This window comes from Salvelinus fontinalis, chromosome 17, assembly GCF_029448725.1.
Source record: "Salvelinus fontinalis isolate EN_2023a chromosome 17, ASM2944872v1, whole genome shotgun sequence".
NCBI classification, from domain to species: Eukaryota; Metazoa; Chordata; class Actinopteri; order Salmoniformes; family Salmonidae; genus Salvelinus; species Salvelinus fontinalis.
Window position 1 is genome coordinate 32,239,113 of NC_074681.1, and position 144,179 is coordinate 32,383,291.

The 144,179-nt window shown below is 42.4% G+C and overlaps 4 protein-coding genes and 1 long non-coding RNA gene across 9 annotated transcripts; 2 read left to right on the top strand and 3 right to left on the bottom strand.

Moving 5' to 3' along the window:
• Positions 1-25,238: 25,238 nt before the first annotated feature.
• Positions 25,239-27,842, top strand: LOC129814171 (frizzled-8-like). Its single transcript, XM_055867055.1, has one exon. It carries the CDS (start codon positions 25,568-25,570, stop codon positions 27,320-27,322), a length of 1,755 nt encoding a protein of 584 aa, XP_055723030.1. The 5' UTR covers positions 25,239-25,567; the 3' UTR covers positions 27,323-27,842.
• Positions 27,843-34,986: 7,144 nt separating this feature from the next.
• LOC129814599 (gap junction delta-4 protein-like) lies at positions 34,987-37,492 on the bottom strand. The gene is made up of 2 exons (XM_055867772.1): positions 37,204-37,492; positions 34,987-36,937 (listed from the first exon to the last, which is right to left on the bottom strand). Exons 1-2 carry the CDS (start codon positions 37,265-37,267, stop codon positions 35,745-35,747), a joined length of 1,257 nt encoding a protein of 418 aa, XP_055723747.1. The 5' UTR covers positions 37,268-37,492; the 3' UTR covers positions 34,987-35,744.
• A 662-nt stretch (positions 37,493-38,154) lies between these two features.
• LOC129814172 (cyclin-Y-like) lies at positions 38,155-83,170 on the bottom strand. Of its 4 annotated transcripts, XM_055867056.1 has the most exons (12): positions 82,512-83,170; positions 48,681-48,755; positions 47,915-47,935; positions 47,406-47,440; positions 47,269-47,292; positions 46,820-46,914; positions 46,673-46,708; positions 46,506-46,563; positions 46,242-46,361; positions 43,797-43,963; positions 40,143-40,305; positions 38,155-39,868 (listed from the first exon to the last, which is right to left on the bottom strand). In XM_055867056.1, the coding sequence occupies exons 1-12, from the start codon at positions 82,663-82,665 to the stop codon at positions 39,752-39,754; spliced, it is 1,065 nt and encodes a 354-aa protein (XP_055723031.1). In that variant the 5' UTR covers positions 82,666-83,170; the 3' UTR covers positions 38,155-39,751. The 4 variants fall into 4 exon arrangements, with proteins under 4 accessions (XP_055723031.1, XP_055723032.1, XP_055723034.1 ...); XM_055867057.1 differs by lacking the exon at positions 47,915-47,935 and having other exon boundaries at positions 82,512-83,169; XM_055867059.1 differs by lacking the exon at positions 47,269-47,292 and having other exon boundaries at positions 82,512-83,169.
• Positions 83,171-90,770: 7,600 nt separating this feature from the next.
• On the bottom strand, positions 90,771-111,342 carry LOC129814173 (cAMP-responsive element modulator-like). Of its 2 annotated transcripts, XM_055867061.1 has the most exons (8): positions 111,251-111,342; positions 106,452-106,572; positions 106,061-106,180; positions 105,144-105,235; positions 104,559-104,701; positions 103,870-104,046; positions 93,956-94,118; positions 90,771-93,576 (listed from the first exon to the last, which is right to left on the bottom strand). In XM_055867061.1, exons 2-8 carry the CDS (start codon positions 106,566-106,568, stop codon positions 93,432-93,434), a joined length of 957 nt encoding a protein of 318 aa, XP_055723036.1. In that variant the 5' UTR covers positions 106,569-106,572; positions 111,251-111,342; the 3' UTR covers positions 90,771-93,431. The 2 variants fall into 2 exon arrangements, with proteins under 2 accessions (XP_055723036.1, XP_055723037.1); XM_055867062.1 differs by lacking the exons at positions 103,870-104,046; positions 104,559-104,701; positions 105,144-105,235; ... (1 more) ...; positions 106,452-106,572; positions 111,251-111,342 and adding an exon at positions 101,889-102,132.
• Positions 111,343-111,398: 56 nt separating this feature from the next.
• LOC129814174 (uncharacterized) lies at positions 111,399-117,565 on the top strand. Its single transcript, XR_008753237.1, has 2 exons — positions 111,399-113,877; positions 114,236-117,565. It is a non-coding gene; the product is annotated as an uncharacterized LOC129814174 (long non-coding RNA).
• Positions 117,566-144,179: the final 26,614 nt, after the last annotated feature.

Genomic DNA, 144,179 nt, shown 5'->3' on the forward strand with positions numbered 1-144,179 from the left:
TCTGGCCTGGATGGCTTGTCACGGCCGTGTGAAATGTGTCGAGCGGGTGCACCCCATAGGTCCCTGCACCGTGTACATGCTGAAGTAGGGCTGCTGTTAGGCTGCTGTTGGAGACACTGACATGGGCAAACATAGCAGGGCATTGCTGAAGGTTAAGCTGGTCGGTCAACGCAATGGTGATTGTTTGTGTGTGAACATGTGTGATTGTGTCTGTGTGTGAGCGTGTGTGTGTGTCACGCCCTGGCCTTAGTATTCTTTGTTTTCTTTATTATTTTAGTTAGGTCAGGGTGTGACATGGGGAATGTTTGTGTTTTGTTGGTTTTGGGTGTTTTTTATGGTAAAGGGGTTGTTGGGTATAGTATATGGGTTTGTGTTGAGTACATGTGTCTAGTGTTGTCTATGTATGTTTAGTTGTCTAGGAGAGTCTATGGTTACCTGAATGAGTTCCCAATTAGAGACAGCTGTTTTCGGTTGTCTCTGATTGGGAGCCTTATTGAGGGTAGCCATAGGCTTTCATTGGTTGTGAGTAGTTGTCTATGTTATACGTTTGTAGCCTGTGTGTGCACATCGTTATTTAGCTTCACGATCGTTTTCTTGTTTTGTTAGTGTGTAAGTGTTTTTGTTTCGTTTTGCCTTCTTCGTCAATAAAAGGAGATGGCTTATTTTCCTAAAGCTGCGTTTTGGTCCGTCAATCCCCCACACGATCGTGACAGTGTGAGCGTGTGTGCGTGTGTGTGTGTTCATGTGTGTTCCAAGATGGGTGAAATGAGGAAACATTACTATTTAAAAGTACAAGAAAATAATATTGCCCATAGATTTACATTCTTCTTATTCTAAAGGGTCAGACACACCGAGAAATCTGACTGCCGATACTTAGCACCTCTTCCTAGAGTGTTGGCAGTAAACTTCTAATTGTTCACACAGAACCGATTTACCTCCGATTTGCTTCAGTTAAATTCTCCAGGCCACAAGGTGGCAGTAACTTGTGATTGTTTGTGTGTGAACATGTGTGATTGTGTCTGTGTGTGTGAGCGTGTGTGTGAGCGTGTGTGTGTGTTCATGTGTGTTCCAAGATGGGTGAAATGAGGAAACATTACTATTTAAAAGTACAAGAAAATAGTATTGCCCATAGATTTACATGCTTCTTATTCTAAAGGGTCAGACACACCGAGAAATCTGACTGCCGATACTTAGCACCTCTTCCTAGAGTGTTGGCAGTTAACCTCTACTTCCTCACAAACCCGGGTCCGGGAGCACCCCCACCAGTAAAAAAGCTAACTAGCATAGGCTAGCATAGCGTCACAAGTAAATAGTAGCATCTAAATATCATTAAATCACAAGTCCAAGACACCAAATGAAAGATACACATCTTGTGAATCTAGCCATCATTTCTGATTTTTAAAATGTTTTACAGGGAAGACACAATATGTAAATCTATTAGCTAACCACGATAGCAAAAGACACCACTTTTTTACTCCACCATTTTTTTACTCCATCAGTAGCTATCACAAATTCGACCAAATAAAGATATAAATAGCCACTAACCAAGAAACAACTTCATCAGATGACAGTCTGATAACATATTTATTGTATAGCATATGTTTTGTTCGAAAAATGTGCATATTTCAGGTATAAATCATAGTTTACCATTGCAGCCACTAACACAACTCTCACCAAAGCGACTAGAATAACTACAGAGACCATCGTGTATTAGCTAATTACTCATCATAAAACATTTCTTAAAAATACACAGCGTACAGCAGATGAAAGACACAGATCTTGTGAATCCAGCCAATATTTCAGATTTTCTAAGTGTTTTACAGCGAAAACACAATATAGCGTTATATTAGCTTACCACAATAGCAAACATCACACCAGCATTGATTCAAGGCAAAAATAGCGATAACGTATAAACCACCAAGATATATTCATTTTTTCACTAACCTTCTCAGAATTCTTCAGATGACAGTCCTATAACATCATATTACACAATGCATATAGAGTTTGTTCGAAAATGTGCATATTTAGCGGCACAAATCGTGGTTATACAATGAGAATAGTGTCCAAAACCGGCAGTTTAATTTGGGAACGTCATAATTACATAGTGCTAACAGCTCCCCCTATTGACAAGAAGTTTTCACTTCTAATTGTTCACACAGAACCGATTTACCTCCGATTTGCTTCAGTTAAATTCTCCAGGCCACAAGGTGGCAGTAGCTTGTTTGACCTGTGCCTGCTGCAGCTAATGTAAGCTAACTAGCAAGCTGCGCAAATGTTGTTTCTAACTAGATAGAATTTGAAGTAAGCCCTTGTTGATACTAACCAGATGGCCACAACTAGATCACTAACTTAACTAGTAGCATTATAAATAAATGACAATGAATAGCGTAGCTAGCAACATTATAATTAAATATAATTATAATAATGTTATAATTCAATCATAATATTTTTTAACGAAGTAGCTGCCTGTTAGCTTCCAAGAATCGGTGGAGCAGCTAGCTAGATGTCTTTTGCAGCTTTATTGTTTCAGTTAGAAAGATTCTGATGAAAAGGGGGTTACACTGGGAAAAGTGCCCTCTTTTTCCCTTTTTGTTGTCATGTCCGTCGGTTCCCCCACATGGAGGCCTGTGCTCTCTGACTGTCGCAAAGTCAAAATTCTCGGCCACTGACGAGCATTGTGATTCTTCAAGTAGAAACAGCAGGTTTTCTAGGTATCAGGTCGGTGCGCTGTACCATTAGTGTGTGTTACATGTGATCTGATAACCATCTGCATTCATTTTCCAGCCCTGCTGCATGGAAACCAGGGCTGCATCCCAAATGACACCCTATTCCAAATATATTACACTACTTTAGGCTCTGGTCAAAGTAGTACAGAACACTACATGGCCAAAAGTATGTGGACACCCCGTCAAATTAGTGGATTCGACTATTTCACCCTATTCCCAATATATTGCACAACTTTAGGCTCTGGTCAAAAATAGTACACTACACTACATGGACATAAGTATGTGGACACCCCATCAAATTAGTGGATTCGGCTATTTCAGCCACACCCGTTGCTGACAGGTGTGGTGGAAGCACACAGCCATTCAATCTCCATAGACTGAAGAGCTCAGTGACTTTCAACATGGCACCATCATAGGATGCCACCTTTCCAACAAGTCAGTTTGTCAAATTTCTGCTCTACTAGAGCTGCTCCGGTCAACTGTAAGTGCTGTTACTGTGAAGTGGAAACGTCTAGGAGCAACAACGGCTCAGCCGCAAAGTGGTAGGCCACACAAGCTCACAGAACGGGACCACTGAGTGCTGAAGCTGTTTTTCATGGTTCAGGCTAGGCCCCTTAGTTCCAGTGAAGGGAAATCTTAACACTACAATATACAGTGACATTCTAGATGATTCTGGGCTTACTTTGTGGCAACAGTTTGGGGAAGGCCCTTTCCTGTTTCAGCATGACAATGCCCCAGTGCACAAAGCGAGATCCATACAGAAATGGTTAGTTGAGATCGGTGTGGAAGAACTTGACTGGCCTGCACAGAGCCCTGACCTCAACCCCATTGAACACCTTTGGGATTAATACGGAACGCCGACTGCGAGCCAGGCCTAATCGCCCAATATCAGTGCCCGACCTCAATACAACAATGTTCCAACATCTAGTAGAACGCCTTCCCAGAAGAGTGGAGGCTGTTATAGCAGCAAAGGGGGGACCAACTCCATATTAATGCCCATGATTTTGCAATGAGATGTTTGACAAGCAGATGTTCACATACTTTTGGCCATGTAGCATGTATAAGGAATAGGGTTTCATTTGGGATGCAGACCAGAGGTAGAAGGGGCAACAGGTTCACTAGTGGTAAACCAACGTCTGGCGTGTACACAGAGGGCACAATGCCAACTCCACACTCCCCTAAGAGGATGAGGACAAGGCTCTTTGAGTACTAAAGTGATGGGATGCTACAGATCTCTGAAAGTTTGTGTGACCACTGCGCTCAGAACAGGTGCGTCGACCAAAATGCAATAGAATTCCAAAATTGTGTAGCTGGTCCGCACTCAAAGGAGATTCAAGATTTATTTTTAGTATTTGTTTTATTCAAGTGTAGGTAGATAGACAAACATTTCAATTAATGAAATACTAAAAAGAAACCTTGAATCTCATTTTTGATTTTGGACCAGCAACCTGGGGCGGCAGGTAGCCTAGTGGTTAGAGCATTGGACTAGTAACCAAAAGGTTGCAAGATTGAATCCCTGAGCTGAAAATGTAAAAATCTGTCGTTCTGCCCCTGAACAAGGCGGTTCACCCACTGTTCCTAGGCTGTTTTTGAAAATAAGAATTTGTTATTAACTGACTTGTCTAGTTAAATAAAAATAAATATACACAATATTGGGATGCTACAGATCTGCTCTTCAAACATGAAACAAAATGGCTTCTGGAGTGTAAAGGTGTAAGTATTTTTCAATTGCAGTATTTACTAGTAACTAGATTTGTCAGACATCCACTTTAATACTTTAAATAAATCTGATGGGGAACATTATCTCCGAGGTCACTACTGTTAAATCAGGACAAGATATAGCGGAGGACAGAAGCCCTCTACTACGGAACTGCTAGTCCCGCTTGGCCATCCTTCCAAATCTCGTCTCGTTGACCTGACTATTGGATTATTGGACAATTTCAAACAGAACGTGAGAAGTCTGGACTTTCCGAGGCTTTTTTATTTGTATTTAATATTTATGTAACTAGGCAAGTCAGTTAAGAACAAATTATTATTTACAATGACAGCCTACCAAAAGGCCTCCTGCGGGAACAGGGGCCTGGAATTAAATAAAATAATAAAATACAATATAAACATAGGACAAAACACACATCACAACAAGAGAGACCTAAGACAAAGTAAGAGTGTCCATGATTGAGTCTTTGAATGAAGAGATTGAGATAAAACTGTCCAGTTTGAGTGTTTGTTGCAGCTCGTTCCAGTCGGGAGCTGCAGCGAACTGAAAAGAGGAGCGACCCAGGGATGTGTGTGCTTTGTGGACTACTGAAATGCAAACATGTATAGACATTGTGTGACATAACTTTATTACTTTCCGAACATGTTTAATTCCATTCCATGGTGGTTAAAGTGTGGTATTTCTGCCATGCAGGTAAAGGGGAAAAACATCTTCACGGTACATTACAACATTTCCTCCTTTTCCACAGGGGCTATGCCTAATTACTCAGAGAAATGATCTCTGTGAGCAGTCTGACTGCCTCCCAAATGTCACCCTGTTCCCTATATAGTACACTACCTTTGACCAGGGTCTGGTCACAAGCAGTGCACTATATAGTGAAATAGGGTGCCATTTTGGACTCAACCACTGATTAGCCTAGCCCCGGCGTTCCCTCTGATGAGAGGTTAGTAAGTGCGCTAGCTAGTTTCCAGTTTGTGATTACGGTTTTAATGAATCCCTGTTCGTGTGAAGCCGATACGGCCCTGTTTCCCTTACTGAGGACGTAATAGCAGCAGAAGAAAGAACATAATTATAAAAATGCCATGAATGTTTCTAGTTGTTCCCTTAAAAATAGCCCCATCCTTCAGGGACTGATGACGTGAAGAGAACAAGTTGCAAGTTAGAAGGGAAAACATAGCACCCTAGATGTGGGGCTCACATGGTACTAAATTAACTATGAATATAGAAACGTATAAAAGACGTATTTTGCAGAATCGTGAATGTATGAAGATGATTTTAACAGCTTCAACTCTATTCTAAAAAAACACAACCTCTTGAGTTACCTTAGCTTTCTTGGGAACAGGAACAATGGTGCCCCTCTTGAAGCATGTTGGAACAGCAGAATGGGATAGGGATTGATTGAATATGTCCGTAAACACACCAGCCAGCTGGTCTGCGCATGCTCTGAGGACGCGGCTAGGGATGCCGTCTGGGCCGGCAGCCTTGCGAGGGTTAACACGTTTAAATGTTTTACTCACGCTGGCTGCGGTGAAGAAGAGCCCGCAGGTTTTGGTAGCGGTGGCACTGTATTGTCCTCAAAGCGACCAAAGAAGTTGTTTAGTTTGTCTGGGAGCAAGACGTCGGTGTCCGCGACGTGGTTGGTTTTATTTTTGTAATCCGTGATTGACTGTAGACCCTGCCACATACCCAACACAGCCTGGAGGTGTGTTGGGTCATTGTCCTGTTGAAAAAACAAATGATAGTCCCACTAAGCACAAACCAGATGGGATGGCATATCGCTGCAGAATGCTGTGGTAGCCATGCTGGTTAAGTGTGCCTTGAATTCTAATTAAAATCACCAACAGTGTCACTATCAAAGCACCCCCACACCACCACACCTCCTCCTCCATGCTTCACGGTGGGAAACAGACATAAGGAGATCATCCGTTCACCTACTCCACGTCTCACAAAGACACTCCCGTTTGGAACCAAAAATCGCAAATTTGTACTCATCAGACCAAAGGACAGATTTACACCGGTCTAATGCCCATTGCTCGGGGTTCTTGGCCCAAGCAAGTCTCTTCTTCTTATTGGTGTCCTTTAGTAATGTTTTCTTTGCAGCAATTCGACCATGAAGCCCTGATTCACACAATCTCCTCTGAACAGTTGATGTTGAGATGTGTCTGTTACTTGAACTCTGTAAAGCATTACTTTGGGCTGCAATTTCTGAGGCTGGTAACTCTAATGAACTTATCCTCTGCAACAAAGGTTAATCTGGGTCTTCCTTTCCTGTGGCGGTCCTCATGTGAGCCAGTTTCATCATAGCGCTTGATGATTTTTGCAACTGCGCTTGAAAAAACTTTCAAAGTTCTTGAAACTTTCCGGATTGACTGACCTTCACGTCTTAAAGTAATTATGGACTGTTGTTTCTCTTTGCTTATTTGAGCTGTTCTTGCCATAATATGGACATGGTCTTTAACCAAATAGGGCTATCTTCTGTATATCACCCCTGCCTTGTCACAACACAACTGATTGGCTCAATTGATTGGCACGCCTGTTAATTTAAATGCATTCCAGGTGACTACCTCGTGAAGCTGGTTGAGAGAATTCAAAGAGTGTGAAAAGCTGTAATCAAGGCAAAGGATGACTACTTTGAAGAATATAAAATACTTTGAAATATATAAAATATATCTTGATTTGTTTCACACTTTTTAGGTTACTACATGATTCCATATGTGTTATTTCATAGATGTAGATGTTTCACAATGTAGAAAATAGAAAAAATAAAGAAAAACCCTCCAAACTTTTGACTGGTACTGTATCTGTTACATTGTGTTTATCATTATTTTCTTCATTGTCGTACTTATCACCAATATGTTTGTGTGTGGTAAGAGGTGTGGGGATTGTGGGGAGGGGTTGGGCAGACACACCTGAAACTGTTTAGAAGCAAATCTCTGGGTAAACAAAACAGACAGGGGAGTCTGCTACAACTACAGACTGGGGAGAATCACACTTGGAGAGTGTGTATGGTGAAGTTAACCCTAGACGCTGATCTTGGGTCAGTTTTCCATTTGCCCCACTAATGGTTAGGTTTTGGGGGAAGGAAAGCTGATCCTAGATCTGTACCTAGGGAGAATTCACCCTGAAGCGTGGTGGGCAGTACTGACAGATATAGCTAGGCTATATTTATATATTGGATATTCATTGGATGCTTAGAACTCAGCAACAGGACCATATTCCTTCAGAGACTAAAGGTGGCATCCTTAAGACTGTCTTCAAACTCTAAAGTAAACATCATTTGGAGAGAGAGGGGCCCAATCTCTTTTCTGGAGTCATAAATGAGACCTAATTACCCTCAGCCCTATCTCCTAATACACATATACGGTTTCAAATCAAATAACTTATTCCTTCTTACCTTGGGACTAAAATTACATGTTTATTTACTTTTCAGACATTCTGAAACCTGATTTAGTTAGACAAATAGGCCAGTATGCCCAGTTGGAATATCCAGAGAAAAGGCCAGACTGCTAAAGAAATCAATCATAAGTTGCTAATGATTGCGCCAGAGGGTTGGGCTGCCGTCTTATCGGCTCTCAACCAATCATGCTATTTTGATTGTTTTTTCGCATTGTTTGTAACTTGTTTTGTACATAATGCTGCTGCTACCGTCTCTTATGACCGAAAAGAGCTTCTGGACATCAGAACTGGGATTATTCACCTCAAATTGGACGAGGAGTTCTTCTTTAATGAGAGATGCGAGGGATATACTGCAGACACCCGACCATGCCCCAATCCCCGTGATTCGCTGGAGAAGGAAAATGAGATTTCAAGGCAAAAGATCAGGATGCCTTGCGAGGATCAGGTGACGAGTGGCTAATCTTCCCTTGCCTTCCATTCTGCTAGCTAACGTTTAATCGCTGGAAAATAAATGGGACGAACTGAAAGCACGTATGTCCTACCAACGGGACATTAAAAACGGTAATATCTTATGCTTCACCGAGTCGTGGCTGGATGACGACATTAATAACATACAGCTGGCGGGTTATACAGTGTATCAGCATGACAGAACAGCAGCCTCTGGTAAGACACGGGGCGGGGGCCTATGCATTTACGTAAACAACAGCTGGTGCATGATATCTAAGGAAGTCTCAAGGTTTTGCTCGCCTGAGGTAGAGTATCTCATGATAAGCTGTAGACCATACTATCTACCTAGAGTGGTTTCATCTGTATTTTTCGTAGCTGTCTACATACCACCACAGAGCGAGGTTGACACTCAAACCGCACTCAATTCCACCATAAGCAAACAGGGAAACACTCATTCAGAGGCAACGCTCCTAGTGGCCGGTGACTTTAATGCAGGGAAACTTAAATCAGTTTCACTGAATTTCTATCAGCATGTTAAATGTGCAACCAGAATGAAAAAAATTCTAGACCACCTTTACTCCACACACAGAGACATGTATAAAGCTCTCCCTCGCCCTCTATTTGGCAAATCTGACCATAGCTCTATCCTCCTGATTCCTACTTGCAAGCAAAAATGTAAGCAGGAAGCATCAGTGACTAGGTATATTAAAAGATGGTCTGATCAAGCAGATGCTAAACTACAGGACTGTTTTGCTAGCACAGACTGGAATATCTTTTGGGATTCTTCCAATGGCATCAGTCACTGGCTTCATCAATAAGTGCATCGAGGACGTCGTCCACACAGTGACTGTACATACATACCCCAACCAGAAGCCATGGATTGCAGGTAACATTCTCACTAAGCTAAAGGGTAGATCTGCCCGCTTTCAAGGAACGGGACTCTAACCCGGAAGCTTAAAAGAAATCCCGCTATGCCCTCCGACGAACCATCAAACAGGCAAAACGTCAATACAGGACTAAGATCGAATCATACTACACAGGCTCATACTACACACGCTCGTCGGATGTGGCAGGGCTTGAAAGCTATTACAGACTACAAAGAAAAGCACAGCCGAGAGCTGCCCAGTGACACGAGCCTACCAGATGAGGTAAATAACTTCTATGCTCGCTTCGAGGCAAGTAACACTGAAACATGCATCAGCTGTTCCGGATGACTGTGTGATCACGCTCTCCTCAGCTGATGTGAGAAAGACCTTAAAAAAGGTCAATATTCACAAGTCCGCTGGGCCAGACGGATTACCAGGACGTGTACTCCGAGCATGCGCTGACCAACTGGCAAGTGTCTTCACTGACATTTTCAACCTCTCCCTGTCTGAGTCTGTAATACCAACATGTTTCAAGCAGACCACCATAGTCCCTGTGCCCAAGAACAATAAGGTTACCTGCCTAAATAACTACTGACCCGTAGCACTCACATCTGTAGCCATGAAACGATTTGAAAGGCTGGTCATGGCTCACATCAACACCATTATCCCAGAAACCCTAGACCCACTACAATTTGCAAACTGCACCAACAGATCCACAGATGATGCAATCTCTATTGCACTCCACACTGCCCTTTCCCACCTGGACAAAAGGAACACCTATGTGAGAATGCCATTCATTGACTACAGCTCAGCATTCAACACCATCGTTCCCTCACTAAGCTAAGGACCCAGAGAGTAAACAACTCCCTCTGCAACTGGATCCTAGACTTCCTGACGGCCTGCCCCCAGGTGGTAAGGGAAGGTAACAACACATCCACCAAATATGATCCTCAACACGGGGGCCCCTCAGGGGTGCGTGCTCAGTACCCTCCTGTACTCCCTGTTCACTCATGACTGCACGGCAAGGCACAACTCCAACACCTTCATTAAGTTTGCCGATGACACAGCAGTGGTAGCCCTGATCACCGACAACGATGAGACAGCCTATAGGGAGGAGGTCAGAGACCTGACTGTGTGGTGCAAGGACAACAACCTCTCCCTCAATATGATCAAGACAAAGGACATGATTGTGAACTACGGGAAATGGAGGACCAGGCACGCTACCATTCTCATCGACGGGGCTGTAGTGGAGCAGGTTGAGAGCTTCAAGTTCCTTGGCGTCCACATCACCAACAAACTAACATGGTCCAAGCACACAAAGACAGTCGTGAAAAGGGATTGACAAAACCTATTCGACCTCAGGAGACTGAAAAGATTTGGCATGGGTCCTCAGATCCTCAAAAGGTTTAACAGCTGCACCATCGAGAGCATTCTGATGGGTTGCATCACTGCCTGGTATGGCAACTGCTCGGCCTCCGAGCGCAAGGCACTACAGAGGGTGGTGCATACAGCTCAGTACATCACCGGGGCCAAGCTTCCTGCCATCCATGACCTCTATACTAAGCAGTGTCAGAGGAAGTCCCTAAAAATTGTCAAAGACTCCAGCCACCCTAGTCATAGACTGTTCTCTCTCCTACTGCACGGCAAGCGGTACTGGAGCACCAAGTCTAGGTCCAAGAGGATTCTAAACAGATTCTAGCCCCAAGCCATAAGACTCCTGAACAGCTAATCAAATAGCTACCCAGACTATTTGCACCTCCCCACACTGCTGCTACTCTATGTTATCATCTATGCATAGCCACTTTAATAACCCTACCTGCATGTACATAATTACCTCAACTACATCGACCGGTGCCGTCACACATTGACACATTGATTCTGAACTGGTACCCCTGTATATAGCCCCCATATTGTTATTTAGTGCTGCTCTTTAAATATTTATTTTTCTTATCTCTTACTTTTTAAAACATTTTTGGGGGGGTATTTTCTTTAAACTGCATTGTTGGTTATGGGCTTGTAAGTAAGCATTTCACTGTAAGGTCATATACAATTACATTTGTTTTGATTTGTATTTATAAATCATTCGTAACATAACAATCGTAAAGAAGTATCATTCTTTTAAGTTGTTGAAATGGTTCATACAAATATGCAATATGTTTCAAATAACTGTGTTGTTGATTTTAATGATAAATTCAATAAGTGTCACGCCCTGACCTTAGAGATCCTTTTTATGTCTCTATTTTGGTTGGTCAGGGCGTGAGTTGGGGTGGGCATTCTATGTTTTGTTCTGTATGTTGTATTTCTATGTGTTTGGCCTGGTATGGTTCCCAATCAGAGGCAGCTGTCAATCGTTGTCTCTGATTGAGAACCATACTTAGGTAGCCTGTTCCCACCTGTGTTTGTGGGTAGTTGTTTTCTGCTTTGTGTATTGCACCTTGCAGAACTGTTCGTTTGTCTTTTTGTTGTTTTTTGTTCAAGTATTCGTATTTATTAAAAGTATGATGAATACTTACCACACTGCACCTTGGTCTTCTCCTTCTACCGACAACGTTCATTACAGAACTACCCACCACCAAAGGACCAAGCAGCGTGGAAGAATGAACTCCTGGACATGGGAGGAAATATTGGACGGCAAGGGACCCTGGGCACAACCGGGAGAGTATCGCCATCCGAAAGAAGAGCTGGAGGCAGCTAGAGCGGAGCGGCGACACTACGAGGAATTGGCTCGAGGTAACGTGCACGAGAGGCAGCCCCAGAATTTTTTGGGGGGGGGGGGGGGGGCACGGGGAGAGGGGCGGAGTCAGGTGTGAGACCTGAGCCAACTCTCCGTGCTTACCGTGGCGAGAGAGTGACCGGGCAGGCACCGTGTTATGCGGTGAAGCGCACAGTGTCCCCAGTGCGCACGCATAGCCCGGTGTGCTACATCACAGCTCCTCGAATCGGCCGGGCTAGAGTGGGCATCAAGCCAGGAGGGATGATGCCGGCTCAGCGCATCTGGTCTCCAGTGCGTCTCCTCGGCCCGGGTTATACGGCACCAGCCCTACGCACGGTGTCCCCGGTTCGCCAGCACAGCCCAGTGCGGCCTGTTCCAACTCTCCGTACTTGCCGGGCTACAGGGGGTATCCAGCCAGGACAGGTTGTGCAGGCTCGTTGCTCGAGACCTCCAGTGCGCCTCCATGGCCCAGTGCATCCGGTGCCTCGGCCAAGGACAAGGCCTCCTGCATGTCTCCCCAGCCTGGTGAGTTCTGTGCCTGTGCTAAGCCCTAACCCTCCTGCATGTCTCCCCAGCCTGGTGAGTCCTGTGCCTTCTCCCAGAGCCAGGCCTCCTGTGTGTCTCTCCACTCCAGTGATGATCCATGACAAGAAGCCTCCAGTGATGATCCATGGCACGAAGCCTCCAGTGATGATCCATGGCAAGAAGCCTCCAGTGGTGATCCATGGCACGAATCCTCCAGTGATGATCCATGGCACGAAAACTCCAGTGGTGATCCATGGCACGAAGCCTCCAGTGGTGATCCATGGCACAAAGCCTCCAGTGGTGATCCATGGCAAGAAGCCTCCAGTGATGATCCATGGCACGAAGCCTCCAGTGATGATCCATGGCAGGAAGCCTCCAGTGATGATCCATGGCAAGAAGCCTCCAGTGGTGATCCATGGCACGAAGCCTCCAGTGAGGATCCATGGCACGAAGCCTCCAGTGAGGATCCATGGCACGAAGCCTCCAGTGAGGAGTTATGGCACGAGGCCTCCAGCGACGCCCGTCAGTACGGAGCCTCCAGCGACGCCCTCCTGTCCGGAGCTGCCAGAGTCTCCCTCTTGTCCGGAGCTGCCAGAATCTCCCTCCTGTCTGGAGCCGCCAGAGTCTCCCTCCTGTCCGGAGCCGCCAGAGTCTCCCTCCTGTCCGGAGCCGCCAGAGTCTCCCTCCTGTCCGGAGCCGCCAGAGTCTCCCTTCTGTCTGGGGCCCGCTGCTAGGGTCCCCAGTCCGGGGTCGGTGGCGAGGGTCCCCGCTCTAGAGGCGCCACCTAAGTGGGCCAAGCCAGAGGTGGAGCGGGGTCTACATCCCGCACCAGAGCCCGCCACTGCATTGAAATTCCCACCCTGACCCTCCCCTATAGTTTCAGGTTTTGCGGCCGCACCTTTCCGGGGGGGGGGGGGGGGGGGGGTACTGTCACGCTCTGACCTTAGAGATCCTTTTTATGTCTCTACTTTGGTTGGTCAGGGCGTGAGTTGGGGTGGGCATTCTATGTTTTGTTCTGTGTGTTGTATTTCTATGTGTTTGGCCTGGTATGGTTCCCAACCAGAGGCAGCTGTCAATCGTTGTCTCTGATTGAGAACCATACTTAGGTAGCCTGCTCCCACCTGTGTTTGTGGGTAGTTGTTTTCTGTTTTGTGTATTGCACCTTGCACCTTGTAATTTTGTTGTTTTTTGTTCAAGTACTCGTATTTATTAAAAGTATGATGAATACTTACCACGCTGCACCTTGGTCTTCTCCTCCTCCCGACGACGTTCGTTACAATAAGCTCAGAAAGAAACTCAAAATCGACCATCACTCAGACGAAGCAGAACCACTCAATTCTGCTGTTATTACCTATCATTTGACTGATTCAGTTGGGGTCAACTTGCCCACAAGGGAATGACATGGCTGCCATGTTTCATGTGGTGGGAGCATAGAGAAAAAACATGAGAGTTGGTCCTCAGCAATGAGTCTTTACAAATCTACATGTGTGTCTCAAATGAGTCTCTCCCTCCCTCCCTCTTTCTCCTTCCCCTCTCTCTCTTTCTCTCTAGTTCCTTCTTTCTGTGTCTCTCCCTCTCTCTCTCCCTCTCTCCCCCTGGCATCATGAACTGTGAGAGCCCTGGGAGCATAACAAGAGAGAAGGGGGGGGGGGGGGTCCCACTCTGGCCAGAGAATGTAGGCCTAGAAATGTAGTTTTAAACAGATGCAGTAATTCCATTTCCACCCTTTTAAATTTGGAAAGCAGGGGGCCCATATGTAATCCAACACCTGCTATCACATTTACACACAGGGGGCGTTTCAACAGTTGGTTGCTGGACTGCTGCTCTATCTGTCTTTTAATCAATACGGGTCCCTATAGATTCTGATAGACACAGGCTGTGTCCCAAACAGCACCCTATTTCCAGTGCCCACAGTGCACTGTTATAGGGAATAAGGTGCTATTCGAGACGCACACACAATCAGGGTAACTGATGCGGATCCTCATCTGCTGGTCTCCATTATATTGGCCTATGACCCTGAGACTGGACACCTGTTCTTTTCTGCAACTTTCACCTGCGGTTCAAAGCTTGTGTGCATCCTAAATGGCACCCTCTTTCCTGTATAGTGCACAACTTTTGAATAAGGCACATAAGGCTCTGGTTAAAATTAGTGCACTATGTAGGGAATAGAGTACAACTTGGGCAGGGACCCCTCTGATGGGGGCAGGGAGATGAGAGGGGAGGGGAAGCACTCACGGAAATCTATTTAAAATGTCAATGCAGTAGACACAGGCTGGCTTTGGAAGCACGGCTCTGCCAGATTTGCTCAAAACAAAATGCAAGACTGACCACATAAGCAGCATACCTCAATATTTGTAATTGTGTGCATGTCACACTGAAAAAAAAACATCCACAGATCTAGTTGTTTCAATTAATTGATATTCAATAACTCGTTCCAAGCCTTTTTTTTGTTTACTCAACTTTTCAGTCTAAGTATTACCTGAACTTGACATTTTTAGTTGGCTCAAACTGAGCTCCAACACGAGAAAACTTAGGCAAAATTCAGTCAACTTATAATTTGTCTCATATGTTCATTCAACTAGAAATTATTATTTTGGCATCTTACCTAAAAAGAAGTCTCTGAAACTATTTGAGACTTGGTTTATTGAGTTTTTGCCTGAAATTGCAGTAACAGCCTGAAACCCCCGCAGTCGCTGCATGGCTGCACTGAGCCACGTACAACTATGGAAGCTCATCCCCACCACCAAAAACATGTCAACTGTAGATCATACAAATGGGATCTGTTTCTAAATGTGTAACATTGTGTGGGGATTTGAGTTGTGGGGGGAAATAGTTTTCCTGGGGACCAGAGTTTTCCCTGATCTCGTAGTAGGCTAACCTAACTAACTCAGGACCCTAGTTGTAGCATATGACATAGTAAAAAATCAGCTGTAGAAGCTGGTTTTATATGGGCTGTGATGGGACCAGATTATTTTTCTAATCATGTCATAATTATGGCCCTAGGGAGGATGAAAACATTAAAGCCCTTTACACAGACATAGAGACAACAACTGCGATTGGACAAAAATGAACAGGGCTGAGCTCGCTGTTTGCTGGGTTGCATTGTGTAGGCCCTTCAAACTCAACTCTGGACCTCGAAGCCAGTTCCACTGCATTTTCATCATTGTTACCCTCTAAGCAGGGACTGATTTAGATCTGGGACACCAGGTGTGTGCAATTAATTATCAGGTAGAACAGAAAGCCAGCAGGCTCTGGACCTCGTAGGGTAAGAGTTGAATACCTCTGGTGTAGGCCTTTGCATCTGTCATTAAAAATATACTAGTAGTATGTCAATACTATTGTGTGTCAATCATTTTGGATTAAAAAGGCCTAGGTAGCCGAGCCACCCGAAGTGTAAATATAAATCAAATTTGCTCACATTCCCATTTTCTCAGAACACAAATAAATGGGCCTATTTTAGGCTATAAATACGTAGCTTAGGATATAAAAACATGACATTACGTTTTCCCTGGCCAGGCCCAGATGGGACAGAGCGCATAGGCTTCTCTAGACTACCTGCAGCTGTGGTTGTTATCAGTAGGCTACATTTGATTAGACTGAAGCACTGACTAATTCTGCACCTTATCAAAACATGAGGCATTTTATAGAATTTTTGGGGTGGTGGGTATGGGCTTCTATATACAGTGCCTTCAGAAAGTCTCATACCTCTTGACTTATTCCACATTTTGTTGTTTTGTTACAGCCTGAATTCAAAGTGGATTAAATAAAACAAATTGTCTGCCCCATCTACACACAATACCCCATAATGACCAAATGAAAACATGTTTTTAGAAATGCTTGCTAATTTATTTCAAATGAAATACATAAATATCTAATTTACATAAGTATTCACACCACTAAGTCAATACTTTGTAGAAGCATCTTTGGCGACGATTACAGCTGTGAGTCGTCTTGGGTATGTCTGTATCAGCTTTTCTCATCTGGATTTGGGGATTTTCTCCCATTTTTCCTTGCAGATTTTCTCAAACTCTGTTAAGTTAGATGGGGAGTGGTGGTGAACAGCAATCTTCAAGTCTTTCCACAGATTTTCAGTGGGATTCAAGTCTGGGCTTTGGCTGGGCCACTCAAGGGCTTTCACATTCTTGTTCTGAAGCCATTCCAGCATTGCTTTGGCTGTATGCTTCGGGTCCTTTTGGAACGTAAATCTTCACCCCCAGTCTAAGGTCATTTGCACTCTGAAGAGGGTTCTCATTAAGGATTAGCCTTTATTTGGCTTCATTCATTGTTCTCTCTATCCTTTACCAGTCTCCTAGTCCCTGCCTCTGAAAAGCATGGTGCTGCCACCACCATGCTTCACGGTAGGGATGGTGTTAAATAGGTAATGAGCTGTGCCTGGTTTTCTCCAGACATAGAGCTTTGCATTCAGGCCAAAGGGTAACATATTTGTCTCATCAGACCACAGAATATTTTGCCTTATGCTCGCATAGTCTTTCACGTGGCTTTTTGCAAACACCAGGCATGCTGTCATGTGCCTTTTTCTCAGGTGTGGCTTCCCTTAGGCCACACTCCCACTAAGTCCAGATTGGTGAAGTGCTGTAGAGACTGTTGTCCTTCTGGCAGGTTCTCCCATCTCAGCCAAGGAACTCTGTAGTTCTGTCAGAGTGGTCATTGGGTTATTGGTCTCCTGCCTGATCAAGGTCAAGGTCCTTCTTGCCCGGTTGCTCAGTTTGGTCGAATAGCCAGCTCTAGACAGAGTCTGGGTAGTTCTATATTTTTTTTATTTCCCAATGATGGAGACCACTGTGCTTTTGGAAACTTTCATCACTCTAGAAATTGTTTTATACCCTTCCCTCGATATGTGGCTTATCGCAATTTAATCTCAGAGATCTATGGACAGTTCCTTGGACTTCATGGTATAGTTTCTGCTCTGACATGCACTGTCAACTGTTATATAAACAGGTGTGTTTCTTTCTAAATCATTTCCAAACAATTGAATTGGCCACAGGTGGACTCCAATCAAGTTGTAGTGACATCTCAAGGATGTTCAAAGGAAATTCAGAGCACCTGAACTCAATTTGGAGTGTCATAGCAAAGGGGTGTGAATACTTATGTAAATGAGATATTTCTGCATTTTATTTTCAATAAATGTGCAAAAATGTCTATAAACATGTTTTCACTTTGTCATTATGGGATATTGTGTGTAGATGGGTGAGAAAATATATTTAATCTGTTTTGAATTCAGGCTATAACACAAGAAAATGTGGAATAAGTCAAAGGTTATGAATGCTCTCTGAAGGCACTGTAAAACCGCACTTATTGGTGAATTCCCTTATACCCACGTTTTCAGTCACAATTTGCTTTTACCACATGTAATGATTTGCATGATATTGATCAAAATTAAGCCTGGTTTGTTGTAATGTAATTTAGGCCTACTGTATTTTGTATTCTATTCTATGAGAGGGTTAATCATTCATTACCTGATGATGTCATGCTGCTATAGCAACTCTGTGCTTTAGTCTTGAAGCTAAAATGTAATGCTCTTAAATACAAGTAAAACCAAATGCATGCTCTTCAACCGATCGCTGCCTGCTCCGGCCCGCCTGTCCAACATCACTACTTTGGACGGCTCTGACTTAGAATATGTGGACAACTACAAATACCTAGGTGTCTGGTTAGACTGTAAACTCTCCTTCCAGACCCACATCAAACATCTCCAATCCAAAGTCAAATCTAGAATTGGCTTCCTATTCCGCAACAAAGCATCCTTTACTCATGCTGCCAAACATACCCTTGTAAAACTGACCATCCTACCAATCCTCGACTTCGGTGATGTCATTTACAAAATAGCCTCCAAAACCCTACTCAATAAATTGGATGCAGTCTATCACAGTGCCATCCGTTTTGTCACCAAAGCCCCATATACTACCCACCACTGCGACCTGTACACTCTCGTTGGCTGGCCCTCGCTTCATACTCGTCGCCAAACCCATTGGTTCCAGGTCATCTACAAGACCCTGCTAGGTAAAGTCCCCCCTTATCTCAGCTCGCTGGTCACCATAGCAGCACCTACCCGTAGCACGCGCTCCAGCAGGTATATCTCTCTAGTCACCCCCAAAACCAATTCTTCCTTTGGACGCCTCTCCTTCCAGTTCTCTGCTGCCAATGACTGGAACGAACTACAAAAATCTCTGAAACTGGAAACACCTATCTCCCTCACTAGCTTTAAGCACCAGCTGTCAGAGCAGCTCATAGATTACTGCACCTGTACATAACCCATCTACAATTTAGCCCAAACAACTACCTCTTTACCTACTGTATTTATTTATTAATTTATTTTGCTCCTTTGCACCCCATTATTTCTGTCTCTACTTTGCACTTTCTTCCAATGCAAACCAACCATTCCAGTGTTTTTTTTAGTTTTTATTTTACTTGCTGTGTTGTACTCACTTCGCCTCCATGGCCTTTTTATATTTTTATTTATTTATACATATATCTGTTTGCCTTCACCTCCCTTATCTCACCTCACTTGCTCACATTGTATATAGACTTATTTTTTTTATCTTTTTCACTGTATTATTGACTATATGTTTGTTTTTACTCCATGTGTAACTATGTGTTGTTGTATGTGTCGAACTGCTTTGCTTTATCTTGGCCAGGTCGCAATTGTAAATGAGAACGTGTTCTCAATTTGCCTACCTGGTTAAATAAAGGTTAAATAAAAAATAAAAATAAATAAAAATGAGTGTAGCCTACAGATGAGAAAATAAACCCTTTAATTGTCTGCACATACTGTACATGCTTGTGAATTGTTGTATTATTCAAGAGTGTTATTTGGTTTGGTTGCATTATTCAATAGTGTAATAATGTTTTAGAAGAAAAGTTTGTCATTGTTGAATAGTTTGTGCTTACTGGCTCCTGGCTACTGTGATATTTACGGTTAATTGGGCTGCGGACCAAGAATGTCGCGTTGCCAACCTCAACGAAAGGTAAGGCAAGGATGTAGTGTGAATTGAAAAGTAGAATTCTCTTTTGCCACCCCACTCAGCAGAATCTCCTTCATATCCCGTAGTGGGAATAGGGCCTTAGACTATTGACACACATCCTCAGCATGTTTGTTAGCCATTGGCAGACATTTCACTCATCACCTCCGCAGCATGGGGCTTATACAAGCGCTAAATGAAACAATGGCACCTCAATTAAGACAAACACCTTTTTCTTTAGTTTAGGACAACCCCCTGTGGTTTCCTAACTATCTCACATTAACCCCCAGGGTCTCAACCCTGCCCTAAAGTTTGAATATTTATCTTGGGTCTATGCCTACTACAGTGTTAAAGGTTTACAATGAATGTGTTCCTTTAAATCACAGATAAACCTTCCAATCACAGATAAACCGGTCTTTCTCAAATAATTGTATCCATGATTGACTGAAATGTAAATATCATGTTGAATGTGAAAATGCATACACTGTAGTCTAATAAGGCCTGTCGTTACCCAAGGAGTGCAATGCAACGAATCAAATGGCAACAATGTTCTCGGAAGCGTATGTTAGTTAATTTAGCCACAATTTAATGTAAAAGTCCAATTCAATCCACTCAATAAACTCCTCCCCCTCATTTAATAACTCGTTATGCATCGCTTTGTACGGGGTAGGAACAGGGGCGAAAATCTGAGATCAACCTTGGAGGGGACAATTACATTACATTTTCTCAAGAGCAATTCCTGAGGGGGACACCAAAAGTAGTGCTGTAACACATAGCATACGTTGTTAAATGTATATTGAGGAACCATAATTCCTACAACTGGATAATTGATAGGTACAGTAGTTAACTGAAGGGTTTTCCCAACTTGTTCAAATGTTTAAATCATTATAATTCTACTACTAATAATAGTTATAGCAGTGCTCCTTACCAGTCCAGTATGTATGCAGGTATTCGTACTTACAACCAGCAATATCAAGAAAGGTCAGTAGGTGACAATGGTACTGTACACTGTATGGGTGTAGTTTTCATAAATACAATGACCATGGTGTGATCACATCTAAAAGAATTTCCATTGAGAACCATCACAAAGTTGGTCTCCGTATTGAATTGACCTTTTAATTGGACTTTTTCTGATACATTTATATAGTCATTAAATATGTCCACCTGGCCTGAGTCTACAATATCTTTGCAAGAACAAAAAGCTTAAAATAAGTAGTTCTAAAAGCAAAATAACTACTTCAATGAAAAACCCAAATAAATCAAACAAAATATCCTTCAGTGTCTCAACTCAGGCAGTGTCTCAACTCAGCCAGTGTCTCAACTCAGCCAGTGTCTCAACTCAGCCAGTGTCTCAACTCAGCCAGTGTCTCAACTCAGCCAGTGTCTCAACTCAGCCAGTGTCTCAACTCAGCCAGTGTCTCAACTCAGTCAGTGTCTCAACTCAGTCAGTGTCTCAACTCAGTCAGTGTCTCAACTCAGTCAGTGTCTCAACTCAGTCAGTCTCAACTCTTCAAACAGCAGCTATGGACAAGTATGTCGCACAAAGTAGGCCATTTTAAATAAAATAACATGAAATAAATCATTTGTAAGTGTCCTGAAAACTACTAAACAAAAGAACAAATATCAATTACACCAGGAGTTCTCAAACAGGGGTCCATGGACTAATTGCAAGGGGTCCGTGAAATAAAAAAGTGTAATGAATGTAGTCAGTACCACAAGGTTTCCAGTAAGTTTACATATAATATAGAGGGGGTGGAGGTCCCTGAGGACTGCTCAAAACCTTGCCTGCCTTGCCTCAAAATATGCAGGGGTTCCAGTACCCCAAAAAGGTTGAGAACCACTGCTATACACACTACTGAACAAAAGAACCGAGCATATGTTTGCGGGTTTCCTCAACAACACATCAGTTGGCACTTTCGCAATGCCCTCGCCTGTTGTCTCCGACACCCTGTATAGCCCAATAAACTCCTTGTGAGGGACATGGTCATGGTCAACATAACGCAGACAGACACTCTCCTGTTCAGCACCAGAGACATCTTGAGTACCATCAACAATTAATGAAAATTGTACAATCGGAAGAGACCTAATCTCAGCTGCAATGCCTCGAATGACTATTGGCCATGATGTTCAGAATTTCATTCTGTGCTTTGGGGCCTGTGTACATTGTGGTACGCTCTGTTAACCACTTCAGTAAAATGGGATCATCCTCTTCTGCCCTAAGTTTCAAAATCTGGTATAAATTCCCACTGTCATCCGTGTGGCCTCTAAAGGCTTGTCCCTGTCTTACTACATGCCGCACCGAACTAACAATTTTCATCAAGCAATGCCTTGCGTCATCCAGCTGTTTAACCCACGCGCTGGACATAACTGGACACTGATTGGATTTAGCTGGTGTGCTGTTACAATTACAAAGTGGCGGTGGGTTTGGCAATTTTGATGTGCTGTGAATTTTTCAATGCCTTTTCTCCAGTTCCTAAATCCTGCACTAATGAATGCAGCATCAGCTCTTTGGCTAAAAGATGGCTGGCTTGAAAACCCTTGGCTACAGTGAAAACACAACACTCCTTTTATTGATGGATTATAATGTAGCCAGGGGAAATCGCGAAACCATCTCTCTTGAAACGTCAACACTCTGTTGGCAAGAGTTTGCGGTTCTATAAATTGTGGGTGTGGCTGATATGGTTTTGTGCCATCACTGTGGTAACTGGACAATGCTGTGCCACTGTCCCCTATACTGGTGCTGCTGGCAACAAGGGTGACACTTGGTCCTGCCGTGGCTGTGACACTGTCCTCTGAAGTCTCTCTTCCTGGCTCTTTCCCTTTCACCCCCCTAACTGACTCAGCCGGTCTCCTAGAAAATAAATAAGGTGTTTGCCGTACTCCTAACTACCGGTACCCAAAACTACACAATTAATCACAACAGCAATACCATTGCCGTAAACAAATCTTAGTTTAGTCACCAGTTTAATTTGAGAGTGGGGGTATCCATGGCATTTTCCAATTATGTCCCTATTTTACAAGTCAAAAAAATTGAGAACCTTTCATAATGTTGCCAAACAAAGACTCAACAAACTTACCTGAGACTCCCTGTCTCTGCCAGTCTGTCCCCAGCTCTGCTGTCTGTGTGCCATCTGTTGCCTGCTCTGCCTAATGACATCATTGTGAAACATTTCCATTAGCATTTCACTTTTTTCTTATGAACATTTTATCAACTAGTCTTTGAGATATTAGGATACTAGAGTTCTTACTATGCGTTTTGGTGTACTGACAAATACTCTGATGTCCGTCTTCTTACTTTTTTCTGCCATTTTTCTACCTGGCTGGCTGGCTGGCCTAGCTGCACACACACACATTTACACAACACATGCTGCAACCTTTTGTAATTTAAATAGTTTGTTTCATATTGGCTGGCTTCCAACAATAGCTGAATTTGTAAAGCTAGCGAGCACCAATTCCGTTTCTGTGTGTTTGCTATAATCTTTGCTACCTGGTTAAATAAAGGTGAAATAAAATAAAAAAAGTTCACTAGCGACAATTTATCTTTTGCAACGAGACCATTATATATATTTAAGACAATGGTAGAAGAGAGTGTAGTTCTGTTCTGTTCAGTTTGGACTTCAGTTTATTGCTAACCTTATCACAGGGACGTCGAAGCACTACAGCTGCATGCTGATCTTGGAATAAACTGACGATAGCAAAGATTCCATCTTTGACGACGCCACATAAATGGAATAGGTACTAGCTAGCTTGATAGTTAATGTTTGCTTTAGTTTGCGCGCTAGCTCTGCAAATTCCCCTAGTGTGTGAACCCTGCCAACATAAAAATAAATAAATAACATTGCTATGGACCTGCTATGGATTGACTGGATTAACCTCGCGTCAGTTACGTACATGTCCCTTTCGGACAGTAGATACGAACTCTCTATTACCTTGCCAGCTAAAGAACTGGCAGTGGATCAAACCATTGTGAGGCAAAGGGCGGGGGGGTCGCAATCTTTTGAAATTTAAATGCGCTATTAACCTGTTTGGGGTGCAAGCCCGACCTCGGACCGAAAATGACAACAGCTGCAGAGCGCGAAATTCAAAATCTATTTTTTAAAAATATTTAACTTTTACACATTAACAAGTCCAATACAGCATTTGAAAGATAAACATCTTGTCAATCCAGCCAACATGTCCGATTTTTTAAATGTTTTACAGAGAAAACACCACATATATTTATGTTAGCTCACCACCAAATACAAAAGTGGACAGACACGTATGAATTATGATTATGAAGTATGAATTATGATTGAAGTAGCATGCACAACCAACCGAAATAAACTAAAACCAACCTAAAGAGCCCAGAAAAAACGACCTCAGATGACAGTCATATAACATGTTACACAATAAATCTATGTTTTGTTCATAAAAAGTGCATATTTTAGCTATAAATCTGTTTTACATTGATGCTACCCAAAAATGCTAATACATAGCTACAGTCTGAATCCAGCCGGGAGTAGCCAGAGAAAATACATACACCAACGTCGGCTACTAATTACACCTCATAAAACATTTCAGAAAAACATATGGTGGATAACTAATGAAAGACAGATATCTTGTGAATACAGACAACATTTCCGATTTTTGAAGTGTTTTACAGCGAAAACACAATATATCGTTATATTAGCTAACATCATAAGCTAGCATAAGGCAGCATTGATTCTAGTCAAGCGCTAGCCTAGCATAGTTAGCAGCGTTAGCATTCAACAGTTCGACATATATATGAAAAAGCATCCCAAATTGGGTCTTATCTTTCTTGGTACTCCATCAGAATGTTGTAACGGGGTCCAATGTCCAGTAGAGTCTTTAGTTGGGTTCCAGAACGAATGATTTCCCTCTTTGGTTAGCTAGCACGGTAGCATTGCTGCGCCAGAAAGCGTTTCTTCAAAAAATTCTTCCGTCGTTTCACATCTAAAGTCCAGAATAAATTGCAATAATATAATTAAAGTATATTGAAAAAACCTACTTTAGGATGATTTTGTGACATGTAGCAAATAATATCGTAGTCAGGCATCATATTCAAAGTTATCTACCTTGTTCCAGAAGCCGAGATCAAATTATCCTTCGCGCCAGGTATTTTTATTTTAACTGCGCAGGTCTCACAAGAAGTTCTGTTATTCAGTCCAGGGACGAGATATTCGACCCCTTTCAATTCTCACTTCCGCATTACAGTCTGACGTACGCCTCTGACGTGTCCCTATGGTCCCAAGTCAAATGGCCTTTTATAGAGAAGGTCTTAAAGAGACACATCGCATTTTGGGAAACTCAATTCGGCTGGGAAAATGGCTGTAAAAATATTTCTGTTCGACTTAGAGAAACAATTCAAACCTTTTTAGAAACTACAGACTGTTATCTATCCAACAGTAGTAAATATATGCATATTGGAAAATAAAAAGTTTCTTAGGAGGCCGTTTGAAAATGTGCACACATTTTCCAGTTTTTTCAATATTCAGCGTGCAGCCATAACAGGTTAAGTGTCTATAATCAGCACAAGTGCTTTCATTGCGTATTATTAATATTATTGAAATTACATAGTTATGTTTACAGTGATATATTGGGGGGAACAAATCATATTTTTCCCAAGATGGGGGGGTCGTGTCCCCCCCGTCCCCCCTGGGATTTCCGCCTATGGGTAGGAAGAATAAACAAATACCAAGCAATTAAAAATATTCTATAGAGGGGAAAATGTAAACAAACACTTTTGAAAAACAATTGATTGACTTTCCTAGTTCCCCGCCCCTGTCGCTCTGTGATTAGACGCTCCGATAGGGGGAGTGACTTCGCTGCGCCTCCCTCCAGATATATTCCATTAAATGCATTCGCCAACAACTGTTAACATGCAGAGCGAGCGAAATAACTGTGGTGCCAAATGGAGATATCGGTGCGTAAATTATATTCTGTCAGTCAACAGTCCACAGCAGACGGAGAAGAGTGGTAGTTTTTTTACAAAATAACGTAAACATAGAATAAGCGGTGTGATGTGTGGATTCCCTAACATTTCTACCAGCCAGAAGACACCCGACGGCTTGCTTATCCCCCAAAACACCGTCAGCGCCAAGGATGAGTTTACCCGCATCTCTGGAATAATCGGACTCTACAGCCTACTTGCAAGCGCAAGTTCGCTGGCACTTTAAAGCAGACGAATTCAACAGTGAATGAGGATGGAGTGCCAGTTGCTGGGGTGGTGCATGCTTTTTGCACTCGTTCTACACAGGTCGAGCTGCGCCGCGGCGAAGGAGCTACAATGCCAGGAGATATCCGTGCCTCTATGCAAAGGAATTGGCTACAACTACACCTACATGCCCAACCAGTTCAATCACGACACACAGGACGAGGCAGGGCTGGAGGTGCACCAGTTTTGGCCCCTGGTGGAAATCAAGTGTTCTCCGGACCTGAAGTTCTTTCTCTGTAGCATGTACACTCCTATTTGCCTAGAGGACTACAAGAAGCCCCTGCCGCCGTGTCGGAGTGTCTGCGAGAGAGCCAAGGCAGGCTGCGCGCCTTTGATGAGGCAGTACGGGTTCCCGTGGCCAGACAGAATGAGATGCGATGTTTTACCAGTGCAGGGTAACCGAGATACATTGTGTATGGACTATAACAGAAGCGAGACAACGACTGTTTCTCCAGTTGTTGCAAAGCCCACAAACCGCCCGGTTAAACCAATAAACCCACGAAAGAAGAATGGACACGGGCGTTCGAATGTTCCTAGTAAACACAAACCTCCGAGTTCTCCCTGCGAACCCCGGTGTCACTGCCGCGCGCCCATGGTTCAAGTCAACAGTGACAGTCATCCTCTATATAACAGAGTTAAAACGGGACAGACTCTGAACTGTGCCATGCCCTGCCACAATCCTTACTTCTCACAAGACGAAAGGACATTTACTGCATTCTGGATAGGACTATGGTCCGTATTATGTTTTATCTCCACTTTTGCAACAGTGGCAACTTTTTTAATCGACATGGAGCGGTTCAAATATCCGGAGCGACCCATTATTTTCCTCTCTGCTTGTTACATGTTTGTCTCCGTCGGCTACATTGTCAGACTAATTGCTGGACATGAACAAGTGGCTTGTAACATGGAGCATGATACCGAACACATCCACTACGAGACCACCGGCCCTGCGCTTTGTACCATTGTATTTCTACTCATCTACTTCTTCGGCATGGCAAGTTCTATTTGGTGGGTTATTCTGTCCCTTACTTGGTTTCTGGCTGCGGGGATGAAGTGGGGGAATGAGGCCATAGCCAGTTACTCACAGTATTTTCATTTAGCTGCCTGGCTGATACCCAGCATGAAATCAATAGCTGTGTTAGCGTTGAGTTCAGTGGACGGGGACCCTGTGGCTGGAATATGCTACGTTGGCAATCAGAACTTGGATAACCTCCGGGGCTTTGTTTTGGCGCCGTTGGTTATCTATCTGTTCATTGGGACTATGTTTCTCCTGGCTGGGTTTGTTTCACTGTTCCGGATCCGGAGTGTTATAAAGCAAGGAGGGACGAAAACAGACAAGTTGGAGAGACTGATGATCAGGATAGGTATTTTTACAGTGCTTTACACTGTCCCAGCCACGATTATAGTAGCCTGTTACTTCTATGAGCAGCACAACAGACAGACTTGGGAAATAACCAATAACTGTTCCTGCTTGTCGGAGCATGAAATGCAAAAGCCAGACTACGCTGTGTTCATGCTCAAATATTTCATGTGCCTTTTGGTTGGCATCACGTCCGGCGCGTGGGTCTGGTCGGGGAAAACTCTAGAATCATGGAGGAAATTTTGCACCCGCTGCTGTTGGGCCAGCAAGACCACGAGCGGGTCAATGTACAGTGACGTTAGCACGGGACTGACGTGGAGGTCTGGCACTGCGAGCTCTGCCTCTTGTCCCAAACAGATGCCATTGTCTCGGGTTTGAAAAGGAAGAATGGACATCTAATTATGTTGGGATTGTCCATCAGCGTGTTCAAATGAACACATTAACGAGCACCTAATGATTTCTCTTCTTACTCAATGAGACCCGCAGACAGTTTAGAACCATATAATGAGATGTGATTCTATGCTTACTGTTGAGGACCAGTTCAATGACATACACAATACAGTGAGATATTTCGATAGGCGGAAATTCAAGGTTATATCTACTGTTCTATTCCTTATTACAAATAACCATATTGTCTTAAACACACCATTTATTAATTCGAAAGAATGACTTGGCTTTGTCTCATTTCAACCTATAAAGTTAGCTTAGCAAAGATGGTTTGAAGTATGCTGTCTCATACGGGTTTTGTTGGTGCTTAATGTATTTATATAATTATTCATGTTAAAACATTGTACATTTGTATATAAAATGTAGGCCTATACGAGATTGTAAATGTGTATAATTAACTTTGATAGAAGATCTTTATTTTGAGAATAAAACAATTTGTATAAAATTCTAACCTGTGCGTCTTGGTAGTCATTCTGTGCCAAAGCTGTAGGCTGCATTTAGCAAATTTACTTTTAGCTTTTGTTGTCTTCCTGCCATGAGAATAGATTTTTGGATAAGTTAGAAAGCCTATTCATAAATTGTCAAACAGTTATAATTCATAGAAACGTATGCCTACTTGTGTATGGAGATTGGGTTCCTTTTGGGTAGCATTGGTGAAAACAGTACACTTTTACGTATTGTAGATTCGACCACGGGAAGGATTCGGAATAACATTGAAATGGCAATGAAAGCCTTACAGGTGGTCTGTTTGAGTACTCCTCTCTCGAGGGAACCCCTCTGTGCGACAATTATGTTACAAGCCTTGCGTCTTCTGCCCCCAATTAATACTGACGACCCAGTGAAACGTCAAATACTGCCTAGGCCTCGCTTGAATAAAGTGTAGGTAGGCCATCAGACTCTGCATGGACGTGGCACTGACCTCATATGAATATGAAATGATAAAGATTCTACTACTATTCTTATTGAAGTTTGTGTGGGGCAGAGTTCAGGATACCCACTGGTGTGCATAATTGGTTGGGTGCCCCATCTTACTGTCAAGATTCCCTAGACCTGATAATTAAGATGTCAGACAGCGAGGGAGTGGGACAGTAGAACTGGTTCCCAAAGGGCAACCTATTCCCTATAGTGCACTACTTTTGACCAGAGCCATATGTGTCCTGGTCAAAGTAGTGCACTATATGGGGAATAGGGTGCCATTTGGGACGCATTAACAAACAAGCTAGACCCACTAGACCGACCCTCTGCTTTCCCTGTTAGAAGGTAATTACGTCCCAGTGTGTGGTCGGTTTACTCTGAAAGCGCTTAAACAGCTTGCTTATCTTCTTAACAAGCATAGAGACACTGTTGCATGTGAAAACTGCAAATAGGACCCCAGCTTGTGGCGAAAACACTCATTTTTAGAGCGAGACCTTGGTGTAAAGAATCTCAAGCCTTAAAAAATGAAGCCCGTGTTTACTTTTACGCAGAGGGACATGTTTGTGTTGATCCAATATCCATATATATAATAATACAAAATAAAAATATATTTGCAAATACATACAACTGTTTTTGTTAATTTGGACATTCAGGAGATGTAGTGTTCATCACAAATAATTGACTTATCTATTTTTAAAAACTGTCCACCCAAACAGGGATTTTACAGCATGATGTTATTGGGACCCAGTGGTCATGTCTCTCATTCTACTTGATAAACTGCATCCTGACTTAAGTTAAAGTTGTATCTGCAACTTCATTAAGCCGAAGCTGCTTCATGAGAGCAGAAGCAACGCTTCAGGTAGGCTACTGCAGCTCAATAACATCATACCGCCACCTTGTGGAAAAATTATTTAAAAAAATTTGTTTTTGTCTCATGCGCCAAATACAACAGGTGTAGTATGCTTACTTACAACCGCTAACCAACAATGCAGTTCAAAAAATAGAGTTATGAAAATATTTACAAAATAAACTAAAGTAAAAAATTAAATAAAAAGTAACACAATAAAATAACTATAACGAGGGGGGTACCGGTACTGAGTCAATGTGCGGGGGTACAGGTTAGTCGAGGTCATTTGTATATGTAGGTTGGGGTAAAATGACTATGCGGGGGTCAATGTAAATAGTCCGGGTAGCTATTTGATTAATTGTTCAGCAGTCTTATGGCTTGGGGGTAAAAGCTGTTAAGGAGCTTTTTGGACCTAAAATTGGCTCTCCGGTCCCGCTTGCGGTGTGGTAGCAGAGAGAACAGTCAATGACTTGGGTGACTGGAGTCTTTGAAAAGATTTAGGCCCTTCCTGCGCTACAAGCTTTTTGGGGGACCTTCCTCTGTGTTACAAGCTTTCAACAAGCCTGTAATGAGCACTCAATAAATGTGAATGTTAATAAATAACACATTTTTTCCCAATGCCAATTATAAGTAATTGATATTTCAATAAAATGTTAAACAGTTGGTAGGCCTATAGCCTATTCAGAACAATATAATGTATGGTGGACAAACAAGTGGTCACAACTAGTATTCAGCTCAGAGACAAAGTTAGAGGTTGGTAGGGTGCCATCGTCCCAAATGGCACCCTATTATACTGCAGCCCCCAGTAAAAATCAACAGAGGAAATGAGGTCATGGAGGTCACCCCGGATCCACCTCCTGCCAAGATAAACAGGAGGCCGTCCATAGAAGGCGTCCCAAATGGCACCCTATTCCCTATAGTTCACTACTTTTGACCAGAGCCAAATGGCCTTGGTCAAAAGTAAAGCAATACGTAGGGAATAAGGTGCCATTTAGGACGAAAACATGGTATCCCATTTATCCCCCCATCCCCCTGAACTGGTAAAGCACATTGAATGGTGTCTTTGTCTACTGATTCAATTGGTTTTCTGTCATTGATTGAGATACATCTGTTTTAAATTGAATACAGAAGTAAGATGACGCTCACAGTTAAACACCCAGTGGCGGAAAATCCAAACCTATACAGAGCATTGTATATACAGTAGATTTGCCAATATCGATACAATTCCACAATGATGCTGCAACAAAAACATTAAAGCAAGTGTTTTATTCAGTTCTCACTTATTCATTGGCCAGCTGATCTTCCCCTGTTGTTTTGTAAGCAACCAGCAGAAAAGCAGGCTCTCTAACTCCTTCCCCACTATATTTTCAAACAGAGTCGTACATCATTCATGCTGCCTCTACTCCGATAAAGTGTTACTAGCTCAATGTACAATTCCTCAATACAGTCTCCACTTATTTCCCTTACACAACAGTCATATTCACTAGGCACTAAACTGAAGAAAACGTACTGAAACATGGAGGGACCACCTGACTTTGTCCTATACGAATCGATCATTTTGTTTTCTTTTGGAAAATGGTTAGCTATGTTTTGAAATGGTGTGCACTAATGACTACTACCCAGTAGGCTTGCTGGGAACGGTCCATTGTATCTAGTGATATTTTTTCATGTAAATTTAGTCTGACAACATCAAAGGAATGGATTTTTTCTGTCACCAAGGACAACAAGCATATAATCCTACTGATCTGTCTAAAGGTGAAAAGTAAGCTCGGCATTGGCAGTCAATATTTTTTAGAGATTTTTGATGTTCTATTATGTTAATGTCTATCACCAGCTTCATTCACCCATGAGATCGGAGTGCTCTAGGTACAGCATGTAGGGCCAATGATGGGTGTAGCATTTTTACATGAGGAATTCTTCCAAAATGGCACCCTGTTCCATTTATAGTGCCAAGGCCCATAGGGACTATATGGAATAGGGTTCCATTTGGGAGGCAAATGAACAGTGGATCAATCAGGGGAATAGGAGCCAATGACTGGAAGGAGCTAATTTCTTATTTTCACTGTTTTCCCTTTCCCCTGGACACTGAACATTATGTTTGCTAAACGAATTCATAGAACATTTTATGATTTAACACATTGTAAGAAAAATGTTATAATTTACTATTCAACTAAGGAAAAGTATGTACATGTACACATAGAGAAATGTCCATAGATTTCGCCTTTCATCTCTGGCAAGGTGGTTCTTCTTTTCATCTGCACTTTCATACATCTACCAGAGGAGGTCAGTATGGCTTACACTTACTTATTCAGACATTATTAGACCCTCAGTTGTTTAAATGGATTTCAAACATGGCTGTAACTATTACGTGTGAGGACACCGAGGTCCGGCGGTCATTCTTTGTAAAAACAATAATATATATTGTACACTCAGCAAATTGGATGCAGTCTATCACAGTGACTTCCGTTTTGTCACCAAAGTCCCATATACTACCCACCACTGCAACCTGTATGCTCTTAGCTGGCCCTCGCTTCATATTCATCACCAAACCCACTGGCTCCAGGTCATCTATACGTTTTTGCTAGGTAAAGCCCTGCCTTATCTCAGCTCCCTGGTCACCATAGCAGCACCCACCCGTAGCACGCGCTCCAGCAGGTATATTTCACTGGTCACCCCCAAAGCCAATTCCTACTTTGGACGCCTTTCCTTCCAGTTCTCTGCTGCCAATGACTGGAACAAACTGTAAAAATCACTGAAGCTGGAGACTCATATATCCCTCACTAGCTTTAAGCACCAGCTGTCAGAGCAGCTCACAGATCACTGCACCTGTACATAGCTCATCTGTAAATAGCCCATCCAACTACCTCCTCCCCATCCCCATCCCCATACATCCCCAATTATTTTGCTCCTTTGCACCCCAGTATCTCTACTTGCACACTCATCTTCTGCACATCTATCACTCCAGTGTTAAATTGCTATGTTTGTAATTATTTTGCCACTGTGGCCTATTTATTGCCTTACCTCCCTTATCCTACCTCATTTGCACACATTGTATGTAGACTTTTTCTATTGTATTATTGACTGTATGTTTGTTTATTCCATGTGTAACTCTGTGTTGCTGTTTGTGTCGCTCTGCTTTGCTTTATCTTGGCCAGGTCGCAGTTGGAAATGAGAACTTGTTCTCAACTAGCCTACCTGGTTAAATAAAGGTGAAATAAAATAAATAAAAACAATAAAATCTATTACGGGTCAACATCTAAATATTGCTCCCAGCGTTGATAACTCAGAATGCTTATATTCTTGATCTGACTGATTTATAATGGCGCCTCCACTCCTTTGTGAAGGAGTGGAATCACAAACAATGATTTGTTCGTTATGTTCGCCTTCTCCACCGGATTTGCCTTTTTTTGCAACAAATTCGCCACTCTCTCAAACGGCAGTAAGTCCGCCCTCTCGAGGCACAGGGCGAGGCCCTGAGACGTGAAACAACCTACCCCAGTTCACAGTCAGATCAATAGGTAACCGCTGCTGACAGTGTATTTGGGAGATGCCGGACAAAAAGCCATTTAAAAAATATCCCGCGACTCCAATGTCTACAGACATCTCCTAAAGAAACAAACAAACAAAAACCGACTCTTGGAGAATGAGTGCACAACTGGTAAATAGTCGCTTATAGATACACTATACAGCACAGGTGTCAAACTCATTCCACGGGGGGCCGAGTGTCTGCGTGTTTTCGCTCCTCCCTTATACTTGATTGATGAATTAACATCACTAATTAGTTAGGAACTTCCCACACCTGGTTGTCTAGGGCTTTATTGAAAGGAAAAACCAAAAACCTGCAGACACTAGGCCCTCCGTGGAATGAGTTTGACACCCCTGCTATACAGTATATACAAAAGTATATGGACACCCCTTCAAATGAGTGAATTTGGCTATTTCAGCAACACCAGTTGCATAAAATAGAGCACACAGCCATGGCCTTACTAAAAAGCTCAGTGACTTTCAAAGTGGCATCGCCACCTTTCCAACAAGTCAGTTTGTCAGATTCAAATTTTTGCCCTGTTAGAGCTGCCCTCATCAACTGTAAAAGCTGCTATTGTGAAGTGGGAACTTCTAGGCACAACAACGGCTCAGCCACGAAGTGGTAGGTCCACACAAAAGTGGTAGACCACATAAAAGTGGTAGGCCACACAAGCTCACAGAACGGGACTGCCGAGTGGCCGAGCAGCCACACACAAGCCTAAGATCACCATGCGCAATGTCACTCGGCTGCAGTGGTTCAAAGTTTGCCGCCATTGAACTCTGAAGCAATGGAAATGCATATATCTAGAGTGATGAATCACGCTTCGCCATCTGGCAGTCCCACAACGAATTCCAGGAGAACGCTTCCTGCCCCAATGCATAATGCCAACTGTAATTTTTGGTGGAGGAAGAATAACGATCTGGGGCTGTTGTTCATGGTTCGGGCTAGGCCCCTTAGTTTCAGTAAAGGGAAATCTTAACGCAACAGCATACAATGACATTCTAGAAGATTCTGTACTTCCAACTTTGTGGCAGCAGTTTGGGGAAGGCCCTTTCCTGTTCCAGCATGACAATGCCCAAGTGCACAAAGCGAGGTCCATACAGAAATGGTTTGTCGAGATTGGTGTGGAAGAACTTGATTGGCGTGCACAGAGCCCTGACCTCAACTACATTGAGCACCTTTGGGATGAATTTGAACGCCAACTGCGAGCCAGGCCTAATCGCCCAACATCAGTGCCACGACCTCACTTATGCTCGTGGCTGAATGGAAGCAAATGCACACAGCAATGTTCTAACATCTAGTGGAAAGCTTTCCCAGAAGAGTAGAGGCTGTTATATCAGCAAAGGGGGGGAACCAACTCCATCTTAATGCCCATGATTTTGAATGACATTTTCGACTAGCAGGTGTCCACATACTTTTGGGCATGTAGTGCATGTCAGTCAGTCAAGTGGCCAGCTGCTGGCAGAGACTTATATTGCATTGATGTTGAAGGGCTTTGGTAGGTCTATTACTTAGCCAGCTAGAAGGATGAAGTAAGAAGCTAACACTAAACAGAGTACCTCAGCAGGAGCAAAAAACAGCTCATAATAACTTTGCTTTACAGAGAGTTGGCTAATGAGACAGACAGTGACGTGGCGCTCAATGGTGAGACTGACGCAGGCTGCAATGCATGCAGGCAGAATCAGAGACAGAGAGTGGTTCGTATAATAGTTCCCAAACATGTGTGGTCCCCTGAGAAAATGTGGACTAATCTTATCAAAGTTAGTACCTTAAAAAAAACAAGATATGTTTCAATATGAACATCTCCATATGGCCCATCCTCCCAATAGGCCGACATTAAAATGCAAACGCCGTTCTACAAATGTAATACGTTTTTGCTTTGTCGCTGATGCTACGTGTCAGTGTGAATCATTTCCTCATATTTCCTCCTTTTCAGGGGTATAACATTACAATTGTATAGCTAATAGGCTATGTGTCTGTAGATCGACTGACGTGAATGAACCTACATTTGCCCAAGTGATAATGGCTGGGATAATTTTTACTGGTTTTTGCTGTTCTCCAAATAGCATTTAAAAAAATATATATACTGTATATTCCGAACCTCACTAAAACTCAAACCCTGGTAACGGCCCTGATTTCAAAGAAGGTAATAATTATGGCAGTCCCATGTGTACTAAAATGTTTAATATAGTCTGTACATTCACTTAAAAAACAGAACACATAAATCCCTATGGTAGTTGAAATGATTTATTTAAAAGATAAAACAAAGTAGAATAAAAAAAAATCAAGATCGTTTGAATTCCTACACACTACTGCTATACTGTATGAAGGCTTTGGCAAGGATTCAAACCAAAGCGCATTGTAAAGAAGCGCATTGTGCTTGACTTGTAATTTAAGGTAATGTACACTTGAGCAGTCATCCACGTTATTTACTGGGAACTTGATCTCCGCAAACGTTGGGAACATTGATGACAGTACAGTGCACTTCCCTGCAACGCACCTTGGATTGAATCTCTGCCCTTGTGTATTTGTCTAGGAGTCAGGTGCTCTTCCATTCACCTCAACCCTAAGTCTTCCATCACTGGCCTCCTTTAAGGCCATTGACCTCTCCCAAGGTTTCTTTTGGGTCTATGGTTTCCTTGGATGCCACAGCAGAGTAATGTTCCTTTGTTACCCTCAGTTCTCCATGTGACTTTGGCTTCGGTTGGGTCGGAGCATGTCAGTCTTGACTGTTGTTGGTGAAGCCAATGAAAAAACATTTGAGCTGAACAACAGCTGTGTGCTGCCTCCATTGTTCTTGAAGGTCAACTGGCATTGTTTGAATCACTCATTCTAATTCTGTAAGCCAACACATACAGCTCTATAGACAGAATGTGTTCACTAAGTATAAAGTCACAACAGCTAGATGCAAGGCATAGCCCATTATTACATTCAGGGGGGAAATTAATTCAAGTGTAAAAGTAATGAGTAAATCATCAATGCTGTTTAACTAAAAAAAAGACAGTCAGTGTTGTGTTTCACCCTTGCATAGAATTACGTACATTTAAACAATTAAAATACAAACTTTATTGCGCATCTGACGAGGAAGAAGAACCACTGGAGGAGCTTGAGGTGCCCCTTACCCCCACTTCCTGCAGGATGACTTCCTCCTGGAGCCTATCACGGGACTCTGCACTATCATAATGCTGCTCCAGGAGTGTTGTGTCTACCACGTTGTAGCAGCCGTGCCTCCGGCTACTGTTCATTGGCGAGGGGGTAGACTGGCGCGAGACTACCACTTGGTTTCTCTCTAACCGCCGGGAGAGGGGGACTGGAGATGAATGGGAGATGTGGTTTGGATGAACAAAGCGACCGTTCGATTGAGCACCCATAGGGATGGGCTGAAATGGCTGCGGAGGCTCCATCCTTGCAGCTCTCCGTGGCGGCCTTCTCCCCTGGAGGGGTGGGGCAGCCACCCTTACCTGGGTCTCATTGTTTATTCTCACTCGTCCGTGTGAAAGGTCACTGTTTGGGATACACCTCGAGGTCGGTTTGTCAATGTGACTTCTCTTTAGGACAGTTTTGAGAGCGTTCTGGGCGTACAGGACTTCAATATCCTCCCCAACTCTTCCATTCATGAACAGTCCGCCCTCCTTCAGCTTCTCCTCTCTCCTCCCCTGTGTCACCATGCGCTGCACTGAGCACATCAAGTCTGCCAGACTCAGTAGCAGAGACAGGGAGGCAGCCCCCAGCATGAAGTTGAGCATGATGGTCTTCTCTGTGGGGCTGGATATGTAGCACTCCACCATGGACGTACAGGGGGACTCATAGCACTGGAAGCGCCTGGGGACAGAGAAGCCATAGAGGTAGTACTGTCCAGCACTGAACGCTGCCTCCAGTAAGATACGTAGTAGCAGGTCCAGGAGGTAGGCACTTAGAAAGTTAGGCGTCCCTTTTGGTAGGGAATGTTGATGGGTACACAGAGCCCCTACCGGACTTCTGCTGCCAGGGGAATAGTTCCCTCCGATACGAAGAGCTGACGATACTTTGTGGACTATATACGAAATGAACATCATGTGAGGGAGACAGAGCATGATCAGTTGGAACAGCCAGAAGCGGAAGAGGGAGAGGGGAGCAAAGCCGTCGAAGCAGACGTTGGTGCAGCCCGGCTGGATGGTGTTGCACACAAAGCGCTCCTGCTCGTCCCGGAAGAGGGGATAGCCAGAGAACAGGAGGATAAGTAGTCTCAGGACCACCATTAAGATCAACCACATCTTCCCTGCATAAAGAGCCAATCAATTAAATATTCACTTACACACACACTATTTTAACGTTAGACACCAATATTGAAAAGAAAGCTATTTGCTAGTAACATTAACTATCAAAAGACCATCGCACTCTCCCCTAAACATTTTGTTGGTGCGGAAAACCTGTGAATCTAGATAAGCAATTTAATGGTCTGACTGCACTCAAAAATATGTTGCATAAAGGCCCGAGAAACATCAACTACCCCATACATATACCATGCACATTATGTCTACCTACCCAGGAAAGTGACGTTGTGATTGAAAGTAATAAATAGCATTTCCATTAGACGCGTCTTCTCCATGGTGTAAACAAGCAGCTCATCCCACGGTCTGTATACCTTCCTCCAATCCAGGTTACTCAGCGAGGGTCTATTTCAGTCTGATCAATCCAGTTCAATTCAACCAATTCACTTCGATTCAATTCAGTCCAATTCAAATCCAACGGTCTCATTGAGTTGTAGACAAGTGGCTCCAGCATAAGTTCCCTAGCTGTTCCCCAGTGTGTGTGTGTGTGTGTGTCCACTAAACTATAGATCTCTCTCAAGTGTTATAAACAGCTTAGTGACAAGACGCCAGGGACCTTTCTGCGCTATTATTATCATCACGCCAAAATCATGTTACCATCAAAGCATTGCTAGGATATTTCAACAAAATACACTGAGCTCAGACAACTGGTTGGGTCTACATGAACTCAGAGTAGCATAGTGACTATAATGTTATTCAAATTGAAGGTTACCAGGTTAAAGATTATTGGACAATTAAAGAGAATGTAGCTCTGTGCCCAAATGGTGGTGGTCTTAGCCATGAGCCTCAATATCCATGAACCTCCTGACCATGAACGTCAAGTTTCATGCGTAAATAGCTGAGTGATTAATGACAGTTGTTGTGCGTCCCAAATGGCACCCCATTCCCTGTATAGTGCACTACTTTTGACCAGAGCCTATGGTCCCTGGTCAAAAGTAGTGCACTATATAGGGATTAGGGTGCCATTTGGGACACATATCTGCTACTCCATGCTGGATATGTAACAGTATCGCTTCTGGCCCTCTACTAGCACACAGTTAACTAGCTAGCATTTCCATTGGCTACAGATACACTGGTAATAGGGTGATTTAGTGATTAGCATACACAGTCTTTAACAAGTTCTCCACATATAAAAATAAATGAATACAAGTGTCAGACAACCAGATTGGAAATAAATGCACTAATGTGTTATCCTCAGATTTATTTGTAGCCTGTTGAACTGTACAAAATAAGAATACAAGGGAATTTTCTTTTAGTATAAACATGGATCACCACCTCCATATAAATATTTAACAATTAAGTTAATGATCTCATCATCACTTTAATACTTGTTTACACGCTGTACAAAGTTGATTAGCAAAATAATTCAATTCTAGTGCTTCAGTTGTCATTAGGGTCTTCTTGACAAATGATAAAACAGAAATAAAAGTTGATCATCATGAATGTAACAATATTAATATTTGAATCAAAAATAATTGTTTAAAAGACAAAATCAAATTGTATAAAGTTTGAAGGAGCTACATTATATATAAGTTGGCTCAGGGTTCAGGTTGTTCTTTAAAAAAAACTTTGTAGCTTAAAACATCCAGAGTTCTGAGACAAAAAACACAAGTCATGCTCTACAGTGTATCAAGTATGACAACCCATTTCTATCCTTTCATTGGTTGCTTTCTTGTCAACATAACCTACTTTGAATCCTGTGGATGACACATTCACAGTAGCTAAAAATCCCTCCCATATCTCCAAAAGCTTTCAATTAGGATTTTAGCTGCAGATTTGAATAAAACATTCTAGGTATTGGGAGGTACAGTAACTGTACACTAGTGGAAAGGTATTAAATATGGGCAACTTGTTTGAACATTAACAAAATAATTGTGTTCATTAAGAACTAAATGATTCTGGAATGTGTATGTAGATCAAGTAGAAACGCCTGCACAGCTAGAAGGCTATTTTATCTGATCAAATATTGTACCTGGGTTTGGTTGGCTGTAGCACTTAGTAGTAAAAACAACTATGAATACAAAATAAATAAAAACCTGTTCACCAAAAGCCACAGAACCGTCTTTAAAGGCAACCATCTGTCCTGTCATGCCAGGCTGGATAGTCCAGACCCATCCATGGTCGTATTCATTAGTGGACACTGTAGCAAAACCTTTTGCAACGGCAACGAAAACACACTTTTCTTATTGAACAATTTCAGGTCGTCCCTCCTCGTTTCAGTCCGTTTTCGTTTGGCATGATCCAGGATAAGAGGTCAAATGACATTGACATTTTGTTTTCTGACCACTTCTCTGTTTGCTGCTACAACGCATAAAGCTCATGTTGCCACGGTGATCATCTGGCTACTTCTGTCCACAGGAAGCTGTGATGTCATGAGCTCTCTGAACAGTCAACTCCTTATGTTATATCACAAAGAAGCTTTCTTTTTCTTAAGTCAGTGAAGTAGCAGTCCTGTAGAAAGTTCTTCATTCTGTGTTACAGGAGCAGCGGCACTGAAAAGGCATCTATCTGTGATGAGGACAAAGTCTGTCTGTCTAGGTTAGGGTTGCAGAATTCCTATAACTTTCCCCAAATTCTCAGGTTTTCCAGAAATCTAGATCGGAGGATTCTAGATTTCCTGCTGATTCCGGGAATCTTCCAAGCAGGATTTCTAGAAAATCTGGGAATTTTCGGAAAGTTACTAGAATTTTGCTAGGTAAAAGACTGGATGTCCCCATGCTGGCCTGAGGCCCAGTCTCAGGTCTGGTCTATGTTCCTGGTTGTTAGGAGAGGATGGCAGGGACCCATCGCACTCCGACCAGGTTGTCTACGCTCGCAGAGCGCTTCTTGCCAGCTCTCCTGGCATCCTTGTACTTGTCGTCACACAACCTCGAGATCGCCTGCAGGAACAAAAAAAACAAAACATGAATCACTAAACAAACTCAGATGTCTCACTTGAACTGAATTGTTATTGACCTTCTGGCATGGACTACATCTTCAGGCCCAAATGTCAAACCATTGCTATTAAGAGGAGCATCTGCCATCAATCTATCAAATGTTTTTTCTAAAGCCATTTTTTCAGATCAGCAGTAGTCAGAAAGTGCTCTACTATAAAATCACTTTGTGACAGCTGCTGATGTAAAAAGAGCTTTAGAAATAAATGTGGTGGCTCACCTCTAGTCGCTGGGCTTTGTCCTGGCTCAGGGGCTCCAGAGGGAAGCTCAGGTTGTTGGTCTCTGACAGCGAGCGCAGGTCAAAGTAATACTTGGCATAAACACTAGACGGAACGTTGATGTTGAACTGAAGAAGCTCCAAAAACTGACGCTCCAGCTCGTTCCTGTTCAGAAAAAAAGGTGAGAAAAAAACGTTTATTTTCACAACAATTGGTAGCACTGTTACATAGACAGCTCACTGTCCTAGAGATCAAAACCAACATATTAGGGGCATATATCCAAAACGTTGGTGTAAAACCATGAATGTACAGTACCGGTCAAAAGTTTTAGAACACCTATTCATTGTATTATGTGTTAACCAAAAAAAAGTGTTAAACAAATTAAAATATATTTTATTATTTGAGATTCTTTAAATAGCCACCCTTTGCCTTGATGACAGCTTTGCACACTCTTGGCATTCTCTCAACCAGCTTCACCTGGAATGCTTTTCCAACAATCTAGAAGGAGTTCCCACATATGCTGAGGACTTGTTGGCTGCTTTTCCTTCAATCTGCAGTTCAACTCATCCCAAACCATCTCAATTTGGTTGTGGCCGGGGGATTGTGGACGCCAGGTCATCTGATGCAGCACTCCATCACTCTCCTTGGTCAAATAGCCCTAACACAGCCTGGAGGTTTGTTGGGTCATTGTCTTGTTGAAAAACAAATGGTAGTGGGACTAAGCACAAACCAGATGGGATGGTGTATCGCTGCAGAATGCTGTGGTAGCCATGCTGGTTAAGTGTGGATTGAATTCAAAATAAATCACAGACAGTGTCACCAGCAAAGCACCCCCACTACATAACACCACTTCCTCCATGCTTTACAGTGGGAAACACACATGCAGAGATCATCCGTTCACCCACACCGCGTCTCACAAAGACACAGCGGTTGGAACCAAAAAGCTCCAATTTGGACTACAGACCAAAGGACACATTTCCACTGGTATAATGTCCATCGCTCGTGTTTCTTGGCCCAAGCAAGTCTCTTCTTATTGGCATCCTTTAGTAGTGATTTCTTTGCAGCAATTCCACAATGAAAGCCTGATTCACACAGTCTCCTCTGAACAGTTGATGTTGAGATGTGTCTTTTACTTGAACTCTATGAAGCATTTCTTTGGGCTGCAATTTCTGAGGCTGGTAACTAATGAACTTATCCTCTGTAGCAGAGGTAACTCTGAGTCTTCCATTCCTGTGGTGGTCCCCATGAGAGCCAGTTTCATCATAGCGCTTGATGGTTTTTGCAACTGCACTTGAAGAAACTTTCAAAATGTTCCTTATTGACTGATCTTCATGTCTTAAAGTAATGGACTGTCATTTCTCTTTGGTTATTTGAGCCGTTCTTGCCATAATATAGACTTAGTCTTTTACCAAATATGGCTATCTTCTGTATACCACCCCTACCTTGTACCAACTCATTAAGGAGGAAAGAAATGTCACATTAACTTTTAAGAAGCCACACCTGTTAATTTAAATGCATTCCAGGGGACTACCTTATGAAGCGGGTTGAGAGAAAGCCGAAGAGTGTGCAAAGCTGTCATCAAGGCAAAAGGCTGTCTACATTGAAGAATCTCAAATATATTTTGATTTGTTTAACACTACTTTGGTTACTACAGTCTTGGCCAAAAGTTTTGAGAATGAGACAAATATTAATTTTCACAAAGTCTGCTGCCTCTGTTTGATGCCAATTTGCATATACTCCAGAATGTTATGAGGAGTGATCAGATGAATTGCAATTAATTGCAGTCCCTCTTTGCCATGCAAATGAACTGAATCCCCCCAAAACATTTCCACTGCATTTCAGCCCTGCCACAAAAGGACCAGCTGACATCATGTCAGTGATTCTCTCGTTAACACAGGTGTGAGTGTTGACGAGGACAAGGCTGGAGATCACTCTGTCATGCTGATTGAGTTCGAATAACAGACTGGAAGCTTCAAAAGGGTGGTGCTTGGAATCATTGTTCTTCCTCTGTCAACCACAGTTACCTGCAAGGAAACACATGCCGTCATCATTGCTTTGCACAAAAAGGGCTTCACAGGCAAGGATATTGCTGCCAGTAAGATTGCACCTAAATCAACCATTTATCGGATCACCAAGAACTTCAAGGAGAGCGGTTCAATTGTTGTGAAGAAGGCTTCAGGGCTCCCAAGAAAGTCCAGCAAGCGCCAGGACCATCTCCTAAAGTTGATTCAGCTGCGTGATCGGGGCACCACCAGTACAGAGCTTGCTCGGGAATGGCAGCTGGCAGGTGTGAGTGCATCTGCACGCACAGTGAGGCAAAGACTTTTGGAGGAAGGCCTGGTGTCAAAAAGAGCAGCAAAGAAGCCACTTCTCTCCAGGAAAAACATCAGGCACAGACTGATATTCTGCAAAAGGTACAGGGATTGGACTGCTGAGGACTGGGTAAAGTCATTTTCTCTGATAAATCCCCTTTCCGATTGTTTGGGGCATCCGGGAAAAAGCTTGTGCGGAGAAGACAAGGTGAGCGCTACCATCAGTCCTGTGTCATGCCAACAGTAAAGCATTCTGAGACCATTCATGTGTGGGGTTGCTTCTCAGCCAAGGGAGTGGGCTCACTCACAATTTTGCCTAAGAACACAGCCATGAATAAAGAATGGTACCAACACATCCTCCGAGAGCAACTTCTCCCAACCATCCAGGTACAGTTTGGTGATGAACAATGCCTTTTCCAGCATGATGGAGCACTTTGCCATAAGGCAAAAGTGATAACTAAGTGGCTCGCGGAACAAAACATCGATATTTTGGGTCAATGGCAAGGAAACTCCCCAGACATTAATGCCATTGAGAACTTGTGGTCAATCCTCAACTCAAAGAGGCGGGTGGACAAACAAAACCCCACAAATTCTGACAAACTCCAAGCTTTGATTATGCAAGAATGGGCTGCCATCAGTCAGAATGTGGTCCAGAAGTTAATTGACAGCATGCCAGGGCGGATTGCAGAGGTATTGAAAAAGAAGGGTCAACACTGCAAATATTGACTCTTTGCATCAACTTCATGTAATTGTCAATAAAAGCCTTTGACACTTATGAAATACTTGTAATTATACTTCAGTATTCCATTGTAACATCTGACAAAAATATCTAAAGACCCTGAAGCAGCAAACTTTGTGGAAATTAATATTTGTGTCATTCTCAAAACTTTTGGCCACGACTGTACATGACTCCATGTGTTATTTCATAGTTTTGATGTCTTCACTATTATTCTACAATGTAGAAAATAGTAAAAATAATGAAAAACCCTTGAATGAGTAGGTGTTCTAAAACTTTTGACCGGCAGTGTATATGCTTTTGATTTCAAAATGTGGTCCAATGTCAGCCATAAATCAGTAAAGCTTTAAGTTTAAGCATTTATTCAGAAAAAGTGTACTTTAAAATGCAAGCAGCAAAACAGGTCAGCTACAATTAGCCGGCAGAAAAGAGTCCCTGTTGAAAATAACATCCTGAAAATAAATAGTATCATGTTCCCATTCCAGTCATGGACATACACTCTAGACATGTGACACAAACATGTGAGACACTGAAGTATATAATCACACACACAAATGTCTGAGGATCTGACAGTCGTCTATGTTCCATATATTGATTGATTAACTCACATGTCCTCCACGGTGATGTCTTTGAGGATCTGGCAGTAGTCTACGTTCCACACAGCCTGATCGTCCCAGACTTTAGATGCCAGCAGGATGGCTCCCAGCAACATACGCTTCCAGTTCCCTGGGCCAATGTCTATGTCTGCATACGTCAGCAGCCTCTCAACGTACACCTAAAAAACACAAAGGGAAAATGAATACTAAAGTCATGAAGTAATTGAGGCCACTACCTTTGTGATATTGGTTACATCCCAAATGGAACCCTATTCCCTAAATAGTATGTTTATCTCCTGATAATGCACACACAGAGCCATGTTCAAAATCTGACTCGTATCTCAAGCTTGAATCATACAGTGACCTCCCCCTCAACCCCACTGATCCTCACCCGAGGCACACAACACACAACACACCCCCATCCCTACTCCCTCTCTCACAGCTTCCTTCAGCCCCCAGGGCGCTCTCAGGATGATCTCAGAAGACAAGCCAAGGATGTGTGTAAATTGAAGACAAGGTCACAACATTGGTGCATCGAAATGTCACGTGGTGTGTGGAAAATGAGTTTCTCCGATTCTGACATTAGCCCTTCTCTGCTCTGGCTGCAGACCGATTGTGTATTCCACAGGCAGTAGAGTAGTTTCTCTGCTCTGGTTGCAGACCGACTGTGTATTCCACAGGCAGTAGAGTAGTTTCTCTGCTCTGGCTGCAGACCGACTGTGTATTCCACAGGCAGTAGAGTAGTTTCTCTGCTCTGGCTGCAGACCGACTGTGTATTCCACAGGCAGTAGAGTAGTTTCTCTGCTCTGGCTGCAGACCGACTGTGTATTCCACAGGCAGTAGAGTCGTTTCTCTGCTCTGGCTGCAGACCGACTGTGTATTCCAGAGGCAGTAGAGTAGTTTCTCTGCTCTGGCTGCAGACCGACTGTATATTCCACAGGCAGTAGAGTAGTTTCTCTGCTCTGGCTGCAGACCGACTGTGTATTCCAGAGGCAGTAGAGTCGTTTCTCTGCTCTGGCTGCAGACCGACTGTGCATTCCACAGGCAGTAGAGTAGTTTCTCTGCTCTGGCTGCAGACCGACTGTGCATTCCACAGGCAGTAGAGTAGTTTCTCTGCTCTGGTTGCAGACCGACTGTGCATTCCACAGGCAGTAGAGTATTAGCCGCAGGCCTTGTACTGTACATTGATGACTCAGTGGCTTACTGGCTTTGGCTGCTGGCGGTTGGCCTAGTTTTCCTCCACTGCTGCCCTTGACAGTCTCTGAATCGGCCTGCCAGCAGCCTACAGACACAGGTTAGTTAGGAGGCTTCTTCTGGCAACCTATTCCTTATATAGACGTATGGGCCCTGGTCAAAAGTAGTGCACTAAATAGGGAATAGGTTGCAATTTGGGATGCAAACACTGTGCCTCTGGCAGACTGACTCACATGGTGATCAGCCTGAGACAGGAACACTCCAAGCCTGTGTCTGACCGGGGATAAACATACTGAGACAGTGACCAACAGGACACCAGATGATCAAACATGTCGCTAAAGGGGATAAAATAACTTGGTGGAGAGGACTTCTGTCGGCCCAGTCTGAGAAGGTATCTGATGAGCAGTGGTGTAAAGTACTTAAGTAAAAAATACTTAAGTCGTTTTTTGTAAATTATGTCTGAATGCTGGAGTGTGCCCCTGGCCATCTGAAAATAAAGAAAACAATAAAATTGTGCCATATGCTTTGCTAAATAATTGGAATTTTACATGTTTTATACTTATTTTTCTCTCCAATTTCATGGTATCCAATTGGTACAATGCCCACTTAACCCGGAAGCCAGCCGCACCAATATGTCGGAGGAAACACCGTACACCTGGCGACCGTGTCAGCGTGCAGTGCGCCCCGGCCCGCCACAGGAGTCGCTAGTGCGCGACGGGACAAGGACATCCCTGCCGGCCAAACCCTCCCCTAACCTTGACGACGCTGGGCAATTGTGCACCGCCCCACGGGTCTCCCGGTCACGGCCGGCTGCAACAGAGCCTGGACTCGAACAAAGAATCTCTAATGGCACAGCTAGCACTGTGATGCAGTGCCTTAGACCACTGCGCCACTCAGGAGGCCCTATGATTTATACTTTTAATAATAAAGTATTCTTTAGTAATCACATTTACTTTTGATACTTAAGTATATTTAAAACCAAATACTTTTAGACTTTTACTCAAGTAGTATTTTACTGGCTGACTTTCACTTGAGTAAATTTCTATTAAGGTATCTATAGTTTTACTCAAGTATGACAATTGGGTTATTTTTCCACCACTGCTGATGAGTTGAAAATTAACTTTTCGAAAAAGATACAGGCCACCTCTGATGAAACATTGAGCATCCCATTGGTAAGCTTCCTGGTAAAAAGTAGTGCACTATATAGGTTATAGGGTGCCATTTGGGACACAAACAAGGGAGTCAACCATCCTCCTCCTTTACCAGTGTAACAATGGCACATTCTGCAGTGAGCTGAGCAGCGCTGAACAGCGTTCGGACGAAGCGGTAAATCTGTTTCTGCTCTGGGTCGTGTTTGTCATAGTCAGACGGCACTTCTGATTTCTGTGAGAGTAGAAAAACGTGAAGGCTTTATGAACAGAGTATAAATACAGAGTATAAAAACTACATTTATAGAGTCATACATGCATGCACGCATAAACACAGTGGGTCAATATGAACACATGCACGGATTGCTTCGGCTATTACCGAGAGAGGGTGAAGCTTCTCGTCAAAAATGTCTTGCTGCATTCCTCCATCTGTGTCCCTGAAACAGGCCATTCAGGAAAGGTCAACTGTTTTACTGAACTGTTACACTAGCTAGCCAAACTCTCCATTCAAGGCATTGCTTGCTCAAAGTGATAGGGTCTTCTTACCTGTTCTTTATATGGTAATATATTGCAAGGGATACACTGTAGAGAAGGAAAAACAGGTCGTGGTTGAGGCATTTGTAATAACTTTCTGAACTTTCTGTACTGTCCCATACGTCAACTCGTGAAAATGTAACTGGGACATATACTCACCATTTGATGGTGAATTTCAGGTTGGGCTGACTGACAGTGTTGTCATCTAGGAAGATGGTGGAACAGGAGCTGTGTTTTCGTCTCCTTGATCCATGCTACGATAATGAAATAGAATTACAAATACACATATATGGCTACAAATACAAGAGCTGACTGTTAGAGGGCATGCTGTTATTAGAGGGCATATTGATACATGAAATAAAGTTTCTACAGTAGGCAACTTGGTCAAACGGAGCACGCGATGGACATGCATGACAAATGAAGACATGAAATGCAATAATGTATCGGCTATCTAAGGACTGTTAATCACTTACAATAATGCAGAGATTTCTTCACTCCTAACACGTTACCATGAATGATGCAAGCCGGCACTAAGTATATTCATTTAACAGGATGTCACATGAGTTGCAACTGAATGGATCCATGGAGGACATAATGTTGTACATTACCTTTGACTCGTCAATGTGTGTTAACTTGTAAAACAACACAAGGAATTATCATGGGCAATTCATACATTATGAATCAGCTACAAAGACTAACTTTCCAACATCATGGAATAATATAGATGCCTATATTTAATACTCACATGATTGATGAAGAGGCTCTTTCTTTTTTCACGCACTTAACAGAGAGATAAACAGAGAAAGAGAGTGAAAGGCTTTGATCCTTGGTTATCAGCATTAACCTAGAAATTACATAAAGCACTAGGAAAAAAAGCATCATGGTAGATTTGCCAGCATGATCAGCAAGACATTCTGCACTGAAACAGAAAGGCTTCTATGGATCCTACCTGGAATATTTGCGACAAACTTGTACAGAGAGAAGCATTTCAAAGTGTGCACAAAGAGGACAACGCGGTTAATATCACATTATCAGAGCTGGTTAGTCACAAAGGCAAGTCTTAACTTCCACATACGCATTAATGTCAAGTAACATTTTGACCTAACTATTAAAGTAAAGCATTCACTTAAGTGGAAGCTAGGATTCCCCCCTAATGCTGGTTAGACACTGAGAACATTATAGACAGACTCCACTCTGCAGCTAGGGGGAAGCAGAAGCACTCCGTGACATACAGTAGCCTGAGCTTATACTCACCATTTTTGCTAGGCAACTCCACTGAAAGAGAACCAAAATCCATCTACTTCATTTACCTGTCCAACTCAAAAACACACAACTATCATTGGCTCTCACTTTAACACATGGGTGTGTATCAAATGTCACCTTTTCTTTGATGCAGCTTCGATTCTGGACAATGGTGTCACTTAACCTGCTCTGCTGCCAGTACTGTCTTGTTACAGTATAACACAACTAAGCATGACCCAAAAGTTCTTCAAATCAGTCATAAGCAGGCATTGTTCCTAGTAAAATGCCCATATTTATCAGAGAAAAACACAATAATAGTGTGATAGTATGAGAATCCACAGAGGCTGCTGGTACTGCTAGTGAAACACCACAGGGCAAGGCATATATTACCACAGAGATCAAAGCTGACTGTGTTCAATGGAAGCTGTGTGATCTGGGATTGTAATAGCATATTTTGTATTGTATTGTGTTAGAGGTTATACTGTACTGCCGTTTGTATCAAGCGTCTCAGAGTCGGTGTGCTGATCTAGGATCAGGTCCCCGTCCATGTAATCGTATTCATTATGATCTAAAAGGCAATACGGATCCCTACACTGAGATGCTTTATGAATACGGGGCCAGGAGTTTTCACTAATAAACCTGTGTTGTTTTCTTCAGGTCACATGATCAGGAAAACCCTTGGTCTTCCCTAAAGGCCTTAGATAAAGTCCATGTTAAATGCACCTGTTGAGGGATTCCAAAGAGTCTGAGATTCATTGATTTATTGAGACCAACTCACCACCCGGCTGAGATTTACTGAGGAATATTGTGCTGGCCCGAGGATGGTCAGAGGGGTTGTACTCCATGTTCAACTCTGTGAAAACAAAATCACTCTCAGTTACTGGATGTCATTGTAAGCAATATCAACTATGGTATAAGTCCCAAATGGCACCCAATTTCCTTTATAGTGCACTGCACTTTAGGTTCCTGGTCAAAAGTAGTGGAATAAATAAATCTAATCAAAATGTATTTGTCACACGCTTCGTAAACAACAGGAGTAGACTAACAATGAAATGCTTACTTACGGGTAATTTTCCAACAATGCAGAGTTAAAATAAAAAGTGACATGAGGGAGCAACAACACAGTGAATAACAAGTGAGCTAGCTAGCTAGGTAGCTTTTTATTACATTTTTTATGACCAGCACTGTAGGTGCGTGAGACAACTTTACCAGCATCATAGCATACGTATCAATGAATCGTTGTGACATATGAAATACGTGACATATGAAATACGAGTGTAATCAATGTGTAATAACTAGGTAAAAAATTAAGGAACGTGTTAAATTATTATGTGACGTGCAGTCATATTCAGGTCCTGATTGGTCAACAAGCTTATTTGACGTGTATCTTTTTTGACACGCAAAGACCCAAACAGCGTTCCATAGAAATCCTGGTTGAGAATGAAGTGACTGAACAAATGAAACAGCACAGCAAGTAAGTGAAAGAAATAGGTTTGATTATGATAATGGAGACATCCGTAAATGGCAACAAAATAACTTTTTGGTCAGTGTGGTGTGTGTGTGTAACCTTTATTTAACTAGGCAAGTCAGTTAGGCCGTCACCTACCCCGGCTAAACCCTATGGGACTCCCAATCACGGCCGGATGTAATACAGCCTGGATTCGAACCAGGGACTGTAGTGACACCTCTTGCACTGAGATGCAGTGCCTTAGACCGCTGCATCCATGTGTGTGTGTTAACTATTTAACTGTACTAGAATGCTTAAAAAGGCAGCAAAAAATTTAAAAAAATATCGGTATTGTTTTTTTTGTCAAGGAAAAGCTCAGACAGGATTGTGTTGAGGCACAGACCTGGGGAAGGGTACCAAAACATTTCTGCAGCATTGAAGGTCCCTAAGAACACAGTGACCTCCATCATTCTTAAATGGAAGTAGTTTGGAACCACCAAGACTCTTCCTAGAGCTGGCTGCCCGGCCAAACTGAGCAATCGGGGGAGAAGGGCCTTGGTCAGGGAGGTGACCAAAAACCCAACGGTCACTGACAGAGCACCAGAGTTCCTCTGTGGAAATGGAATAATCTTCCAGAAGGAAGACCATCTCTGCAACACTCCACCAATCAGGCATTTATGGTAGTGGCCAGACAAAGGCACAACAGACCGCTTGGAATTTGCCAAAAGGCCCCTAAAGGACTCTGAAAATGAGAAACAAGATTCTCCAGTCTGATGGAACCAAGATTGATCTCTTTGGCCTGAATGCAAAGCGTCACCTCTGGAGGAAACCAGGCACCACTCATCAACTGACCAATACCATTCCTACGGTGAAGCATAGTGGTGGCAGCATCATGCTGTGGGTTCAGCGGTAGGGACTGGGAGAGTAGTCAGGATGAAGGGAAAGATGAACGGAGCAAAGTACAGAGAGATTCTTGATGAAAACCTGCTCCAGAGCACTCAGGACCGAAGACTGGGGCAAAGGTTCACATTCCAACGGGACAATGACCCTAAACACACAGCCAAGACAACACAGGAGTGACTTTGGGAAAAGTCTCTGAATGTCCTTGAGTGGCCCAGCCAGAGCCTGGACTTGAATCCAATCGAACATCTATGGAAAGACCTGAAAATAGCTGTGCAACGATGCTCCCCATCCAACCTGACTGAGCTTGAGAGGATACAGGTGTGCCAAATACAGGTGTGCCAAGCTTGTAGCGTCATACCCAAATGTGTTTCAAAGTACTGAGTAAAGGGTCTGAATACTTATGTAAATGTAATATTTGTATTTATTTTTAATACATTTGTAAAAATATCTAAAACCTATTTTTGCATTGTCATTATGGGGTATTGTGTGTAGATTGAGGATTATTATTTAATTTAATCCATTTTAGATTAAGGCTGTAACGTAAAAAAAAAAAAAAGAAGGAAAATGTCAAGGGGTCTGAATACTTTCCGAATGCACTGTAACAGACTGATCTGTAGCAGCAGCGCATGTAGAGCAGTAGCAGCAGCGCATGTGGTGAGTGTGAAAGTGTGTGTGTGGCATTAGTATGCATGTGTAATGTGCAAGGGTGTGTGTTCGTGTGTGTGTGTCAGTAAAGGGTCAACGCAGGTAGTCTGGATAGCCATTTGATTAACTATTTTGCAGCCTTGTTTAGCAGTCTTATGGCTTGGGGGTAGAAGCTGTTCAGGGTCCTGTTGGTTCCAGACTTGGTGCACTGGTACTGCTTGCAGAGCGGTAGCAAAGAAAACAGTCTATGGCTTGGGTGGCTGGAGTGAAAAATGTTTCCTCTGACACTACCTGGTACAGAGGTCCTGGATGACAGGGAGCTTGGCCCCAGTGATGTAATTGGCCGTACTCACCACCCTCTGTAGTGCCTTTGCGGTCGGGTGCCTTGCAGTTGCCGTACAAAGCAGTGATGCAGCCAGTCAACATGCCCTCAGCCAGTCAACACACTCTCTGTATCATTTTTGGAGAATCTGAGGGCCCATGCCAAATCTTTTCATTCTCCTGAGGGGGATGAGACATTGTTGTGCCTTCATCACAACTGTGGGGGGGGGGGGGGGGGGGGGACCATGTTAATTCCTGAGTGATGTGGACACCGAGGAACTTGAAGCTCTCGACCCGCTCCACTAAAGTCCCATCGATGTGAATAAGGGTGTGCTCGCCCCTCCGTTTACTGTAGTCCACGATCAGCTCATTTGTCTTGCTGACATTGAGGGTGAGGTTGTTGTCCTGGCACCACACTGCCAGGTCTCTGACCTCCTCCCTATAGGCTGCCTCATAGGGAATAGCGTGTCAATTTAAATGCAAACTAAAATATAATCTGTCAAGTAGAGCTCAGAAGTGGCATGTTCCTCAAGTTACAACATAATGTCTTGCGAGAAAGAAAACAACCTCTTGCTGAATATGAAAACATTTAATTGTAGAGAATTTTTTATTTGACCTTTATTTAACTAGGTAAGTCAGCTAAGAACAAATTCTTATTTACAACGACGGCCTACCCCGGCCAAACCCGGACGATGCTGGGCCAATTGTGCACCGCCCTACGGGACCTCAATCACGGCCGGATGTGACACAGCCTGGATTCGAACCAGGTACTGCAGTAATGCCTCTAACACTGAGATGCAGTGTCTTAGACCACTGCGCCACTCGGGAGCTCAGACAAACACATGCAACTGAGAACTGACCGACAAAATGTAGGGGTGAGATGACAATTTAAAAAAGATGACATTCATACCCTACGTTTTTCTCTCATCCGTGAATTGGCCTCATTCAGCCACAAGGACAGACCATAAACATGTCCGATTCAATATTAGGGTCCAACCAAGCCGAGCTGTACTGGCCTGGCCTGATTATACGTCCACGATAGTTCCTGAAAGCGTGCTGGAAAGGACAATGTGAAAATAAAATATCTAAGCCAGCACAGTACGGTTCGGCTCTATAGACAGGAGGCCATATGTGTTGTACACATAGTGTAAAGGCAGAGGGCAGCACATGCTAGTGCTGAGAAGGATTACCCACTGGCAGTGATTAAAATGCTAATTCATAGATTTCCTAGAAAACACAGGGGACAGTCACACAAGCAGCCTTAACAGTGAAGGACCACAGGTTGCAGCCTATCCTACATAGTGCTCTGGTCAAGGTAATGCACTGTGTTTTGTTGCATGCTGTTCTCCCTAGTCCTCTTTCATCCTTAAGTGTTTTTTTCCCTCTTCACTGAGACATTGGAGCATGATTCATGCTTTGTGATTCAGAGCAAATCTACATCACAGCCTAGGGATATGAGCTACGGATTGGCGTGCACATGTGTACATGTACATCAACTAGATTGTTACGCTCATATGCTATACATGTGCTATGGTATCAAATCAAAAGTTTATTGGTCACGTACACAGATTTGTAGAGGTTATTGCAGGTGCATCAAAATACTTAGCAAAATACTGCAAAGTTGTTAAGGAGATAGAAACAGAGCGACCGCTTGTCGGCGCCATCTTTTCGTACATTATCCCAATTGAGAAAAAAGGTACTGATGGATAGTAATTTAAAAGATATTAGTAGCTACCATTCACTTGGACTCCGCATCTTAAAAGAAGTCTTCAGGATAAAGTGTGCAATTTTTTTTTGCATTTTATACTATTTAACCCCTCACGAAGTCACCATTCCAGAGGCAAAAACACCTCAGCACACCTGCTGAACCATGAAAAGGGGACTTTGTGCTCAAACAACTGGACTAAAGATGCTACCTTAAATAATAGAATCCAATCAAACCACACAGCTAGGCCAACTTCATACTCAAGAGTGGGAAAAGTCCCTCGAAGATGCTTACGGTTCTTTTTGGTCGAGAATCTTTTTTTGTGGAAGGTACTACACTGCGTAAAGACCCCCCCCCCCACGCAATCAACATCGTGAAAATACAGAGTTTCCTTGTAGGCCTATTTGGCGGGGAAACGGAAGCGAGCTGCAGCACTTTCCCTGTTTCTGTTAATTAGTCTTATTAAAGGTTGTCTGTTTGCTGCTTTTCATTAACTCATATAGCGGTTCCTTAGGCTACGGCCTAAAATAATACGGGTGTTAATACGGGCAGAATATTAGATTTTGTAGGCTACCGAATTTCTGAAACAGCGCACACACGGTAAAAGGCCAACATGAAAACTATGTTCACGTCGTGGCATAAAATATCAATATAAACATTTGATAAAGCAGTGCTGCCGTTAATAGTGCACCATCTCATAGACTCAGAAAGACTTTTGTCCTGCTGATAGTCTATAAGGGGTCGATGGGTTTCTTATTGTATTCATGATTAAGCTTTCAGAACATTCAGACCTAGCCTACTGATCAATAAGCTCACAATCGTCTGGACACTTTCCTACCTGTGTAGTGCAGATCAGTCACATTTCAGTCTCCTTTTCATATCGAAAAATGCAACTGGGAGCCTATTGATGCCGCTCACTAAATCAGGTCTTTCCACCTCAAAAAAGCACAAGAAAGAGGATTTCGACACCCACCTTCTCAGATTGTTCTGAAATCCTTTTGGTTGTTGAAAGAGATACGATTAGCATTCCGGCAACATTATTAATAATGAAATATAATTTGATCTCTGAGAAATGAAGCTAATTGACTGCATCCAAATTGTCCAATATAAGTTCAATTATCAGATGAATATAATATTTAATAAATATAGTGGCTAACATCCGATTGGACCAAACTTTTTTCTATCAATGAATAAGACATGGGGAATCCAAAGGAATGGTCAAAAGCTATCCACAGACACCCCAAGCCATTTCCACACCAACAACCAGTATACAGTATCAGTTCTCCATGTCAGACAAGTAGTATGGAGCTGCGGCTCAGAGTATTGTATCTTCATCCTATCTCATCTATTCCTTGTGAATTTTATCCTGTTCAGAGACATTAACCATTGAAGTTGTTAGGTTTATGTAACATCTTACATGTGAGTGTTAGGTTCTGACCACTAGATAGTGCTGTTCCTGCTATTAGGTGAAAAAAAGTATTTAGACCCAAATGTTAACCTTTTCACATGTGAGTTCCAAATATCTCTAACGGTCACCCAGAGTGGAAGGTTTTTATTTTTTACACCGGACAGTTAACCCGTGCTGCCCTCAAACCAAGGCACACAGACTATAGATAATTAGCAGGCAATGTTTCAACTTAAAGTAAATGATGGACTGTCATTTCTCTTTGCTTATTTGAGCTGTTCTTGCCATAATATGGACTTGGTCTTTTACCAAATAGTGCCATATTCTGTATACTACCACTACCTTGTCACAACACAACAGACTGGCTCAAACAAATTAAGAATAAGGAAAGAAATTCCACTAATTAAGAAGGCACACCTGTTAAATAAAATGCATTCCAGGTGACTACCTCATGAAGCTGGTTGAGAATGCCAAGAGTGTGCAAAGCTGTCATCAAGGCAAAGGGTGGCTACTTTGAAGAATCTCAAACATAAAATAGATGTGAAGTGTTTTACTCAATTCTTTTGATTGATGGTGAGCTCACCCGTGATGTGATGAATTGTAAGTAGTAACTGCTAATAGCTAATTAATATTATGGTTTCTGTCGGCCGAGAGTTAGCTAAATATGACCGCTTGTGTTACGTCAATCTTTTCTCAGTTAGCGCTAGGACTAACGTAGCCTACATTTTCCATTTTTGTCATAACATTTTAACAGAATCGACATAATTAATACACCCCTGATCATACGCAATCCAAGTTCACTTTCATAGCAGCCACATAAAACACCATGATCAGTCTGATTGTTGTAAAATGCATTCTCAAATCTAAGTGCTCTCCTCCTCTCCCTTTGCTTGTGGACTTTAGTGCCCAACACATCAGCTGTCTGTGACCAGGCAAAAAAAAAACATATTACTTGCCAAGCCTTCATGTCATAACCGCTAACTGCTACACACAGCCTACATTGTTGTTCACAAATTAAACATCATAGTCAACGCGTTAGTAAACACACTACAATCATGCAGTGTACAGTCAGCAGCAAGCTGTTACACCAGCAGGCCCAGGTGGCAATAAATTAAACACAACCAAAAGTGTACCTTGAGTTCCAGTGTTGGATAGCCAGCAAGCTAACATAGCATCCCTCTCTGTTTCAGCCAGGTGTTTAAGTAGGCTAAAAACTAGCTAGCTGCATTCGCTAGCTAAGTGAAAGTGGGGAAAAAAATATGAAATATATCTAGCTCTTTCACGTCACCTTAATTTTTTAAGAAATGTATTACTTTAAAACTATTCAACCATTGTCTCTCTGAGTCAACTTCTAACCATATGTTATGCACTGCAGTGCTAGCTTGCTGTAGCTTCCTGCTTAACAACCTGAGCCAACTAAATGGACTGACAGTGTAGATTAGTCTTGCAAAAACACAGCCATTTCGTAGATTTACAACACTTATGCAACATAAACCCAGATTGTCTGAAATGGCATTCTATTCAATGTATAGTGCACTACTTTTGACCAGGGCCAAAATGGCTAGGGTCAACAATAGCACACTAAATAGGGAACAGGGTCTCATTTCAGACACAGCCCCAGTATCACACTGTGGGAGGATTCCACAAATTGAGTAATTAGGACCATGAGGTATTCAGAGGGTGAGGTCACTTGAACACAATTAGCCTTACGGGGGGGGGGGGTCAGGCCCTCCACAACAAATACACTGCAGTTCTGAAGCATGGACAAGGTACCAACAGAGGTCTATTTTCTGTACAGCGAAGCTGTTAATACACATAATACAGAATCAATTTGCCTAGATGCTGTAAGATTCTATACGTAATCAATGAACGGCAATAAAAGATAATTCACATCTAATTTCCCCCTATCAAACATGAACTCACTTTGCAGTACAGTGGGTTCCATCCCAAATAGCACCCTATTCCCTATGTAGTGCACTACTTTTAACCAGAGCCCTAGGTGCCATTTAGGACACATAGCAATGTAGATTAATTGGCACCATCCCTGACAGCATGCAGACAGGAAGGATATGAGAGCGCAGCCTTTTAATACATGCTTGCAGAGATGCCCTGCCCACTCATCCTGCAGGAGGAACTACCACAGAGCACACTACCAGAGGGAGGGGGGGAATTCCACAGGAACAGAATGATGCGGAGACTCAGATTTGTGTATGTCAAACAAAAACCAATGATTAAAGTTAAAACAAACCATACAACTATGCACAAGGACATTGTTTAACAACTTCCACATTTAATAATTGAATTGGATTTATATAGTGCTTTTCTAATTAACTTTTAAGGCACACCTGTTAATTTAAATGCATTCCTGGTTACTACCTCATGAAGCTGGTTGAGAGAATGCCAAGAGTGTGCAAAGCTGTCATCAAGTAGAAGGAAAAAAGCAGGTACAACTATTTTCCTAAAATAATTACATCTTATGGTTGTGGAAGGCATATATTCAGGTTAGGTATAGTTTACCAAACTCAGAATTCATTAGTTAATTGCTGACTGTTTTAAATGCAGTGGATTTGACCTTTAACTGTACAACAAAGCTTATTTAGAGAAAACATTTAATAATGAGAATCGCCCATAAGTTAGACATTTTATTGGATTATTATTTTACATTTTTCTTTAGATATGAATTTTAGGCCCATGTCACCCAGCCCTACCACTAACAAAGACACGACACGACACATAACCAGAGTACAGAAACCTCCATAGCAATATCCTTGTAAGGGTGTCATACTGCTATCTGCCAAGACTACTTTCAATCCAGTCCACATCGATCTGCCACTTCAGATCCATTTGCAAATGACCGGTTGTTAAATAATGGTCTGGCAACAGACCAGAAACACAGCCCTGAATATGAAACATCTCATTGATGGATGAGGCAGTCAGTGAATCACACCCACACCAAATCCTCTTATAGTGCATTTAATATGTCCAGTATGTTCTCACTCCAGACATTTTCTGCACACACACACCTATTCCCTATATGGTATACTGCTTTAAACCAGGGCCCATTTGGCTTATGCCCATATGATTCTGGTCAAGAGTAGTGCTCTTTATAGGGAATAGAGTGACATTTGGGACACACTAGCAGGCTATAGACAGGACTGGACTTTTCTGGTGCCAGGTAGAACGTGATATTTGGAATCATGCATGCATGCCTGTGAGTGAGTGTTCAATGTAAGGACCAAATGAGAAAGATGTATACACACACACACACGATGACTGACAGGGGGCGCTGTTTTGAAGCCACCACACCTCCAGCTTGGAAGCTGTAGAAATGCATTTATTAACATCCACATTTTTTTTGCCACGTTTATTCTATTACAGACCCAATGCAGGGATGGGCATCTGGCGGCACCCCTTTTATAGGCCGGCGGATTTATTTTTCAGTCGGGGTCCCTCAACTTACTGTTAAAAAGTTTGAATAGTAGAATACACAAAAGGTGCAATTTCAAAATTTGGTTGTGCATCAGATGTTTCTCTTGTTATGTCAGTCAATGAGTCACTCCATTAGCCCATGTCAATTTATTTTTAGATTGTTAAATTAGCCTAGCCAGCTTTCTAAACTTGTAGTAACCATGGTCAAATTAACAACCAGGGGGTCCCCATTGATTTATACTGAACAAAAATATCAAAACAACAATTAACGATTTTACTGAGTTACAGTTCAAATAAAGGAAAATCGCTCATTTTAAATAAATTCATTAGAACCTAATTTATGGATTTCACATGACTGGGCAGGGGCGCAGCCATGAGTGGACCCGGGAGGGCATAGGCCCACTTGGGAGACTGGCCCACCCACTGGGGAGCAAGGCACAGCCAATCAGAATGAGTTTTTCCTCACAAAAAGGGCTTTATTAGAGAGAAATACTCCCCAGTTTCATCAGCTGTCTGGGTGGATGATCTCAGACGATCCCGCAGGTGAAGAAGCCGTATGTGGAGGTCCTGGGCTCGCGTGGTTACACATGGTCTGTGGTTGTGAGGCCGGTTGGACATACTGCTAAATTCTCTAAAATAAAAATGTTCTGATTTTTGTTGGCACCTACCCCATCAAAGCTGCCCATTCCAGTATTAAATCATACTTAAACATGTGAGCTAAACATAAATATGTAAATCCTTAAAGTTTAATTCTTTGAAAGTTCTAATGTTACTGTCCCCATGACAACAAAAGAATGTAATGCATGTAAAATTTGTCCTTGAAATATTTAATTGAAAGTGTATTCCATTCATTCCTATGGAGGACCGCTTCTTCTGAGCAGTGCCAGAATAGAGTGGTGAGGAGAAGGAGCTCCATGGATCCTTCGTGTCCGGTAGTCATTGTGCTCGTTAGAGTTCCCGTTTTCTCAAGTTGAGTCAATTAAGTCATGATATTCCTGGATTACTCATTACATTAATAAAGTCCTTTTAACAAATACAAGTCAGTTTGAAAACGCTTACTTGTACAAAACAGTACATATCTGGCTGTGTTGGCAAAATCACTACATATCCCATCAATTATTGACTGTAAAAAATAAACATTTCTCACAAAAGTTGTGCACTGGGCCTTTACACCCCCTGTATTAGCGGATGGATAGAAGCCGCCTGCAGCGCGGAAATTATATATTTTTTCCTCACAAAAGTAGTGCACTGGGCCTTTACAGCCCGTTTTAGTGGATTGATACAGCCGTCTGCAGCACAGGTGAAAAATATTTTCGGCCAAAGAAAAATTTGTACTAAGTGCCAGGGCGAAACACTGTAAAAGCATCATTCATTTCTTGAATTGCTTTCATGGTGAAATACACTGAATGTACAAAACATTAAGGACACCTGCTCTTTCCATGACAGACTGACCAGGTGAATCCAGATAAAAGCTACGATCCCTTGATGTCACTTGTGAAATCCACTTCAATCAGTGTAGATGAATGGGAGGAGACAGGTTAAAGAAGGATTTTTAAGCCTTGAGAAATGAATTGTCTATGTGTGCCATTCAGACGTTGAATGAGCAAGACAAAAGATTGAATGCCTTTGAACAGGGTATGGTAGTAGGTGGCAGGCACACCGTTTGTGTCAAGAACTGCAACGCTGATGGGTTTTTCACACTCAACAGTTTCCCATGTGTATCAAGAATGGTCCACCACCCAAAGGACATCCAGCCGACTTGACACAACTGTGGGAAGCATTGGAGTCAACATGGGCCAGCATCCCTGTAGAACACTTGACACCTTGTAGAGTCCATGCCCCGACGAATTGAGGCCGTTGGGCAAAAGATCATACAGATTGGATTTGAAAGAAATGGCCCTGAAAGTGTTGACAAATTAGCCCGTGTTAATCCTTAAAACAAGTATTGTGACATTGAAATGGGTTGGCTTGAACAGTACGTTTCAACTGGTTTCAGTAATCCGTTTTCTTTCTGTGCAATATCTAGGATAAACCTGGGAGAGGTGGGCTTGAATGGAAAGTGCTTTATATGAGTAAATATCATTTACTCATTTTATATCATAAAAACACATGTACAGTGACCACAAGTTTACAGCTTACTGGTAACCTGGTTTGTTTACAGGGATTTTTCTGCCATTGAAATCCCTGGGCAGGCCGCCTAAGCATTTATTCTGGTTGCATTCCATCTCCTGCCGTTGTGCCCTTGATCAAGGCACTTAACCCTATACAAAGTAGATTAACTGCAGTGTTAAGCTACTGTATGTGGTCAATCCTCCATCTGCAGAGCTGCTGGGTGTGCAGGCTTTTGATTCAACCCGGAAACCCACCCAAGAATGCTTATCAAGGTCCTGTTAAGCAGCTGATGTTTAGGGTACAATGTGGTGTATTAAAGCGGGGCTCAGACAAAAGCCTGCACACCCAGTAGCTCTCCTGGAGGATGGTTGACCACCCTTGATATAAAATATTGCAACATCACAACCTAATATGCCTACTTTTATGTCTTTATACAATTATTCCCTCATTCAATGAATATGGTAGGCTCCTTCAAAGCAAGGTAGCTAACGAAGACATGTTTATCTCTTATCTTAAGGCTAAAATGATAATGTTTCAGGGGAGGTCTAGGCACAGCATGGAAGTCATTTGTTAATTAGTCAATTCCTTGAATATTTTTAACGTTGGTCGGAATTACATGGCTAGCCTAGTGTTTAAAGAGCGAATGCCTTTAAAAAGCAGCGAATCCCTTTAAAAACGGCCTAGGTGGCATCGATATTAGTCAAAACACGTTATTCTAGTGTCAAAATTGAATACAAAGTATAAATAGGATAACTTTGGTCATATAGTCATGTCTAAAAGAGGGTAAATGCAGGTTGGGTTTTGCGCATTTTTTTAACTTGAGAAATACAGCACCAAACACCATAGTTAGATGTAAAATTGCACAACTAAAACCTTCCTCTGCGAAAACGTCAAAACTCAAGAAATCTGTAATTAGTTATCTGAGCTTCCTTCTGAGGATTTTGAGAAAGTGAAATAGGCTTCCGTGTCTACAGTGTCTCATGGTGACAAACATTAACCAAATGCGGAATCGGTCAGGAAACACTTCAAGACTGAAATCAAATGTTTATCTAATGAGCAACAGAAAAACATGTGCCAACAGGCGCTTTCAGGGGCTCTTTAATAGGGTGGAATCCCAGCTTTCCAATAATGGTGTCAGATTTATTTCAGTGCTGGTGGAAAGGAGACAGCGAGTCAACACCATTAATGCTTAGAGATAATTTGTTAACTAGCGAGGTAGTATGGCTATATAGTTAGTCTATAATTATTTTATAGGCTACCTGCTGCTGAAATCTCCCCCCCTCCCCTCAGGCAACACCACTGGCATACACGCAGATGATGCACATACAGAGAGGCCTAATTCTGATCATGGCTGATATAGATTCTTAAGTGATTGATAATATATTTAAAAAGGAAAACAATATTAAAATTCCATGCCTTTTCCAGGATATTCATGACCGTAAGAACCCTCATTTGACAACATCAGGCTGGCGCACTCAATCTGCACACAACGGATTCACAGACTGGTGGAAAATCCCACTCTCCATTGCTAGTCAATGCAGATCCCACCTTCATTCCTCTTTGATCAATCTTTTTACGCTGTGTGTGAATCCGGGACAGTGATAGACCACTTTGTTTTTTTAGAGGAGCTGGTACGCAATTTCCCCAAAATTGTAGGTGCCAGTACGGCGCTCAGGACAGATCTGGCCCAAGTCAAGCACTGCCTGTAGGTCCAACAATGAAAATGTAAAAAAGAAAAAGTTATAAAAATTGCTCAGAAACCTTAGGGGGCCAAATAAAATCAACAAGGGCCAAATTCATCCCGCAAGCCGCCAGTTGCGAAACCGTGTTATAGAACATGTATTTGAGACTGAACTTCAGCACACTTATCAGAAGTCAACTGTAAAATGGAATAGTGCCAAAGCCAGCACTGCTGATACTGAATATCTAGCTCAGCAGGTAAACTTTAGCAAAGAGGTAGCGTCCCAAATGGCACACTATTCCTTCATGGTTGAAAGTAGTGCACTAAGGCCCATAGGGCTCAAGTCCGTGGTCAAAAGTAGTGCACTATGGAGGAAATAGGGTGCCATTTGAGGACGCAACCTGTGCAAGAGGAGAGGGCTATTGGCCCGTAGTGTAGGCCTGTTGTTCTCTGATAGGCTTCATGATTTGACAATAGTGCTGTTAAAAACAGTGCTGTGAACTTAAACACACACACACACACACACAGACAGAGAGACCGACAGACAGAGCACAGAGGCGGCTGGGGCTAGCGCAACAAGAGCAGATAATCACAGTCACATGGTTGTTTGGAAAAGCTGGAGGCCTGTGGGTGACTGGGCAGGCAGGAGGGAGGGAGGGGTCTAAGGAGGATGGTCACAGTAGCAAACTCATTTTTCACCAGCTCTCGTCTGTTGACATATGGAATTGGCCATTTTGATTTTACGTATCGTCAGACTTAACAATAGGGATCAAATGGATTTAATGAGTCATTACAGCAACACATTTTGATTTGAGCCATTGCCAAAACAAATGTCAGTGTGATAATATTGCCATTCAGATAAATGGGAGATTGATAGAGCAGTCAATAATAAGATAAATAGCTGCCGTTTAATGCTTGTAAAGCTTTAACTTTTACATCTGATCTGCAACATGTCTTAAGTGTGAGGCAATGACAGAAAATCCCTCAAGAAATAACACATTTGCTTCCACTGCCCTCCGTCTGTGTGAACTATTCCCTTTCAAATCACATTACAAGGGAAGTCCTAAGAATCTAGTATGGTGATGTCAGCATGAGTATTTAGTTACTGCCATTCTTTTGTGTGGCTCTCACTATACTGAAAAGCTTCTCCTAATATTACTGACTCGTACTTGCTGTACACTACTTTGCACATTAATGGATCTTAGTGTCAACTGTCAACAGAATCAAACTTTCTTTATAAACTCCCAAACCAAAGCAAGACACACAAATGTCAGAAGAGAGAAATAACAAAAACAGCTACCACTCCCAAACTCCCGTCTGTAGCATCCATCCTGTCACTTAGCAAACACCATCTGCGTCCCAAATGGCACCCTATCCCCTATATAGTGCACTACTTTTAAAAAGGGCCCGTAGGACTTTAGTCAAAAGTAGTGCACTATATAAGGGTAGGGTACCATTTGGGATGTAGACCCCATCATCCAATCCCCTGATATCGTTTCAACAGACACACCATTGTTGGGCTACAAATGCTGACTAAGAGTGTGGTGGATGGTGGTGGGTCCAGTTAAAACCCTGAGCTACTGAGCTCTGTCTGGTAAAGAAAGGGTTCCAAATGGCTCCCCTTCCTCTGTCCAGAAGAATACAGCAGAAACACCATGAGCTCAACAAATCAACGAGAGGTGAGACAACTTGAGCTGACGTGGCTGGACTGAGGCCAAAGCAACCTCAGTCAGTCTGATATCGGACAGGGGAGCCCAAGGCGTCAGAGACGGGGAGATTCACACACAAGCGCACATAATAAAATGTCTGAGGGGGAACACAAGTGTGTGTTCTCAGGCAAAGCCACAGTGCAAATGAAGAGGCATTAATTCATAGCCACCACATTAAATTCTCATATGGTATATTGTGTTCCAAAATTGCAAAGACCGCATCCACTTGATTGCCTGTTATAATTACCATATGGAGACAAACAAACCTTATACCTTATCATAAAAGTAGACAATTGCATATGATTAAATGCTTCCAATAGAAAAAAACGAAACAATTTAGTAACGAATTGAACTTTAATTAAATGAGTTGACTATTCACATGGGATAATTTCACTGAACAACAAAAGGGAATATTGAATGATCCCCAATGATCCATCGCATCTCCCAAAAACATTTAACATAAATCTATAAAATGATAGTCTAGAAACTAAAGCTTTGGTTGTCTTCCTCTCAGGCTTCCATGTCTTCTCCCTGGACCTCCTCAATGTCCACCTCTGAACGTCAGACTGAGGCCTCATTTTTACTGTCACTTTCCAACCTTTTTGAGGATGGCTCGTTGTCAGGCTCAAAAAGCCTCAAATTTGCCCGGATGGCCACCAATTTCTCAACCCTTGTATTGGTCAGCCTGTTGCGTGCTTTGGTGTGTCTTCCCAAACAAGGACCAGTTGCGCTCTGAGGTGGCTGATGTTGGTGCGATTTGGAGGATGAGCCTCAGGGGAAAGAGCCTCAGATCCACAAAGTCCCTTCCATCAGGTGGCTGATGAGATATGTTGGCATGACTGCCATATTGCACCTCCATCCAAAAGCCCTTGCTTGGAAGTGTACTTCGCCAGACTGCCAAAAACCTTGCCCTCATCCAGGTCAAGGTGGCGAGATACGGTAGTGATGACACCATAGGCCTTGTTGATCTCTGCACCAGAGAGGATGCTCTTGCCAGCATACTTCGGGTCCAACATGTACGCTGCAGCGTGTATGGGCTTCAGGCAGAAGTTGATCTCAGTGCATGCTTTTTGATGCATTTCAGAACAGCAGTTTCCTCTGCTTGAACAACATTGAAGTGGGCAGGGCAGTACAGATTTCTTAACTTACATCTGCAAGCAGAGTCTGAACATCAGACAGGATGGCATTGTCTCCCGCTAACTAGTCTTAAATTATATATTAAAATTGCTTCAATCACAGGAAACACTGTGCTGCCATATTTACAGACCTATCCAAGGCCTTTGATACTGTCGACCATCCCCTAAGGTTGTCTGAAATGGGACTCAACCAGGCATTTTGCAAATGTGGTTTCGGAACTACAGTATCTGTCCGACTGGACACAACGTTTGCTTTCTGATGGTGTCAAATCAAGGTACCGCGATCTTACTAAAGGTGTCCCACAGGGGTCAATTTTGGGGCCTGTCCTCTTTACATAAATAATATTGTTCTCTGCAAAAAGCTGTGGCAGTCAAATAAAGATGACACTTACAGTGTACAGTATGTACACCATTGCCCCTATGGCTGACCAGGCTATTTTGTCACCTTGCAGAAAGTCCTTGTTGATTTCAAATTGGTACTTAATGCTGGAAAAACTCAATGTATATGGTTATCAAATTCTCCATTTTTTTTTTTCAGCTGGCTTACACATTTCTGCATTGGATGGTTCTTTCATCGAGCATGGTCCCACCTATAAATATCTGGACTTTTGGATTGGACAGCATTTTTAATTTAATAAAAAAAATTACAAAAAATACAGATGAGCTAGTTAAGCTGATATTTAAAGTAGGCTTATTTTATAGAAATACAGTGGGGGAAAAAAGTATTTAGTCAGCCACCAATTGTGTAAGTTATCCCACTTAAAAAGATGAGGCCTGTAATTTTCATCATAGGTACACTTCAACTATAACAGACAAAATGAGAGAAAAAAAAAAATCCAGAAAATCACATTGTAGGATTTTTAATGAATTTGTGCGCAAATTCTGGTGGAAAATAAGTATTTGGTCAATAACAAAAGTTTATATACCCTTTGTTGGCAATGACAGAGGTCAACCGTTTTCTGTAAGTCTTCACAAGGTTTTCACACACTGTTGCTGGTATTTTGGCCCATTCCTCCATGCAGATCTCCTCTAGAGCAGTGATGTTTTGGGGCTGTTGCTGGGCAACACGGACTTTCAACTCCCTCCAAAGATTTTCTATGGGGTTAAGATCTGGAGACTGGCTAGGCCACTCTAGGACCTTGAAATGCTTCGTACGAAGCCACTCCGTTGCCCGGGCGGTGTGTTTGGGATCATTGTCATGCTGAAAGACCCAGCCACGTTTCATCTTCAATGCCCTTGCTGATGGAAGGAGGTTTTCACTCAAAATCTCACGATACATGGCCCCATTCATTCTGTTCTTTACACGGATCAGTCGTCCTGGTCCCTTTGCAGAAAAACAGCCCCAAAGCATGATGTTTCCACCCCCATGCTTCACAGTAGGTATGGTGTTCTTTGGATGCAACTCAGCATTCTTTGTCCTCCAAACACGACGAGTTGAGTTTTTACCAAAAAAGTTATATTTTGGTTTCATCTGACCATATGACATTCTCCCAATCTTCTTCTGGATCATCCAAATGCTCTCTAGCAAACTTCAGACGGGCCTGGACATGTACTGGCTTAAGCAGGGGGACACGTCTGGCACTGCAGGATTTGAGTCCCTGGCGGCGTAGTGTGTTACTGATGGTAGGCTTTGTTACTTTGGTCCCAGCTCTCTGCAGGTCATTCACTAAGTCCCCCCGTGTGGTTCTGGGATTTTTGCTCACCGTTCCTGTGATCATTTTGACCCCACGGGGTGAGATCTTGCGTGGAGCCCCAGATCGAGGGAGATTATCAGTGGTCTTGTATGTCTTCCATTTCCTAATAATTGCTCCCACAGTTGATTTATTCAAACCAAGCTGCTTACATATTGCAGATTCAGTCTTCCCAGCCTGGTGCAGGTCTACAATTTTGTTTCTGGTGTCCTTTGACAGCTCTTTGGTCTTGGCCATAGTGGAGTTTGGAGTGTGACTGTTTGAGGTTGTGGACAGGTGTCTTTTATACTGATAACAAGTTCAAACAGGTGCCATTAATACAGGTAACGAGTGGAGGACAGAGGAGCCTCTTAAAGAAGAAGTTACAGGTCTGTAAGAGACAGAAATCTTGCTTGTTTGTAGGTGACCAAATACTTATTTTCCACCATAATTTGCAAATAAATTCATAAAAAATCCTACAAATGTGATTTTCTGGATTTTTTTTCTCATTTTGTCTGTCATAGTTGAAGTGTACCTATGATGAAAATTACAGGCCTCTCTCATCTTTTTAAGTGGGAGAACTTGCACAATTGGTGGCTGACTAAATACTTTTTTGCCCCACTGTAGATCATGCCTCTCCCTCAACAGCAGATTGTACAGTACACTTTACTGCCAGTTCTTGACTCTGGTGACACCATTTATCAGAATGCGGAAGCCACTATTCTTAAACCTTTTGATGAAGTGTACCATAGCACCCTTCACTTTATCGCAGGTGACAGTTTTAATACAACACTGCATCCTGTGTCAAAAGGTTGGCTTGTCCTCTTTAAAGTCCCGTAGATCACTTCATTACACCCTTTCTACTACACAAGCTTCTGATATACCTCACTTCACTGTTAAAATATGAGATACCAAACCCATTCACAAGGATGGTTAACTGCCTCTAGGACAGTTTAGGACTTTAAATGTTGAATGAATTTAAATGAGAATTGCAACTGTTTGGATTAAATGTCAATAATTGTATTTGTGGTGTTTGAAGCTTTAGTGATGATTCTGTAATTTGTAGTTGTATTTTTATTGAACATTTAGAATTTGTTGCATTGTTGTCCTCAGGGTACCATTGTAAAGGAGACACTGGTCTCAATGGGTTCCCCTGAATAAATAAAAAGTTAAATAAAATTACCTGAGAATGGCGTGGGGCCGCTTCCCAAATAGCACCCCATTCTCTATATAGTGCACTACTTTAGACCAGAGCCCTATGGGCCCTGGCCAAAAGTAGGGCACTATATATTAGGGAATAATGTGTCATTTGGGACAAACACCTAGTACAACCCATGGGACCTGGAGCAAATTCTCCTGCAGAAGGGAGGCATAATCAATGGACTACCCAATCAATGTCTCTCAGATCAATGTGGGCTCTTCTTGAAGAGGAGGTACAGTATCAATAAAATCCCCTCAATGAAAAGGATAAATCAGGGAAAAGCTGGGACTCAAGACTAAGTAATGTGTAATCTGGCGGTGCTTTTGTACATTACCTCAGTATAATACTATGGGCGTATGTGAACAGATACAGTGAGTTCGGAAAGTATTCAGACCCCTTGACCTTTTCCACAATTTGTTACGTTACAGCCGTATTCTAAAGTGGATAAATAAATACAAACATCTCAAGAATCTACACACAATACCCCATAAAGCCAAAGTGGAAACAGGTTTTTATTTTTTATACATTTGCAAAAATTAAGACGTAAATACCTTCCTTACATAAGTATTCAGACCCCTTGCTATGAGACTTGAAATTGAGCTCAGGTGCATCTTGTTTCCATTGATCATCCTTGAGATGTTTCTACAACTTGATTGGAGTCCACCTGTGGTCAATTAAATTGATTGGACATGATTTGGAAAGGCACACACCTGTCTATATAAAGGTCTCACAGTTGACAGTGCATGTCAGAGCAAAAACCAAGCCATGAGGTCGAAGGAATTGTCCGGAAAGCTCCAAGACAGGATTGTGTCGAGGCACAGATCTGGGGAAGGGTACAAAAAAAAAAAAAATGTCTGCAGCATTGAAGGTCCCCAAGAACACAATGGCCTCAATCATTCTTAAATGGAAGAAGTTTGGAACCACCAAGACTCTTCCTAGAGCTAGCCGCCCGGCCAAACTGAGCAATCGGGGGAGAAGGGCCTTGGTCAGGAAGGTGACCAAGAACCCAGGGATCACTCTGAAAGAGCGCCAGAGTTCCTCTTTGGAGATGGTTGTCTCCCATCTCTGCAGCACTCCACCAATCAAGCCTTTATTGTAGAGATGTTTTTCAGCGGCAGGGAATGGGAGACTAGTCAGGATCGAGGGAAAGACGAACAGAGAAAAGTACAGAGAGATCCTTGATGAAAACCTACTCCAGAGCGCTCAGGATATCAGACTGGGGTGAAGGTTCACATTCCAACAACCCTATGCACACCGCCAAGACAACACAGGAGTGGCTTCGGTACAAGTCTCAATGTTCTTGAGTGGCCCAGCCAGAGCCCGGACTTGAACATCTCTGGAGAGACCTGAAAATAGATGTGCAGCAATGCTCCCCGTCCAACCTGACATAGGCTGAGAGGATCTGCAGAGAAAAATGTAAGAAACTCAAATACAGGTGTGCCAAGCTTGTAGCGTCATACCCAAAAAGACTGCCAAAAGGTGCTTTAACAAAGTACTGAGTAAAGGGTCTGAATACTTATGTAAATGTGATGTTTCAGTTGTTTTTTTTGCTTTGTCATTATGGTGTATTGTGTGTAGATTGATGAGTGAAACAAACTAATTAATCCATTTTAGAATAAGGCTGTAACGTATCAAAATGTGGAAAAAGTCAAGTGGTCTGAACACTTTCCGAATGCACTGTATGTAACTGATTGCTTCAGAGTTGCTCTGAGGAGACCATTTCTCTGAATAAAGATTCCACGAATCTTACCCAACATCACACAGGTATGTCAACTCAGATTTGTATAATAGCACTTGACTACAAATCAATGAGCAGTGAAAATCAGATTGCCAGTAAATTATTTCCTCCTCCACATTAGTCAATTAATCAATCAATCACACACCTCTAGTATGCCTGCAAAGGCTTAATCTGCTTGAAATTATTCATTAGCAGTAAAGGGAGAAACCGTAACAGTGGGAATTTAACTGCTCTCCATCCCACAAACTTTCGCCATTTATTATTTTTAGACAGATCTCCTCAATGGGTAAGGACTAGAGGTTGACCGATTATGATTTTTCAACACCGATACCAATTATTGGAGGACCAAAAAAAGCCAATACCGATTTAAAAAAAAAAATATATATAATAATGACAATTATAACAATATTGAATGAACACTTATTTTAACTTAATATAATAGATTTTATTTATGTATTTCGTCTCAAATAAATAATGAAACATGTTCAATTTGGTTTAAATAATGCAAAAACACAGTGTTGGAGGAGAAAGTAAAAGTGCAATATGTGCCATGTAAAAAAGCTAACTTAAGTTCCTTGCTCAGAACATGAGAACATATGAAAGCTAGTGGTTCAATATTCCCAGTTCTTCAATATTCCCAGTTAATTAAGAAGTTATAGATTGTAGTTATGACGCGTCAACTATTTCTCTCTATATCATTTGTATTTCATATACCTTTGACTATTGGATGTTCTTATAGGCACTTTAGTATTGTCAGCCTAATCTTGGGAGTTGATAGGCTTGAAGTAATAAACAGAGCTGTGATCAAGCATTGCTAAGAGCTGCTAGCAAACGCAGGAAAGTTTGAATGAATGCTTACGAGGCTGCTGCTGCCTACCACCGCTCAGACTGCTCTATCAAATCATAGACTTAATTATAATAAAACACACAGAAATAGGAGCCTTAGGTCATTCATATGGTCAAATCCGGAAAGTATCATTTCGAAAAACAAAACGTTTATTCTTTCAGTGAAATACGGACCGTTCTGTATTTTATTGAACAGGTGGCAACCCTAAGTCTAAATATTGCTGTTACATTGTACAACCTTCAATGTTATGTCATAATTATGTACAATTCTGGCAAATTAATTACAGTCTTTGTTAGGAAGAAATGGTCTTCACACAGTTCGCAATGAGCCATACGGCCCAAACTGTTGCATATAACCTGACTCTGCTTGCACGGAATGCAAGAGAAGTGACAATTTCCCAAGTTAATATTGCCTGCTAACATTAATTTCTTGTAACTAAATATGCATGTTGAAAAAATATATATACTTTTGTATTGATTTTAAGGCATTGATGTTTATGGTGAGGTACATTCGTACAACGTTTGTGCTTTTAAATCATCACCCGTTTGGCGACGTAGGCTGTGATTCGATGATAAATTAACAGGCACCGCATTGATTATATGCTACGCAGGACAAGCTAGTTAACCTAGTAATATCATCAACCATGTGTAGTTAACTAGTGATTATGTGAAGATAGTGTTTTTATAAGATAAGTTTAATGCTAGCTAGCAACTTACCTTGGCTCCTTGCTGCACTCACGTAACAGGTGGTCAAGCCTGCCACGCAGTTTCCTCGTGGAATGCAATCAGCCATAGTCGGCGTCCAAAAAGGCTGATTTTTCAAGTTGTCATAACATCGGCCATTATTTAAAAAAATTGGCCATACCGATTAATAGGGCAACCTCTAGTAAGGACTAACTAATTCCAGGTATATTCAATGAGAGATGATTGGTTTAAAATAAAAAAAAGGTTTTACAAAAGGTTTTTCGCCCCTCATCAAAACCACAGTTTTGTTTGAGCTTTCACATATTTTCCCAAAACCACAGGAGGACACATGACCTTCAAAGACCTGTGTTTATTGGTTATTATGCATCCTACTAGTGTGGCTCAAAAGGATGATGGGGACATTCTAACCAGCCAGAGGAGGATCTATTTGTACATGCTGTTTATAATTCTGTTTATTATGCCGGGATGCTTTGAGCAGCTGAGGAGCAGCTGATGAAAGGGGGGGGGGGGGGGGAGTCATTGTGTGGAGTGAATGGATCTGAAGAGACAGTTGTAGGGGTGAGGAACGGAGGATAATATTATTTAAAAGGGGGGGGGGGGGTCTGTAGAGGTAAAGGAGCACCATAGGGGATAAACATGCCCATTTAAGTCCAACTCGCTCTCTGGAGAGGGGGTATCAAAAGGAAATAGCTCAGACGCTGTCCTATCTCGACCTCTCTCATTTGCATAATTACAGACGAGACCAGTGTATGCAGACAGAAAAGGAGGTAAGGAATAGAAATTGAGTTCAAAGTGGTGGAAAAGAACAGAGAGCGTCATACAGTAGAAGGAACGGGCTAGGCAGACAACAGCTTCACATCAGTCTAAATGTAAAGGTAAACGTATCTCAATAGGCCTGACACACACACAGCTTGTGATGTGGTCTGAGACAAGGTAGACGCATCACAAGACATTTGCCTCAAGGCATGAGCAGTAAGCACCATCTTATATCTGATAATTAAACTGTATTTGAGATAATAGGCAGTCATGTACATGCCTTCAGAAAAGTATTCACACCCCTTGACGTTGTCCACATTTGTTGTGTTACAGCCCAGACTTAAAATGGATTAAATTGAGTCACTGTGTCACTGGCCTACACACACAAAATTACAAATTAATACAAAATTAAAAGCTTAAATGTCTTGACTCAATAAGTATTCAACCCCTTGGTAATGACAAGCCTAAATAAGTTCAGGAATAAACATTTGCTTAACAAGTCTCATAGTAAGTTGCATGGAGTCACTGTGCGCAATAACAGGATTTGTGAATGACTACCTCATCGCTGTACCCCACATGTAATGAATTACCTGTAAAGTCCTTCAGTCGAGCACTGAATTTCAAAACAGATTCAACCACAAAGACCAGGGAGGTTTTCCAATGCCTTACAAAGGGCACCTATTGGTAGATGGGTAATTGAATATCGCTATGAGCATGGTGAAGTTATTAATTACACTTTGGATGGTTTATCAATACACCCAGACTACAATGATACAAGGTGTCCTACCTAACTCAGTTGCCAGTGACGAAGGAAACCGCTCAGAAATTTCACTATGAGGCCAACGACGACACAAAAAAAATTGAGTTTAATGGCTGTGATAGAAGAAAACTGAAGATGGACTAACACTGTACTTACTCCACAATACTAACTTAAACAGCAGAGTGAAAATAAGGAAGCCTGTACAGAATAAAAATATTCCAAAACATACATCCTGTTTGCAGCAAGGGACTAAAGTTCATTAGCAAAAAATGTGCAAAGAAATTAACTGACCTGAATAGAAAGTGTTATGTTTGGGGCAAATCCAACAACACGTCACCGAGTACCACTCTTCATATTTTCAAGCATGGTGGTGACTGCATCCTGTTATTGGTATGCTTGTCTTCGGCAAAGGACTAGAGTTTTTCCTTCTAAAAATAAACTGAATAGAGCTAAGCACAGACAAAACCCTAGAGGAAAACCTGGTTCAGTCTGCTTTCCAACAGACACTGGGAGACAAACTCCCCTTTCAGCAGCACAATAACCTAAAACACAAGGCCAAATATACACTGGAGTTGCTTACCAAGATGACATTGTAACTAGGCCACTCGGAAACATTCATTTTTGACATAAATCTGCTTGAAAATCTATGGCATGACTTGAAAATGGCTGTATAGCAATCAACAACAACCAACTTGACAGTGCTTGAAGAATAATGTGCAAATGTTGTACAATCCTGGTATGCAAAGCTCTTAGAGACTTACCCAGAAAGAGTAATAGCTGTAATCACTGCCAAAGGTGATTCTAACATGTGAATACTTATGTAAATGAGATATTTCATTTAAGAAATTTGCAACAATTTCTAAATACATGTGGGGTATTGTGTGTAGATGGGTGAGAGCAAAACAGTTTACACTGAACAAAAAATATAAAACGCAACATATAAAGTGTTGGTCCCACGAGCTGAAAGCTTTCAGAAATGTTCATATACAAAAAGCTTATTTCTCTCAAATGTTGTGCACAAATTAGTTTACTACCAGGTTAGCTAGCATTTCTCCTTTGCCAAGGTATTCCATCCACCTGACAGAAGCTGAATAAACATCACAATTACACAGGTGCACCTTGTGTTGGGGACAAAAAAGGTCATCAAAAGGTGCCGTTTTGTTACAACACAATGCCAAAGATATCTCAAGTTAAGGGTGAGCAATTGGAATGCTGACTTGAGGAATATCCACCAGAGCTGTTGCCAGACAATTTAAGGTAAATGTCTACCATAAGCCACCTCCAACGTCGTATAAGATAATTTGGCAGTACGTCCAACCGGCCTCACAACCGCAGACCACGTGTAACCACGCCAGCCCAGGACCTCCACATCCAGCTTATTCCCCTGCGGGATTGTCTGAGACCAATCACCCAGACAGCTGATGAAAATGTCAGTACACAATTTCTGGAAGCTAAAAATGTCCCAGTTCTTCTATGGCCTGCATACTCGCCAATTGAACATGTTTCGGATGCACTGGATCGTCGTGTACAACAGCGTGTTCCAGTTCCTGCCAATATCCAGCAATTTCTGGATTGGTTCTCTGATCCATGGAGCTACTTTCTTTTTTTAAAGGTATCTGTATTCCAAGTCATGTAAAATCCATAGATTATGGCCTAATTCATTCGTTTCAATTGACTGATTTCCTTATATAAACTGTAACTCAATAAAATTATTGTGTTGTGTTAATATTTTTGTTCAGTGTAATTAGTTTAATTCAGGCTGTAACACAACAAAATGTGGAATAAGTCAAATAAATATGAATTCTTTCTGAAGACACTAAAATCGGTGAGCCAACCGGAAAACAGACAGCTGAGGAGAACGTTATTTCTAATTAATGCTGCATCTTACTTCCAGTTGACTACTGCATGTACAATGAACATGCTACTCACACAGGGGAGAATAATATGGAATAACAATATAAATCAACTCGTGCAGATTCACAATAACCTCTTCTTTAGAGCGACAGTTTCTGACCATATAATCAATGCAGTGTTCCTTCTGCACCAAATAATTAGTGCCATGAATGGTATCTAGCCACTGCAGTCACAAATACAAAAAGGGGAGGACTTGAGCTATAGATCACACACAAAAGGCTACAGAAGTTATTTTCCCCATTCAAGATGATATTACTAATCCTAATTTACAGCCACGTAATGAGCACCCAGCATGTTTGGTCAGTGAGTCTCAGAGAGGAGAGACTCCCTGCATCCATAACCTGAAATAAGAGCATCAGCGGAGGTTGCCTGGCACCCTGGTCTGCAGTATGACCTATCTTAAGTTAAGCCCTTTTCCCTCTGAGGCAGCTTAGAAAGTTACTGATTCTCAACAGAACATGTCTCTGTGTCCCAAATGGCACCCCAAACGGCACCCTATTCCCTTTACAGTCCACTACTTTTGACCAGGGTCCCTTGGGCTCTGGTCAAAAGTAGAGCACTATAGAGTTGGCTGGGAATTGCCAGGGACCTCACGATTCTCTACTTTCACAATACTTTGGTGCCGATACGACATGTATTGCGATTATCATGATGACATATGTATTGTGATGATGTTCCAAACATATTGCTCACCATGTCTGCTGCAGAGGAACAAGATTTCGATCAGTTTAAAAAAAAGCTGAAAACAAAAATTGGCCCCCTATTAAAAGATGCGATACGCAGAAATCACTCACCATTTCCTGTTGTTTTCTAAAGTTCTAAAGGTTTGACTAATTTCTGTTTGACAAAACAAGAAATGTATTGTGTAGTGAATCATTGTACCATATAGATAACCAATAACATTGCATTTTCAGCTGGTGTACAAAACCGAAAGTAAAATACGCACCAACTTAATGGGATGCATAGAAATAGTGCACAGAGAACATATCTACAGCTTCTTAGAATGACATATCTAACATTTCTATGTGAATTTGGTTGGTCGCCCAAAAAGGTACAGATTGCAGCTTTAAAAAGGAGGACAAGCTGTGAAGGAAAAATACTGGAATTTTGGTGCAGGTACAGCTAAATAATATTGTGATAGTGAAAACAATACGATATACAGTGCCTTCAAATGTATTCATACCCCTTGACTAATTCCACAGTTGTGTTACAGCCTGAATTCAAAATGGATTAAACATTTCTCACCCATCGGTGACATTTTTAAATTGATGTACACTGAACAAAAAATGTAAAAAGCAACAAAGTCAAAGATTTTCTTAAAAGGAAATAAGTAAATTGAAATCAAATTCATTAGGCCCTAATCTATGGATTTCACATGACTGGGTATGCAGATATGCATCGATAGATACCTTAAAAAAAAGTAGGGGGGGTGGATCAGAAAACCAGTCAGTATCTGGAATGACCACCATTTGCCTCGTGCATTATGCTGAAACATGAGGTGATGCCAGGGGGATGAATGTCACGACAATGGGCCTCAGGATCTCGTCACAGTATCTCTGTGCATTCAAAATGGCCACCAATAAATAGCAATTGTGTTCATTGTGTGTAGCTTATGCATGCCCATACCATAACCCCACCATGGGGAACTCTGTTCAGAAAACCACTTGCCCACAAGATGTCATACATACTGTCTGCAATCTGCCCGGTACAGCTGAAACCGGGATTCAACCGTGAAGGGCAAACTTCTCCAGCGTCCCAGTGGCCATCGAAGGTGTGCATTGGCCCACTGAAGTCGATTATGACACCGAACTGATGTCACGTCAAGACCCTGGTAAGGACGACGAGCACACAGATAAGCTTCCCTGAGATGGTTTCTGACAGTTTGTGCAGAAATTCTTTGGTTGTGCAATCCCACAGTTTCATCAGCTGTCCAGGTGGCTGGTCTCAGATGATCAAACAGTTAAAAAAAGGAGGTCCTGGGCTGGCGTAGGTACACGTGGTCTGCTGTTGAGGCCAGTTAGACGTACTGCCAAATTCTCTAAACTGACGTTGGAGGCGGCTTATGGTAGAGAAATTAACATTCAATTCTCCAGCAACAACTCTGGTGGAAATACACCCTGAATCAAAACATGTTATAAATCACTGCTGTGAGTGATTAACAGCTTTGCACACCTGGAATGTACAATATTTGCCCCAAATTCTTTTCAGATTTCTTCAAGCTCTGGCAAATTGGTTGTTGATCATTGCACGACAAACATTTAAGTCTTGCCATAGAGATTCAAGCAGATTTAAGTCAAAATTAACTAGGCCAGTCAGGAACAGTCACTGTCATCTTGGTAAGCAACTCCAGTGTAGATTTGGCCTTGTGTTTTAGGTTATTGCTCTGCTGAAAGGTGAATTAATCTCCCAGGGTCGGTTGGAAAGCAGGTGTTCGCCTGTGCTTAGCTCCATTCAGTTTCTTTTTTTATCCTGAAAAACTCCAGTCCTTAAAGATTACAAGAATACCCATAACATGATGCAGCCACCACTACGCTTGAAAATATTTGTCACAAACTTAACATGGTGTTCATGACAAAAGGTGAATTGCTTTGCCACATTTTTTGCAGTATTACTTCAGTGCCTTGTTGCAGGCTTCCTTCTTTTCACGCTGTCAAATTAGGTTAGTATTGTGGAGTAACTACAATGTAGTCGATCCATCCTCAGTTCTCTTATCAAAGTCATTAAACTAACAGATTTAAAGTCACCATTAGTAAAAAAAAATAAACAGAATTCCACTTTGACATTATGGAGTATTGTGTGTAGGCCAGTGACAAAAGAAAACCATTTTAATGGAGGCTGTAACACAACATGTGTAAAAAGTCAGAACTAATATCCCGATATGCAACCATTGCACCCCCCCCCCCCCCCCCTCCCCACCGTATCACTACTGTAAAGGGAATAGGGTGCCATATCTGCCCAAAGTAAGCCTTGCTCTAAATTTCTTCAAAAGCAGCCTGCCTGGCATGTCCAACCTGAAGTCGACTGAGTATCAGCCAAGGGGCGGCAGGTAGCCTGGCTGGGTAGGAGCGTTGGGCTAATCCCCAAGCTGACAAGGTAAAAATCTGTCATTCTGCCCCTGAGCAAGGCAGTTAACCCACTGTTCCCCGAGTGCCAAAGACGTGGATGTTGATTAAGGCAGCCCCCCGCACCTCTCTGATTCATAGCAATCGGGTTAAAATGTGGAAGACATTTCAGTTGAATGCATTCAGTTGTACAACTGACTAGGTATCCCCCTTTCCCCAAAACATCAGTTCATACAGGGCAAGCAAGATACTTGATGTAATGCCATGATGATCTCTGCTTAAAAACACAAGATGGAGAATCACTTTATGACAGGGCCACAAAGCCCTAAACGGATTGTGAAATAACATAACTCAGGCTGGCTGGGTCAGACTCAAGGCTTCTCAAACAGAACTAGATCCCACTTTAAATAAACTGCAACTGTCAATGCTTAGTGAAGCCTTCTAAACAATTTATACTGCTTATATATATATTTCTAAAATTGTAGTTTGTTTATGTGATTCAGAACTATTTTGACAAGAGTATCGTAATGGTGATGGACTTAGTCCATGAGAGGAGTGTTAAGCTTAACAGTCCATCCTTTCGAAAGGAGAATAACCCTCCTTATATTACTCATAAGAGTCCCCATAGAGGCATCAGTTTCTCTCTCTCAGCAGTGATTTGTCATTACCCATATGCCTCTACAGGCCTGCTGCTGTGGTAGGACAGCAACAGACAGCCCCCTGATAAGTCTTCCTTTCAGCAGCCCATCTTCATACTGTCTGACCTCACTCACATCCTCTGTCCCAAATGGATCCATATTCCGTTCATGGTGCACTACTTTTGACCAGGGCCTTATGGCTGGCATTTGAACGACACCCAAAACATCCACCTACACGCTCCTTTCCAATCATACTATGAGCAGTCCCCAGTACTCTCGCTCTCTTCTTTAACCTCCCTCCCTATACATACAGTACCAGTCAAAAGTTTGGACACACCAACTCATTCAAGGGTTTTTCTTTATTTTTACTATTTTCTACATTGTAAAATAATAGTGAAGAGGTCAAAACTATGAAATCGGAACGGAATGGCCGATTGCAAGTTTTCATAACAATCGGTAATCTATATTTTTGGACACCGATTATGGCCGATTACATTGCACTCCACGAGGAGACTGCATGCCAGGCTGACTACCTGTTATGCGAGTGCAGCAAGGAGCCAAGCTAAGGTGCTAGCTAGCATTAAACGTATCTTATAAAAAACAATCAATCTTAACATAATCACTAGTTAACTACACATGGTTAATGATATTACTAGTTTATCTAGCGTGTCCTGCGTTGCATATAATCGAAGCGGTGCCCGTTGATTTATCATTGAATCACAGCCTACTTCGCCAAACGGGTGATGATTTAACAAGCGCATTCGCGAAAAAAGCACCGTCGTTGCACCAATGTACCTAACCATAAACATCAATGCCTTTCTTAAAATCAATACACAAGTATATATTTTTAAATCTGCATATTTAGTTAATATTGCCTGCTAACATGAATTTCTTCTAACCAGGGAAATTGTGTCACTTCTCTTGCATTCTGTGCAAGCAGAGTCAGGGTATATGTAACAGTTTGGGTCGTTGCTTACTGTGTGAAGACCATTTCTTCCTAACAAAGACCGTAATTAATTTGCCAGAATTGTACATAATTATGACATGACATTGAAAGTTGTACAATGTAACAGCAATATTTAGACTTGGGGATGCCACCCATGAGATAAAATACGGAACGGTTACGTATTTCACTGAAAGAATAAACGTTTTGTTTTCGAAGTGATAGTTTCCGGATTTGACCATATTAATGACCTTAGGCTCGTATTTCTGTGTGTTTATTATAATTAAGTCTATGATTTGATAGAGCAGTCTGCCTACCACTGCTCAGTCAGCAGCATGCTCGTAAGAATTCAGTCAAACAGCACTTTCCTGCATTTGCCAGCAGCTCTACGCTGTGCTTCAAGCATTGCGCTGTTTATGACTTCAAGTCTATCAACTCCCGAGATCGGGCTGGCAATACTAAAGTACCTATTAGAACATCCAATAGTCACAGGTATATGAAATACAAATGGTATAGTTAGAAATAGTCCTATAATTCCTGTAATAACTTCAACCTAAAACTTCTTACCTGGGAATATTGAAGACTCATGTTACAAGAAACAACCAGCTTTCATATGTTCTGAGCAAGGAACTTAAACGTTAGCTTTTTTACATGGCACATATTGCACTTTTACCTTCTTCTCCAACACTTTGTTTTTGCATCATTTAAACCAAATTGAACATGTTTCATTATTTATTTGAGACTAAATTGATTTTATTGATGGCATATTAAGTTAAAATAAGTGTTCATTCAGAATTGTTGTAATTGTCACCATTACAAATAGAGGTCGCCCGATTAAATCGGAATGGCCGATTAATTAGGGCCGATTTCAAGTTCATAACAATCGGATATCTGTATTTTTGGACACCGATTTGGCCGTTTTTTTTCCCCCCACCTTTATTTAATCTTTATTTAACTAGGCAAGTCAGTTAAGAATGACGGCCTAGGAACGGTGGGTTAACTGCCTCGTTCAGGGGCAGAATGACAGATTTTTACCTTGTCAGCTCGGGGGATTCAATCTTGCGACCTTACTAGTCCTTACTTACTAGTTAACTTGTCCAATGATCTAACCACCTGATTACATTGCACTCCACGAGGAGCCCGCCTGTTATGCGAATGCAGTAGAAGCCAAGGTAAGTTGCTAGCTAGCATTAAACGTATCTTATAAAAAACAATCAATCAATCATAATCACTAGTTAACTACACATGGTTGATGATATTACTAGTTTGTTTATCTAGCGTGTCCTGCGTTGCATATAATCAATGCGGTGCGTATCGTTGCTCCAATGTGTACCTAACCATAAACATCAATGCCTTTCTTAAAATCAATACACAGAAGTATATATTTTTAAACCTGCATATTTAGCTAAAAGAAATCCAGGTTAGCAGGCAATATTAATCAGGTGAAATTGTGTCACTTCTCTTGCGTTCATTGCATGCAGAGTCAGTGTATATGCAACAGTTTGGGCTGCCTAATTTGCCAGAATTTTACATAACTATGACATAACATTGAAGGTTGTGCAATGTAACAGGAATATTTAGACTTATGGATGCCACCCGTTAGATAAAATACGGAACGGTTCCGTATTTCACTGAAAGAATAAACGTCTTGTTTTCGAGATGATAGTTTCCGGATTCTACCATATTAATGACCTAAGGCTCGTATATCTGTGTTATTATGTTATAACTAAGTCTATGATTTGATAGAGCAGTCTGACTGAGCGGTGGTAGGCAGCAGCAGTCTCGTAAGCATTCATTCAAACAGCACTTTCCTGCGTTTTGCCAGAAGCTCTTCACTGTGCTTCAAGCCTATCAACTCCCGAAATTAGGCTGGTGTAACCGATGTGAAATGGCTAGCTAGTTAGCGGGGTGCGCGCTAATAGCGTTTCAAACGTCACTCGCTCTGAGACTTGTAGTTATTCCTTGCTCTGTATGGGTAACGCTGCTTCGAGGGTGGCTGTTGTGGGTGTGTTCCTGGTTTGAGCCCAGGTAGGAGCGAGGAGAGGGATGGAAGCTATACTGTTACACTGGCAATAAAGTGTCTATAAGAACATCCAATAGTCAAAGGTTAATGAAATACAAATGGTATAGAGAGAAATAGTCCTATAATTCCTATAATAACTACAACTTAAAACTTCTTACCTGGGAATATTGAAGACTCATGTTAAAAGGAACCACCAGCTTTCATATGTTCTCATGTTCTGAGCAAGGAACTTAAACGTTAGCTTTCTTACATGGCACATATTGCACTTTTACTTTCTTCTCCAACACTTTGTTTTTGCATTATTTAAACCAAATTGAACATGTTTCATTATATATATTTGAGGCTAAAATGATTGATGTATTATATTAAGTTAAAATAAGTGTTCATTCATTATTGTCGCAATTGTCATTATTACAAATAAATAAAAACAAATTGGCCGATTAATCGGTATCGGCTTTTTTGGTCCTCCAATAATCGGTATCGGCGTTGAAAAATCATAAATCGGTCGACCTCTAGTTATTGGTAATGTTTCCAGAGACATGCAAGGCTGCCTGAGAAAAACATGCTGGTTATATTGAACCCACACTACCTGATTATGTTGTCCCATTCCAGCACTCAGAAGTAACTTGGAGAGGAGAGCCAAGGGCCAAAGACACTGAGCCTGTATTATACAGACAGTCACAGCCTCCATCCACCATTATAGGTTCTAGTGGCTTGGACATACCCAGTGTTTGAATTAGGCTGGTACACACCGGTACCAGCACCTGAAATGTTCTACTGCTTTAGAACCAGCACCTCATAAAATATTGGCTTTAAAATATTGTGGAATAATGTCACCTAAATATATACAGTACCGGGCAACCAAAATGAGTACCAGACCCCTTTTCAGTCAACGGACACATCCACAAGAAATACTGATGATGAGAAATGGGGAAAACACCAAAAGTGGTTGATGTAAAAATGTACAGACTTTGCCAATCATGGATATTCAGACATGCATGTTGCAGAGCAGACCACTCAATATTTCAGAGAATTGCATCTCTACATGAGACATTCAGCTTGAATAGGCTATACCCATTTAGTAGACACTTTGAATGGATCAATTGAAATGCATATTAGCATGTGTGTCAGAGTGTTATACCATGTCACCATTGGTGTGTCTTTCATGCTGAAATTGAAAACAAAGAGAAGCACAAAGGAGTCTTTCTTTATGAAGAGGATGCTGTCTGCTCTGTTGCACCATGGTGGCGTCCCAAATGGCACCCTATTCCTTATATATTGCACTACTTTTGACCAGGAACAATAAGGCTCTGGTTAAAAGTAGTGATCTTTATTGGGAATAGGGTGCTATTTGGGGCACATTCCCATATTTCAACATGTCACATGGGACTGAGAGGCAGACTGGATTGCCATGTTGCCTGCCCCCATGTACAGTAATAACAGCACACATTCAGATAAACAGGCCTATTAGAAGCATTATAAGTCAATAACACAGATCCACTGCCAGGGAAGGAGGACAGAAACCCTAGCTAAGTGGAATATGCTTAGTAATGATTTCTGCATGGCATTTGGAAAGAGTCTCTAAGGAATTAAAGAACTTAAAATAAACCAATATCGGCCTATAATAGTTAAGAGCAAATTAAGCAATCATTACAATGTTGCCAGTAAATGTTTCCGAAATGTTATCGCTATAGGCTACTTGACAAACCAATGCAATAAAATTCAGTGTGAACTTCAAAATGGTTAAGTCGTGTTATTTATCAAAACACTCACCACCAGCACACAGGAACATTTAACTTTAAGCTAATATTCTTATACATTAGGCAATTATTAAGATATGGGCTGCCTAAAATACTTCACCGTCGATATTCTCTCGGTCGCTGATATGCTGCAGGTTGCAGCCCGTATCCTCCCGACTCAACTCCGGCTCCGGGTTGTGCGACTCCAGCCTCGAATGGGCATTTCTCCGGAGCTTCGGGCTCGAAGACACACAGCAAGAGCTCGTGCTTCCCATCTTTCCAATCCGTTACAATATTGCTCTCTTCAAAGAATGATATTAGTCGGTTCAAATTGATACTGAAGATGGGAAGAAGATCAGAGCACCAAGGGTGAAACCGTCGCTGCGACCAGCACGTAAATGCACTGTTATTGATAAATCCTCGCACAGTCAACGAGATAATCAATAGACGCAGCAGAGAAAAATGACAGATTTTACACTGTAAACCGTTGCAGCCAGCCCACCTTCCTTTTATCTTCCACAGTCTGCCAAGCCCACGCATTAACCACGCTATTGACTGCTATTTAAATCAGACGTGCCAGGGGTGTAATCATTAGTCCAAACAGTTGCAAAATGATTTGCAACAAAATCGGCATAATAAACATCTTGCCAGGGCCGTATTCATTACACCAATTCTGTTGCAAAACGTTTCTTAAACGGAAGCAAACGAAATGAAATGGGGAGTTAGCTACCTGAATCTGTCCAATATAAACTTTATTTTTTCTCTGTGTGCTTCCGTTTAGTTGTAAAACGGTAAACGGTTTCCGTTATGAATACGCCCCTTGACGTGTCCGAGACGTTTTAACAGAGGGGAAGAAGTGAAGCGAGAGGTTTTACTACTCCCAAAATCTGTCCACGAAAATAAGCGTTTTTGAATCGAGATCAATGAATAAGAATTGTTTTATCGAGGTCAATGAGAGAGTGTAGCATTTGGTAAACAAAACATTTGAATTGCTAATTTGCTACTTGAGGCTTATTTGATCTAATCTCATTTTCATAATGGTTAGGTTTTCACGAATGCACTGATGTAAGTGGACGCACGTGACATTTCAACAACTTTGAAAATATTGGAGTTGTGCCGGATTTTATAGAGATAGAGGACTCATCATGGCTAAAACCTGTTTTAGCATGGATATTGCCATTGAGGGCTTCCACCAAGTAGTCAACTGGGTATGGTTTCCTATGAGTTGGGAGCAGGGTTGGGTAAGTTACTTACTTTCTAAATGTAATCCATTACAGTTACCTGTCCATAATTGCAATCAGTAATGTAACTTTTGGATTACCCAAACTCAGTAACATAATCTGATTACATTGTTACTTTTAGATTACTTTCCCCATAAGAGGCATTAGAAGAAGACAAAAATGTATGTTACCAATTGAATGACATCTACTGCAGGTTAAATCAATGTTAAAGTTTACATAGCTGGCCATATATGGATGTTAACTTTTACTTTATGGGTTGGTTATATGAAGGCTTCTTCTACCCCATCGCTTTCTACATCATATAATAATATGATTAAATTATATCTTTACATCAAAAACCAAAGTCTATCAGAATTACAGTCATTCCAATAAATGTTACACCCCTTAATCTTCAAGAATAGGACTTGTAAATATGGAAGTATAGATTAGCCAAATAAAATCAAATGCTATTGGTCACATACACATTTAGCAGATGTTATTGGGGGTGTAGCAAAATGCTTGTGCTTCTAACTCCGACAGTGCAGTAAAATCTAACAAGTAATATCTAACAATTTCACAACATATACCCAATACACACAAATCTAAGTAAAGGAATTATGAATTAAGAATATATAAATATATGGACGAGCAATGTCAGAGTGGCATAGACTAAGATAAAATAGTATAGAATACAGTATATACATGAGATGAGTAATGCAAGCTATGTAAACATTATAAAAATGAATAGTGTTCCATTTATGAAAGTGTCCAGTGATTTCAAGTCTATGTATATAGGCAACAGCCTCTATGTGCTAGTGATGGCTAGTTAACAGTCTGTTGGCCTTGAGATAGAAGCTGTTTTTCAGTCTCTCGGTCCCAGCTTTGATACACCTGTATCACTGACCTTGCCTTCAAGATGATAGCGGGGTGAACAGGCAGTGGCTCGGGTGGTTGTTGTCCTTGATTATCTTTTTGGCCTTCCTGTGACATCGGGTGCTGTAGGTGTCGTGGAGGGCAGGTAGTTTGCCCCCGGTGATGTGTTGGGCAGACGGCACCACCCTCTGGAGAGCCCTGCGGTTGCGGGCAGAGCAGTTGCAGTAACAGGCGGTGATTCTGCCAAACCAAATTTCTTCAGCCTCCTGAGGTTGAAGAGGCGCTATTGTGCCTTCTTCATCACTCTGTCTGTGTGGGTGGACCATTTCAGTTTGTCAGTGGTGTGTACGCTGAGGAACTTGAAGATTTGGAGGTGTGCTTGGCCACGCACTCATGGGTGAACAGGGCGTGCAGGAGGGGGCTGAGCACGCACCCTTGTGGGGCCCCAGTGTTGAGGATCAGCGAAGTGGAGGTGTTGTTTTACGAATGACTTATTAGCCAGCCCTACTCTGTTGTTTATGATTTTGTTGTCATGGAGGACTGATTGGGCTCATTAATTCGAGGTAAAAAATAAATGCTGCGCTCAAGGAATGGCATGCTTTGAGCACTACTGAAAAATAAATGCCATATGCTGCATTTACTATAGGCCTATTGTTTACATTTTTGTTGGTGACACTTTGATATCTTGATAATATGCAGCTGTTTAAAGGGCAAATCCACAGATGAAACAATAACAAAACGGGTGCCCTGCCTCTGTTTTGGTAAAAAAGCTGAGGGATGGGCCTTGAGAAATGTTTCCACTCTCAGATGAATAGACAGAGCTAAGGATGCAAGCACTGACCATCCATGACATAAAACATATTGTTTTAACCATGTTATGAGGCTATAAAGTGTTTGTTTACATTTACAATGTTTTCAAACATTGGAGTAAAACAAGCTTATATTTTGGGTTCTCATGGAGTGTGACAGTTGAACTAACCTCATGAAGCATTTATAAGTTATATATAATATATTGATTCTTGAAGATTATAAGTCCAAAAATGAATGTATAAACTACAGATTAAAGGGGCAATCTGTAGTTTTATGTAATTTGATTTAAGTCTATCAAAAGTGTTCAAGTTTAAGCATGTGTCCATTAGGCCTATTAGGCTTTTTTTTATTTTATGAATTAGATAGAGCAATAAAAGCCCCACTTCCATAGGCTTGGAGCCGAACTATGCAGCTGTTGCAAGAGCACATTTTTCACTGGCTGTCCACTGGTTTCAAAAACAATGATTGATAGGCAGCTTAAACTTCTTGAATTCAACCATTATTGGGTTCAAAAACACATTTAGATTTGTGCACAACCATCCACAACAACCACAAGCCGTAAGGCGCAAAAAACTAAATGAGAGAGCAGCAGTGTGATTCACATCCATGTGCTATGTAGATATCAATAATAGGTGCTATCCATATCACCGTAGACTACACCATACACCACTGCTGTCATCCTACCTCCAAGCGTTTATTCCAGTTGGATAATCTTTGAATGCCGACAGTAGTTGCACCATTGAATGATATATGTTGGACTGTAGTCTACAAAAGCCTATTTCTGCTCTTTTCCCACGATCCATCAAACACATTTGGTCTGTCATCATAGTGGTCTCTGACTTGTGGTCAGACTCGCTCAGGTGGAACAAACTTAAATGTACGTCTTTTTTCAATGGTGATTTGAATGTCATTGAGAAAACAGAGAACTGTCAAATATTTTTTATCGTTAACATCCTTTCTGATTTTAAAAGTAATCCTCGAAGTAATCATATAGTTTAAAAAAATAATCTGTAATCCGATATTTTTGCTGGTAACATAACGGATTACATAAAATACAAAGATGAGTCCTATATCTATCACTATGGCCTGTTATTCACACACATCTGCCCTCTCATTGATTACAATGGTCCCACCTGATCTCGCCTCCTCCTGCCTGCATTCCATATTTTATAGCATGTATTTTCATTGTTACAATGGTCACTTGACTATCTTGTCAATATAATAAACAATCTTTGTTTTTTAGCAGTTATAACAAAAATGTAAATGGAGCTCTACTATGGCACATATGATGGCACTTAAAATGCATGCTCCTGCTGTCACAATGACAGAGGCAACACAGTTGTAGCTTGAAAAGGTTCCAGATCAAGTTAGTGGTTACAAATTAGCTCAGCGCAAGACAGCGAGAGTGTGTGTGTGTACAGTGGTGTAATGAGTTCAGACAGGCACAGTTATCAAGATCAATGTGACATGGCTAGACATGGCTTTGACTGTGCAATGGGCTCTAGAGAGAGCAAGAGACTGTGACGAATGGGATCTGTCTGACTGTAAGCCACAGAACACACACCTATGGTGCTTTTCCACCTAGACTTACCCCCACACCATTGTGTTACCAGTGTTTCTTGTTAATGTAAGCTAGTGTTATTGTGTTTCCATCAGGAGTGTAACACTAAAGACTTGTGGCGAGCAGAATCAATAACCTTTGCATCATTCAAGACTGTTGCTTTGTGAGGTGTTAAAGTTCACAGTTAGCCATTGTTATGTAAATGCTAGCGTACAAGTACCCAGCGCCTTGGCAAGTCAGGTCAGGTCTGCCGGAGCCATGGCACAGTGAGACGCAGGTAGATGGAAACAGAAAAGCCTTAGCCTTTTGGGTAAACGCTGGGGTAAATCCTTAGTGGAAAAGAACTACTAGCCTACTGTAAGAGGCCAGCTGCCAGGCTGGAGGCCTATGATATGACCTTATCTGTTAATGCCAGACAGACGGACGGATGGACAGGACAGACATGTTAACACCATTCCAAACAAAGACATGACAGATCAAATTCTCACAAAAGGTTTACAGATTCCTGGTGTGAATTGGTGGTGCTTTGACAGATCAGATGAGGCTTTACATCACATATACTTTAGAATACCATAGCAGTAGCAGGAGTATATAGAATAAACATGAAGACTCTCTCTCTCTCTCCCCTCCTCTACCGCACCTGCGGTCTCATCCTCTGAATGCTCGGCTATGAAGAGCCAACTGACATTTACTCCAGAGGTGCTAACCTATTGCACCCTCAACAACCACTGTGATTACTATTATTATTGTTATTAGACCCTGCTGTTTTATTTAACTAGGCAAATCAGTTAAGAACAAATTCTTATTTACAATGACGGCCTACCCCAGCGAAACCAAAACCCGGACGACGCTGGGACAATTGTGCGCCGCCCTATGGGACTCCAAATCACAGCTGGTTGTGATACAGCCTGGAATCGAACCAGGGTCTGTAGTGACGCCTCTAGCAGAGATTCAGATGCAGTGCCTTAGACCGCTGCGCCACTCAGGAGCCCATGGCTCCTCTCTAGGTTTCTTCCTAGGTTCCTGCCTTTCTAGTGAGTTTTTCCAAGCCACCGTGCTTCTACATCTGCATTGCTTGCTGTTTTAGGCTTGGTTTCTGTGTAAGCACTTTGTGACATCTGCGGATGTAAAAATGTAGTAATACCCTCTGTCCACAAGATGTCAGTGTTGAACTATTAGCGAAGGGAGAGGCTTCAGGATTAGACCAGTGAATTACTACATTACTAATTGCTCGATGGCGCCTTGTCCTGAGGTGGAAATTTCCACTTCAACCAAACAGGATGAACTTCAGGAGATGTTGCAATGCTGCTAATAAAATATTAAATATACACCCACCTCCAGTTGTTCAACTTCTAAGTGTTGATAGGTCCTATCTGACGGGTGCAATCCTCATGTACTAAGCATTTTAGGCAAACTGCCTAATGTACAGTAAGTAGTATTAGTAAAATCATTTGCCATATAACATGACCACGAAACACTCTGAGAGAAGTGAACACATATTACGTAGGAGATGTTCACAGATTGGCTTTACAAAACAAAACAGTAAGGAAAAACACCATTGTTTCAAGGTTTCATTCCAAGTCCTCTGTTTACAGTACCAACCCATCCACTTTGCAGTGTCCTGAAACAGAGAGAATGGTGTACTGCACTCTTTCAGAGAAATGCAAAACACTTTAAGAGAAATTAGAAATTCAAGGCTTAAAAATAACAAATAAAACTTGAGGGCAGTTTGTAGAGCATAAACCAGTTATTAATAAACAGCATTGCTGCTCTATAAAGCACTACACCGTTATTGTCATTTAGATCATTTACAGTAGACAGTGAAATAATTCTATAAGTGACTGATATTCCTTGGGACGTCAAGGATAGTAAATCCTTCTCTTATATGGAGTCCTGCTGATTATAGATCATAATCTGATGCCTGGACTATCATAATGAATTTGTCTCAGCATGACTCTGTTCAAATAAAGTTTAAATAAAAAAATGTAATGTTGGAACATGAGGTTTTTAGGTTATTTGCTCTAGGCAATATTTAAGTTTTGTGTAACAGCCTTCTGTTTTCTGTTGTGCAATGTTGTGATGACAGAGTTAAGGTATTTAAGGTGAAGATAAATTAGATGTGGGTTAGTATTTGTATTCATTATTGTGCTTGTTTTTTCTGCAACCTAGACTCAGGATAGACATAACATAGTAAATGTTTTTATGTCTCCCTCCATTTGGTATGATATGTTACTTTCGTGTGGTTTATGTTCTTATGTGGCTGTCCACCATCCATTTCGTATGATACGTTACAAATTGCAATTTGTACAATATGTTATGAATTTGCATTACATATAAACTCAGCAAAAAAATATATGTCCCTTTTTCAGGACCCTGTCTTTCAAAGATAATTTGTAAAAATCCAAATAACTTCAACAGATCTTCATTGTAAAAGTGTTTAAACCCGTTTCCCATGCTTACAGACGGTAGGCAATTAAGGTCACAGTTATGAAAACTTAGGACACTAAAAGAGGCCTTTCTACTGACTGAAAAACACCAAAAGAAAGATGCCCAAGGTTCCTGCTCATCTGCGTGAACGTGCCTTAGACATGCTGCAAGAAGGCATGAAGACTGCAGATGTGTCCAGGGCAATGAATTGTGATGTCCGTACCGAGAGACGCCTAAGACAGCGCTACAGGGAGACAGGATGGACAGCTGATCGTCCTCGCAGTGGCAGACCACATGTAACAACACCTACACAGGATTGGTACATCCGAACATCACATCTGCGGGACAGGTACAGGACAGCAACAACAACTGACTGAGTTACAGGAACGCACAATCCCTCCATCAGTGCTCAGACTGTCCGCAATAGGCCGAGAGAGGCTGGACTGAGGGCTTGTTGTAAGGTAGACTCCTCACTGGCAACGTTACCTATGGGCACAAACCCACTGTCGCTGGACCAGACAGGACTGGCAAAAAGTGCTCTTCACTGACGAGTTGTGGTTTGTCTCACCAGGGGTGATGGTTGGATTTACGTTTATCGTCAAAGGAATGAGCGTTACACCGAGGCCTGTACTCTGGAGCGGGATCGATTTGGAGGTGGAGAGTCCGTCATGGTCTGGGGCATTGTGTCACAGCATCATCGGACTGAGCTTGTTGTCATTGCAGGCAATCTCAATACTGAAGAAGACCTTCTCCCTCATGAGGTACCCTTCCTGCAGGCTCATCCTGACATGACTCTCCAGCATGACAATGCCTCCAGCCATACTGCTCATTCTGTGCGTTATTTCCTGCAAGACAGGAATGTCAGTGTTCTGCCATGGCCAGCAAAGAACCCGGATTTCAATACCATTGAGCACATCTGGGACCTGTTGGATCTGAGGGTGAGGGCTAGGGTCATTCCCCCCAGAAATGTCCGGGAACTTGCAGGTGCCTTGGTGAAAGAGTGGGGTAACATCTCACAGCAAAAACTGGCAAATCTGGTGCAGTCCATGAGGAGGAGATGCACTGCAGTACTTAATGCAGCTGGTGGCCACACCAGATACTGACTGTTACTTTTGAATTTGACCCCCCTTTGTTCAAGTACACATTATTCCATTTCTGTTAGTCACATGTCTGTGGAACTTGTTCAGTTTGTCTCAGTTGTTGAATCTTGTTATGTTCATACAAATATTTACACGTTAAGTTTGCTGAAAATAAATGCAGTTGACAGTGAGAGGACATTTCTTTTTTTGCTGAGTTTAATTCTGGTCATGTAGTGTATGATAATAATTTGAGTCTCCAATTTACATTTACTATGTTACGTCTTTGAGACCAGGCTGATTTCAGTGGTAAGCCCAAAGGCATTGTGTGGAACAGACTTCAATCCATATAGTGTATTGTTTTCTGACTATGAATATTACTAACATTTTCACTGCAAATTCATACTCTGGTATGAACTTTAGGAAATTTTATTAGAAATAGTATTTTTTTGAAACAATTTTCAAACATAGCAGGGATCAACACGCGCTGTACAACTGGTTAAGAGCTAACCTGTTTGACATACTCTTCAATTCTATCTAACAACATTTACTGAGATCAATTTTATTTTTCATCTTATTTCATATCTCACCTGAAATGTAAAACCATCGGCATGACAACATACAAAGGACATATGAATGTAAACGGAAAGAAAGATTACCTCAAAATTCAAAGCAAGCGGGTGGGTGCAAAATCAGCAAGCGGAACTGGTGTGAGGAAAGAAAATGAAGCTACATCATCAGTCAAGTCTGTCATGGACAGTCATTAGCAATACCCTTTAAACAGAGCAGTCATGAACTCTATGCATGTCCCAAATGGCACGCTATTCCTTATTTAGTGCACTAGTTTTGACAGGGCCCATAAGACTGGTTAAAAGTAGTGCTCTATAAAGGGAATAGGGGGCCATTTGCGACATATCCTACCTGTTATTAGCAAGTAATTCACATACATTTTTTATAAAGACAGTCAAAATACCCAAGTATTAGTTCATCAGTACTTTCCGTGGTTGTAATATTATTATTTTTTTTAAACATGTGTACAATATACTGGCACAGTAATGTTCCAAGACAGACAAAGTGGAGAACGACTGGTGAGCCATTCAGTAAACGGAAAATGTAGCCATTTTGAAAGAGTAGCATAGCAGTAGTCATTTCAACATGGTCTTGGTGAGATAAGATTCCTCAGATGGCTATAAATATATAATTATTTAATTTAAATTCCTCTGAGGGGCATGTCATGTTAACTTTTTTAATTGAACTGTGCCATTTGAAAAGAGCACACCAAGTAAAAGGCATACATGCTGACCACACCGCTCGCGTCACGTGTGATGCAAAATAAATTTACACATACATGTTATTCAAACATTGCGCGCGTTAGCGAGCGTCTGCGTAGCCGGGCGCTAAAAGAGAACATGGTTCTATTTGTGACATTCAACAAGTCCTCCCTCTCAAATCTCCTCATTGGATTTTAGGAGCATATACCCATGTGGGTGATTGAAAGATGAACTGAGGTCCACACTCCACACGGTTGTAGTAATGCTGTGATGTTGGTTTCCAACTTCCATATGAAGTCTAAAGAAGAAAAAGAAGCCTGAAGGAAGGAGGAGAGATGAGGAGAAACAAATTGGGTTACCGTTTTATCTGTGGATTAAATTGTCAGAGTAGAGGACCTTTCAGGTAAAGAGGACCTCTCAGCATTTCAGGTAAAATAACAACCCAATGTTTATATCCCAGGACAAATAAGCTAGCAACAGCAAGCTAGCTAGCTAAATTGCCATAAAATGTTTAATGCTTGACATCCTTGACACTGGGTCTTACACATTAATTCAAGTAACACATTAAAAGGCTCAGTGTGGTCAAACTAGATTTGCCTGTGTTTTAAAATCATTTCAAAACTATGAGGTTGGAATAATACTGTGAAATTGTAAAAACATTACAATAATGCCCTTTTAGTGGAAGAGCTGTTTGAAAAGACCATCTGTAATTTCAGCCTGTTTTGGTAGGATGGTGTTTTGGTCTGCCTGGTGACATCACCAGGCGGTAAATTAGTTAATAGACCTGTAAGAAAGAGCGTTCCAAACCTTGCCAATAACAGCTCAGACCACTCCCAGACAGCCCAAGCTAAATTCTTGCTTGAGAAATAGCTCTTTGCTAAGAAGCAAATTTTGGTTTATTTTTGACCACTTTAATTGAAAACAATCACAGAAAGGTACTTCATTGTAACCCAGGAATTAGTTGCTATGGAGATAAAGGTCCAATGCAACCGTTTTTAAGTCAAACATTTTTGAATTGACTCAAATGGCCAAATACAGCATCCCAAAACCTCAATGATGCAGAAAGTGTATTTACTCGTCACACTTCGTCCTGAAAGAAGGGGTTAATCTCATTTCACAAAGGAATGTTGACAACAGCCAAGGTGAGAAGAGAAGTACAGTAATATAAGAACAACTCTAGCTAGCAGTGAAAAGTAAAGATGGGTAGGTTTAGCCTGATCCTAGATCTATTGGTGCTCTTGCCAACTTGATTGGTTTCATTGTCAAGCCAAACAAGGAGTTGGCATGATAGCATAAACAGACTGGCACTTAGGCTAAGGTAGGTTGGCTTGCTGGTGAGTCTGCTTGCACAAACTTGCTGGCTGATAATGAGGCTCTATCGCAGGTCTTTAGTTTTTGCTTCTCCACTGTGGTGAGTCAGTGTTGGTGAGCGGTGTGCCTTCAGGAAGCACATGTACTTCCTTTTCCTCTGCAGGCTGGCTTCTCATTGGTTGCCTCCCTGAAAATAGCAAAAGCAAAACGCGGCTGGGCGACACTTATGTATTCACTTGCAAGCGCATGAGTGAGGACAGACAGGGGCCCTGGGCCAGACCAAGACTTGACTTGTGCCCGGAGAGCACAAGCCTATGGCCGCCTGACAACCTCTGATGCAGTATCAAAGTGACTGGGCCTGAAAAAGCGGAGTAGACAGTGAAAGTAGTTTTTGTTCCAGTCTTTTAGAGCAGTCAGTTTGTAAACGGAACTATATGAGCATTTTTAGTAGGATCTCTCTTTCCTGGCACAAGGCTGAGTACAGCTCCTGAGCTACTCGTTCTTGTGGCAGTAAATGTCCTTTAATGCTCGGAGTTCCTCGATGAGGGTCTTGTTTTGATTTTCCAGCACGCCCACGCGGTTCTCCAGACACCGGACATACTCTTTCTTTTTCCTGCGGCACTCCCGTGCAGCCTCCCTAGAGAAGACCGGGGAAAAGAGATGGTCAGTGGGAGAAATTCCAGCACTTAGCACCAATCAAAAGTGAACAAATACACCTCAGACGATTCACATAACATCCACTCAACCTTTATAGCTAACCAATTATCAAAAGGGTGCTTTAAAAATCTACAGGAAAGGGATGAAACCGAAAGATAAGTATGAATGATTTTGAAATCTATTCCCCTTTCTTAGTTGTTAGCTAAATTCAGAGCAATTCAAGTAAACTCTGTGTCTGTGGCCCAAAAGGCACCCTACTCTCTATAGTGTACTACTTTTGATCAGGGCCTCTGGTCAAATGTAGTGCACTATAAAAGGGAACAGGGTGCCATTTGGGACACCAACTGCGTCTGTCACACCTGTTCTTCATGAGGCGGACCTCCCTCTTGCGTGTGACCTCCTCAGTGTGCACCGGGGGGCTGTGCATGGACAGGGAGCCTGGGGACGCAGCCATCACCAGGCCCTGGGGCAGGCCCGATGTGGGCGAACGCAGCTGGTACGCTGGCATATCTCCAGTGGCAGCTAGAAAACACAGACAGAACATCAGGGTTAGTTTTGATAGTAATTTACTTAAATCAAGTTCATCCCTTGCACAGAGAGACAGACAGGACATCAGAATACAAATTCTCAATTGTAATGACCACCTGTATTTAGCTTACTGGTTGAAAATCAGGTACTGTATTTTTTAACTCAAGTCCTTCAATCACAAAGATTACTCATCATCTTCTATCTATTTACAGGATAAGCAACTGTAAATTAGACAAATGCAAAATACAAATAAAGTAGATGGTAATACTTTTAACGGCAAAAAAAACAACTGACCACTCTTTCTATTAAAACGACCAGACAAGCCCAGATTCCAACAGACACAAGTGAACTAAGCAAAACAAACCTAATTTAAATTGTTATTTTTCTACAGACAGATTTAAGATCACAGCACAGCTGCCAAATTATGGAGTAGTTCTGAGTAGTTCTGTCAAATCTGGACTGGGAGAGTGTGAGAATTCATCCCAAATGGCACCCTATTCTCTCTGGGCCCCGGTCAAAAGTAGTGCACTATAAAAATGAATATGGTTCCATTTGGGATGCATTCAGAGCGTGATCCATGACGAGAGCCAGGAACCCTCACCTTTGACCCCTCTGTAAAAATATTAACCAATGGCCTGTGACTTAACACCAACAACCAGGATTTATAGACAATCACCTTGCCCAACATAGTAGAACCTAACTCAATTAAAAACCAATTCACTGATTGGTTGATGTCATAAAAAACCTCTGAACAAGCAGCTTATGTAACCAGTGTTCTTGTCTTTATCAGATGATCAACGTGCACATTGACATTAAAGAATAGAGAGGATATTAGCTTTATAGGCGATGGTGGGGGGGATTAATTACTACAATTATGTGAAGACAATTGTCATTATCTGGTTACTGGGTGGATAACTGCCATCAAAAGTGAAAGAAGAGACAGCCTCACTGATAGCAGCCTACATTATTTGGTGATGATTAATTAAAAAACAATTTCAAAGTACAAAGAAACCCCAGAGGTTGCCAGGGGGTAGTCTAGTGGTAGTGCTGCCGCCCCTGAACCACATATGCCCCTAGAGAGCGGTTCGATCCCCCATTCCCCGACTCACTTTCTATACTGTATACCTCTAATCTATTTCCCAATCTACCGTACCAGTCAAAAGTCATCAAGGCAAAGGGTTGCTACTACTTTACTCTCAAATATAAAGTATATTTTGATATGTTGTACACTTTTTTGGTTACTACATCATTCCATATGTGTTATTTCATAGTTTTGATGTCTTCACTATTATTCTACAATGTAGAAAATAAAGAAAAACCCTGGAATGAGTAGGTGTGTCTTGACTGGTACTGTATATTTCTGACCTGTTTTGGCACATTTTTAAAAATAAAATACATACAAAATACATTTTTTTTTATATATTTTTTTAAATCTGAGGATAACACATAAAAGCGTAAAATACACTTATTTCCAATGTGCTCCTCGGTTTAGAAATTGAGATTCTCATCCGATCGCTGGTATTTTGATAAATATCTTTCTAATCTCTTCTAATAGTAACTGCAAAGTAACTACAGGAGAGAAAAAACTAAAGATGTTTGTCACAAACTATCATCATGCTTACAGTGCCTTCAGAAAGTATTCACAACCCTTGACTTTTTCCACATTTTGTGTTACAGCCCGATTTAAAATTGATTAAATTTAGATTGTGTCACTGGCCTACACATAATACCCCATAATGTCAAAGTGTAATTATGTTTTCAAAAATATTTACAAATGCGTCGCAGTGCTTGAGGCGTCACTACAGACCCATGTTCGATCCCAGGCTGTGCCACAGCCTGCCGTGACTGGGAGACCCATGAGGCGGTGCACAATTGGCCCAGCGTTGTCTGGGTTAGGGGAAGGTTTGGCCGGCCAGGATTTCCTTATCCCATCGCGCTCTAGCGACTCCCTGTGGCGGGCTGGGCACCTGCAAGCTGACTTCGGTTGGTGTTTCCTCCGACACATTGGTGTGGCTGTCTTCCGAGTTAAGCGAGTAGTGTTTCAAGAAGCAGTGCGGCTTGGTAGGGTCATGTTTCGGAGGACGCATGTCTCTCAACCGTCACCCCTCCCGAGTCCGTAGGGGTTGCAGCGATGGGACAAGACTGTAACGACCAATTGGGTATCACGAAATTGGGGAGAAAAAGGGCAAAAAACTAAAAGCTGAAATCAATAAGCTGAGTCAATAAGTATTCAACCCCTTTGTTATGGCAAAACTAAATAAGTTCAGGCATAAAAATGTTCTTAACAAGTCACATAAGTTGCATGGACTCACTCTGTGTGCAATAATAGTGTTTAACATGATTTTTGAATGACTACCTCATCTCTGTACTCCACATACAGATAATTGTAAGGTCCCTCAGTCGAGTAGTGAATTTCAACCACAAAGACCAGGGAGGTTTTTCCAATGCCTCGCAAAGAACGGCACCTATTGGTAGATGGGTAAAAATAGCAAAAAGCAGACATCGAATATCCCTTTGAGCATGGTGAAGTTATTAATTACACTTTGGATGGTGTATCAATACACCCAGTCACTACAAAGAGACAGGTGTCCTTTCTAATTCAGTTGCAGGAGAGGAAGGAAACCACTCAGGGATTTCACCATGAGGCCAATGGTGACTTTAAAACAGTTACACAGATATGTGAAAACTGAGGATGGATTAACAACATTGTAGTTACTCCACAATACTAACCTAAATGACAGAGTGAAAAGAAGGAAGCCTGTACAGAATAAAAAAAAATCAAAACAATAATCCTGTTTGCAACAAGGCACTAAAGTAAAACTGCAAAAAATGTGGCAAAGAAATTAACTTTGACCTGAATACAAAGTGTTATGTTTGAGGCAAATCCTACACAACACACACAGAGTACCACTCTCCTCCGGCGCCGACAGAGATGGCCGCCTCGCTTCGCGTTCCTAGGAAACTATGCAGTATTTTGTTTTTTTACGTGTTATTTCTTACATTGGTACCCCAGGTAATCTTAGGTTTCATTACATACAGTCGGGAGGAACTACTGAATATAAGAGCAACGTCAACTCACTATCATTACGACCAGGAATATGACTCTCCTGAAGCGGATCCTGTGTTTTGCCTTCCACCAAGTACAATGGTTCTGATCCCAGCCGGTGACCCTAAACAACGACGCCGTAAAAGGGGCAAATGAAGCGGTCTCCTGGTCAGGCTTCGGAGATGGGCACATCGCGCTCCACTCCCTAGCATACTACTCGCCAATGTCCAGTCTCTTGACAACAAGGTTGATGAAATCCGAGCAAGGGTAGCATTCTAGAGAGACATCAGAGACTGTAACGTTCTTTGCTTCACGGAAACATGGCTCACTCGAGAGACGCTAACGGAGTCGGTGCAGCCAGCTGGGTTCTTCACTCATCGCGCCGACAGAAAAAAACATATTTCTGGTAAGACGAGGGGCGGGGGGGTATGCCTTATGATTAACGAGACGTGGTGTGATCATAACAACATACAGGAACTCAAGTCCTTCTGTTCACCTGACTTAGAATTCCTCACAATCAAATGTCGACCGCATTATCTACCAAGGGAATTCTCTTCGATTATAATCACAGCCGTATATATTCCCCCCCAAGCAGACACATCGATGGCCCTGAACGAACTTTATCTGACTCTATGTAAACTGGAAACCACACACCCTGAGGCTGCATTCATCGTAGCTGGGGATTTTAACAAGGCTAATCTGAAAACAAAACTCCCTAAATTCTATCAGCATATCGATTGTGCTACCAGGGCTGGTAAAACCCTGGATCATTGTTATTCTAACTTCCGCGACGCATATAAGGCCCTCCCCCGCCCTCCTTTCGGAAAAGCTGACCACGACTCAATTTTGTTGCTTCTAGCCTACAAACAGAAACTAAAACAAGAAGCTCCAGCGCTCAGGTCTGTTCAACGCTGGTCCGACCAATCTGATTCCACACTTCAAGACTGCTTCGATCACGTGGATTGGGATATGTTCCGCATTGCGTCCAACAACAACATTGACGATTACGCTGATTCGGTGAGCAAGTTCATTAGAAAGGGCATCGGCGACGTAATACCCACAGCAACAATTAAAACATTCCCAAACCATAAACCGTGGATTGATGGCAGCATTCGCGTGAAACTGAAAGCGCGAACCACTGCTTTTAACCAGGGCAAGGTGACCGGAAACATGACCGAATACAAACAGTGTAGCTATTCCCTCCGCAAGGCAATCAAACAAGCTAAGTGCCAGTATAGAGAAAAAGTAGAGTCGCAATTCAACAGCTCAGACACAAGAGGTATGTGGCAGGGTCTACAGTCAATCACGGATTATAAAAAGAAAACCAGCCCCGTCGCGGACCAGGATGTCTTGCTCCCAGACAGACTAAATAACTTTTTTGCTCGCTTTGAGGACAATACAGTGCCACTGACACGGCCCGCTACCAAAACCTGCGGCCTCTCCTTCACTGCAGCCGAGGTGAGTAAAACATTTAAACGTGTTAACCCTCGCAAGGCTGCAGGCCCAGACGGCATTCCCAGCCACGTCCTCAGAGCATGCGCAGACCAGCTGGTGTGTTTACGGACATATTCAATCAATCCTTATCCCAGTCTGCTGTTCCCACATGCTTCAAGAGGGCCACCATTGTTACTGTTCCCAAGAAAGCTAAGGTAACTGAGCTATACGACTACCGCCCCGTAGCACTCACTTCCGTCATCATTGAGAGACTAGTCAAGGACCATATCGCCTCCACCCTACCTGACACCCTAGACCCACTCCAATTTGCTTACCGACCCAATAGGTCCACAGAGGACGCAATCGCAACCACACTGCACACTGCCCTAACCCATCTGGACAAGAGGAATACCTATGTGAGAATGCTGTTCATCGACTACAGCTCAGCATTTAACACCATAGTACCCTCCAAACTCGTCATCAAGCTCGAGACCCTGGGTCTCGACCCCGCCCTGTGCAACTGGGTACTGGACTTCCTGACGGGCCCTTCCTGACTGGACTTCCTGACTCCACCCCGCTGATCCTCAACACTGGGGCCCACAAGGGTGCGTTCTGAGCCCTCTCCTGTACTCCCTGTTCACCCACGACTGCGTGGCCATGCACGCCTCCGACTCAATCATCAAGTTTGCGGACGACACTACAGTGGTAGGCTTGATTACCAACAACGACGAGACAGCCTACACAGGGAGGAGGTGAGGGCCCTCGGAGTGTGGTGTCAGGAAAATAACCTCACACTCAACGTCAACAAAACAAAGGAGATGATTGTGGACTTCAGGAAACAGCCGAGGGAGCACCCCCATATCCACATCGACAGGACAGTAGTGGAGAGGGTAGTAAGTTAAGTTCCTCGGTGTACACATCATGGACAAACTGAATTGGTCCACCCACACAGACAGCGTTGTGAAGAAGGCGCAGCAGCGCCTCTTCAACCTCAGGAGGCTGAAGAAATTTGGCTTGTCACCAAAAGCACTCAAACTTCTACAGATGCACAATCGAGAGCATCCTGTCGGGCTGTATCACCGCCTGGTACGGCAACTGCTCCACCCACAACCGTAAGGCTCTCCAGAGGGTAGTGAGGTCTGCACAACGCATCACTGGGGGCAAACTACCTGCCCTCCAGGACACCTACACCACCCGATGTCACAGGAAGGCCATAAAGATCATCAAGGACAACAACCACCCAAGCCACTGCCTCATCACCCCGCTATCATCCAGAAGGCGAGGTCAGTACAGGTGCATCAAAGCAGGGACCGAGAGACTGAAAAACAGCTTCTATCTCAAGGCCATCAGACTGTTAAACAGCCACCACTAACATTTAGTGGCCGCTGCCAACATACTGACTCAACTCCAGCCACTTTAATAATGGGAATTGATGGAAATTTATGTAAAAATGTATCACTAGCCACTTTAAACAATGCCATTTAATATAATGTTTACATACCCTACATTACTCATCTCATATGTATATACTGTACTCTATACCATCTACTGCATCTTGCCTATGCCGTTCTGTACCATCACTCATTCATATATCTTTATGTACATATTCTTTATCCCTTTACACTTGTGTGTATAAGGTAGTAGTTGTGGAATTGTTAGGTTAGATTACTCGTTGGTTATTACTGCATTGTCGGAACTAGAAGCACAAGCATTTCGCTACACTCGCATTAACATCTGCTAACCATGTGTATGTAACAAATAAAATTTGATTTGATTCATATTTTCAAGCATGGAGGTGGCTGCACCATGTTATGGGTGCTGTCATAGACTAGGGATTTTTGGAGGATAAAAAGACACAGAATAGAGCTAAGCACAAGAAAAATCCTAGAGAAAAACCTGGTTCAGTTTGCTTTCCAACAGACACTGGGAGACAAATTCACCTTTCAGCAGGACAATAGCCTAAAACAATGGAGATGCTTACCAACACAACATTGAATGTTCCTGATAGGCCTAATTATAGTTTTAAATTTTGATTATCATCTGGAAAAATCAACAAACAACTTTACAGAGCTTGAAGAATTGTTTAAAGAATAAGGTGATTCTAACATGTACTGACTCAGGCGTGTGAATACTTATGTAAATGAGACATTTCAGTATTTCATTTTCAATACATTTGTAAAAATGTCTAAAAACATGTTTTCACTTTGTCATTGGATATTGTGTGTAGATTGGTGAAAAAAATAAATATTTAATCCATTTTGAATTCAGGCTGTATAACAACGTGGAATAAATCAAGGGGTATGAATACTTTCTGAAGGCACCTATATGGCAAGAACAAACACTTATACAAAACAACTATGCTTTCACAAAAAAAATAGCTTTTTTGGTAACATTTATGACTTGATAATAGCCCAAATGCTACCACTGCACTAGTGTTTTAACGCATGAGTGAGCTCTTCTCTCTCTGTCGTCATCTGAGTGGATTACTAAAACTGGCAACGCCTACGCTGTGCTCACAGAGGGCTCTGTTCTGTCTGTAGCCACAGCATGACTCCCTGCTGACGTCAATCTGGGTCTCACTCGACGCATTTTCATTTCCCTGCCCAGATCTGCTTCCAGGAAACCGGATTGACGTCAACACACATCCACCACCCCTCTCCCTCGCTGATCCAGAGAAGCTTTCTGTTTGAGCATTTCAGGGGGCAGGCAGACCGGTACCGGCGGATTGAGCAAGCTAACCAAACACTTACCGCCTTGTTCGGTCAACAGTCATGTCTAGCTTTTCACTACAGGAATGTTGAATGGTAATTATACAGTACTCTTGCAAGGTATTCAAGTCTCAGAAAGAACTGTGGGCAAGATGCCTCTGTGGTAGCTAGCTATTAACCCTCGGTTAGTGCACGTCTCAGTTTGCTATTGGTTTCCTCTGTTCCCTTAAAAACACTCACTATCTTGAGAAAATACTCTGAAGACTTTTGAAGACTCCAAGCGAACTGGCACCTTTGGTAAACTACATACGTTTTTATCAATGCTTAAAAGTTCTGTAAAGATATTTAACCAACCCAACATTAAAGTCATTCCTCACAAAAACAAAATGTATAAAAATGATGTTTTTAGCCGTCGAAATATAGACGATGCAGATAGATTGATATATCTATCTGAATTGTACAACAATGCAGCTATACATTTTCAATTACTGCCAGCATGCAACATTTCATTTTCTATGAAAATCTAAGTCTGAGAAACACTTACAAAAGAAAAACTTAAAAACGACAGTTACATACCTGATTCAGTCTCATCTCCAGTAACAGCCATATATTCTACTCTAACATAGGCTCCACAGAACCAGACACTTTTTCTGTCTTTATCAGACTGTGTCTTTCTATCTGCCTGTGTGTGTCTCGCTCTGCCTGCTCTCTACATGGAGGGGTCACCCATCAACTTTGCACAAAATTACAATTAGGGACATTGACATCACAATGACATCACTGTCCCTGCTGAAGTCAATAAGACATTCCGCCTCTAGGCCCCTCCCCTGCTCTTCTCCTGGATCAAATGCTAAAGTGGAGCAACACAATGCAGTGAGGCAGGGGGGAGGGAGGGAAAGACGCAGGGAGGGCTAGCTGGATATTTTTAGACCCTATGACGCAACTAGGCAATGGAGATCAAACAGCTCGTTGACGAGAGAGGTCACGGTAGATTGGCAAGAATCATGCAAGCTAACAGGCGTGACACAACCAGACAAATAACGCCGCAGTACAACAGTGGTGTGCAGAACAGCATCTCGGACAACTAGTCGGTCCTTGTCACGGATGGGCTATTGCAGCTGCTATTGCAGCTAAAAACAAGAAGAAGCGGCTCCAGTGGGCACGTGATCACCAACACTGGACAATAAAATAAAAACATCCTGATTTAGGGAACAGCATGCCATTTGGGACATAAAGAGATTGGAGTTCATGTAGCCCTTTACACTCATACCCGTGTTCGGGTTGAAAAAGGCAAATTTGGGCACTGATTAGTGCCTAAATTGAAACGCAGTGGCTGTACAGTAACATACTATGTATGACATCAGAACTCAGGCTCTGTGCTTCACAGTGCTGTATGGGTTTTGACTGACAGCCGTTCTGAACTTGAGCACCGCACACGACAAGAAGTTGCCCCCATCCCTCCTGCTAATTGGGCAAGTTTTGCAGATTTTGGGTTGTCTGAGTTAGGGAAATCCTGTAAATGAAAAGGGCTCTGTGTATTTTGGAAGATGAGACATTGAAGATTATAATAAATACCACTTTGATGTCATACAAGCAAGCCAAACACTGAGTCCAAATGTGCATTTCACATTTCCATATCATAAAACTCATGTCATGTACAGTATTAATGTTTATGATCACTATGTTTGATGTACAGTTACACGATTACAGTTACAAGATGACATGGCGTCAAACCCTGGGTTGTTCTGAACAGAATGAGCCTGTTTGTCTGTTGTGAAGAGAATTCACTGCGGAATGCACACCTGAATGCACTCATGACTCCTTTCTATGCACACCAAAATGATGATCTGTTTCCCGGAGTTGCATTGAGAAAGCCTAACACTAAGATTTAGTTGATAATTTAGCTAGCCATGTTGGCAATAGAACAATTTTAAATAATTCCTACCTGACCCAGATTGTGTTTTTGGATTGAGTAAACAACGACAGTAAATGTGTGATAGTGGGGATGCAGAGTTGTGGTCCAAACAAAACAACTACAAGTGTGCTTGCTCTAGTCTCTCAACGGCACAGCTAAAAGAGCTCCAAAAAGTACCTTAGTGTTGAAGACTTCTTTGAGTCATAAAAGTACATTGAAATGACTTAGGAACTGTGCACTTTGGAGAGATGTGTGTCCCATTGGAGACACCAGTTAGTCCTCTCACTCAAACCCTTATGTTACACCTACCCAACATGTTCCAGGAATATTCTTATTATGTTACTGAATGTATCCACAGTATTTTCAGATTTCATTATCAACAAATATGGTGAAAAGTACAGTAAAGGTAAAATGCACATAAAATTAACATTGTAATGTTTGGATTCAGTCTTGTGTAAGGTGAACTGTTGTGTCCTTAACTTTGGTCTAATAATGTTCCCATTATCTCCAAACTGTTCCCTTTAAATTGGTACCATGCGTATGTATATGCTTTTCATATTTCCTCTGTAAGAAACAGTTTAATTTAGACGTATCCACATAAGCCAATTCCCACGAGTGTAAAGGGTTCAGTACCGTTCTTACCTTGTATCACCACCTGGCCACCTTGCACAGAGAATAACTGCTGTCCAGAGTCCCCTGCCTGGGCTGCGTACTGCAGGATCTGGGTACCAGAGTTGGACATGGCCAGCGACTGTACACCCTGGAGGCCCTCACTGGCTGGGCTGGCTATCTGGATGGCTCCCCCCTGGGTGATAGCAACTGAGGGACACACGTTTTTAGAAGGGTTACTCAGAGGTATATGTGGATGTTGGTGTGAATCTAAAAAAGGTCTCTGACCAAAACATGAATAATCAATGTGCAGAAGTAAAACGGTGTGGGAGTTTATTTTGTCAACGAGGGACAAAAGTCGCATGCAGTTCTGCATTTTTGACCACGGCGACAAATAGCTCATTACTGTTATCAGCCGTTTCTAAGCAGCACCTTTCGATCTATTAGATTAGATGTTTTCTTCAAATATAAAAAAGTACTGTTCTTTATGGATGGTAAGGTTGGGTGACTGGCTTATTGATGCACTACTGTAACATGGAAAATTTAGCCTCCACAATGAATACTCAGTTTAAGATCTCTTATCAATAACACAAAGTGGATATGGAACTTAAATGTCACAATAGTGAGTGCACGTCAACATTTACACCATAGTTGCGTCCCAACTATGGCAACCTATTCCTTGTATAGTGCACCACTTTTGACCAGAGCCTAATGAAACTCACTGTATTGGCCACAGCTGGTCTGATAGATTGAAGTTGGAACTTGAACTGAAGAGACACTGGAGGGTGGAACCTCATCTTCAGGTTTCTCCTCCTCAATTCTTGGAATTGAGGAGGAATCCGTTGATAGTTCATTGAGGATTTTTCTGAAGGAAAGAGGAAAGCACGTAATGAACTACTCTGCTTGGATTGCTTTGAAATGTCAATGGTTATACAATGCCTTCGGAAAGTATTCAGACCCCTTGACTTTCTCCACATTTTGTTACATTACAGCCTTATTCTAAAATGTATTCCTTTTTTCAAATCCTCTTAGGATTAAGTGCCTTGTTCAAGAGCACAGACATATTTTTTACCTAGTCGGATCGGGTATTCGAACCAGTGACCTTTTGGTTACTGGCCCAACACCCCTAACCGCTACACTACGTGCTGCCCCAAATATATAAACTTACACCCTGTTCCATTTATAGTGCACTACTTTTAACTAGGGCACATAGGTCTCTGGTCAAAAGTAATACACTATATAGGGAATAAGGTGTCCTTTGGGACACATACAATTTTTATATTTGCAATGTTTTCATGTCTGCCTACCGATAAGATGGACGTCTTGAGAGAATCTCTCTTCTTTTCTGTGTGTCTGTGACTGCCGACTCCCCACCTTCAAGCCCAGCTATAGAGGTGATCTGGAGCAAAAACAAGTCTGAAAGTAATGCATAGACACGGTCCCTGTGTAGGGCCACCTCCCTCCATTTTAAAACACCTTACTGAATACTGAAAAATAAAAGTAATTCCCAAACAGTATAAATCTCAGGTTGTGTCCCAAATAACACCCTATTGCCCTATTTACATGGCTCTAGTCAAAGGTAGTGCACTATAGGGAATAGAGTGCCATTTGTGACTCATTCTTTGTTGGGGAGTGTGATTTACAAAAAAAAGGAAAATGAGCGTGACGTGCTGATTTGTCTAATGCAAGCAGCGTGTTTTCTAAGAGACTGCCAGACACAATACAACATCCGGCACATGAAGGTCAAAGTGATTAGCTTAAATCACAGATCCCATTACTCAGACAAGGCCAATTAAGAGAGAGTGCTGCATTAGAGCCAGAACACCCACACCTGTAGATGTGAAGATACCCTTTGTTACATCCTTGTGGTCACTGTTACACAACATCAGAAACTACTAGCCTGGCCCCAGATATGTCTGTGCTCTTCCTAACTCCATTGCTGTCATTATCAACGACATGACAAAGAGTGACAAGAATTTGGCATGATGGGACAAACAGACTGGCACTCAGGTTAACAAACTACAGCTACAAGTCCCCAAAACCATTCTGGAATTGTTCTATGGGGAAAAAACGAACTACTGAATTACTGTATTGAGCCAAGACGAGTGCATCCCCAATGACACCTATAGACCACTACTTTCAAAAGTAGTGAACTATAGGGAAAGTGGTGCAAGTTGGGACGCAACCTGAAGGTATAAGGAAGGGATGGAGCTCTAGTAGCTACCTGTACAGTCTGCATCTGTGGTGACTGGATGACAGAGGCCTGAGGAGCCTGGACCTGAACTGTCTGCTCAACAGGTAACTGCACCACTGTCATGCCAGCGGAGTCTCCTGTTCCGGAAACCTGGAGAAAAACAAGAGACGTTGAATTGTTTTACTACCCATTAACAATATTTGAGAAAAGGATACTCCAGCATCAGTGTGTCTAAATTAGCTTGTTTGTGCCATCATGCCAACTCCTTGTCATTTATTGTTGTTTGGCTTGACAATGAGAAACAGAGTTGGCAAGAGCACCAACAGATCTGGGACCAGGCTTTAGACCCTGATGCATCTCTGAATATAAGAGTGATGATGAGTGATAATGGCAACAACACACACTACACAAAAGGTGCTACCTGAGTATGTACAGCAGTCGGTGAGTTGGATTCGCTCTGACTTGGTTCTTCATCAGACAGAGAGTAATCAACACTTCCATCCTGCTGTGATGACGCAACCGCTGTGTCCATGGCCATCGGACTGGAAATGTCAGGAAATTGAGCACAATTGAAGGGGAAGTTTACAATTTTTTTCATGTATCCTTATTTTCACTCTTCCTGTAGCTTGTAGTTGATCCCCCAAACCATAATTTTTTATATTTTGTATCATTACAAAGGAAATTGGTTGTCACATTTTTCTGAGTGATCACTTGCAATTGACTATAAAGCAATAAAGCATATAAGAAAAAAACTCCACACCAACTCATATTACATCAAAATCTCATTCTAAATTATGTGTCTGCACTTAATAAAAAAATCCACTGTGCCACGAATCCATATTTGAATGAAAAAAATGAATAAAACTACAACAAAAATATGTACATTTGGATTAATGGGACAGTGGAAAACAAATCTAAAATTGAGTGCAGGGTAGTACTGAGCAATTAACCGAAATGCTGGTTATTTTTCTGTTTTTAAACAACTAATTGAGCAATGTAGGTTCGATTACTTTAATTCCCTTTTTTTTTTTTTTTTTTTTAATCTGTGCGCTCGGTGCACAGTTTCTTTAGAGATAATCAGATCAAGCCTGAACTGTTCGATGTAGTAAAGAGTTGTAGTCTCCAACAGGCCAATATTCCAAATAGTTGAGTGCAGAAAACATGGTAATTAACTACAATGACCATAATCCATTGTTCGCCCGCCTACTTGTCCAGTCTGTGGAGCAGACAGGGAGAGAGAATGTGCGATCGAGAGGGATAGAAAGCAGTTGCTTCGCAAGGTATCTTTAACTTAAAAATACACACTGCTCAAAAAAATAAAGGGAACACTTAAACAACACAATGTAACTCCAAGTCAATCACACTTCTGTGAAATCAAACTGTCCACTTAGGAAGCAACACTGATTGACAATAAATTGCACATGCTGTTGTGCAAATGGAATAGACAAAAGGTGAAAATTATAGGCAATTAGCAAGACACCCCCAATAAAGGAGTGATTCTGCAGGTGGTGACCACAGACCACTTCTCAGTTCCTATGCTTCCTGGCTGATGTTTTGGTCACTTTTGAATGCTGGCGGTGCTCTCACTTTAGTGGTAGCATGAGACGGAGTCTACAACCCACACAAGTGGCTCAGGTAGTGCAGCTCATCCGGGATGGCACATCAATGCGAGCTGTGGCAAGAAGGTTTGCTGTGTCTGTCAGCGTAGTGTCCAGAGCATGGAGGCGCTACCAGGAGACAGGCCAGTACATCAGGAGACGTGGAGGAGACCGTAGGAGGGCAACAACCCAGCAGCAGGACCGCTACCTCTGCCTTTGTGCAAGGAGTAGCACTGCCAGAGCCCTGCAAAATGACCTCCAGGAGGCCACAAATCTTGCTAATTGCCTATAATTTCCACCTTTTGTCTATTCCATTTGCACAACAGCATGTGACATTTGTTGTCAATCAGTGTTGCTTCCTAAGTGGACAGTTTGATTTCACAGAAGTGTGATTGACTTGGAGTTACATTGTGTTGTTTAAGTGTTCCCTTTATTTTTTTGAGCAGTGTACATGATCTAAGTGATTGATAGTTGGTATTCAGCAGTCATAAAAGTATGCCTTATTTACTTTGAAGAACTACTAAAACAGTGATTCATAGGCAGCAGCTCTATAGAGATGATAACTTGGAATGAAATAAAACAAATGTGATATACACAACTGAAACATTTTATTAAAGTAAAGTGATTAAAATGGTTAATAAGTGATAAGCAGTATTGGACAGTCACTACAAAGGTTGTTGGATCGAATCCCCAGAGCTGACAAGGTAAAAACCTGTCGTTCTGCCCCTTAGCAACTCAGTTAACCCACTGTTCCCCGGGCGCCGAACACGTGGATGTTGATGAAGGCAGCCCCCCGCGCCTCTCTGATTCAGAGGGATTGGGTTAAATACGGAAGACACATTTCAGTTGAAGGCATTCAGTTGTACAACTGACTAGGTATCCCCCTTTCCCATCATGGAACTTTTATTAATTATTATTATTCTGAGTTGTTACAGCATTCAATCCACATAATTTTTTTAATCAAAACCGTGATGATTTTTTTTGTAATCGAATCAACCCAAAAAAGCACTAATCACTTTTTGATTGCGCAGAGACATCATTAAGAATGGGAGTCTGTAATGAGTTGGTTTGGAACATTGCCAAAACATGTAGCACCCACCTGGGTGATGCCATGGCTGCTGAAGAAGTGCACAAAAAGCTACCCTAATAGATGATTAGATAAGAACAAATTATGCTCCCTTTGGGAAATGTAAGTCTAAGACTATTTCAATATTATGTCATTAGATTAAAGCAATTAATGTTGTCATTTGTACGGAACAACTGCCTGAATACTCAAAAACAGTGCTGGTTGATTGGGCTGCCATCAAAATCAAATCAAATTTTATTGGTCACATACACATGGTTAGCAGATGTACGCTCTCGTTGGCTGGCCCTCGCTTCACACTCGTCGCCAAACCCACTGGCTCCAGGTCATCTACAAGACCCTGCTAGGTAAAGTCCCCCCTTATCTCAGCTCGCTGGTCACCATAGCAACGCCCACCCGTAGCACGCGCTCCAGCAGGTATATCTCTCTGGTCACCCCCAAAACCAATTCTTCCTTTGGCCGCCTCTCCTTCCAGTTCTCTGCTGCCAATGACTGGAACGAACTACAAAAATCTCTGAAACTGGAAACACTTATCTCCCTCACTAGCTTTAAGCACCAGCTGTCAGAGCAGCTCATAGATTACTGCACCTGTACATAGCCCATCTATAATTTAGCCCAAACAACTACCTCTTTACCTACTGTATTTATTCATTTTGCTCCTTTGCACCCCATTATTTCTATCTCTACTTTGCACCTTCTTCCACTGCAAACCAACCATTCCAGTGTTATTTTTTACTTGCTATATTGTATTTACTTCGCCACCATGGCCTTTTTATATTTTTATTTATTTATATATATATTTTGTTTGCCTTCACCTCCCTTTTCTCACCTCACTTGCTCATATTGTATATAGACTTATTTTTCACTGTATTATTGACTATATGTTTGTTTTACTCCATGTGTAACTATGTGTTGTTGTATGTGTCGAACTGCTTTGCTTTATCTTGGCCAGGTCGCAATTGTAAATGAGAACGTGTTCTCAATTTGCCTACCTGGTTAAATAAAGGTGAAATAAATAAATAAATAAAATGCGAGTGTAGCAAAATGCTTGTGCTTCTAGTTCCGACCATGCAGTAATATCTAACAAGTAATATAACAATTTCCCAACTACCTTATACACACACACAAGTTTAAAGGAATGAATAAGAATATGTAAAATAACTGTTAGCACATTTGTTTTATTTAACTAGGCAAGTCAGTTAAAAACAAATTTTTATTTAAGATGACGGCCTACCCCGGTCAAAACCTAACCCAGACGACGCTGGGTCAATTGTGCGCCGCCCTATGGGACTCCCAATCACGGCCAGTTGTGATACAGCCTGGAATCGAACAAGGGTCTGTAGTGACGCTTTTTGCACTGAGATGCAGTAGCTCAGATCCCTACGCCACTTGGGAGCCCATTAGTTAAAGTATTGTGTTAGGGTCCTCCTGTGCTGTAAACATATTGATTAAACTGGGAAACACTTTAAAGAAATGCAAAGAATGACTAGTGTCTTTGCATGTTGGGAGAACAAATGCCATCAATTCGAGGGCTTTTGATTAAGTTACAAGTGGCCTACTGTCACTACAGAACAAACCCCTTCAGTGACAATGCATTACATGAAACACATTTCAAACGTTTGATTTAATTAAAATGTATGTATTCAATTAAACATTGTGTGAAACTTGATTGTTGCGTTTGCTTGGTTCATGCTTTCCATTTTTTAATGGTCCTTTCAAGTCAACTGGGAACTCCGGGGGAAAAACGAGTTCAAAACATGAAGTCAGTGATCCTCAGGTCGGAGCGATATAAAGAAACCAGGGTTTCCGAGTTGGAATTCCGAGTTGGATAACCGTTCCAAAAGATTTTTCCCAGTCAGAGCTGTGCCCCCCAGAATAACTCCCATGTAGCAAAGACAGCCGCATGCCTGTCTGAATACAAAAGGGGAGGGTCCAGAGTTTCGAAGCTGTCACTCTGAAATTGTTCATTTGTAGCCATATTCAGCACCTAAACAAGATAGACTTTGGGTACATTTATTAACAGGGTATTTTTTTCATTAGCTGGTTAACTAACGTAACCTTTCCAAAAATTGAACGCGAATGGAGTAGCGTAATTTATGCAGCTGTAGACAAACGCTCGAGAGAAACTGCGACTTAACATCTAAAAGCACGAAAGGTGGATAGCTAACGTTATTTCTCATGTAACTAACGTTAACTAGTAACAGACAGCTACTAGTTTTCTAAAAGTAATACGGACGCTGGCTGGCAAGCCAATTCACTCTGTCTATGCCAGTTTAACGTTAGTTAGCAAGCGAGCAAACTGTTCCATTCGTGTCTTTGCATAAAGTAGTTCAGCTGGCTAACACACAGGAAAGAGATTGTTCACGTAACCAGAGCTAGCAACTAGCTTTAGCTAACATTGTCATTAGCCTGTAGATTCGACTGACAAATTGGAAGTTTGTCCATGCGTCATTGTAAACGGTGATCTTTCTGTTTTGTTGTCTACTTTTTTTTTCTTCAGAACGAGTCCCACGACTAGTCTACCGTGTAATAACTTACCAAAGTTTTACGTAGTCAGACTCGTCACTAATTATGGTAGGAGTGGATGGCTCGAGCCTCTGCCCACGTAGTCCCCACGTCAGTCTTGATGATGCAGTGCTAAAATGTCGACCAAGCGCTCGTCCTCTCCAACTGAACACGACAGGGAAAAAAACTACACATGGGAGGAGCTTTACACATTACTGTAGATTATTATTTTTATTATTATTGAATATTACAGAGGACAACAAATATAATTTATTTACAATTGTATGACTCTAGACAGCAATGTACTGCACAAAACGACTCGTAAAAACATGTTAGAATTAACTTATTTAACCTTTTTGATACCGTATATCAAAATCAATAGGTTACTGACAAAGTGAAAAATACATTTAAAGAGTAGACCAAGCATTCTGTAATTATCTCATCCATCCCATATGCACAGTAATGTTACACACTAAATAGTTTGACATGTATATTTTGTTCATATTTTGGAGGCCTAACCTGTAACGTACAGTATTTAAATATGACCTAAATGTGCCATCTAGTGGTTGTAAAGGAGAAGAAAACACTGCATTGGAAATGTAAGCTACTATTTATATAGCGAATTTGTAATGGCGTCTTTTTACAGGCACTAACTACGCCATTCGTTGGACAAAGCCTATGGGGGAAATTAATGGCGTTTTTGTAGGGTTTTTGGATAAACGCCGAAAATATGGTTTGTGAACACAGGCTCATATTATGAGATAATCTTCATCAGCTAACGTCACCTTTTGTGAATTTTGAAGAATGTAATGTGTAACCTTTAACTAGGCAAGCCAGTTAAGAACACATTCTTATTTACAATGGACGTTGTAAATATGGACGACGCTGGGCCAATTGTGGGACTCCCAATCACGGCCGATTGTGAAACAGCCTGGACACAAACTAGGGTGTCTGTTGTGACGCCTCAATAGACAATGGACCTGACAGCTCAGAGCTTCTGCTCTTTTCTGTCCATAAAAAACAAATGGATTGGTGGAAGGGGAAGGCCAGGAGCAAGGAAGGCTGGAGTGGTCGAGCAAGGCATCCCCCAAGGCTATATGCCCTAAGGTTTTTATCAGAACAGGCGTAGATTAGTCTCACCATTTTCTTTTCCCGACATGAGTTTGTTGTGTAAAAAATAAATTATAGCTCACAACTGTGCGGGGCGAGAGGGTGGGGGCGCTAAGGATGCAGTGCCTTACATGCTGACCAGACCGGAGCGTCGCAAAATAAATGTGGAAATCCATGTTATTCAATTATTGAACCCACACTGCTCGCGCGCGCCAACGAGCGTCTGCGTTACCAAGGGCTTACACCTTGCCCAACGCTTCGAACACACCGACTGCGTTTTGCATCACTGCTGCATAACATTTTTGCGCAGCTAGGCAACTATACTGATACAGGTACCTTTTGCAGATGGTCGCATGCGGTTGGACACAAGGAGAGAATCATTTTCGCAGTATCCTCAAAACCGTGTCTTTTTGACACAACTGCTGACAGCTACAGGGACATAAACACAAAAAATGCAGCTTGGAGACAAGTGTCTACGATAGTAGGATTGTCAGTTTAGTTGTGAGTTTGTGCTAGATGTGGCTAGTTAGCGTTAGCTAGCTAACCTAGCTTGCTAACCTAGCCAATGAGGTGTGTGTGTGAAAGAAATAGTCAAATAAATTATGCTAGTTACTACCCCTGATAACTTTACGAAATAATAATGTTTGAAAGTGTCAGTGTGTATGCTAGATTAATAGAAATGGTAGATACTACTGTACCCCTGATAATTTGGTCAGATAACTCACACACACACACACACACACACACACACACACACACACACAGTTATCATGGACATGTCACAATCTAATAACTATAGTTATGCTAGGTAATGGTTTGGCTTATCATGTTCATGTCTATGTAGAAGACTGTTGGAGGAAGTGAAGAGGACTCAGGGACAGGTATCAGAGCGAGAAGGGCAGAGAAAGAGAAGAAGAGGTCTGGGTCAGCAGCTTCAGGCCAGCAGCCTTGGCACTTCTGCCACATTCTTTCTTTTCTGGATCCATTTATTGTGCAATGAGTGGCAATTTTACAGCCAGACCCTCTACTACGTCATCCACAAGTGTTGTCGCCACCGGTGCATCAAGACCTTCAACGTCACCTACAAGTGCGACCATCGCCTCCACCGGTGCAGCGAAACCCTCTACAACGTCTACATCATCCACGAGTATGACCACCACCGGTGCAATCATGGAAGATGAGGAAATGGGAGGAAGCACCTCTGGATCTAGGACCACCTGAGATTATTATGAACCTCGCGGAAGTGACCACTGAGGACCTCGTTGAACTGGATGTGGCCGTGGAGAGGAACAGAGAGAAACGAAGAGGAATAGCGTCACACCAGGCGTCATCGGAGGTACCAGCCCCCAGATCCACTCAACTAATTTCAGCAGAGGCTCCTCCAAGCCGTTCGAGAGGGATGCATCCCAACCTGATGCTCACAGGAAGGAGGATGAGGAGACCCTCTTTGCCATGAGCCTGGTGCCAACACTGAAGAGGCTGCCTCCAGCAAAGAAAAGCAGCAGTAAAGGTTAAAATGTATCAGCTGCTTTTCGATGACAAGTTCATGGGTATGTTTTTTTTCTTCTCCACATCACAGGTAGTGTCATAAGTGTTGCGACAGTAAAGTAGGTTAATTGGTATTTCAGATCAAAGTATTAATATGAGGCAAATGTATTTCTGTTCCTGGGTTAGAAAATATCCTAAAACAACAGTTTGCTGTCTAAATATTTGCCTGTCACATTCATCTTTCGATCTGAAATACAAATTCCATGAGTAAACAGGAAGTATTACCAACTTTACCACACTGTTACTATATTTATGCCACTAACGACACTATACAAGCAGTATTTAGTTAACATAAATCTCACCTTTTATGGTGTCATATTATGTTAAGCTTGTATGTGTTGTTTTTCTCTTCCCTTTCAGAAATGGAGTCAATTTAGCCGACCAGCTCACAGGAAGGACAGGAAGAGGAGAGGAAGGACAGGAAGAGGAGAGGAAGGACAGGAAGAGGAGAGGAAGGACAGGAAGAGGATAGGAAGGACAGGAAGAGGACAGGAAGAGGAGAGGAAGGACAGGAAGAGGAGAGGAAGGACAGGAAGAGGAGAGGAAGGACAGGAAGAGGAGAGGAAGGACAGGAAGAGGAGAGGAAGGACAGGAAGAGGACAATAAGGACAGGAAGTTGTCTGGTGTTGTTTTGACCTCCCTCATTGTACCTTTCTTTTCACACACGTCAGTTCTGTTTAAATTCAGTCAATTCATAAAGTAATTTGTTTATAAAGTCTTAGGATAGCATTCATTATTAGTGTTACATAGATTTCTGAATTGACAGACAGAATTGAAACTCATACACCGGAGAATTCACAGATGCTCTTGTTGGTTTTTTACGAGACTAAAGGTGAATATATTTCTTTCATTGAAAACCAGGGTGTTGAAACTGTTTGTGAAGTTATGTTCCATCGATGGGTCAATGACGTCCAAGGGCCATTTGTTTGTTTAGCTGTGTTATGGCTACACATTATTACATTTTTTCCAGAGACAGAGACACACACACACCTCTTCTCCACTCCTCTCTGTGCCTCAGATCTCCAGCGCCCTGCCCTCTCTCTTAATGGCCATGTCTGAAGTTCCCCTACTACGTTTAGGCTTTATGAGTAGTCCCTGTATCGGTCTGCAGTTGTGCCAAAAATACATGCTCTTGTTGTTCTTACAGATTACAGGCTACACATTCATTTTATTTATTTTTTACACATACACACCTCTTTCAATAGTTCTATTTTTAAAAACATTTTTACAACACACATACCTGTCATGTTCTTTCCTGTAGTTGAATACTAATTAAATTATGTTTTCATAGTCAGTTGTTTATTAATATCTCATTTAGACTTAATCTGCTTGTTTTCTTGATGAAAGTAAAAAACATTCTCTTCCCTAATTTGTTTTTTTCCACCTGTATTTTGTCAGGCCAGTGAACATTGTGGTAAACTGTACTATTTGAATGGACCCTAGGTTACCCTTTCCCATCATACTAACTGTATGTCATATAACCTTAATTAGTGCCCCAGGTGTGTATAATACTGACGTTAATGGGAGAGGGAAGGGGTTTTAAGGTGTGGTCTTTACTCCAAAATGTCACTTAAATATAGCTTCCAAATGAAGAGAGACAATGATACATAAAGTAATCTAGGGAAAAAATGCTACTTTATGGACAACGGTGAATGGTTCATAAAATAACCTTTGTGGGAGGGGGCTCTTAAAAGAGCAGTTTCACTCCACGGCATACTGCTATGGGACTTCACTTGCTGGCGATGAGAAGTAGGTGGTAAGCTTCTCCCTCACCTGGAGTGCCTGACTTGGGGCATTGTTGGCACTTGCCCTGGTGACATCAGGTACAGGACCATTTGGCGTGCCTATCTCCACCCCGAGCGGCTCCTGGAATGACCTCTGCATGTAGTTATAGAGAACACATGTGGCCTTCACGCAGGCATCAACATTTGAGGGGCTGAGACCAAGCACTCTCCAATACATTCTCCACCGGGCTGCCAGAATCCCAAAGGCGCATTTAACAACTAGCCTTGCCCTGGACAATCGTTTGTTAAAGATCCTTACAGGCTTTGGCAATGGCAGCTGGCGTCCAGCGTAGGGCCTCATGAGGTTGGGTCTTAAAGGGAATGCCTCGTCGCTGACGAAGATGTGGGGAACAGGTCTTCAGCTCCAGGGAGTGATGCAGGTGGTGGAATCTCCAGGGTGCCATTCTGAAGTGCCTGGCCGAAGGCAGAGTGGGGAAATTCCACCTCTCCAGGAACTCGGCAGCGATGGCCCTCCAGTCTTCCTCCTTGGGAACAGGCATGTATTCACCAACCAGACAGTCCCAAATGGCTTGTGCCACAGAGGGGACAATGCCTGCCACTGTGGACCGTCCAACTCGAAAGCTGAATCCAATGGTCCTGTAGGAGTCCCCTGTCGCCAAGAATCTAAAATATAATTCAAAATAATTATCAATATTGCTTGTAACTTGAATTCCACCCACATATTATATCTACTCATATATCTATCATTACAGTTTATTATGCTCTACTAATTATATTGTAATACTCAATTCCACCCACATATTATATCTACTCATATATCTATCTCATTACAGTTTATTATGCTCTACTAATTATATTGTAATACTCATCAACCATCATTAACAATGCCTTGAAACACTACAATTCAGTCTATGACTGTATCAATAAACTGTAGCCCAGGCCAACTCTACTCTTAGAAAGAATGGTACTATCTACTTAAAAGGGTTCTCCGGCTGTCCCCATAGGAGATCCTTTTTGGTTCCAGGTAGTACCCCTTTTGGTTCCATGTAGAACCCTATTGGGTTCCATGCATAACATTTTCCCCAAAGGGTTATACCTGGAACCAAAAAAGGTTATCCTATGAGGAAAGCAGAAGGACACTTTTGGAACCTTTTTCTCTAAGAGTGTATGTGAGTCCAATAAGAATGTAATGAATGACTGTAACTGTCTTGAACAACAATGGGTCGTGGAGAAGACTACCCTACCTTCATCAGGACAGAAGGCACCTCAACTTTATTTTCATTTGGTAACATTGCATAATTAAAAAAGGATTATAAACCAACTTTGGGAAAAGTTATAGTCCTAATGAACATTCTGTAAAAGTACATCTGATATCAAAAAGGAACTATTAACCAGAGAGCCCTTTAGCTAGCTAGGTTGCACATAAAAACAATGTATCAATCAATTATGGTATCAAAGGCTATAAAAATGTACTAGAATGTAGCTTACCGGAGACAAATCACCAGGCGTTCAACTCAGCTGATGGACATCCGGTAGTTGGTATCCATCCGGGCGATCCTGGCTCCAACCATCTGGAGCAGGTGATCGAACTGGCTTCGGTCCAGACAAACGTAACTTCGAAATTACTCTCCAAACATTCGAAGCTCTTGAATGAGACGGTGGAACTTCCCTGCCTGCTTTCGGGACTTGAACCATCTCTGGAACCACACAGACCTGCGCTTTCGGCGGGGCTGGTCCCAGCCCAACAGCGCGATCAAGACCACCTTCCTCAACGTTGGTCTCATTGTTGAAAGAGCCTACGCTGCCATCTTGACTATTTGTTATTGCATTTCGCTCCAAAACTTCATTTGAGGGAAATTATATTATAGGCTCTCACAATTAATTTGTGGATGTCATCGAATAAATAATATACTTGGCAAATAAATTAATAAAACATTTAAAGAAATTCTCCAGTCAAACTGTTTTTATTATGTAATCCCACATTTTTTTTACTGGATATGTGTGCAACAAAAACATTCACATTTTGCTACTTTCTGTCAAGTAAGTCTACGCATACAATTGTATGCATATGTTCGATAAATCAAACGTATGCACCACACAGAACGCACAGCAACTGCCTCTGCAACACACAGCAACTGCCTCTGCAACGCTGCAAGGCAAACTCAGCGTTCCATTGGAAATGAATGTACTTCTGGTGTTTCGAAACGCAAGGACACAGTCGGTGTGTTCGAAGGGTAAACCGGCTGCGCGCGTGCGCTATCGTGCATAAATTTATTTTGCTCCCCCACACCAAACACGACCAAGACATGCAGGTTAAAATATCAAAACAAACTCTGAACCAATGACATTAATTTGGGGACAGGTCGAAAAGCATTAAACATGTATGGTATTTTAGCTAGTTAGCTTGCACTTGCTAGCTAACGTTAATTTGTCCTGTTTAGCTAGCTTGCTGTTGCTAGCTAATTTGTCCTGGGATATAAACATTGAGTTGTTATTTTACCTGAAATGGACAAAGATCTCTACTCCGACAATTAATCCACATATAAAACGGCCAACCGAATCGTTTCTAGTCATCTCTCCTCCTTCCAGGCTTTTTCATCGTTTAAATTATATGGTGATCGCATCTAAACTTTCATTGTATTACCACGACTACCGGCAAAACAGTTTCTGTCTTTCTAACACCCACGTGGGTATAACCAATGAGGAGATGGCACGTGGGTACCTGCTTCTATAAACCAATGAGGAGATGGGAGAGGCAGGACTTGCAGCTCGATCTGCGTCAGAAATAGGAATGACATCTATTTTAGCTCTTGGTGTCGCAGACGCTCGTTGGCATGCAAGCACTGTGGTTGCAATAATTGAATAACATGGGTTTCTAAATTTATTTTGCAACGCTTGTGCACGCGACGTGTCCGGTCTGGTCAGCATGTTAAATAGAAGTCATTCCTATTTCTGACACAGATCGCGCTGAAAGTCCTGCCTCTCCCATCTCCTCATTGGTTTATAGAACCATTCTTTAGTTTTTCATTCTTACTCTTCCCAATTCACTTAAACTATATTTCTTTATTTCCCATGGGCTTCACCAGAGTACCCCCTAGTGGCTGGAATACAACTGTTATAGCCCCTTACAGATCCTTGCAACATTGGGTCGTACATTATCATGCTGAAACATGAGGTGATGGCGGCAGATGAATGGCATGACAATTTGTATTATCTTTTTATTTCACCTTTATTTAACCAGGTAGGCTAGCTGATAACAAGTTCTCATTTGCAACTGCGACCTGGCCAAGATAAAGCAGAGCAGTTTGACACATACAACACAGTTACACATGGAATAAACAAACATACAATCAATAATACAGTAGAAAAGTCTATATACAGCATGTGCAAATGAGGTAGGATAAGGGAGGTAAGGCAATAAATAGGCCATGGTGGCAAAGTAATTACAATATAGCAATTAAACACTGGAATGGTAGAATGTGCAGAAGATGAATGTGCAAGTAGAGATACTGGGGTGCAAAGGAGCAAGATAAATAAATAAATACAGTATGGGGATGAGGTAGATTGGATGGGCTATGTACAGGTGCAGTGATCGGTGAGCTGCTCTGACGGCTGGTGCTTAAAGCTTGTGAGGGAGGTAAGAGTCTCCAGCTTTAGTGATTTTTGCAGTTCGTTCCAGTCATTGGCAGTAAATAACTGGAAGGAGAGGAAGAATTGGCTTTGGGGGTGACCAGTGAGATATACCTGCTGGAGCGCATGCTATGGGTGGGTGCTGCTATGGTGACCAGTGAGCTGAGATAAAGCGGGGCTTTACCTAGCAGAGACTTGTAGATGACCTGGCCCAGTGGGTTTGGCGACGAGTATGAAGCGAGGGCCAGCCAACGAGAGCGTACAGGTCGCAGTAGTGGGTAGTATATGGGGCTTCGGTGACAAAACAGATGGCACTGTGATAGACTGCATCCAATTTGTTGAGTAGAGTGTTGGAGGCGATTTTGTAAATGACATCGCCGAAGTCAAGGATCGGTAGGATGGTCAGTTTTACGAGGGTATGTTTGGCAGCATGAGTGAGGGATGCTTTGATGCGAAGTAGGAAGCCGATTCTAGATTTAATTTTGGATTGGAGATGTTTAATATGAGTCTGGAAGGAGAGTTTACAGTCTAACCTGACACCTAGGTATTTGTAGTTGTCCACATATTTTAAATCAGAACCGTCCAGAGTAGTGATGCTGGACGGGCGGGCAGGTGCGGTCAGCGATCAGTTGAAGAGGATGCATTTAGTTTTACTTGCATTTAAGAGCAGTTGGAGGCCACGGAAGGAGAGTTGTATGGCGTTGAAGCTCGTCTGGAGGTTAGTTAACACAGTGTCCAAAGAAGGGCCAGAGGTATACAGAATGGTGTCGTCTGAATAGAGGTGGATCAAAGACTCACCAGCAGCAAGATCATTGATGTATACAGAGAAAAGAGTAGGCCCAGGAATTGAACCCTGTGGCACCCCCATAGAGACTGTCAGAGATCCGGACAGCAGGCCCTCCGATTTAACACACTGAACTCTATCAGAGAAGTATTTGGTGAACCAGGCGAAGCAATCATTTGAGAAACCAAGGCTGTTGAGTCTGCTAATAAGAATGTTGTGATTGACAGAGCCGAAAGCCTTAGCCAGGTCGATGAATACGGCTGCACAGTAATGTCTCTTATCGATGGCGGTTATGATATCGTTTAGGACCTTGAGCGTGGCTGAGGTGCACCCATGACCAGCTCTGAAACCAGTTTGCGTAGCGGAGAAGGTACGGTGGGATTCGAAATGGTCGGTAATCTGTTTGTTAGCTTGGCTTTCGAAGACCTTAGAAAGGCAGGGTAGAATAGATATAGGTCTGTAGCAGTTTGGGTCTAGAGTGTCTCCCCCTTTGAAGAGGGGGATGACCGCGGCAGCTTTCCAATCTATGGGAATCTCAGACGATACGAAAGAGAGGTTGAACAGGCTAGTAATAGGGGTTGCAACATTTTCGGCAGATAATTTTAGAAAGAGGGTCCAGATTGTCTAGCCCGGCTGATTTGTAGGGGTCCAGAATTTGCATCTCTTTCAGAACATCAGCTATCTGGATTTGGGTGAAGGAGAAGTGGGGGAGGCTTGGACGAGTTGCTGTGGGGGGTGGAGGGCTGTTGATCAGGGTAGGGATAGCCAGGTGGAAAGCATGGCTAGCCGTAGAAAAATGCTTATTGAAATTCTCAATCATAGTGGATTCATCGGTGGTGACAGTGTTTCCTAGCCTCAGTGCAGTGGGCAGCTGGGAGGAGGCGCTCTTATTCTCCATGGACTTTAGTGTCCCAGAACCTTTTTTGATTCGGGCATGCTTATTTAAGATTTTATTTTATTTAACCTTTATTCAACCAGGAAGGGCTCATTGAGATTTAAAATCTCTTTTTCAAGAGCGTCCTGGCCAAGATAGGCAGCACCAAGTCATTACAAAAATTACAGACAAACAACATGAAAAACTACAAGTAATCTAGTAAAAACCATAGGATTCACAAGAGTATAACAAAAATCAAAAACAGCAAATTAAAAACATTGACATGTCAGTCTCAAGATCATTCATCAGTGATTTAAAAATACCAATCGGAACAATTTCTTCCAGTTTAAAAGTATTTTGTAAGGCGTTCCAAGACGATGGCGCAGAGTACATTAAAGCCCTTTTACCAAATTCAGTTCGGACATTTGGAAGTTAGCAGGATAAAGTCCAGCGAACGAAGAGAGTACCAACCACATTTCTGAACTATAAAAATGCCCAAATAAAAAGGTAGTTAACCCAAAATGGCTTTATAAATGAAAGTATACCAGTTACTGAGCCTACGCGTGACTAGAGAAGGCCAGCCAACCCTGGTATACAAAGTGCAGTGGTGCGTAAGGGTTTTGCAGTTTAAAATAAATCTCAAAGTGCCATGGTAAAGGGTGTCAATTGATCTCAAACACTGAGCGGAAGCATTCATATATAAAATATCCCCATAGTCTAGTAAAGACATAAATGTAGCTGATACTAGCCTCCTTCTGGCTTCAAAAGAAAAACAGGCCTTATTTCTAAAATAAAATCCCAATTTCAGCTTCAATTTTTTGTAAGTTGTTGAATATGCAATTTAAAAGAGAGGCCGTCATCAATTAAAATTCCAAGATATTTATATGAGGTTACAACCTCAATCTCCTTGCCCTGACAGGTAGTAATAGGTGAAAGGTTCAGAGGTCTATTTCTTGCTTTAGAAAACACCATTAATTTAGTTTTGTCAGTATTGAGGATAAGCTTCAATTGACACAAGGTATGTTGAACAGTCTAAAAAGCAGTTTGCAAGTTCTGGAAAGCTTTTGTAAGATACGAGGCACAACAGTAAATAACAGTATCATCAGCATAAAAATGAAGTTGCACATTTTGGACATTTTTGTCTAAATCATTTATATAAATGGTGAATAAAAGAGGACCAAGTACAGAGCCTTGGGGCACACCATTAAAGACAGACAATTTAACAGGCATAAGCCCGTCAAATTGAGTGCACTGAGTTCTATCAGACAGATAGTTAGCAAACCATGCAACTGCATGCTCTGAAAGACCTACACTCGACAATCTCTGCCTTAGTATAGCATGATCAACTGTATCAAAAGCCTTAGAGAGATCAATTAAAAGTGAGACAGTGCTGTTTTTTGTCAAGGGCTTCAGTGATATCATTTAAAACCTTCATGGCTGCTGTAATTGTGCTATGCTTCTTCCTGAAGCCCGATTGGTACATTGATAAAATAGAGTTAGTAAATAAAAACTCTTTCAGCTGTTCACTCACAAGGGTTTCAAGTATTTTCACCAGGGGTGACAGCTTTGAGATTGGCCTATAATTATTTAAAAGAGTTGGATCTCCCCCTTTTAAAAGTGGTAGGACAAATGCTGATTTCCAGATTTTCGGAATTTCATTACATTCCAGGGTTAGATTGAACAGATATGTAAGTGGTTCAGCTATGGAATCAGCTGCCAGATTTAAAAAGCAGGGATCCAAAAGATCAGGACCCGCAGGCTTTCTCTGATCTAAGGATTTCAGGGCTTTATGTACCACCTGCACTGAGAATGGCAAAAAGCAAAAACTTTGCCCAGCTCTCACTGGTTCATCCACACAGGGTTGTACAGAGACAGAGGACACTGAATCAAACAGCCTACCAGATGATACAAAGTGCTCATTGAAACAATTCAGCATTTCAGTTTTGTCATATACAGCAACAGAGTCCTTCAAAACACATTACGGTAATTCATTAACATTACTGTTACCAGATATAGACTTAATAGCCTTCCAAAACTTTCTAGGGTCATTCAGGTTATCAGTGGTAACAAGCATAAAATATTCAGACTTGGCCTCCCTGAGAAGAAAAGAACACTTGTTTCGTAACTGCCTAATAAATAAGCCAATCAGCATCAGAACATGATTTCCTTGCTTTAGCCCAGGCTAGATTACGGTCGTGAATAATACAAGACAGCTCAGAAGAAAACCATGGATTATCCCGCCCTTTATCCCTGAACCTGCGGAATGGGGCATGTTTGTTTACTATTTGGAAAAAAACATCATGAAAGAATATCCAGGCAGTTTCTACATCAGGGATAAGCTCAATCTTGCTCCAGTCAAAATAAAACAAATCATGAAAGAAAGCCTGGTGAGGAAGGCACTTTTAAAGAATAACCCGGCATCCTCTACTGACGGGATGAGGTCAATATCCTTCCAGGATACCCGGGCCAGGTCGATTAGAAAGGCCTGCTTGCTGAAGTGTTTTAGGGAGTGTTTGACAGTGATGAGGGATGGTCGTTTGACCGCAGACCCATTACAGATGCAGGCAATGAGGCAATGATCACTGAGATCTTGATTGAAAACAGCAAAGGTGTATTTGGAGGGCAAGTTGGTTAGAATGATATCTATGAGGGTGCCCGTGTTTACAGATTTGGGGTTGTACCTGGTGGGTTCATTGATAATTTGAGTGAGATTGAGGGCATCAAGCTTAGATTGTAGGATGGCCGGGGTGTTAAGCATGTCACAGTTTAGGTCACCTAGCAGAATGAGCTCTGAAGATAGATGTGGGCAATCAATTCACATATTGTGTCCAGGGCACAGCTGGGGGCAGAGGGTGGTCTATAGCAAGCGGAAACGGTGAGAGACTTGTTTCTGGAAAGGTGGATTTTTAAAAGTAGAAGCTCGAATTGTTTGGGTACAGACCTGGATAATAAGACAGAACTCTGCAGGCTATCTCTGCAGTAGATTGAAACACCGCCCCCTTTGGCAGTTCTATCTTGTCAAAAATGTTATAGTTAGGAATAGAAATTTCTGGTTTTTTGGTGGTCTTCCTAAACCAGGATTCAGACACGGCTAGGACATCCGGGTTGGCAGAGTGTGCTAAAGTAGTGAATAGGAGGCTTCTAATGTTAACATGTATGAAACCAAGGCTTTTACGGTTCCAGAAATCAACAAAAGAGAGCAACTGGGGAGTAGGAGTAGAGCTAGGCACTGCAGGGCCTGGATTAACCTCTACATCACCAGAGGAACAGAGGAGGAGTAGGATAAGTGTCCGGCTAAAGGTTATCAGGACTGGTCGTCTGGTGCGTTCAGAGCAGAGAGTAAAAGGAGCAGGTTTCTGGGCGTGATAGAATAGATTCAAGGCATAATGTACAGACAGAGGTATGGTAGGATGTGAGTACATTGGAGGTAAACCTAGGTATTGAGTAATGATGAGAGATATATAGTCTCTAGAGAGGTTTACACCAGGTGATGTCACCGCATATGTGGGAGGTGGAACTAAATGGTAGGTTAAGGCATATTGAGCAGGGCTAGAGGCTCTACAGTGAAATAAGACAATAATCACTAACCAGTACAGTAATGGACAAGGCATATTGATATTAGGGAGAGGCATGCGTAGCCGAGTAATCAATAGGGGTCCAGTGAGTGGTTGGGCTGGCTGGAGACACAGTGATTCAAAACGCTAGCAGGCCGGGGCTAGCAGACCAGGGCTATCAAGCTATCTGAAGGGCCTTAGAGGGACGTCCTGACGGAGGAAAGTCTGCTTTAGCCTCCGTGTGCGGTGACGTTGATAGACCCTTCGTGATGGATTAGTAGGGTTCCGAGTAGTCCAATTGGCAAAATAGGTATAGTGGCCCGAGAAATTGGCCGATGGATCTATACAGCTAACAGTCCAATATGCTCTAGACAGCTAGCGGGCCGCGGCTAGCAGCTAGCGGGCCACGGCTAGTGGATCGGCATTCAGGGGACGTCGTGATATAGAGGCCAGTTGAGTAACCCCTCGAGCAGATTAAGTTGTCGTCCAGTCATGAAGGATCGGCGGGGTTCCGTGCCCCGTACTGGTAGTAGAAGGGGTCCGGGTATTGTAGCCCAGGAGTGGCTGATGGGCCTCTTTAGCTAGCCGGGAGAAAGGGCCTAGCATGGGCTAGCTCCAGGCTAATTGGTGCTTGCTCCGGGACCAACGTTAGCCTGTAGTCACTCGGATAGCAGCTAGCTAGCTGCAATGATCCAGGTGAAAATGTCCAGAGCTTGCGGTAGGAATCCGGGGATATGGAGAGAAAATAGGTCCGGTATGCTCTGGTTTGAGTCGCGTTGTACAAACTGGCGAAAGCTTTCCGAGCTAATGGTTAGCTGATGACCGCTAGCAGTGGTTAGCTGACTACTAGCTAGTAGCTAGTGAGCTGGCTAGCTTCTGTTGGGGGATTCCGGAATCGAGGTTAATAAAAATACTTGAAAACAGATCCGCACCACATTGGGTAAGGTGGGTTGCAGGAGAGTGTTTTGAAGTTGAGATTTAGAAAAAAAGATATAAAAAGACATGCTTAGAAAAATATATAAAAAAGGTAAATACATGGGTCACGACAAGACGAAGGACAAAATACGTCTGCCTGCTACGCCATCTTGGAAATGGGCCTCAGGATCTCATTACGGTATCTCTTTGCAATCAAATTGCCATCGATAAAATGCAATTGTGTTCATAGTCCGTAGCTTATGCCTGCCAATAACATAACCCCAACGCCACCATGGTCCACTCTGTTGACAACATTGACATCCACCAACCACTCGCCCACACAAACGCATCTGCCCGGTACAGTTGAAACCAAGATTCTTCCGTGAAGAGCACACTCCTCCAGTGTGCCAGCGGCTATGAAGGTGACCATTTGGCCACTGAAGTCGGTTACGATGCCGAACTACAGTCAGGTCAAGACCCTGGTAAGGACTACGAGCATGCAGATGCGCTTCCCTGAGACGGTTTCAGAAAGTTTGTACAGAAATTCTGCGGTTGTGCAAACACACAGTTTCATCAGCTCTCCGGGCGGCTGGGCTCCGACGATCACGCAGGTGATGAAGTCGGATGTGGAGATCCTGGGCTGGGGTGGTTACACGTGGTCTGCGGTTGTGAGGCCGGTTGGACGTACTGCCAAATTCTCAAAAATTACTTTGGAGGTGGCTTTAAATTAACATGAAATTCTCTGGCAACAGATCTGGTGGACGTTCCTGCAGTCAGCATGCCAATTGCACGCTCCCTCAAAACTTGAGACATCTGTGCCATTGTATTGTGTGACAAAACTGCACATTTTAGAGAGTGGCCTTTTATTGTCTACAGCACAAGCTGCACCTGTGTAATGATCATGCTGTTTAATCAGCTTCTTGATATACCACACCGGTCAGGTGGATGGATTTTCTTGACAAAGGAGCAACGCTCATAAACGGGGATGTAAAGGAATGTGTGCACAAAATGAGAGAAATAAACTTGTGTTTATGGAAAATGTCTGGGATATTTTATTTCAGGTCATGAAACATGCGACACTTTTACATGTTGCATTTATATTTTTGTTCAGTAGTTATACTGCATCTAAAGTCAATCTAATGACATCACAATGATGACAAAAGTTTTCCTACTAATTATTTGTTTCCTTCTTGTCACGACTTCAACCGAGGCAGGCTCTCCTTCCCGTTCGGGTGGCGTTCGGCGGTCGTCGTCACCGGCCTACTAGCTGCCACTGACTCTTTTTCCTCCCCCTCCTTATGTGTTTATTTGTATCACCTGGTTTGGGGTAATTGGCAATTAGTGTGGCTTTATTAGCCAGCCAGATTGTATGCTTCCTTGTGCGGGATTGTTCGTCTGTTGCTGTGGATTTCGGGAGTGGGTTTTGTATTGTGTACTGGGTTTGTCTCCCGTGTTAGCAGACAGGTGTTTATGACACCCAGTAAGTCCGTGTTGGACATTTTGGTTTGCCGGTTAGGCATTAAATATCACCGCATTGAAGCTCTGCTGTTCCTGCGTCTGATTTCACACCCCACCGACACCCAGGTCGTTACAGAATCCCGCACCAATTTAAATGGAGTCAGCAGGAGCAGCAGCCAACCCTCTCCCATCGATGGAGGAACGGGTTCTCCACCACACAACTGTCCTCCATCGGATCGGATCCGCCATGGACCAAATGATGGAGAGAATGGAGCGATGGGAGAGGAGTGGGCTCCTCTCTCCACCTTCGGCTCCCCCCCCCCAGGACTCTTCATCCCCCGGCTCCAGCGCGCTCCGTCTTACGCTCCCGAGGGATTATGATGGAGCAGCGGCAGGTTGTCAGGGGTTCTTACTCCAACTGGAGTATATTCGGGCAGCTCGGAGACTGAACCCGCGTCAGGCAAGGTGGGCCATGTTTTTCACCCGGTTTCGGTACACGTTGTCTTATAGACCAGGCTCCCAAAACGTAAAGGCTGATGCATTGTCCCGCCTTTACGACACGGAGGATAGGACCACCGAACCCACTCCCATCATCCCCGCCTCGAGGCTGATAGCGCCAGTGGTATGGGAGGTGGACTCGGACATCGAGCGGGCGCTACGGGCGGAACCCGCGCCTCCTCAGTGTCCGGCGGGCCGTAAGTACGTACCGCTTGGTGTTCGGGACCGACTGATTCGGTGGGCTCATGTCCTACCCTCCTCGGGTCACCCTGGGGTGACGAGGACCGTGGGGAGCCTTCGGGGGAGGTATTGGTGGCCTACCTTAGCTCGGGACGTTAGGGTTTATGTCTCCTCCTGTTCGGTATGCGCTCAGAGTAAGGCTCCTAGGCACCTTCCTAGAGGGAAGTTGCAACCCCTCCCCGTTCCACAACGACCATGGTCTCATCTGTCCGTAGACTTCCTGACAGATCTCCCCCCTTCTCAGGGAAACACTACGGTTCTGGTCATTGTGGATCGGTTTTCTAAGTCCTGCCGTCTCCTCCCGTTGCCCGGTATCCCTACTGCCCTACAGACTGCGGAGGCCTTATTCACTCACGTCTTCCGGCACTACGGGGTGCCGGAGGACATCGTTTCTGATCGGGGCCCCCAATTCACGTCCCGAGTATGGAGGGCGTTCATGGAGCGTCTGGGGGTCACGGTCAGCTTGACTTCCGGTTTTCACCCCGAGAGTAATGGGCAGGTGGAAAGAGTGAACCAGGAGGTGGGTGGGTTTCTGCGGTCGTATTGCCAGGACCGGCCAGGGGAGTGGGCGAGATACATTCCCTGGGCCGAGATGGCCCAGAACTCCCTACGCCACTCCTCTACTAATGTGTCCCCCTTTCAGTGTGTGTTGGGGTACCAGCCGGTTCTGGCACCATGGCATCCGAGCCAGACCGAGGCTCCTGCGGTGGAGGAGTGGGTACAGCGCTCCAAAGAGACCTGGAGGGCCGTCCAGGAGTCCCTCCAACAAGCTACTACTAGGCAGAAGAGGAGCGCTGACCGCCACCGCAGTGAGGCCCCCGTGTTTGTACCGGGGGAAAGGGTCTGGCTCTCGACCCGAAACCTACCCCTCCGCTTGCCCTGCCGGAAGCTGAGGCCGCAGTGTGTAGGGCCCTTCAAAGTCCTGAGGAGAATAAACGAGGTGTGTTATCGGTTAAAACTCCCTTCCTATTATCGTATTAACCCCTCGTTTCATGTGTCTCTCCTCAGGCCGGTGGTAGCTGGTCCCCTGCAGGACGGTGAGGTGCTGGAGGTCCCTCCTCCCCCTTTAGACATCGAGGGGTCCCCGGCGTATACGATACGGGCCATTCTGAACTCAAGACGCCGGGTGAGGGGCCTGCAGTACCTCGTAGACTGGGAGGGGTACGGTCCGGAGGAGAGGTGCTGGGTACCGGTGGAGGACATTTTGGATCCATCTATGTTAAGGGATTTCCATCGCCTCCATCCGGATCGCCCTGCGCCTCGTCCTCCGGGTCGACCTCGAGGCCGGTGTCGGCGCGCTGCGGGAGCCACGCGTCAGAGGGGGGGTACTGTCACGACTTCAACCGAGGCAGGCTCTCCTTCCCGTTCGGGTGGCGTTCGGCGGTCGTCGTCACCGGCCTACTAGCTGCCACTGACTCTTTTTCCTCCCCCTCCTTATGTGTTTATTTGTATCACCTGGTTTGGGGTAATTGGCAATTAGTGTGGCTTTATTAGCCAGCCAGATTGTATGCTTCCTTGTGCGGGATTGTTCGTCTGTTGCTGTGGATTTCGGGAGTGGGTTTTGTATTGTGTACTGGGTTTGTCTCCCGTGTTAGCAGACAGGTGTTTATGACACCCAGTAAGTCCGTGTTGGACATTTTGGTTTGCCGGTTAGGCATTAAATATCACCGCATTGAAGCTCTGCTGTTCCTGCGTCTGATTTCACACCCCACCGACACCCAGGTCGTTACACTTCTGAAATGTGATTGTGTTTCGAAGCCACTATAATCCACTTTAGACCATCTTCATTAGTTTCAATTAGAATTAAGTACAACGTTTAATCGGGCACCAGTGCTCAAGAGAATCTCATAAACAATGTGGCGCAACATGCAACCCATGTTTTTTCTTTTTTTAAATTAAAATATTATATCCATTTTTAAAATGGAAACCGGGGAATAATTAATGCTGAGGGTGCTGCAGCATCACCTGAAAAATCAGATTTTTAAAAAATCGGTTTTATTTTTTGTATACAGTGTGTCAAAAGTTATAACACATCTCATTCCATGGTTTTTTATTTTTACTATATTGTAGAATAATAGTGAAGACATCAAAACTATGAAATAACACATATGGAATAATGTAGTAACCAAAAAAGTGTTAAAGTACCCACCTTTGACTTGACAGCTTTGCACACTCTTGGAATTCTCTCAACAAGCTTCATGAGATAGTCAGCTGGGATGCATTTCAATTAACAGGTGTGCCTTGTCCAAAAGTTGGTGGAATTTCTTTCCTTAATGTGTTAAAGGCGATCAGTTGTGTTGTGACAAGGTAGGGGTGGTATACAGAAGATAACCCTATTTGGTAAAAGACCATGTACATATTATGGCAAGAACAGCTCAAATAAGCCAAGAGAAATGACAGTCGATCATTACTTTAAGACATGAAGGTCAGTCAATGCAGACAATTAATAACTTTGAACGTTTCTTCAAGTGCAGTCGCACAAACCATCAAGCACTATGATGAAACTGGCTCTCATGAGGACTGCCACAGGAAAGGAAGACCGAGAATTTCATCTGCTGCAAAGGATAAGTTCTTTAGAGTTTGCCGCCCAAATAAGTGCTTCACAGAGTTCAAGTAACAGACACATCAACTGTTCAGAGGAGACTTCGTGAATCAGGCCTTCATGTCAAATTGCTGCAAAGAAACCACTACTAAAGGACACCAATTAGAAGAGACTTGCTTGGGGCAAGAAACACTAGCAATTGACATTAGACCGGTGAAAATCTGTCCTTTGGTCTGATGAGCCCAAATTTGAGATTTTTGGTTCCAACCGCCGTGTCCTTGTCATACCCATTGTGAATCACTAATCCAAGCGGCGGATCGGACAGTGAGGAGACAGACAGAATGTTCTGGTGCTAACCTCTCTTAGAGGGTTTTATTTACAATATTAACAGGTGCAGGCCTAATTAGCCTATAAACTATGTACAGAAAACAACAAACAGGGCATTGACAAAGACTTAAATAAATCAGTATAGACTATTCGGGCAGCTACTCTTTGCCTATAACTCTACTCTAGCCAACCTGTTACCTGCCCAGCCTGCTCTCCCCCAAGGTAAAACTCAACTGAGCACCTAAGTACTCTTTCCAGGAAGTTCCAGCTAGGAATGTTCCATCACAAAATCCCCAAAACACATTTCTACCATAAATGCATAATTTTCCATGGACATATAACTTAATAAACAACGGTTTTACATGAAGACACATAATTCAATAACTTGTGCCATAACTTATATTTTAAGTCACACAATACACATTCATTAAATAATTCACCCCCATGATAATTCATCACTTTGGTTATTCCCGTCAACCAATACATGTTCCTCAATGACTCGTAGACTAATTTGCCTCATGCGTAATGCACACCAGCACTTCAACAAGGAAACAGCGCGGCACTTCAGACAAACACAGAGAAAGATTAAATCACATGATTATACTCTACCGATACTTTGATCATTATTCTAATAATATATATATATATATTCACATTGTACGTTTAAATATGCAGCTTTATACACAGTAGATACATTGTTTTAGTAACTAGTTGTCACGCCCTGACCTTAGAGATCCTTTAAAATCTCTATTTGGTAGTCAGGGTGTGACTAGGGTGGGAAATCTATGTTTATATTTCTTTGTTGGCCGAGTATAGTTCCCAATCAGAGGCAGTTGTCTATCGTTGTCTCTGATTGGGGATCATACTTAGGCAGCCCTTTTTCCCACCTTTTGTTGTGGTATTTTGTCTTTGTGTGTTACATGTGTTGCACTCCTAGCTTTACATTTGTTGAGCTGTTTGTTTTTGGTTGCTGCACCTTGGTCTTCATTTAACGACGGATGTTACAATAGTGCGCAACAAACAATCAACTTTGGCGCCTTATGTCAACGTATTGTTGGCAAACTACTCTATCCAACATTCTCTTTGGTTTCAGGATTTTTGACTTTACCTTGAAGAGATACAATAGTCTTAATTCAAACAATCATTTGTTTCAGTGTCATTGTCTACAAGTCATGGACATTCGCTGCATGACACGCAGAGTAGGTGAACGGATGATCTCCGCATGTGTGGTTCCCACCGTGAAGCATGGAGGGGTGATGGGGTGGGGGTGCTTTGCGGGTGACACTGATTTATTTAGAATCCAAGGCACACTTAACCAGCATGGCTACCACAGCATTCTGCAGCGATATCCCATCCAGTGGGACTATCATTTGTTTTTCAACAGGACAATGACCCAACACACTTCAATGCTGTGTAAGGTCTATTTGACCAAAAAGGAGAGTGATGGAGTGCTGCATCAGATGACCTGGCTTCCACAATCCCCCGACCTCAACCCAATTGACATGGTTTGGGATGACTTGGACCACAGAGTGAAGGAAAAGCAACCAACAAGTACTCAGCATATGTGGGAACTCCTTCAAGACGATTGGAAAAGCATTCCAGGTGAAGCTGGTACTTATTCCATATCGGTCTGGCCATGTTTGAAGTTTGTATGGAGTTTAAATCTGTAATCCTTAATGATGACCCATCCGTTTGCGACATAACAAATAAGTTACTGCTATTTTTTGTTTGTTTTAACCATGCTGCGCGACGCATTTCATCGTTCGTGCCGATGAAAACGTCTGGAACGATGAATCATGTGGAAAGAGCTATGTAAGGGCTGTCGTTCTCCTCTTCCTCGGACGAGGAGAGAAGGATCATCAGACCAAAATGCAGCATTAGGGAAATAAGCCATCTCTTTATTTGTACCCGACGATGGCAACACGAAAAACAAAACACTTTCAAAAATACAAAACGAAGTAGACGAAACCTGAACATAAACTTACATAACTAAACGTAACACTTAAGGACAGGAACAGATTACATCGAAACGAAACACCGAACAGTCCCGTATGGTGCAAGACATAACACAGATACGGAAGACAATCACCCACAAACAAACAGTGAGAACACCCTACCTAAATATGACTCTTAATTAGAGGAAAACGCAAACCACCTGCCTCTAATTAAGAGCCATACCAGGCAACCCAAAACCAACATAGAAACAGAAAACATAGACTGCCCACCCAAAACACACGCCCTGACCATAAACACATACAAAAACAACAGAAAACAGGTCAGGACCGTTACAAGCTATCCCTCCGTGTGCTCCATAAGAACCTGTTTAATCCCTAAAACTATCAATTGTAACCAAAAATGCTACTCAGGTGTGAGGATCCTAACTGCAAATGTTTCATGTTATAGTGAATGACGTTGAAGGTATTTGTTTATGTAAAAAATGTTTGACTTGTAATACATAAATGTGTAATTATTGTGGCTTGTCAATAAAACGGGTGTACGTATTTAATCTCATGAATCGTTATTAAACATCAATGATATTACCATAATTGATTCACTTTGTTTCTTGAAGATGCAGTCTGGGAGTCTGTTCAGTGGGCATTTAAATTCTTTGATATTATTAAGCCATTGTTTCTTGAAGAATAGAATTCTCTTATGACCCAAAACGTTATTACTCTACAAACATTAATGTAAACTAACAGTGTGTGTATATAGCTTTGATATGAATGGAAAACTTTAATGTGGATGTCAGAGCGCTGTCTGTGAATATTAGTATTGCATTTCCCTACCCCATCCGTTCCCTGTAGACCAAGTAGTGGTGCAGTCGTTTGGTTTTTAGAATCCCAGAATGTAGCTTTGCGTTACCAAACTCTCTCGCTGGGTATAGACGTGTGAGTACAAGATGTACTTATTAGAGCCAACTGTATTAGACTGGTTTCAACTGTTCTGCCTGCGGATATGGAACACGGACCTGTTCATCGGACGTGCTGTTTTCGACTCTCTCTATGAAAAGCCAACTGACGTTTCCTCCGGCTGTGCTGACCTGTTGCACCCTCTACAACCACCGTGATTACTATTTGACCCTGCTGGTCATCTATGAATGTTTCAACAGCTTGAACGATCTGGCCTTAATGGCCATGTACTCAATCTCCACCCGGCATAGCCAGAAGAGGACTGGCCACCCCTCAGAGCATGGTTCCTGCCTTTCGAGGGAGTTTTTTTTCCCCTAGCCACCATGCTTCTACATCTGCATTGCTTGCTGTTTGGGTTTCTGTATAAGCACTTTGTGAAATCTTCTGATGTAAAAAGGGCTTTAGAAATGCATTTCATATGGAATCGCATGATGCTCAGTGTGACGTGTTTATTCCCTCCGTGCACAGCTAGCTAGTAAAATTGCATCACCATGATCACAGTAATGAAGTGAAGGTGGCGGCAATACCCATTAGGGTCAGTAAGGGAAGAAAGAGGACGTGCTTAACTCAAATAAATCCCTTCTGTAAACCATTAAAGGTGCTTGGAACCAAAAATAAGGGCAGGTTAAAATAAAAACATGACAGCCAGGCAAGCCAGTGACTGAATCAAAAGGATGTACATATTTATGTAGTGGACGTGGGCTTACTTTGTGATATTGTGTCAAGCAGAATACACGGTTTCTTTGACATTTCCGAAACGGAGCAACATTTAAGACGTAAGGATTTCATGTAATGTTGAGGTACCCAAAATGTTGTTCAAAAGAATGTTTCAAGCTAAACAAAGCTTGTGTAAACAGCGAATTTGTCGCAGAAACCAGCCTTGTTTGCATAGCGACGAAGAAAAGAACACAATTTAGGCTGTGATCTCCAAAATTCTAATCACTAGGTAATCACACCGTTGATATAGCAATGGACGCTAATAGTTGATCGAATCCTATTGCGACGCAGTGGGGGACAGTATTTGGCATGACAGGCCCCCATTGGTTTAATTAGTCTCACTCATATAGCAAAATGTGTAAAATTGCAGGAAATTAGCTTTACAACTGCAAAAATGGCTCTACGCCTTATGGCAAAATGATGAAACAATATGGCAGTCCCCGCACCACAATGTGCATTCTGTTGGGCATGCACAAATAGGCTGATTGCGCGCACAGAAAAAAGTGTATGTAACTTTCCCTTAATCAGATTTTAGTTTCCAAATAATTCATTAGTGCAACAATTGCATTAATGTATCAGTTTTGATCAAAGAGTTTCCACAAGACACGAGCCAAGCTGTTTCAAAATGTTCAGCACCGCATGACGTTTCACAGTTCAGCACCAGGATGTTGTCGTGTCTTTGGCTTTGCCGGATTAATTGCTATGACATACTATTCTATAAAATAATTTCTCCGTAATTAATATTACCTGATTGAACTAATCATGTAAATGTAATTAACTAGAGAGGGACACCACGAAAGAATATTTATAGAGCTGTTATCTTCCGAATAAACTCTTAAAGATTTAGCAATATTTTACATCAATAGCAGTCAACATTAATCGTCATCTTACTTCAGTCTCATATTCTGAAAGTTGTAAATTCTTGGTTATCTGCAAGAATCCTGGCTAACAAGTTGAATCAGCAATACAAAATTGGGTTTAATTTTTTATTTACTAAATACCTAACTAATCACACAGAATCACACATACACAATTAAATCATAACTTGATTACAAATTGCCGTCATAAAGGAAAACGTCCCTAGCGGGCAGAACAGATATGACAGCTTGTTACACAAAGGAAAGGGGGCTGGGTTTTAGTGAAAGAGAGGGAGACTGGAACAGAGGCGAAGCTGTGCTCTTGTAAATACAGTATCTTGAAGCTGCGCTTCAGTAGGTTGGTGGTAGATGGAAGACCGTGTTGCCAAACCGAGTCCTCTGTCCTTTGAAGAATGTCTCTGGTGGTCACTGGATACGTTGTAGTAACGTCGTTGTGTAGTAGACGGGATACTCTGACTGTCCTTCCTAACCTGCGTTTGTAGCAGCTGTTGCTAACTCAACGGCTAGGAGGTATCACTTCTGTAGTGAATACGAGTTCAAAGTTCATACCATTCACAACCAAAGTTCATGCTGATGTTGGCTTAGTTCTGTAGTTATTATCTGAACCATTCTGACATGGGATCGTCACCCTCATCTCCTCGGAACAGCAGGTTATATTTTTGTCAATGGCTTTATATAGTGGAGGGAGAGGGGTGTGTCTGAAAAGTTTGTAACCCATGTCTCTTCACAGGGGCTGGCCACTGGTTGAGCAGAGGCCCAAACTTATGAAAACCCAAATCTCTCATTTGGAAGCTAAAATTACATTTCATCTCTTCACAAATAATTTCATATTCAAACATTTGAATTAAACAACAATTCCATGTGAATCCGATACCTCTGATGTTTAGACTTTCCACAGTAGAGTTTATGTCATCCTATCATTGATGAGAATGTCTCAGATGACAACCGAACTGACATAATATACCTTAAGTACCACCGCATATGTTCAGTTGGTCTGATTACCAGAATATAGTTCATTTCCCCCCAACTTCTGATGTTCCCAGAATCTCTACGTTAACCAAAGGGTTTTCTTATGTCACATCAGTATAGTAGGGAGAGGGGAAAAGGGGGAAAGAGGTATTTATGACTGTCATAAACCTACCCCCAGGCCAACGTCATGACAATGTGGATAGCACACATGACATCGTTGCCATAACCTCACACTTGGTTTTGCAGGGGTCCTCCAATGTGCAAAGAAAACGACCCAAATTAATTTCCCAAAATGAATCTGGTACATATGTTTGTGTGACGTAACAATTGGTTCATTCATTCTCAAAGGGTACATGGTAACAAGGCTTGTCGATGCTCATACACATGCTCTGCTAAGACCCGTTCAAGCCAGTGTCAAAAAGCCTCAACTTTTTCCAAAAGCAAATTCCGTCATCTACCTGCCAAACGGCCAACAGGCTTACATGGGCTTTTAGCCGTTATTGTTGGGGTTCTTATAATGGGGTAGACTCTGGCAGAGAGCGAGAGAGATGCACTAGCAATGCTACTAGTCTATGTTTGAAAAAAATACAGGAGCAGGGTAGGAACGAGCTTAACAGAAATTGCTTTTCATGCAGGTGATATCCAGGGATATAGAAGCATCAAAATATCAGCTGCATTTCAACTGTATTTTGACTGCATTTTTGCTGTGAACCATAACAGTGATAGCCTTGGCAAAACAGCATAAACAGATCTGGGAGTGTGGCTTTCAGGTAGTTCTTTTTGGCAACCCATCCCATGAGAGTGAATGTCTCGCCAGTTCATCTGTTCTGTTATATTTAATCAAATCTGACTAACCCAGTGCACTGCTTGCTATGAATTCTATCTGATGGTGTTTGCATGTTTAGGTAAAAATACAAATAATGTCCCCATTTGGAACACTGACAAGTAAAGAGCATACATATATACAGTATCAGTCAAACGTTTAGACACACCTACTCATTCCAGGGTTTTTCTTTATTTGTACTATTTTCTACATTGTAGAATAATAATGACGACATCACAACTATGAAATAACACATATGGAATCATGTAGTAGGCCAAAAAAAGTGTTAAATCAAAATCTATTTGAGATTCTTCAAAGTTGCCACCCTTTGCCTTGATGACAGCTTTGCACACATCAGGCATCATGAGGGAGTCACCTGGAATGCATTTCAGTTAACATGTGTTCCTTGTTAAAACTGAATTTGTGGAATTTCTTTCCTTCTTAAAACTTCTTATGGCTGCAGCCCGACGTCGGTACACTTATGACAACAGCCAGCTCAAAGTGCAGGGCGCGAAATTCAAAATATATATTTTTTAAATATTTAACTTTCACACATTAACAAGTCCAATACAGCATATGAAAGGTACACATCTTGTGAATCCAGCCAACATGTCCGATTTTTAAAATGTTTTACAGGGAAGACACAATATGTAAATCTATTAGCTAACCACGTTAGCAAAAGACACCACTTTTTTTACTCCATCAGTTTTTTACTCCATCAGTAGCTATCACAAATTCGACCAAATAAAGATATAAATAGCCACTAACCAAGAAACAACTTCATCAGATGACAGTCTGATAACATATTTATTGTATAGCATATGTTTTGTTAGAAAAATGTGCATATTTCAGGTATAAATAATAGTTTATATTGCAGCTACAGTCAGAAATTGCACCGAAAGCAGCCATAATAATTACAGGCACCAACGTCAAATACCTAATTACTCATCATAAAACATTTCTGAAAAATACATAGTGTACAGCAAATGAAAGACAGGCATCTTGTGATTCCAGACAATATTTCCGATTTATTAAGTGTTTTACAGCGAAAAAAAAAATGTAGCGTTATATTAGCTTAGCACAATAGCCAGAAACACTTGGGCGCCGGCGACTACGACAGATATATGAAATAACATCATAAAATGGGTCTTACTTTTGCTGATCTTTCATCAGAATGTTGGACAAGGTGTCCTTTGTCCAGAACAGTCGTTGTTTGGATTCAGAACGGCAACTTTCCCTCTTCATTTAGCAAGCGCGCTAGCCGGGTGGCACGACACTCTCCATGTCAACAAACGGAAGAGAACGGAACACGGCAAAACTCCCGAAAAAATTTCAATAATCTGATGAAACTATATTGAAAAAACATACTTTACGATGATATGGTGACATGTATCAAATAAAATCAAAGCCGGAGATTGTAGTCACCTATTACGGCAGCTAAACAAAAGGCAACCCCACTGCCCAGATCGCGCTCTTCAGAGTACCGAAAATGGTGGACACGTCATTCCAAGATGATGTGTTCCATCTCAGACCAAGATAATCACCTCATTTCTTCTCTCACAGCCTCTTGACACCCAAAGGAAGGTGTATGACGTGCATGTATACTAATAGGTCTTGTGCCCATTTCTAGGCAGGAAGAAGAACAGAGCATCGATTTCAGACATTCTACTTCCTGGTCAGGAAATGTGCTGCAGAATGAGTTCTGTTTCACTCAGAGAAATAATTCAAACGGTTTTAGAAACTAGAGAGTGTTTTCTATCCAATAGTACTAATAATATGCATATTGTACGAGCAAGAATTGAGTACGAGGCCGTTTGAAATGGACACATTTTATCTGGCTACTCAATACTGCCCCTTGCAGCCCAAACAGGTTAATGTGTTTGAGCCAGTCAGTTGTGTTGTGACAAGGGACAACTTGGATTGTGGCTGAGTCCTCTTGAATTTGCAGACGTGTTGCAGACGTGTTGCTGTGCGTTTTGTTGCTGTGCGTTTTGTTGCCAACCTTACTTTGCTAGCTGACAACTTTACGTTTTTTTTTTTCTTTTTAATTACCGTTTATATTTTTAGTTTTCCCATCACAACATTTTTCCCTCATTCAACTTTTTCACTCCGGACGCTTTATCTGGACATGGTTCGTCAGCACTTTCAACAGCCGAAGCTAAGTAGTAACATTAACATGATGTCTTCTAATTGCCTTATGGCGAGGATAGCTGTGCTGCAAGCCCAGCTTCAGACGCAATCGTTAGGCAAGGGTAATTTCAGTGTAGCAAAGGATGAAACAGCGTCTGTGCCACCAGTAAGTACAGATAGTAGCGCTAGTATAAATCCCCCCGCACAGTCCCCGCAGCCGGACAACTTTCTCATGGCTTCTGGAGGGAAATGCTGTAGGAATGCTCAACTGGTGTTGCTCATTCAGCCGACAGAAACTTTCAACCGGTTTTCCCCATTAAGTAGCGAGTCGGAGTCTGAGGCCGAGTCTTCTCTTGTCTCTACTCCTCCCGTTACGGGGTCTGAGACGTCGAAGGCTCCCACCATTAGCTCTGACAAATTGAAAACCCTAGTCATTGGCGACTCCATTACCCGCAGTATTAGACTTAAAACGAATCACCCAGCGATCATACACTGTTTACCGGGGGGCAGGGCTACCGACGTTAAGGCTAATCTGAAGATGGTGCTGGCTAAAGCTAAAACTGGCGAGTGTAGAGAGTATAGAGATATTGTTATCCACGTCGGCACCAACGATGTTAGGATGAAACAGTCAGAGGTCACCAAGCGCAACATAGCTTCAGCGTGTAAATCAGCTAGAAAGATGTGTCGGCATCGAGTAATTGTCTCTGGCCCCCTCCCAGTTAGGGGGAGTGACGAGCTCTACAGCAGAGTCTCACAACTCAATCGCTGGTTGAAAACTGTTTTCTGCCCCTCCCAAAAGATAGAATTTGTAGATAATTGGCCCTCTTTCTGGGACTCACCCACAAACAGGACCAAGCCTGACCCGCTGAGGAGTGACGGACTCCATCCTAGCTGGAGGGGTGCTCTCATCTTATCTACCAACATAGACAGGGCTCTAACTCCTCTAGCTCCACAATGAAATAGGGTGCAGGCCAGGCAGCAGGCTGTTAGCCAACCTGCCAGCTTAGTGGAGTCTGCCACTAGCATAGTCAGTGTAGTCAGCTCAGCCATCCCCATTGAGACTGTGTCTGTGCCTCGACCTAGGTTGGGCAAAACTAAACATGGCGGTGTTCGCCTTAGCAATCTCATTAGGATAAAGACCTCCTCCATTCCTGCCATTATTGAAAGAGATCGTGATAACTCACATCTCAAAATAGGGTTACTTAATGTTAGATCCCTCACTTCAAAGGCAGTTATAGTCAATGAACTAATCACTGATCATAATCTTGATGTGATTGGCCTGACTGAAACATGGCTTAAGCCTGATGAATTTACTGTGTTAAATGAGGCCTCACCTCCTGGTTACACTAGTGACCATATCCCCCGTGCATCCCGCAAAGGCGGAGGTGTTGCTAACATTTACGATAGCAAATTTCAATTTACAAAAAAAAAAAATGACGTTTTCGTCTTTTGAGCTTCTAGTCATGAAATCTATGCAGCCTACTCAATCACTTTTTATAGCTACTGTTTACAGGCCTCCTGGGCCATATACAGCGTTCCTCTCGGAGTTCCCTGAATTCCTATCGGACCTTGTAGTCATAGCAGATCATATTCAAATTTTTGGTGATTTTAATATTCATATGGAGAAGTCCACAGACCCACTCCAAAAGGCTTTTGGAGCCATCATCGACTCAGTGGGTTTTGTCCAACATGTCTCTGGACCTACTCACTGCCACAGTCATACTCTGGACCTAGTTTTGTCCCATGGAATAAATGTTGTAGATCTTAATGTTTTTCCTCATAATCCTGGACTATCGGACCACCATTTTATTACGTTTGCAATCGCAAGAAATAATCTGCTCAGACCCCAACCAAGGAGCATCAAAAGTTGTGCTATAAATTCTCAGACAACACAAAAATTCCTTGATGCCCTTCCAGACTCCTTCTGCCTACCCAAGGACGTCAGAGGACAAAAATCAGTTAACCTGTTTGGGCTGCAGGGGGAGTATTGAGTAGCCAGATAAAAGGTGCCCATTTCAAACGGCCTCGTACTCAATTCTTGCTCGTACAATATGCATATTATTATTACTATTGGATAGAAAACACTCTCTAGTTTCTAAAACCGTTTGAATTATGTCTGTGCGTGAAACAGAACTGGACTTAGAGCAATTTCCCTATGTGGAGTTGAGAATGCAGATTTTTCCAACCTGTTCTCAGACCTGTGTATAACTCTGCCTGTCTTCTATTGGTTGAGATGCACTGCATACGCCTTCCCCCAGCGAATAGAGGGCCTTGAAATGGAGTCTCTAGGCAGATCCGAAAGTCTATAAATTGATTGGAATCAAAGGGTCCCCCCTTTTGATTCTTCGCGTACCTTGGCATGTCGTTTTAGAAGCTCCCGTTTTAGCTCCTAGATATATCCGGCTCTGTTTTTATTCGAAATAGGCTTTAAAGACATCATAATCTTGTTATTTTAAACCGATTTATATCAGTTTATGTCAGTATATTGCGATTTTCGGGTATTTCATTTTCTGCCGTTGTAGGAAGTTGGGTATCTCTCTCTCGCATGCCATTGTTTACTGCTAATTGCAACGTGGAAGATGACTTTCTCCAACCCAGCAACGATTCTTTTGGACAAAGGACACCTATCCCAAGATTCTGATGGGAGGTCATCAAAAAGTAAGAACTATTTATGCTGATAATTCATTGTTCTGTTGAAAAAAGTCAAATGCATAAGACGCCATTACTTGCAGTGTAGCCTTGCTTTATCGCACCCTGTATTGCGCAGTAACGTTAATTTTAAAAATGTAATTCAGCGATTGCATTAAGAACTAATTTGTCTTTCAATTGCTGTCCAACCTGTATTTTTTTAGTCTAGTTTATGAATAGTTTTCGATAAGAATAGGTGCCTTTCCAAGATGGCGCCGGACAGATTGCTTGAGTATTTGGACACTATTGTCATTGTATAAGCACGATTTGTGCCGCTAAATATGCACATTTTCGAGCAAACTCTATATGCATTGTGTAATATGATGTTACAGGACTGTCATCTGAAGAATTCTGAGAAGGTTAGTGAAAAAATTTATATATTTTGGTGGTTTATACGTTATCGCTCTTTTTGCCTTGAATCAATGCTGGGGTGATGTTTGCACATGTGGTAAGCTAATATAACGCTATATTGTGTTTTCGCTGTAAAACACTTGGAAAATCTGAAATATTGTCTGGATTCACAAGATCTGTGTCTTTCAATTGCTGTATGCTGTGTATTTTTAAGAAATGTTTTATGATGAGTAATTAGGTAATACACGTTGCTCTCTGTAGTTATTCTAGTCGCTTTGGTGAGATTTGTGATGGTGGCTGCAATGGTAAACTATGATTTATACCTGAAATATGCACATTTTTCTAACAAAACATATGCTATACAATAAATATGTTATCAGACTGTCATCTGATGAAGTTGTTTCTTGGTTAGTGGCTATTTATATCTTTATTTGGTCGAATTTGTGATAGCTACTGATGGAGTAAAAAACTGGTGGAGTAAAAAAGTGGTGTCTTTTGCTAACGTGGTTAGCTAATAGATTTACATATTGTGTCTTCCCTGTAAAACATTTTAAAAATCGGACATGTTGGCTGGATTCACAAGATGTGTACCTTTCATATGCTGTATTGGACTTGTTAATGTGTGAAAGTTAAATATTTTAAAAAAAATATCTTTTGAATTTCGCGCCCTGCACTTTGAGCTGGCTGTTGTCATAAGTGTACCGGTGTCGGGCTGCAGCCATAAGAAGTTAACCACCTAACTGAGGAATTTCAATGAAACATGGTGAAGCCCCAAAATTGCCCTCGCTAGAAGCCTGTGTTTCAGACATAAGGAAGTGGATGGCTGAAAACGTTCTACTTTTAAACTCGGACAAAACAGAGATGCTTGTTCTAGGTCCCAAGAAACAAAGAGATCTTCTGTTAAATCTGACAATTAATCTTGATGGTTGTAAAGTCGTCTAAAATAAAACTGTGAAGGACCTCGGCGTTACTCTTGACCCTGATCTCTCTTTTGACGAACATATCAAGACTGTTTCAAGGACAGCTTTTTTCCATCTACGTAAATCAGAAATTTTCTGTCCAAAAATGATGCAGAAAAATGTATCCATGCATTTGTTACTTCTAGGTTAGACTACTGCAATGCTCTACTTTCCGGCTACCCGGATAAAGCACTAAATAAACTTCAGTTAGTGCTAAATACGGCTGCTAGAATCCTGACTAGAACCAAGAAATTTGATCATATTACTCCAGTGCTAGCTTCCCTACACTGGCTTCCTGTTAAGGCAAGGGCTGATTTCAAGGTTTTACTGTTAACCTATAAAGCGTTACATGGGCTTGCTCCTACCTATCTTTCCGAGTTGGTCCTGCCGTACATACCTACACGTACGCTACGGTCACAAGACGCAGGCCTCCTAATTGTCCCTAGAATTTCTAAGCAAACAGCTGGAGGCAGGGCTTTCTCCTATAGATCTCCATTTTTATGGAACGGTCTGCCTACCCATGTGAGAGACGCAGACTCGGTCTCAACCTTTAAGTCTTTACTGAAGACTTATCTCTTCAGTAGGTCATATGATTGAGTGTAGTCTGGCCCAGGAGTGTGAAGGTGAACGGAAAGGCTCTGGAGCAACGAACCGCCCTTGCTGTCTCTGCCTGGCCGGTTCCCCTCTCTCCACTTGGATTCTCTGCCTCTAACCCTATTACAGGGGCTGAGTCACTGGCTTACTGGTGCTCTTTCATGCCGTCCCTAGGAGGGGTGCGTCACTTGAGTGGGTTGAGTTACTGACGTGATCTTCCTGTCTGGGTTGGCGCCCCCCCTTGGTTTGTGCTGTGGTGGAGATCTTTGTGGGCTATACTCGGCCTTGTCTCAGGATTGTAAGTTGGTGGTTGAAGATATCCCTCTAGTGGTGCGGGGGCTGTGCTTTGGCAAAGTGGGTGGGGTTATATCCTTCCTGTTTGGCCCTGTCCGGGGGTATCATCGGATGGGGCCACAGTGTCTCCTGACCCCTCCTGTCTCAGCCTCCAGTATTTATGCTGCAGTAGTTTATGTGTCGGGGGGCTAGGGTCAGTTGGTTATATCTGGAGTACTTCTCCTGTCTTATCCAGTGTCCTGTGTGAATTTAAGTATGCTCTCTCTAATTCTCTCCTTCTCTCTTTCTCTCTCTCGGAGAACCTGAGCCCTAGGACCATACGTCAGGACTACTGGGCATGATGACTCCTTGCTGTCCCCAGTCCACCTGGCCTTGCTGCTGTTCCAGTTTCAACAATTCTGCCTGCGGTTATGGAACCCCTACCT

Coding starts and splice junctions, on each gene's coding strand:
- LOC129814171 (XM_055867055.1), top strand. CDS start 25,568: ATGAGGATGGAGTGCCAGTTGCTGGGGTGGTGCATGCTTTTTGCACTC.
- LOC129814599 (XM_055867772.1), bottom strand. CDS start 37,267: ATGGAGAAGACGCGTCTAATGGAAATGCTATTTATTACTTTCAATCAC. Junction 36,938..37,203: donor TCACAACGTCACTTTCCTGG/GTAGGTAGACAT, acceptor CTCTTTATGCAG/GGAAGATGTGGTTGATCTTA.
- LOC129814172 (XM_055867056.1), bottom strand. CDS start 82,665: ATGGGAAGCACGAGCTCTTGCTGTGTGTCTTCGAGCCCGAAGCTCCGG. Junction 47,293..47,405: donor AGAGCCTCTTCATCAATCAT/GTGAGTATTAAA, acceptor TTGTTTTACAAG/TTAACACACATTGACGAGTC. Junction 46,915..47,268: donor CACACATTGACGAGTCAAAG/GTAATGTACAAC, acceptor TCATTATCGTAG/CATGGATCAAGGAGACGAAA.
- LOC129814173 (XM_055867061.1), bottom strand. CDS start 106,568: ATGGCCATGGACACAGCGGTTGCGTCATCACAGCAGGATGGAAGTGTT. Junction 105,236..106,060: donor CACAGATGCAGACTGTACAG/GTAGCTACTAGA, acceptor TTTTTGCTCCAG/ATCACCTCTATAGCTGGGCT. Junction 93,577..93,955: donor GTCCGCCTCATGAAGAACAG/GTGTGACAGACG, acceptor GGTCTTCTCTAG/GGAGGCTGCACGGGAGTGCC.